This window comes from Falco cherrug, chromosome Z (assembly GCF_023634085.1).
Source record: "Falco cherrug isolate bFalChe1 chromosome Z, bFalChe1.pri, whole genome shotgun sequence".
Lineage (NCBI taxonomy): Eukaryota > Metazoa > Chordata > Aves > Falconiformes > Falconidae > Falco > Falco cherrug.
In genome coordinates, this window is record NC_073720.1 from 56,491,187 (window position 1) to 56,620,145 (window position 128,959).

Below are 128,959 nucleotides of genomic sequence, written 5' to 3' on the forward strand. Positions count from 1 at the left end.
AGAAACTACTTCAGTAATAGTTCTTGGACGTAAGAGCAGCTGACTACTATAGCAAAGTAGGTCATTGCCCTAAGGTCACACCTTTTTTCCAGACCTTGCTACCCATTTGTGAAGAGCACGATTCAACATTGCAAACTTTATTCTTAACTTGGAATGGCCCTTTGAACATAAAGGTCCAGAAGTTCACAACTCTTTACATACTCAGAACGATATGCAAGTATTAAAAATACAGGCCCTGCTCAAGACCAACTTCTCTCTTTAGGTCTGCATAAGTACATGCTTAGGTACAAAGCCAGGGCTCTTCTCATCTACAGTTAAAAAGTAATACTACTGGACACTTTTTAATCTTCGGATGCATGGGATGGTCCTAAATCATGTTTGTGTGTCAAGAAAGAAAAGCTTAGATTACTGCATTATATAAAGGTACAGCTAAAACCTGGGGTTTATCGTTACAGAAAATGCAGGTGAAAAGGGATTTGGGTTTTGTGTGTATGAGCAGTATCTATTTCATGTTAATTGTACTGAAGTCTTATCCATGTTGATATGAATGGCAGGCTGCAAGCTTATTTCTCATAAAGTCAAGTAATTATCTTTAGCAGCAAATGTATTTTCTTTAAGAGCTTTTGCCAACTTACATGATTTTACATTATGTTGAACTGAGATCAAGGTTGATACTTTTAATTTAAGAAGGTGAAATGTGTGCATTTCCCATTAGACTATTTAGGACTTATTTAGGATTCTTCACATATTTCTTTCACATGTTCTGTCCTGAAATACATTTGACTGTTTCTAAAATGATTCTGTGGTTTTTGTAAAGGTCGTCAAACCACAACAAAGGATGAGTATGTCATCCTGCTTGGGTATGTGAATATTATTACATTATTTAATGTAATTTAGCATCAGACTTAGTCACTTCATAAGACTGCAATTTTCTGTCAAGTGCAATTATATTTCACAGTATGTCTGCTGATTATGCAGAAATAGAAATAGTTAATTAGAAAATTACAAAAAGAATTAATCAGCACCAACACCTAAAGTAAAAATGATAACATCCAGCAGCAACTAGATAAGTCAACAGATTAATCTGCAAATGTATCCACCAAGATTAATAGGAAGTGAGGAAGTAAGTGCCAATAAAGAACAGAGATCATATAACCACTCATTCAGAGTTTACATATTGAATTGTGCAAGGTAGATGGGCAATTTTTTACTTGTTTCTTTAACATTTTTTAAATTGGTGATGTAGAAGATAGCCCCCTGTAATTTAATTTTTTTCTTAATGTAAAGTGTGTCTCAGCTGGTGATATTAAAATTCTAAACCGTAAAAATTAAAAGACAGTATTAAAACACAGATGACTCTTCTTACAACCTGCATAAGAGATCCATAGAACAGCAAATTCCAAACAATTCTTCAGAAGACAAAGGCCTGATCTTGCAAGCATATGCACTTATACACATATGCACTTGCTACCATTGCGCTGCTCTGTGTGTGAAGTTAATCATACAGAAATGTCTGCAGGATTTAGGTGCAAAACTCTGTTCCTGCAGGTCTTCATGTCAGACTCCGATGCAAAAAATATTTCACTCACAGAAAAAGGTCTATAAATTTGAGGATAGATGTCCCTATTGAAAGGGGCAAAGAAAAACTATCTGAAACACACTGAAGAGTTCCTTTAGCTTACTAAATAAATGTCAAATTCCTAACAGTTTGAGAAGATTCATTTCAACATACATAAATTCAGATGTCTTCAAGCATCTAGAGGTTCAAGACAAGCGTGATTCAGCTGCTCTACAGTAACTTATATACCCACAGAAGACTGGCACATGAGATTCAGGAACTCCACAGGATATCTACGCAGACATACTCACAGAACTGGCCTAGGGCACAGGACCTCATTCTTCTGCATCTCCAACTGGAGAGTAAGTAAAATATTCTACAGAATTTCAACTGATACTAGACTTGCCTTTCCAGAAGTGATTCAGGATTTGATGTCTGAGCTGCTGTTAACAGTCCACAGCCGTTAAAAGTCAGCAAATGTACTGACTGAATGTCCACTGAAAGTAATAATAATTGAAGTTGAATAGCTACTGGGCAAATAGACACCTATATGCATATACATACATTTAGGTGACGCTTAGTGCTGAATTATGGCCCAATACATAGTTCAGTACCAGAAGGCTAATGCTCAACAGCACGTCAGCTATGCCTTCCATTCAAGATTCTCAGGGTCATTTTACACACACTGGTATTATCATTATACCTTTTGCAGGTGAGTGAAGGCATTCAAACAAAGTCAGAAGTTGAACCAAAAGCTGAAGACAAATCTTTTGGGTTCTGATCCACTATATTTATCACTAAGCAATGCTTACTCTAATCATGTCTCAAGGTATCTAGGAGCTATGAAAAAGTTCAAATCGCTCTCTTACTCATATAGCAGAGTATCATCTTATATACTGCATCATGAAGTACAGCATGCAGACAGAGGTAGTGTTGGTTTTTTTTTTTAAAAAAAAGTAAGTTTATGTAGATTAAGACTACTATCCACAGACAGTATAAAGCTACCGTTCAACTTCTATGTGAATATTAGAAGATTAGCAAGACCAGAATGTTTAAAAACCACTATGAAATATTTCAGTGCAATTACATGTATTTCTCTATCTCATCCCTAGGTACATAATTACAAAACCATCCACATGGCTTACACCATTATGACTGTTTCAACAGGGAAAGTGGGATTTATTTTGGCTAATTTCAGCCATTTAAATATTTAGCATTTGTTTATCTAAGCTTTTTATATACTTAATTAGAGAGGCATCTCCAGAGACAGATTTGCTTCATTATAATGTTGGAATCTCAGATAGATAAGATTTAGTGTCTACACAAAGAATGTAGACAACAAGCTTAAGTTAATACTTAGCTTACAGACTATCAGTCCTCTCCATATCACAGACAAGTTCCAGGAAATTTCTGTTTTGCTTGTTTTGCTTTGTGGTAGAGAGACACTTCTTTTTTTTTTTTTTTCTTTTAAAATGAGTTATCATCCAAATCCAGGTTATCTTACAAACAGGAAAGAAGCAACATGGTGGGGGGTGGGGAGGGGGGGGGGGGGGAGGGAAGGGGAGAAGGGAAGTATTAATCAACTTCCAGTCCTACCTGTATAATATAAGAAGACACAGAATTGGGCATCACATTAGCTGTCTTCTTCATCTACAGGTTCTCCTTCATTTTTTTTTAAGTTTGTCATTTGACAGAAAAACTGTAGAATATGTCTCTCTGACATCTTTTTATAGTAAAGCAATTCTAATACAGTGTGCTGGTTTTGGCTGGGATAGAGTTAATTTTCTTCAGAGTAAGAAGAAAATATGGGTGATTATCTGCTGCATTTGCAGAGGAAACATTTATCAATTGCTTTCACCATTCAACCTATACATCCTTGTAGGAAGTAAACAGAATTAAATAAAAGGCAACAGTTTCAACTTAATTTACGTAACAGCAGGAAACTGAAATAACATAGAGTGATTCTTATCATAGCAAGAAATAAATCAGATTTACAAAAATTCTGTTTAACAAGTCACTCTTTTTGGCTGTCAGGGTAAAGACATATGCTTTTAGTTGGAATTATGTTGCCTAAAGTAAAAGGAAAAGAAGAATATACTAAATTGTGAGAAATAATGTGAAGATACAGTTCCACTATTCTACATTACTGCTGAAAAATATTAATATTCAAATCACAGTTTTGAATTACCTTTTTTTCTCCATTAGAACTAATCATTCTGGGCATCTATCTTACTTCTTCTCTGGACATGAGCTAGAAGATGTTTAGACATACCAACAAACAAACTGAAAGGATAGAATACCACAATTACTCTCATTAATTTTTTGTCTTTCAGTATTGAGGCATGACTGGATTATAAAAGGAAAGAAGGTGAAGCAACGTTTGGATAGTTATCTGATCATTTGGTAAGAGTTTATCCAATTTCTGTGTTAGTCAGGTCTTTATCTAGATAGTATGATGTAAGCTAGTGTCTTCCAAATGTATTGATCAATGTTTCTTACCATAATATGTGTAACCCTTTTCAATTTACACAGATCTAATCTAAGGAGATCTACTCTTCTGATAACTGTGTTTGTGTGGTGGCTTACCTTTGGAAAACACATGCAGTTCACAAAATAGACATGCATCTGATCAAAAAATCACTGTGTCGCACAAGTTTCCTGGAAGCTGAAAAGGTAAGTTTCTATATGTCTCTGTACATATGTCTATATCTATTGCTCCTTTGTTCTTTATTTATTAACCTTTGGCAATGGGCTACCATTAAAGACCATGTGCTGGGTCAGAAGGTTTTATACCAAATGTAGTTCTTACACTGTTAAATTTTTTTAACATCAAAGTGAATTTCTTATTGGGAAAGCTGCCTAAAATGAGTTTGTTTTAATCATTATTAAAGTGGTATACAAAATTCAGTGGTTGCTCCATTGTAGGACAGGATGACCTCTGTTCCTCAGTAAAAAGACAATCTCAAGCAAAATGCAGTCAAAAGAGCAGAACTTAACTAAAAACCTAAAACTAGAGTCATAGTGGGCTGAATCACTGCTTTACAGAAAACCGAACTGAGCTCACTCCTGAGATCTTCAGAATTTTCACATCATGGAGCATACAGGTGCCTTATGAAGATGCAAGCCTCTTTCCATGTACAGTGCCTTAGATGTTGGGATAAAGAAAGTTCACAACTGACTAATATGGTTACATATTTTAAACACACTCTTTACCTTGCCTACTGTATTTGATAGAAACAGTTTCTCTGGCAGAGGTGCTTGACTAAAGCGGACATAGATCAGGTATTGATTAACATTTCAGTTTTTTAGGTTAAGGTTGTCTGTAAGCCTCTGGAGAAGCATGGATCATGGCTGGAAACCAGTGGGATTGTGTCAGATATCATCACTAGGAGCACCAGATGGCTGGTGAAGAATCTCAACAGTCTCAGAAACTGGCTGCTGAATCCAGGCTGAAAAGTGAGTGGTATGATGTTCAATATATGTAACCCAAATGAGAAAGCTTGTCATTAAGTGTTTCCTTTTTCTGCTGGTGGCCATGATTTCAGCAGAGAGTTTATTCAGAAAGAAAATTTCAGGACAAATAGTCAAATCTGATGAAGCTGGCAAGAGCTAATATACATGTACAAACCTAATGGAAACTTGAGAATTTTTTCTTGGTTCAAAACTGGCAAGTAAGTTTGGAAAGAGGATCTGCTGCAAAAAAGACCATGAACAGGTTAAAGTCTTGTCACAATACAATGCTTTAAATATTGGCCAGGGAATGTACTTTGTTTACAGCATAGCTGTAGGAAATGGAGTACATATTTTTTCCTATTTCCTTTTGTTCCATTGCTCAAATTAATTGATTTCTAGCTTTTATGGGTTTGGTAATGGAAGAAAATGAATATGATATGGCTGAAAGTTTTTGGGTGCAGGCTGAATTGTCTCAATTAGAAGGACAAAGAATATAAAAAATAGATGAAAAAGAGGTGCTTACATAGAGAAGTGACTCTCTACCAAGAAGTACCACAGTAGAAACCACATGACCATGGGTCAAAGGATCTTAATTCTACTTTTGGCTCTGTCGTTGACCAACTATATGACTTTTGGTCAAATAATTTCTTCATTTGACTCTCCCCAAGGCCCCCCATCTCCTTCTGTGGAGAACATCTCACAATCTATGTAAACTTTTTCTTGAAAGGTTCACATGCAACAGTGGTCTAAAATGGACTTCCCTCTTCAGCAGCAACCCGAAAAATTCGCTAGAATGAATTATGTCAGAAACCCTGGAGAAGAGTATACTGCCTATATGACAGGTTCAGAATTCAGCTTCTCCCCTGGCTGAAAGTACAGTGTGTTTCTCATGTTGTTAATTTAGAATTTTCTGCATTGTTAAAGCACTAATAAGTAAGATAAGCTGTGCAGTATCATTCCTTGTTTCCCCTGACTCCTATGTCCCTCAGATCAGTGAGCAGTATGTAAAAGCACAAAAAGACAGCTGGCTCCTTTAAGAACCCATAGCACAGCATTCTAGAGTGCTTTCATTGGTATGTTGCCTTAAAGACATTTTGTCAACAAAATACCTTATATAAGCCATTCAGGTTTGTCAGGAGTTACAATGCTTAGACTCCTACTTTTAAGATTGCTACAAATTAATATATTGAGGCTTTTGATAGAAAGAAATTGATTTATTCCTCTGAAAACACACTCTCATGAAGCATAAAGCTGCCTCACACAATGGAATGCTAAGACTGTGCAGCTAGGTTTTCAAAATATCTAAGGGGTTTACATACTTCAGTCTGGGTGCCCAACTCAAAATATCCCTTTGCTCAAATCATGAGCACCATGAGGGTTTCTGAGAACTATGAGATGCTGTATCTGTCACCTGATCACACTGTTATCTGCAGCTGTTTTTTACATCTTTATGTATGGTTCATCTTCCACATAAGCTTTGACTAAATGCTTTCCTTCTTTAAGATCTTGGGTTTGCCACATCCGACACAGAGACAGTGTTCTTTAAATGTTTTGCAAGTTCATCTGCTTTTAGCTTACCTATCATTTCCAGGATTGGCTGGAAAGAGGTGACAATCAGCTGTTGTTCAGTAGCTGCATGTGGTCGTAGTCACTCTGTCTGCTGCAGAAGTGCTCTGCCACTAGCAAGTAAAGGTAGGTAGCTAGTGTGGAAACTTACAGCGAGTCATTACAGCCAGTTCTCACTTGTACGCCCTGGAGAAAGCAAACTGCTAATGAGGAGAAGTGAAGAGCTTCTCCCCAACAGTGTCTGACACCTTGCACTTCCTATGAGGTTTGTGGTCCAAGAGTTAGAGAAATACTACCGTATACAGTAATATTTTTCTTTACATATAATAAGATGAAAATTTTACAACCGATTAAAGCTCCTGATACCCCTAATAGTCCTCTCTGGGAGGATGAGAAAATACGTTATCTCGTTATCAGACAGTTAAAATCACTGTCTGAACAAACTGGCCTGTTGACAGCTGTTCTTTCCACTTGGCCATTGCCAGTTTGGTCTGCCAATGAATATCATTGCCAAATGATATTCATTCAGAATCAGAGGGTTTGCTATTGGCAATGGCCAGTCATTACCATTGGTTAATTTTCCTCCATTTTCTATAGTTTCTTTATTCCATTATATCCTCCATGTTTTCCTCATGTTATGTAATTTTGCAGTAAGTGACTGTAGGGTAATGTATTTCAAGATGGTGAAATTAATTTCAAAAGAAAATACTTTGACAATAATACACCTGCCTACTCTGAAGTCTTAAAGAGAAGAGATCAAGCCAGAGATCAGCTTAAAATGATATAATGAGCTACTGCTGAATCATCAGGGACATGACAAATGATTATGTGCAGGCATGGAGTCTGATAAATAAAATATATTAAGTGAATCTACCTTGAATGTAGGTTGTTATGCTGTGGTAACACTTCTGATTGCTTGGCTTTACTACCGGTGACATTTTCCCATCCACACTCTAGCCAATAAGCTAATAAGGTGTTTTGCTTAATGTGTAATGTCAGGACTGGAAGGAAAGAACTTTGAATGACAACTTCTCTGAAAACCAGAAACAATACTGGGGTTTATAGAAGAAGGAATTTAGGAATGTTAAAAGCTTTTTTCCCCCTGCAGATAAAAACAAGACAGTTTTGTATTGTTCAGTTACAGGTAATCAGGACACTTACCTAGGGCTTGGTTACTCAGATTACAGTCTTTGTTTTACCTGACTCAGAGATGACAAATGCAACTAGATGACAAAATCTCAAGACTGCAGAATCATATCTGTCTCACTAGTGACCTTAATAACTCACCTACCAGAGAAAGATTTTGACCTTAAAACAGTCTTATCTGTAATACATACTGTTTATAAAACAGAGAATTAGTGTGTTAACTAGGACACAAAACTCTAAAATTGAGTGTTTGCTGTCTTCAAGTTCACACCAGCACATAAGGACAATCATATAGTTGACCATTACTATTGCTCAGTAACACCTTGGGAGATCAGCTGATTGTTTTAGATCTAGGATCAGCTCTCTTTTTTGTGCATTTTGCAGGCACACACCAAGTCAGAGGACAGAGCCCCTGCAAGTTCTGCAGTCCTTTGTCTCCAGTAATCTTGCTGTCTATAGTGATAAGACCAGAGTGGAGGCCAGAGCAGAGAGCCTAATGTAGACAGCACAAGAAACCATCAGGTCTTCTTAGTCAGGACAGGTAAGGATTGCCTTCTTCAAGGCAGAGTTAAATAACAAATGCAGGCATATTCTAAGACACCTGCATTATAGATGACTACTGTAACTGCCAAGTAATTAGCTAGATTAATCTCCCTAAGATTCAACTGGGAATTCCACGTCTGATGTGAATTGGCAGTAACACATTCCTGAAGGAAAAATGCAGTTTGGCAAGTAATATTTTTCCAAAAATGTACAGTTTACTTTAAAAACTCTCATCTGGTTCTAGTAAGTGCCTGAGTTTTCTTGTAAGTTTTTACTACTTATCACTATCAGCAGTTCCAAGCATGAATGTACAAGACTCCAGTTTCCTAATAGCTGAAGTCTACATATGTTCTATAGCTTAAATACATCATCCGTAAGCTGATGAAATACACCGAACAATAACTGGATCTCAAAGGTAGTTAGGCAAGTAACACTATTTCAATATTATCAGATACATCGTAGGTTTGTTCTGAGGATATTGTGTTCCTGGCGTGTGATTCACTGGCTGATATTTGAAGGGGAGTCTTAAAATAAACCTGACATGACATTGTCTCATCTTGCTGGTGTGAACACAGGTATTAATGGTTTTTTTACTTATTTTTTGCTAGTATCTTACCATAACTGGGTGAACAGAAAAGCCCTTTTCCTTAGCTTGGCAACTTTTTTTGTTTGCTTTGGTAAGGTGGTATTTTCTGATGCTTATAGGAACAGCAGTTGAAGCAAAGATAGATAAAGCTAAGTGCATTCCAGTCTCAAACCAATCTACATTTTGTAAACCATCAAAACATGCACAGAGAGTTTAGACCTTCCTATGTGCCTAAGTACTTGTCATCTTTCTACCTGATTTCTTTTTCACTTGGATTTGACAAGGAAGCTCCTTTGCAGAAGACTCTAGTGTCTTCTAAGTAATTTAGCTCAAGTGCTTAATGCAGTTCGGATGCCACACTGGTGCCATGGGCTGACTGTCCTGATGAGGCAGTATGCTCCCACTACTTCCCAGCCCCAGCCTGACTTGTTTATGATCAGCTCAGACTTCTCTGCATGTAAATACTTTGCTCTATGTGGGTGTGCCCAGAAGCCTTTACCACAGAGCAAGCCAGTGCGAGGCAATGCTCTTATTAGATACCAGCGTCTTTCAGGCACATACTCATCTCACGCAATTTTTTGTTAAAATATGGAAGTGATGCCTTTTCTACTGCCTATGGTGATGTGGTATTTTCGTTTAGTAGCCTTCTCATATTAGTGTGACTGGGTGTTATTTGTAGTTCATCTTCTCATTTGCCAGTCTTAAAGCATTATCTATGCTTGAAACATGCCGCTGTGTGTCAGTACTATGTGATCTGGGGCAGCTGTTAAATGCGCAGTTGGCTACCCCGACATTGTTATGTGGTGATTATGTTACATATTCATAGTATTATATCACCTCACAGCACACTGATACTTCACCATATGTACTCGGCATTCCAGCCAGATACCCTAGCAAGTATTGCTCTTTTCCAATATTGTGTACATCTGGTGGTATTCATTAAGTATTTTGTAAGATTCCCTCCAGACATGAAAAGTACTTCCAAAGTTTCATTTAGGGTGTAGTCTTATCAGCCTTCTTTTAGCCTATACTTCTCAAGGCAGTGCCATTTTTCAATGCCCAGCCAAGGTAGCACTGCTGAGTGCTAAAGTTCTCATAACAGTGAGTATAAACAGACTGCTGCACACAACACACAACTGATGTCATGTAAATTCCTCAGAAAGAGGACAATAAGACACTTAGATGTTATTTATAATGTTATATTTTATTTTCAACACATATGCATTTCCTGAGAGTGTTGAAGTAACTATAATGCCTCTGGCATCACATTATTTGGTTGTTGCTGATGTGTCACTGAAGAAAATTAGAGGTTAGTGTGAAAAGTTCAAAGCTGTGTGAGCTGTTTTCTACCACCATTCTCAGGAGCTCAGTTCAAGGTTTCTGAACTATGCCTTATGTTCTCTGCCTAGGTTTCTTACACTAATGGGAATATTATGGATGGAAGAGTAGGATGGAAAGAATGGCATTTTAATTATGACGAGGACTGATAAGTGCCAGCCATGCTATGGGTATTGTGGGAAGCTAGCTAGGATGTTGCAACAGCAGGCTAGTAATTGTATATCCATACTTGCAGTTGGTTATTCTGGAGAATATATATTTTTTATCCCTCTCTTTCTGGAAACTGAGTCGGAAATGTACTGTTGCAGTGGATATCCTAGTTCACCAAATCATAACAATTAAAATTACTGTGAAATGCAGACATCCGTTTCTCCTCTATCTAGCTGGCAACTGTCATATGTGCTGGAGAGATTTTATTGCATCACAATGGTGATGATTCTACCCTTGGACAGAAATAACCAGTGTGAGAACTGAACATATTCTTGCAATTAGTGTGCAGGTAAGTGTGTATCATTTCCACAGTTTAATTTCCAGGCAAGACAGCAATTTTTTGATTTCTCCATACCAGTCTATGGGAAAACTAGTCTTCAGTCCAGAAACTATGGAGTTAAATCCTTAGTTTTTGTAACTCATTGTAAAACTACTAAAGTTCAGTAGAGCTATGTCAGTCTACCTATTGATATCAGCCGTCTGACTGATTAAAACAACCATAGAATCTTGGAATCATAGAATTGCTTAGGTTGGAAAAGACCATTAGACCATCAGGTCCAACCACTAACCTAGCATTGCCAAGTCCACCACTCAACCATGTCCCCAAGCACCACATCTACATGTCTTTTAAATACCTCCAGGGATGGTGACTCCACCACTTCCCTGGGCAGCCCGGTCCAATGCTTGGCAACCCTTTCAGTGAAAAAATTTTCCTAATATTCAATCTAAGCCTCCCCTGGTTCAACTGGAGGCCATTTCCTCAATATATAGTGTACAGAGTCTTGAAAATTGGGGGCTGCCAGAAATGTTTTAAAAAATTGGTGCAATTAAAATATTGCATAAAAGAATAAAAATGCAATGACTCTCCTGTAGAAACAGCTGCTTCTTCTAGGTATGAATTGACCTGTAGAAATAGATAGATAGATAAGGATATTTATTTTGTAAACACAGTGCTATGGATTGTGTGAGATGGTACGCTGAACAGACAGTGGTTACCAGCAGCTGTAGTTCCTGCTGGCAGGGGATGAGAGTGCCAGATTTATGCAGAGTAGAGTAGTGTGCATTGCAATGAAACAATTTCATCTTTAAATACAAAACCTTACATTAAGGAGGAAACTAAGACAATAATCAGCAGTATTAGGTACTTCAGTCAAGGGATAAAGAGACCTTCCACATTCCTTATCTCTACTCAGGCTTTAGGCATAAGTATTTGTTGGGGCAATTTTTTTGTCTCCTTCTAAGGTTGTCAGCCAAAAGGTTCACCAGTCCCACACCTGATTCCAAGCTACATCTGACATGTTTATAAAGACTGATAAAGTAAATTCCTGGTCTTCAAACCCCTGGAGTCCTTCTCAACTACAAAGCTTTACATCCTGTCACAGTGTGGCTCCTTATGAGCAGATCTGGCTGAAAACAACTGAAAATTTTCCATTATATCAAAGGCACCCAAGTGTCCACCTAACACTAGTAACATTAGTGTGGCCAAATCTCTGTTCCTCTCAACAGAGAAATAAACGGTAACAAATGTGTGGGCAAATCACCTTAAGGGAGGGGAATTAGAGAAAATTGGGTCCTAACAGAAGCATAGTATTACATAAAGCTTTTTTAAGGTAAACTACAGCTATCAATTTCAGGATGGTTGACATGCACAGAATCTACACCCCCACAGCTCCCCAAGCAACACACCCTGCCAGCTCAGCACCCTGATGGGAGTGACAGAGGCTGGAGCAGAGTGGAGACCTCGTGGCCAGGCTCTGCTGTGCTCCCTGCAGGAGTGGGAACTTGATGGCACCACACAGCTGATAAGCTGCGTACCAGTTGAAGAATCCATGAGATGTCTGTGGCTGAGCCAACCATTGTGGCAAAATTACTTTCCTCAGATGAAATAATCTCAATGTAATACTAACACACATCTCCATCTCAAAGTTATCTGCTTCCAAGGTACTACGACACTTCACTGGCCACACAATACCAGTTAGTAACAACAATATGCATGACTAGAGTCGCTCAAGCTCCACCTAAATGTGATGGAAATGGACTGGTCCTGGACTGAAATAAGTCCAAAAGGGGGGAATTGTTGTCTAAACTCCTGGATTACCCAACTCTGACTCAGTGTTCACAAAGCTAGGCCAAGCTGACTCACACTCTAAAGTTGGTACAAATGAAGGGACTTCTAATCAAGGTAGTCAGCCTTGGAGAGGAAGAGAAACAAAGAGCAGATAGTGAAAACAAGACTGTTATCTAAGTTACACAGAAAGAATCCTTCAGGTGAGGAAAGTTCTGGCTATGAGAGGAAACAGGATGATGAGGTGTTGCAATCCATTGACATCAATAGAAAATCAGTTGAAAATAAGACAAAGACAACTGTGGTAGTGGGAGATCACGACCTTCAACTCAAATAGCTCCCCTGACAGAGGGCAAAACCCCACTTGAGGAGCATGTGTAGTTAGTAGAGAGCTTCAGCAGTGTTGTCTGAGGATGTGTATCAATTTGCATCAGAAGCAAGAAACTTGTAACCAGTCCTGTGTATGATGAATGAATATGCAATGTACTATGAACTACAAAAAGCGGGCAGATGAGGGGAGAAGTTAATGGAGACTCCATCGTAACTTCTGGGATCAGTCAATGGGCTGAACCTGTCTTCTCCCCCATATGGACGCCTATTGGGTAAGAACTTTGTCTTATGCATGCTAAATAACTAACTTATTCTAGCTTTCATTAGTAATTTAGGTTTTGGTTGTATATAGTTTGGTTCTATATCACTTCAAGTTTGTTTTTGCAGACAGTCGTTATCACTGGCGATCATGAACCTTGTCAGATTTCATATTAATGAAGAGTGTTATTCCATAAATAGTTGGTGTTAGTCCTTCATGGGTGCTAGCAGTCACTGGCAGTGGGTCACACATTCAAACAAAGTGGGCAGACCTGTTGAGGGATCCCTCTGATGCTGTGGGCGTGTTTCCCTGAACAAGTCAGTCAAATTGCCCTCTGATCCAGCGGGACTGTTCAGTGAAGTGTCCCTGTAAGGGGACACTGGCAGACTGGTCGGGCACAAGGGTCTTGGCTTTGCTGGGGCACTAATAGACAGATCAAACACCTAGGGTTGAGAGAATTTTTCGCATGACAAAAATGTTATGGCTTCCTGCTGTTTAAAAGCTGAAATATTTAAAGCAATTCTTTAGGGAAAGCAAGTCTTCAAAGAGGAGAAAGAGGCAAGGTTGCTAGCAATCATATTTTAGCCCATGGAAAAGGCTCAGTTAAGATATTGATGAAGGAGGCTGCCAAATAAAGATGAAATAGAAGTCACTGCAGATGCTTTAAGGATATATTTAGGGCTTTGTGTAATTAAAGAAATGTTTTATTCTGCATTTAAGAAAAAACAACCAACCAACACTGTGGTAATAGTTGACTTAAGGCCTCAAAAAAGAACCAGCTTAACATTCTTAACTTTTATCAGTCACTCATACTACTAAACTATAACTAAAAAATACAATAAACTATATTTTACAGTGAAAAGCATCTGCAACTTTTGGACACAGAATTTTTTTATCAAATTGTAGAAATTCTAGGTTTTGAACAGCTCCAGCAAAGCTGGACCTTCAGTTCTGTTCTGAATGAAGTCATCCAAAATTACACTGAAACCTTTATTCTTCTATTGAACAGATGTAAATAGGTGCGACTGTGAAATGATCTCTGTATGAATAGTTCCCACTGTATTCTTACAACTTGATTTTAATAGGAAAATCCAGATATGGAAATTTCTGCACATGTAATGGAGTATGTTCTTTTAGCTCTTCTGCTTCACAGAGGTGTGTCATGCTGAGTAAGCATTTGGGATTGGCAAAAATGAAGAATGGTCAAATCAAGTGATGAGGAGCTCAGAAGAAGTTATTCAGGCCTCTCTGCAGTCTCTGTGTGACACTGTGTAGAATCCCAGCACTACAAAGTCAGCTACATGGCTATTAATGTTTCTTTAATATATTTAAATATGTGTCAGGCAGGGTCAGTGCTTAGAAAAGAAAGTTCTCAGGACACCTCATGCTATTAAAATAAATGCTTTGCTTACTTAATAATTTTTGAGGATGGGTTGTTGTTATATGTTAAGGAGTGTCTGAGACCATGTTGGTAAGCAGATCATTGAAACTCTTGTAGCTCTGTGTCCAGCATTAGGGCTAGTATTAAACTCCAAGGACTTACAGTTGTCTTGGTTTCAGCTAGGATAGAGTTAATTTTCCTGTCAGCAGCTGGTGCAGCCAGGGCAGGTGACCAGAACTAGCTGAAGGGATATTCCATGCCATATGACGTCATGCTGAGTATGTATAAGCTGAGAAAAGGAAGGGGGGGACGTTTAGTGTATGGAGTTTGTTTGCCCTAGTAACTGTTACGTGTGATGGAGCCCTGCTTTGCTGGGGATGGCTGAACACCTGCCCGCCCATGGGAAGCAGTGAAAGAATTCCTTGCTTTGCTTGTGTGCGTGGCTTTTGCTTTACCTGTTGAACACCTTTATCTCAGCCCAGGAGTTTTCTCACTTTCACACTTCCCCCCGCCTCCCCCGTTCCCCGATCCTCTCCCCCACCACTGTGGGCAGCGAGTGAGCGGCTGCATGGGGCCCAGGTGCCAGTCGGGTGAAACCGCAGTGGTGCAGAACGCAACCACGGCCTAGTTCACGCTGCAGGACTGTCACTGTAACCAGGCCTGTGAGACACTGCGGCAAGGTGTGAAAAAGCACATTCTAGGCTCATGAAACAGGACAAGTACGCACCTGGGAATGAGGCCTGAGCTCTTGGGGGCCTCTGGCCCTCATCCCCTCCCTCCCTCCCCCAAGGAACAGTTAAATTTAGATTTCTTCCTCTTTTTGGCAAAACAAATACAGGGCCTTTAGATATTGAGTTTGTCAGGAGTAATCAACTCCCACTATCTTCTTTTCCAACAACCAGCGCTTATGGAGTTCTCGTATTAATGAAAAAATGGTATTTAGGTAATGATAGCAGAACTGTGGAGGTCAGGGTGGAGGGAGTAGGTGAGGCAGCGTTAAGGCTAAAAATAATAATTACAGTCAAAGAGCGCTAAGCAGAGCTCGGCGGCGAGGCGCAGGGACGCTGCCTCGGCCCGGCCCGGCCCCGGCCGCAGGCGCCCGCGGGGCTCGGCGCAGCGTGCCGGGGCGCCGCACGGAGGCCTGCGAGGCAGCGCCCGGCCCCGCCGCGGCCCGGTCGTGCCGCCCCGCAGCGGCCGTGCAGCGGCCGGCGTTCGGCTGACGTGCCCGCCGTAGCCCTGCAGGCGCGGAGGGCCAGGGCACCGGCCTCCCGACACCCGCTCCCCCGGGCTTCGGAGAGCCAGGCAGGGCGCTGCGCCGCGGGCGTGAAGCGGGCGGGGAGGGCGGGTCTGCGTGAGGAATAGGCGGTGCGGCGCGGCCCAGCAGCGGGGCGGGAGACAGGCGGGCGCTGAGGTCCGGGCAGAGTGCGGTTTGTGCGAGCCTGCTCCCCTGGAACGCTGCTGCGCAGGGAGCCGCGGACTGTGCCTGCCGCGCCCCCGGCCGCTGGAGCTGCGGCAGCGGATCGTTGGGCAGCGACCGCGGCGTGAGGGGCCGCAGCAGCCCCGGCGAGCCCGAGGCAGCGCCTGCCCCGTGAGCATGCGGCGGCAGGAGGCGGAGTGAGGAGTCGCGGCTGCGCCTCCGCGCCGTTTCTCCCGCCTCGCCAGGGCTGCGCTGCCGCGGGCTGAGGGCGGACTCCGGGAGGAACATGGAGCCGTTTCCCAGCGGTGAGTACCGCGGCGCCGCCACGCCGCCGGCGGCGCAGCCCGGGACGGGGACGCGCGGCCTCCCCGCGGCAGGCCTGCCCTGCCTGCCGGCCGGGGCGGGCCCGGGGGCGGCCGGTGCGCCCGGAGGGGGCTGCTGGCCCAGGGGAGCGGGGCAAGCCGCTTAGTCGTGCCGCCCCCACGCTCCGCGGCTTGGCAGTTACCTCCGATCTGGTTTTATTGGGGTTAATTAGGCACACACGCCTGTAACCGGGAAGGTGAGAGGAGGCTCCATCTCTCTTTCGGTACTGTTGCGCTTTTTATCGGCCGGCCCTAGTCTCACGGTGGCAGATAACGGACACTACGAAGCCGGAGCAACTTCTACACCAAGGTGTGCTCTCGCTGTGTATCGCTCCGAGGAAAGAGCCTTACGTGCGCCCGGAGCACCAAAGCCGTTGCCGCTGTGACAGGAGGGAGGAACCAGACCCCCTGTTTATGCTGTTTTCTCACTGAGGCACTCTTGAGAGTATCTCCTCCCAGCGAGGGAAAGGAGAGGTAAAGTACGGGAGGATCTAGGGTGTCTGAAGCAATGTTTCAGGGTGTTCCTGCAAGCCAGAAAGCTTTCGGAACTGTCCGTGCGCTGGCAGAAGTGCCTGGCCTAACGGTGTGGTTGCAGCTTCGAGGTGTGCATGCCGGAGCGTTTGGTGGCAAGGCGGCACAGCAGCGTGTGTGCATCCTGCGCTGCTGACTGAAGCGAAGCCGTGTGAAGCCCATGTTTGCTGCCTCTGTATTAGTAACACATCTCGCTCCTCCTGCACAGAGGAGGAAATGAAGCTCTCAGATCAAACTGAAAGTAAAGCGTGTTTGGTAAGACTCGAGACCATAGCCAAATATGGCATTAGGACAGGGCACTGGGTAAAGCAGCAGCCTTCCTGTTGAAAACACAGCACTTCTGTTGTAGGTGGGATTCGGTCTGTTAGATGACAAGCATGCAGGGTAGCCATAGCTGGAGCCCTAGGTAGTTTGCTGCATTATGTTTTAATTCCTCAGTGACCTGCCAAATTGGAGTCCAAAGCTTCTGCCAATTTCAAAACCCTCATGCTGTAAAAAGTAAATTTTCTGTTTCACTTGAGAAATACATTGTCATTGCCTCGTGTTTCACTTTTCTCAAATACACTAAAAATTCCCTGTCCTTTATGTGCTGCTGTTTAAAATCTGAAGGTTATGAGCTCTGAGCATATTTTGTTGGTTTAACTAGCAGGATGGACCTATTCCTTCTACTTTTTTTTTTTTTTTTTAATTACACTTCTATGGAGGATTGGGGTTTGGTTGGGTTTTTTTTTTTTTTTGGCATATTAAAATTACAGTTTCTACGAGCACTTGAAGTTTTGGTTTTGTACTCTACACTGGCCGTAGTAGAAGAACTTTCAACTACAGTTTATTAGAGCCTCAGGGTTGGAGTTTACATTCCTGTGTACATGGTAAAATGACCTTGTCTTTAGTAGTAATGCAGTTCTGGGGAGAATTTTTTTAAGAGTCGTCTTGCAAAGTCTATTTCCTTTGAGAGAGGGTGCCATCATGTTGCCATCACTTTAAAAGTCTGTTTGATGTAATACTGTTACTGCATTTTGCAACAAAACATTTAAAAAATTCTGCTCTTTATCCATGCAACTAGAAGAAATGGCAATGTGAGCCTGGGCATGCAGCTCCAAGGTACTTTGTGCTACTGCTGAGAAGCAGTGTTCACGCACAGAGCTTCCTAATTTTGTTCCCTGAAGTGAAAAGCCTAGAGATGATGGTGATACTGTTTGAAAGAAAATCTGTAGCTGAAGCCAGTCAATAAAGTTCCCCCAGAAAGCTGGCTCTGCTGGAAGGGACGTTAAAGAGAACGTACAAATATTAGAGCAGAGTTGCTGCTCTTTGTTTTTATGATCTTGAGGCATGTTTGGTACTCATAGTTGCTAAAATCTGAAATGAACAGGATGCTAACACTATTTGCTTTCTGAATAGAGTTTTCATTTCCATGGCTAGTGGTCTGGAAGCTTTTGTGGGCATCAAATCTTTCAAATAAACTGTGCTTCATGGTAACTGAAAGGTTTTTTTTTTGTCTTGTACAGTACTAATAAGTCCTGCTTGTTAGTTGGTATGTTGATTTCCTGTGCAAAGTGCTGTGTAAATTCAGAGGAAAAGATGGCTGTCACAGGAAGCTTACAATATTATGTTTGTAGCTCTTTGAGTTCTTTGCATCTTCTACCTTGTAAACCAGAGTGAACAGGTTGAATCTTCTTTTCCAAAAGCATTTCAGTTGGATTCAGAACTCCAATGCTCGTTTGTCAAGCTGGTAAGAAGACAGTTTCTTGGTTTACTTTATGGGTGTAGAGCTGTGTCAGAATGGTTTTGTATCTTAAAATAGTCTTTAAGGCAGCATATGCACTAAAGTGGACATTGGAGATCACTGTTTTTCTAATTCAGTATTTGTTTTTTTTCTTTTCTTTTCTTTAAATAAAAACAAAAACACAGCCATAATTAATTTCAAAAGTCAAAGAAACCCTTATCCTTTCCTTGAAATGCTAGTGGGAGTGCTGAAGTTTTTGTTTGAATAGTTCCTCCAGTGGCAATGCTCAGATAGACTAAATAAAAGCAGTTAAGATTTCTTTTTTGACTTTAACCCCCACTCCTGTACTGGAAACTTAGGTCCAACCCTTTTTGAAGACATTCTGCTATGCCTTCCCTCCTGCCCAGGAGTTTAGTCAGAGATAATGTATGTGGTTTGTCGCTGTGGGAGAACAGTTAATTGCAGATCTGTTTTTAGGGCCTGGAATAGATAGATGAGTTAGTCATGGAATCCTAGAGTGTCTCAAGTTGGAGGGGACCCTTAAGGATCATGAAGTCCAACTCCCTGCTTCTTGCAGGACTACCTAAAACTAAACCGTATCACTAAGAGCATTGTTCAGATGCTCCTTGAACTCTGACAGGCTTGGTGCCTTGACCGCTTTTCTGGGGAGCCTGTTCCAGTGACTGTCCATCCTCTCAGTGAAGAACCTTTTCCTAATGACCAATCTGAATGTCCCCTGAAGTGTTACAAATGTTGCAAATTAGTAAATGTTTTAGAAAAGGTTGCTGGTAAGATTTTGCTTTTTTTGAGACAAAGTCTTCTATTTTCTATGACTATTTTTAAATTGAGACCTTTCCAGAAATATGAATAATCAAAGTGTAATTAAGAGTGCATGCAAGACTTCCTTGCTGTTGCACATAATATTTTTTTGGTAAGTTCTATGATCTCAAATTCCTCTAAATTGGAACTGCAAATTAATGAGCAGAATTTATTAATTCTGAGTAGTCATTTGTTACCTAAACAGTTTCACTGAAAAATACAAAGTGAAATACTAACTGAAGGGGCTATGTCATGTAATTTGGGACATCTGTTTTTTGGACAACATTGCAAAATATTTTGCAAACATTTTGCTTTTATTTTTAGTTTGTGTGTGTTTCTGACAGATCGTTTCACCATTTCCTGTTTAATATATTAAACATGGGACTTTTCCATTTGAGATGAAAGGAAAAAGTAGAAGTGAGCTGTTAGAATGTTTCTCACTTAAGACAGGTGACATGCATAAACAAGTAACTGCAGAAGGGGTAACTTGTCTTGATCTGTTGAAATGCAAATAACATTCACTTTCACTGACATTCTTGATTTATTTTTATCCTTATTTTTTTTTACACAGTAAGTGGAAATGTTGAAATTAATTATTACATAACCAAACAGAGGAACAAAATGAAAATGTTCTCATGGGAAGAAGTGTGGTTTTTTTGTTGTTGTTGTTGTAGAAGGTAGCAATAAACCAAGTTAGGTAATATCATTTACAAAATGAAAAATTTATTTTGCGAAATCTAGTTATTTCAGCTGGTTCCTGTCAATTCCCAAATGTTTTCTCTCTGTGTTAGTTTTGTTCAGTATATAAATGTATCAGAGATTGCAGGATCATGTTCTGTGTGCATAGCCTAAGCCTACTGGGGACAAACATACCCTTAACTGTCAATATTGTATACTGTTGTGTCATGGAGCAGAAGGGTTCCTTTTTTTTGTTTGTTTGGTTTTAAACTTATTATTATAGTCCTAAACAACAGGCTGAGTAATCTGTTTGGTAAGATGGTACATAAAAGAATCTTGAGATCTGTTCTCAGTGTCTTTTTTTCTCCTGCCATGTTTTGCATATCCTAGCATTTTACTTTAGCCAAGTATTACTGACAGAAAAAAAAATGCTAATTGCATCTGTTTCTAAATGTGAGTTTTATGTTGTTCAAGTTCGTGTTGCTGGATAGTACTTTTCCACAAATCCATCTTGTAGCATCTGTATCTTGTGTCCTGGGTCAGCTAAGCTAAACAGGAGCTAGTTTTCTCAATGAATTGAATATGTATTTTCTTTCACTACATTTCTGTGAACTCCCTATCTAGCAATGGATGCTCAGAAATTAATTCAGATGTGATCTGTGTAGCTGAGAGAGCAATCATCCCTCTCTGGGCTCCATTCATGTGTAATACACAGGCTAAGACTTACATGCTTTCTTTTGCTGGCACTTTACAGTACAAACTGGGATCTGTTAGCAACAGATCTGGAACAGAGTACTTCAGCACCAGTTACAAACTGAGAAGCAATTTGATGATCAGAATAATGAGGGAAGTAGGTGAACACATGAAGAGAGAAAGAACTTAATCTGCTTGAAATATTTTCTTTTGGCAAGACCAAACACCGTGTTTGAAAATCTCTTTCCCTGTTAAAACAATGACTGAAGGTCAGAGTATGGATGTTCACCATGGTTTGTTAGTATGTTTCCACTAAGAAGGTGGTATTCCACTTGCAGAATGAATGAAGCCACTGAGTAACTGCATATCTCATGAGTCAAAAATGGTGAAAGCTTATGTTGACCTCATTATCCACCTGTAAAAGTATTCCAGGACTGTCTTGTCATTTTTGGGGGGGAAGATGATGCAAAGTCCAGCAGCTGTGTTTGACATTTGTGAGGCTGTGTGCACATGGCTAGGTAAAGCTCCATAATGACTGCCAAAGAAAATGTTGAAAGCTAATAAAAGCTAGGAGAAAACAACTTCTGTTTATTTAACTGATTTTTTTTTTTTTTTCATGTTTGATGGGCACTGGTATAATAATCACCTATGAATAAGCTGAATTTACCTGTCTTTGATTTCAGTAGTGATGATTTCAGCTGCATTCAGAGAATTCAAGTTTTCCTTTTTCTCCTTCACTCAGTGATTTGAGTCGAGGAAGTTCAGTAGATTTCCAGCTCTGCTGGACAGTATTTTTTTTTCGTTTTGTACAAACCCAAAGACTGTGTAGAAGACCAAAATCATTAAGATTTCATTATGAGTAAGAACAATATTCCTTCGTTTATCAGAGAAATGTGTATGCATGGCAGCTACTGCTTAGAATTCTGTCCAACATTACCTTAAATTAACATCAAATTAACTTTTAAAATACACTACCGTTTTTTGTGATCTGGATTTTAGTTGCCTGTAAGTGTTTTAGAGTACATATGTACCTTCTAATAGCTGTGTTGACTATTCTTTATACTGTTTTAAATAGTGGAAGTATATTAGTTTTAAATTGTAAGAATCACAAAAAAAATTACATACCTTGTACCCAGGAAGAAAGAGACAGAACAGATGGAGACTCTTGAAGAAAATGTGGAGGGAGAAGGGGAGGGAAAAGCTCTAGAAAACTCATCGAGTTGATCAAAGGTACAGGAATTTCAGGGTAATATGGTGTGTTGGGTTCTGCTGTTTGCCTCACTGGGGCACAGCTGGTGTTTCATTCCATCATGAGCATTATCTCACAAAAGACATTCAAAGAAGTTCTCATTGCCCCAGTTATTTAGGGTGTGTACTGGTGCACTGCAGCAGTGTTGATCTTTACTACAGCTACTGAAGAGTGAGAGAGAGGAAACCTGATTCCACTGGACTGTGAGACAACTTTGGTGTTTTGTTTCTTCATGTGGAGACAAGGTGGGATTTGATTTTTGGGACGTTTTTTTCAGCCAAAGCTCCCACCAAGCTGTTTGGAGGAGTCTGTTTCTTTGTGCTTTAGTAAGCGTAGCTGAGTGCAGGGAGCTTTTCTTGAGTTGCAATCACTCTGAAGGAATCTATTCTGCAAACACTGGAGTTCTTGTGTAACAATACATCTGTCATGCCATTGACTTTTATGGAGAACCAGTTATGTTTAAAACTAAGAGTGTTCCTGATTTATATACTGCTTTGGGGCCTAACACTGTTTTTTTTTTTAAGCCTCTGTTTTTTTATAAAATCTGACAATTTATTCTGCAGTAATAACAAAGTAGAATCACTGGTACCTGGGTTTTATGCATGTAATCCAATCTTTCTGGAAACAGCCAGGCTTGTATTTGTGGGAATCCAAAAATCTTCAGAATAGTTTAGAAGCCTCATTACTTCTGAGCTGTAAATCGTTGTAAGGGAAAGACAAAGGACAGGTTTTCAGAAAATGGAATTCTGAATACAGCATGTATGTCAGTATTGTTGTCCTAATTTATGCTTTTTATCATTGGTGGAGATATTAATGAGGCCTCAGTGTCTCCTTTGGTACATCTGAGTATTCACAAGTGTGAGTATTTGTATGTAAACAACTGGAACATAAATAAAGGAGCCATTACAAAATATGTACTTTAGCAATTAAAAACACAAATGAGAAGAAAGTAAGAACTAATAACGTTTGAAAGTATGCAACCTGTTAAACTTCGAACAAATGTAAAACAAACCCCAAGGAAGCAGGGTAAATCTTCATATCTGTTTTCTGCAATTATAATACTGTGATGCTACTGTGACGGTGGTCTGCATTGCAGTGGTAGGAATGCTGTGCATGTCCTGCATTGTGTACACTGATTAATCTAGCAAGCTCCATCACACCAACTGACTTGTTGGCAACTCTGTTGATTGATTTGGCAAAAGTTCAGGCTAGTGATGTGCTGAAGGATAGTGCCTGGAATAGAAGAGGCTGTGCTAAATTTTAAAATGCAATAAGGTCAATATCCTTTATATTTAAAAGTTTTCTGTGATTGTTTCCCCTGCCCTATGTATACAGAAAGCAGTGAAAGCCATTCGTGTGGAGTATCTAGAAGAACAGCATGTAGACTGTAAATCTTGACTTTGCCAAACTTGGGTGCTTTATACAGAAAGAGTAGGCTAAATTGTGGTAATTTTTAATCTGTAAATATGATGTTTGTGGGATTAACATCAGTGAAGGCAAAATCCCCTCGTGTGGAGCAGAACAGAACTGTTATGAGAGGTATCATTGGCAGGGCTATGATCTATAGAAATTCTTCTGTTCTAAATAAAAATATGCTTTGTCTAGAAAGGAACCAAGGGTTGTTTTGGTCTTTTTTTTATTTCTGTTGTATCTTTTTCTCTCATTTCGCTGTTTTCTTTCTTTTTCTGGTAGCAGCATATGTGTTCTGAAACGTATATACATTCTAATAACGGTGATGTGGCCAAGGACATTGCTGGGCAAAGCAACCCAGAGTACTCACAAGACCAAAATAGCTGCCTGTATACACAGTTTGTTGATTGGAGCACCCTCAGGGTTGGCTCTAGAGTGACCCTGCTGGTATTTCTGCAGAAACCTTTTACAAACCCCGCGGGGCATGTTCATCTGCTGTACAGAGCGGTCTGGCAGTCTGTGCAGTCTGCAGTTCTCCCACCTGCTTTTTGCATGGCAAGAATGAGTAAAAGAGATGGCCCCGGGGTACCTTCTGATATCTGTGCGTGGTATCTGAGCTGCCCCCACCCCCGTGGTGGTGGTTGTAATGGAGCTGGTTTCAAAGCTGATATGTGATACCTGGGCAGGGTTTTGAAGCAATTTAGATCTCAGTATTTCTTGAGCTACCATGCAGGCACACTGTCACTTCTTTCTCTGTCAAAGTGCTTTGTCTTGGTATGTAATGAGACTGACAGGAACTTGGGGAGATGTGTTGTTGCTCTGTTAATACCATATAAAATCTACTGCATTGTGAGTCACAGACAATAACCTTTAGACGTTACTGCTTCTGTGAGCTAAAATACCAGTTATGAAGCAGTGAACATGCAATACTTGCTTGTGACCTACAAACGGGTTTGTGTCCAATTGTCGCTGGAGTTGTCAATTGTGTATTAAGTAACAATAGTAATCTGAAAGTCACACTGAGTTGTTTCTTAAGAAATTGTTCAAGATCAGAGGGCATGCTAGTTCAAATTTATTGGTTAAAAAAAAAAAAGGAAAAGAGACAACTAAGCATCACATTGTATGCAGTTGGTCAGATTGTGTGCCTTAACAGTCTGTTAGGTGTTTTGTGATCTCAAAATTTTTTTCCTTGGAATGACTGATACTGACAGGGAAATCTTTTGTAACTTCAGCTGTGATGAGCCTGATATGTATCAGCCATGAAACTGATGTACAGATACAGTGAAGAAGTAGTCAGCAGTCCCAAATACGGGTGTTCAGTAGCTCCAGAAATTTGAGACACAATTTCCTGTGTGCCTCCGAGACTAAGGGCCTCTTCATTAGATGCCTGTAGTTAAACAACTTCTATGATTTTAATTGCAAAACATACCCTTGGTCAGATTTGAAACAGGAAACTAAAACCCCATGCTCTAAAATAAAAGTTCAGAGCCCTCTTTCCTACCCTATTTTGTTCAGCCAGTGGCTGGGATACTGGCTTAGTGTTGTTGGGACTTGGATGAGGTTTTCTCTCTTAGTAGTGCCCAAGGAGCAAAGTGTAATTTAAAACACCCTCCTCCTTTTCCCTCCACTTCCCTCTCTTTTCGCTGTGGAAACTTGTATCAGATTGAAGTTAGAAAATATTTGCTTGCAAAGTGTGAATAGACAGGATATATGTGTGTTGGATATCAAAGCCCAGACTAAGCTTGTATTGATTAACCTTAAATTCTCCAGTTATCTCCACTGACCTCCAGAGAAATAGTGATGAAAAAAGTAACTTACATTTTTTACCAGTTGAATAGGTACAGTGTTCAGTAAATGAACCATGCTTCTTTTTTCCCCTTCCATAATGTTTTCTTTTTGTTGATGACATGAAAGTAATGGATTGAAAGGACATAGCAATAGTAGTCTGGCTATCTACTTATTATTTTAATTGGTAAATGTTGAAATGTAATTGATCCATGTGGTTCTTCAGCCTGAGGTCCTGCCAAATAAAATGCAATTGTGCTTTCCCTAAAAATCAGGAAGAGACTTTCAGACTTTCAGAAACCCTTTTGGAAGCACCCAAGAATAATAAACAGTGACTTACATGAGATTGCACTTTTCTTTTAGCTTGTTTCTCAGTGGCAACTTAAGAAATGGTCTTAGAATATGTAATCATGTTTTGTTTTAATTTCCATTGTACAGGCCAGTTGGCAGAATTTTCCTCCAGTGTATGTGCAGAAGCTTGTTATTGAAATATTTGATCTCACATTCATTAAAAAAAAACCCAAACCCACAAGCAAACAGGAAAAGTAGACCTTCCAGTACAGGCTGAGGGAGAGAGAGTAGAGGGTGACCTTGTATGGCTTGGAACTTCTGTTCCTTTGCTTATTTTGGATTGGAAAGCAGCATTTGTCCTCCTTTGCAATACAGGAAAAACTATTCATTTTCAAGTTAGGATGGTACAAAAATTGAGATTTTTTTTTTTCCCAAACCAGCATCTGTTTTGTGCTTTTTTAGTCCATTGATGGTGGGTTAGTTAGTGGGTGGAAACCATGATATGTGGTTAATTAGACAGACTTTTGTAAACTTCATCCAGTTAGATTTCATTTAGCCTTATAGCCTTACTTTTCTTCTGAAACCAAGCCCTTGCAAAGTGGTATTTGTCACTAGGATGCACTTTAAATCATGGACAGACTTTGTGTAGTGCCTGCCTTTTTGGTAAGAGCTTACAGTAAAATTTACAGAGAGTCATTATGTATGTTTACATGTAAGTATTGACACGGCAAAAAGCAACAGAGCTTGTCTTGGTTTTTACTACTGCACCAAATGGAAATGCTGTTACCTCTATCAGTGAAGGATGGTGATGCCCTAGCTAAACAAGAAAAACTACTTGAGTTCAGTGAGGTTGTTGTTTTATGTAAAGCTTTTTGGTTTGTTCTGAGTCAATGTGTGCCATTCTCTGTGGTTTTGTGCTTAAGTAATATTAAGAGGACTAGAGAATGCTGGTTTAGGGTCTTTATCAACAGGAAGCACAAGTGGCTTTAATGTTTCTGTTTCTTTTATAGATGATTGCATTCAGCATTTAAAAGTATATGTCTGTGGTTTTGCTCTATTAAAAATGTGCACATGTAATCTTGCAGCAAGATGGGAATTGAGGACATGCTGTTAGCCCAACTATTCTGTTCTGTCTCTAAAAAGCAGGGAAGGCACATGGATGGTACAGAGATTTTTGTAATTATACTTCATGTTTCCTAATATTTCTTGGTGGTGCTTTTTTATATTGGATTATTCCGTTCTGTCTTCTGAATTCAATGATTTAAGAGCGAAAGTGGTGACACCTGTCCTTTAGCAGCCAAACTTTTTTTGTAGATATGTTTTTATCATGTAAACATTATAAAAGTGCAATTTAATACATTTAAAATAGCTGCAAGCATCAAAGCTTTTATTTCTAAATTCAAGAATTTGTGGTTTCCTGTAAGTGACTATATATTGTGGCTATACACTGGCTATACCACTAAATAAAAATTCTGCTTAAACTTTCATGTTGTAGGTTAACCCTATCATGCGGCTAAGCCCCATGCAGCCACTTGCTGACTCCCACCCAGTGGGGTGGGAGAGAGAATTAGAAGGGTGAAAATGAGAAAACTTGTGGGTTGAGATAAAGGCAGTTTAATAAAGAAAGCAAAAGCTGCGCATGCACAGGCAAAGCAATTAATTCACTACTGAATAAGGGATTCATTCACTGCTTCCAATCAGCAGGCAAGTGTTCAGCCATCAACAGGAAAGCAGGCCTCCATCATGTGTTGTGGTTACTTGGGTAAGCAAATGCCTAACTCCAAATGTCCCCCCTTCCTTCTTCTTTCAGCTTTTATTGCTGAGCATGACACCATATGGTATGGGATGTCCCTTTGGTCAGCTGGGTTCAGCTGTCCCAGTTGTGTTCCCTCCCGAGCTTTTGTGCAGGACAGTGTGAGAAGTGAAGAAGTCCTTGACACTGTGTAAGTACTGCTCAGCAATAGGTAAAAAACGGTTGTGTTATCAACACTGTTTTGTTTGCAAATCCAAAGCATAGCCCTATAGGAGTTACTGCAAAGAAAGCTAACTCCATCTAAGCCAAAAGGAGTACACTGCTGAAAGGTGAAATTTACTTCAAAACAGTGGACTATAAAGAGACTTTTTGATGTAAACAAGGGCTAATTATTGTATAGAGATGAATACACTTTATGCACCTTAGCAGTGATCAATGTACTCCCTACTGACATGGAGTACTGAATTCATGGACTCTGTGTAGGTACAACCTAAAGTAAATACTGACATACTGCCATGCAGTCTAGTGCACAGCTCTAATTCTGATCATATTTCTGTCTAGGTAAAAAGCATAATTCTTAGAAGATTCTGTTCATGATTTTCCTTCTGTGGTGGATGATGTGGGCATGACCCTGTGTTCAAATGAAGCAATAATGAAAGAGCCACAGAGCTGGGAAATTTGTTAGGGTTTTGCTAGCCCTTTATAAAGGAAATGTAGTTTTACTTGTTGTATCTTGCTTTTCTGGAGAGGGGTGCTTCAGCTACAGCCGCTGAACCTTTAGTGGTGCCTGTGGAAATGTCATAGAAACGGGTCTTCAACCACCTTGTTGCATGTGAGTGCATTTGGAACCTCTGACTGCATCTTTTTGCATGTACAACTAATAGTGCTGGGAGCTGCCAGTTTGTTGGCAGACTGAAGTTTCTATGATGTTGTGTAACTTTTGGAGTTGTGGATTCCAAAGTCTCGGTACTTCACTTGATTTTTGTTATGGAGACTTTAATTCCCTCAGCCATCCCTGTGCCCCAGCTTCAAGGTGGCAGATGAAGTCATGGTGAAATGAAGGCAAAATGCTTTCAAGTAGGACTTCTGATTCCTTGAAATTCCGCTGGCTAGTTGTGTCCTTGTTTCTAAGCTGAGTGGAGGTTATAAATGTATGTTTTCTTACTGTGGATAGATGCTGATTTTAAATGACATGAATGGTATTGTGTATGCTCCTTCTTTAGTAACAGCAAAGAACTTTTCTGTATATAATTGACTTATTTTCTTGATCAGAAGGAATTTGAAATGCATGGAATGATTAGGGAGACACAGTAGGAAAGAAGGAAAACTTTAGTCAGAATCCTAGCATAATTAGCATGTTTGCTGTTATAGGCTTTGTTTGCTGAACAAGCTTGTTAGAAAAAATTACTTCCCCTGCCCCAGCAAGTAATAGTTTTGGGTTTTTTTAATGGTGTAATTGGAAGCAGCCCAAAGCGTAACAATGCAGGAAGTATTTTGAAGTATTTTGCATTATAGAAGGAAGAACTGAATTTGTATGGCAAGAAATAATGATCATAAACCAAGAAGTACCTGGTTTAGAGCAATCTGAAAAGATTTTAAAATTAAAACCCTGCCTTTTAGAAAACCACTGCTTTGTTGAATTCTGTAATTTTTAATATTTGATATACCTGTTTATACTTAACCACAAGGAGAAATAGTGTAATACAATACTGAAGTGGTGATAAAGAGTGACCGTAATTACTGCTCCAGCAACATGCACTTTTGCAGCAAGGGTTTTGAAAACAGGGAGATGTGCTTTTCACTTAGTGTTCCACTAATGAAGTTTAGTATCTTCCAAAAGTCAGATTTCATAAGTTAGTTTTCAGTTTCTTTTTTTTCCCCTGTAAATGTGTGCACTCAGAGATTTGAGCATGTCTTTAATTTAAGAATTTATGCTTGTCTTCTATAGGATCCGTGCAGTGTATTGCTGCACAGAGTTTTTCTGTAAGCTTCAGGGCCAGAAATCCCTTAAGATGAGTAATTTGCTTTCATGTAGACTATGAATAAATATAACTTTTTTTTTTTTTTTTTTTTTTGAGATTCCCCCTTCCACTCCCTTTCCTTTTTGGGGGAGAAACCAGAAACATTACTGCTTGCCTGACTCACCAAAACAAGAGGGTTTTGTTAGGATTTTGTCCAGGTTTCGCAGTATATTCAGGTGTTTTGCATGTGATCATCAAGAGTCTGTGCCAATGCCCTTCTACTCTCTCTGAAAGTGACTTTCTGTGCCCCAGAGAGCTGTGTACTATGTACTGCACATGAAAATAACAACAGGGATTATTTACTGACTATGCTGTAAATCATTTGTTTGTGTGTAAAATTTAAGAAATCCTATATAACTTCCATTTTGTGGTATTTTAGAACAACAAAGCAACTTTTAAAATTAATGTTTGTTATTTAAATACCTTTTTTCCACTTAACAGTTTTTTATTCTTTCTCCAAAGTTCTGAGGCACTTATTTCCAAGCTATGACAAAGCAAGACATACTGTGACAGAGAGGGAGAGCTGGCATTTAGAGCAGGGATGAATCAGAGGTAAAGTGTCTTTGTCCTAGGTACATGTCCTATGTCCTTGCTTAGAAACTAAAGTAAGGCAAGAGCTAGTTAATGGTTTGTGACCATCTCAGGCTCCAAAGTAATGAACCACAAGTTAATTCCTGTCTTAACTTCCGATGGAAATAGGTGTACAGTCCTTGTAGTGAACCTATTGGTGTAGTGCTCAGAGGACTAGTAGGAAAAGCCTGCCCATGTTTTTAATAATTTCATCTACTGGGTAGCAGCAGTAGGAAGCTCAAGAGCTGCTACTCTGACAGGAGCAGAGGAACAAAAAAGGGGATAGAAAACAGAACTATTTGTGTTACCTTGGACGCAGGTGTCTAGGAAGGCATGGTGGGATGTGGTAACAGGATGATGTACCTTTTTGTTAGAGGTGAAAATGGTGAGTTAGGAGAGGGAATAGGCACAATGATGTTCACTATGTGCTGTTCTACCTGTTTTAATAGCTGGGAATACAGTATGCCATCAGGAAATAAATTCAGAAAGTTTGTGCAAATTAAGCAATTTGCTTAAATCGCTTTTATTAGACTTACACCTGATGTTAAAAATCCTAATGGTAAGCAATTAATGTACAGAATCATGGAATCATTTAGGATGTAAAAGACCCCTAAGATCATCAAGTCCAACCATTAACACTACCAAGTCCACCACTAAATCACGTCCCTAGGCACTGCATATACACATCTTTTAAATACCTCCAGGGATCATGACTCAACTGCTTCCCTGGGCAGCCTGTTCCAATACTTAACAACCCTTTTGGTGAAAAAAATTGTCCTAATAGCTGATCTAAACCACCCCTGGTGCATCTTGAGGCTGTTTCCTCTCATCCTCTGTCTTGTGACTTGGGAAAAGAGACTGATATCCTCCTTGCTACAACTTCCTTTCAGGTAGTTGTAGAGCGCAGTAAGGTCTGCCATCATCCTCCTTTTCTCCAGACTAAACAACCCAGTTCCCTTAGCTGCTCCTCATAAGATTCATTCTTTAGACCTTCACTAGCTTTTTTGATATTCTTTTGATGTGCTCCAACACCTCAATACCTTTCTTGTAGTGTGGGGCCCAAAACTGAACACAGTATTCACCAGTGCTGTGTACAGGGGGACAATCACTTCCCTTGTCCTGCTGCCCACGCTATTTCTGGTACAACCCAGGATGCTACTGGCCTTCTTGGTCACCTGAGCACACTGCTGGCTCACGTTCAGTGGCTGCCAACCAGCATCTCAGGTCCTTTTCTGACAGGCAGCTTTTCAGTCGTTCTTCCCCAGGCCTGTAGCTTTGCATGGGGTTGTTACGACTCATGTGCTGGACTCAGCTCTTAGCCTGGTTGAATCTTATACAGTTGGCCTTGGTCCATTGATCCAACCTGTCCATATCCCTCTGCAGATCCTTCATACCTTCAAGCAGTTCAAAACTCCCCCCCAACTTGGTGTCATCTGCAAATTTACTGAGCATGCACTCAATCCTGTCATCCATATAATTGGTAAAGCTATTAAATAGAACTGGCTCAGTACTGAGCCTTGGGGAACATCACTTGTATCTGATCACTAACTGGATTTGACTCCACAATTATTTGGGCCCAACCATCCAGACAGTTTTTCTACCCAGTGAAGAATCCAAGCCATGAGCAGCCATTTTCTCCAGAAGAAAGCTCGGGAAATGATGTCAAAGGCTTTGCTAAGGTCCAGGTAAACAACAACCACAGGCTTTCCCTCATCTACTAGGCAGGTCATCTTGTTATAGAAGAAGATTAGGTTTGTCAAGCGGGACCTGCCTTTCATAAACCTGTTCTAACTGGATCTGATGACCTGGTTGCCCTGTACATGCCATGTGATGGCACTCTAGATGATCTGCTCTATAACCTTCCCTGGCACCATAGTCAGACCGACAGCCCGTAGTTGTCCAGAATCTTCTTTCAACTGTTCTTGTAAATGGGCATCACATAGACTAATCTCCAGCCAACTGGGACCTCCCCAGTTAGCCAGGACTGCTGGTAAATTATTAAAAGTGGCCTGATGAGCATTTCTGCCAGCTCCCTTAATACCCTTGGGTGGATCCCATCTGGCCCCATAGACTTCTGTGTGTCTAAGTGCTGTAGCAGGTTATTAACTCTTTCTTCCTTGATTATGAAGCCAGCAGGAGCTATAAAGTTCAGCTAAAGACAGACCATATTTCTCCATAAAACCACTACTGCCCACCAGCTGCACCTGGACACTGCCTTTGCGCAAGGATGAGGTTTTATTACACTGCATCCTCTGAAGACACAGTGCTGTGCAGTTTGCAACTCTACATCATGGAAATCATTCAGAGGAATCAACATGCTTGTGATCTTTGTCACCCCTACCAGGTCCTGGTAATTAGCAGGACATGCTTCCAGTATCTTATGTTTTGATAGTTTTCGTTATCTAACAAACCAGTAGAGGGACAACTGAAATATAATAATGTATTATGTATTTAAACTGAGATTTTGGTTTAAAACTAACTTTTTTGTGACTCAGTCTAGCATGAGAACAACTTGTGATTAATTCAATCTATTATTATATTTTTATAATTATATTTAATATAATTGTCTTTTAGTTATAGAAAAATATCTTTAATATTCATATAATTAGAAAATTATTAAATTCTTTTGCTCAGAAAGTTTGATTTCTGTCCCTCACTAAAAAAAGGAGAGTTCATTGTTTCCAGCAGCCATCACCTCCAACCTCTTTGCACCTCCGGTTCTTCACTTATTAAATAACTTGGAAATTTTCTTTCTTATTTAGTGGTTATTTTCTTTTGAGGTTTTTTTCCTCAGGCAGTAACTGGAACCAAAGTAACTCTTTGTGGTAATTCCTATAAAGAGAAAATGCTTACTGATAATTAGTTTTTTTCCAGAAAAGATTTCATGAGTATAACTGAACGTGTAAGTTACACTTGTTCGGATGTTTTCACCTTAAACCCATATAGTAACTTAGACTTTCCAAGAGCTAGGTATTGGCACACAAATGACAAAGTTGCCTGTCAAGACTCCAAGTTGTGGCTTTTGTTTTTCGTCAACGAAGAAATTTCAGACATCTGTTTGCTTCTTTCTTTCTTTTCTAACATAACCCAGTCTTTTCCCATATTTGACATATTTGAACTGATAAATGCAGAAATATTTATGAACAAGCCCTGGGTATTTTCATGCAAGTTTCGAATTTAACGGCTCCAAAACTGAACAGTGGAAAAGTCAGTAACAAATAGTCTTCTGAGTACTTTTGTTGGTCTGCCTTGGTTGGAATTTGCATATCATGAAAGTAAAAAACCCTGACAGTATGGGACAGAGAAAAAGGATCAATGAACACAAGACACTGCATTGCTGTTTCAGAAGAGATTTTGAGGGCATTGCAAATATCTGCTGCATAGAGAGCAGTGCGTGTAAATGCGACACTGGTTTTACTTGGCCTGCTGAGATTTAAAATACTTCATCTCAGAAAACATTGTTGGTAAACTGTCAAGTAACGGCCTTATCTCTTTTTTAAATGTCTATTTTACAGAAGATGAGAGAGGCATGTATTTTTAACAGAACTAGTAACAAGACAGGTGTTGATAATCACAGCCTTTGATTTTGTTTTACTGTTGCCTGCACCATCAATTTCAGGATCAGAGAGTAGACACTTGAGTAGAAAACAATTTTATACTTACTCTACAACTTTAGGAGCTGGTTAGCCACTAGAAGCCTCTTGTGTTCTGTTAACTTTTGCTCAAACCTTAAAATATTGCTTCTGACTACAGCTGTCACCAAAGGGGTCTACTTTCACTGCAGCCTACATTCCCCTTTAGGCCAAGGGTTCCCTTGGAGCAATTTATGCTTCTAAAACAAGAGCAAATGTCTTTAAAGGAATGTTCTCATTCCTGAATAAATAGATTAGAGTCTGTAAACCATGTGAAATAGCTTTTTTTTTAAACGGGGCAGAATTCTTTTCCAAAATTTTATACTTTTGGACACTTGGACGCAGATTTAAGAATGCTGTTCACCTAGCACTGCCAAGAAAAGCTTATCAGCAAGCAGTGAATGAACAATTTTAAATAATGTAGTTACAAAAACAAATACCTCTCAGATGGAATCATATAACATTTCTCCTAGCAATTGGTAAGCACTAGTCCAATCAACTGCTTTTATTACCATTTTTTGCTAAATATTATAAAATTGCTGTCTTTTTTCCCCCGTTTCTACTTTTTTTTTTAATTTTGATTATTTATACAACAATCTGCAGCAACCACAGTGTACTGTTTTTAACTGTTCTAATGTATACAGTCCATCAAGAAAATACAAGACACTAGACCACAGCAATCAACAGTTCAATACAAATGGCACATTGAATTCTTAAAGGATGGTTACTAAGTAGTAGTAGGAAACCTGCAGTTCTGGGAATAATTCCATGCTAAGCGTGGAACATTGCTATCAAATCAACTACAGAAACTTTCAAAGAGTGTATTTTTGCATTACTGAATAAGTATTTCATTTCCTCTGCACTGACTGGGTTTTTTTTGGTTTTTTGTTTTTTGGTTTTTTTTTATACTGAAGACTTCCTTGAGGTAGTGAGTAAACAGGGAAATTGAAGGCAGTGCTAAGGTAAGGTAAATGAGTTGGCTTCAGGTTCATATTTCTGCAGATATTTTTTGAGAATAGAATTGCACGTAAAGTCTGCCTGGATTGATCATCAGTTGTTTTGGTTGTGTGTGACAGCAAGAACTGGACTGTGTAGCTCCACTGGCTTGAATGTACTGTATTCCCACTGTTTAGTTCTCTGATTCAACAGAGATGAAAGGGAATTCTGCTTCACAGGTAACTTTGGAGGTGGTATCCTTTCAAGTGTGTCAAAAGGTGGTGAAGCTACTATGTACTCAGTGTTCAAGTGGGTGGAGAGGCTCCATCCCATTCTTCGGGACTAAACATTAGAATGACAAGCCGTTCTGCACATGAGTGGGTCCATTTATTTGTTTGCTGTAGTTAACAGTTTAAAAATTAGGCTCTGCTTGGTATGTATGCTCCATGCTCAGAAAGTGTGGCTTTCCTTTCATAGCTACTGGTGCTGCATCAACAGGGAACTACAGTTTGAAGTAAAAGTTAACTACCAGTTGCTTTTAGTCAGTTGATTTAAGTGTCTCTTGTATAATCCCTTGTTCAGATCATGAAATGAAAATGACTGGCCTAAGCAAGCAACCAGATGCAAGGTGGGAGATGTGCAGAGATTTAACTACTGCCAGTTCATCTATATGCAATTTTTGCTACAGGCTACTATGCAGTTGAGCATTGAGGGCATTTCTCATGTGCATATTGGCTGAGATCAATAATTTTATCTAAGGGATCATGTTCTGGTTTTTTTACAGAACTGAGATTATATCTGATTTGACCAGCAGATTTTGAAATGTCAATAACACAGAAAACAATTCTGAAGCTGTATCCAAACATTCAGGAAGAGCCTAAAGAAGGCTTAAGATAAGAAGAGCTTTTTTACTTTTAAGCACTTGTAGACTGAGCAGTTACTGGCATATGCAGCCAGGAATTATCAGTAGTAACTATTTGGTATTTGAGGATTTTGTTGGGAAAAGTTGAATGTCACCTAATGGTGAGATAATGTCATCTATGTGTTCAAATCCTGTGCCAAAGATCTTAAGATACAGCATATAAAACAGCAAATACAATATAGATTTGAATGATGCCTAAGTAAAAATGGCAGGGGGATTATGAAAAAGCAAAAGCACATTGCCTCAGTATTTATATCTTTTTAGGATTTTATTCTTTGAAATCTTTATTTATTCATCTTTCATTAAACTATTGATATAAAATATTGTAGACTTTCCAAGTTGTCACTTCTGTTTCTTGATTTTTTTTGCCTTGCTTCATTTGCTGAAGTGGTTAGGTAGGGTGGAGTGTAATAACTTTCGAGTCACTTCCTTGTCTGCTGGATTTTTTGAAACTCCTTTCTGCCTTACTAGATTATGCAGTTCATAAATAGCCTCAGCTAAGGTTTCTAGCCTTATTTTATCTTTAAATTTAGAAAAATAACAAGTTTCTTTCTAAGAAAATGTTAACAGTGGAAGTTTTAAGTGTGCATTTTTGAAGGCTACTAATTCAGATGTTTTGTTGTCAGTTAAACCTCTACTTCTTTGCAAGCCAAGGCCATTTTATTCCTCATCTGCTGGAAAAAAATATTGGCTAGCAAGTTGTCTTTATCTATACTGGGTATCCTTATTTCTGTTGACTTAAACTCTAATGCTTATTTACAGGGATAAAAAGTCTTTACCGCTGGTTAGAAAATCACTTTGGAACTAGTGATTTTTAATTGGCAGCCTCCACTGAGGAAGTGGTTGCACTTTCTGAAATACTGCTCCCTTTTTGGGTTCCCAGTGTAGTATTTAGAATCTCAGTTTTCTTTAAAATGCCTCTGTATGCCAGTTTCCATATCTGTCAAAATGAATCTGTGTTTTGGAACTCATCTTTGGGCTACCTGTCTCCCTTCTTTCCCCTCAGCCAAGCCAAGCCAACTGCAACAATAGTTTTGGCTGAGAATAAGATTGAGATTTGGAGCAAGACTCAAGCAATGAGTCCAGCATGGGGTCCACAGATAAGAGTGAATGTTTCCCTCTTTCTTTTATGAAAAATTTGATGTTTTGCAGTTTGGAATTGTGGAGATTGATTTGTCTCCTGTTAGGCAGAACTGGTAAACTAACATTAGTAGGAGCAGAACCTGGGTATATAGTTTTAATTTTTACAATTTTGTTAAAATTATATTTTTACTAAGTAACTCAGCATAAAGTAATAGATTTATGGCTTTGATTAGGTAAATGTGGAAGATGGGTCTATGCAAAATTGATTTAAGAAACTTAGAAAAGGGTGATTGAAAACCACATACTATGTTGCTTTTTCATAGTAGCATTTCCAAAATTTTAACCTGGAGATATTTGGAGTATTATGAGAACATTTCTCTCTCTGTACACTCCTTTTATTTGAAGCTGAAGATGCAGATTTTGGGACAGACAGCGCAGGACAAGATGTGTAACCCTTTAATAGTGTTTCTAAATCCTCAGTGTCTCAAATACCCTTATACACATTTTAGGTAACTATTTCCTATGAAAACTGACATTCTTGTTTCTACAGTCAAGTCTAGACTTTCTTTCCTGCCATGTATTAAGAATAGTTTTTTTTCTAACGACAAGCTTATTGGTTTGTACACTTAAAATGTAGACTTGTTTTAAATTTAAAATAAAATAAAATAGTATTTGTTTATATGTTGGTTTAATCTTAACAAACCCATAACGTTTCTGAAAGCTTGTTGGATATAACTTATGATGTCTTCCTATAGCTTGTTTTCCTCCTTCTTGCACTCAAACTGTACAACACAAGTTCCTCTGGTTTTTTTATTTGCTCTCATATTTAATGTCGTTCTTGTCTCTAGTCTGGAAGGAGTGATGACATAAGATATGTGTGAGAAATTCCACAGTGTACACTTAAGTAGGTAAATTGTTGTTTTCCTCTCTCATAAGTACAGATGAATACTGTACCAAGTAACTTGTCCATCCTTTTCTTAAAAGAACAGATTCTATAGCAAGTACACCTATTACTCACAAAATTTCTAGTGCCGTGTCTGCATCGGCTGCTGCACAGGTCATATTACCTCTTCGAAGACACTGCAAGTGTAGCAGAAATATTTTATACATTTGCGTCCTGGCTTCAGCTGCGATGGAGTTAATTTTCTTCTTAGTAGCTGGTGCAGTGCTTTGGATTTGGTGTGAGAACAATGTTGATAACACGCTCAGTTGTTGCTGGGTGATGTTGGTGTCCTCAGTCAAGGACTTCTCAGTTTCTCAGGCTCTGACAGTGAGAGGGCTGGAGGGGCACAAGAAATTGGGAGGGGACACAGCCAGGCAGCCAGGACAGCTGACCCAAACTGGCCAAAGGGATATTCCATACCATGGGATGGTGCTGAGTATATAAACTGGGGGGAGTTGGCAGGGCCCTGCTGACCGCTGCTAGGGGACTGGCTGGGCATCGGTCAGCAGGTGGTGAGCAACTGTATTGTGCAGCACTTGTTTGGTTTTTTTCGTCCTTCCCTCTGGATTTTATGATTTTATTCCTCTCCCTTTCTCCCTCCTTTTCATTAAATTGTTGTTGTCGTTGTTGTTATTATTTATTTTATTTCAATTATTAAATTGTTCTAATCTCAACCCTTAAGTTTTACCTTTTTCCCAATTCTCCTCCCCATTCCTTGGGGGTGAAGAGGGGGCAGGCAGGCAGTGCGTGAGTGGCTATGTGGTACTTAGTTGCCAGCTGGGGTTAAACCATGACAATTTGTCTTGGCTATAATGGGTTCTTTTGAAATTGTGGTGTGCTTCCAATTATTATTATATTTTTCAGGTACAACGAGAAACTTACTTCACTGAGCAAAATACAAATTTTAATTTTTAATGCAAAAATTCTTCTGATACATAATTTTCAACTTTCTCCTGGGAATGTGGTTATACTGAATATACTACTTTTGATATGACAGTGCAGTGACTTCACATGTGTCATTACTTCTGCAAAGTTTCTTAATCGGTTCTTTCATATGACAATGTTAGTTGCTGACAAGGATTAAATAACTTAGAGCGCAGTAGCGTTTGTTCAGTCTTTGTATCCGTGGCTATATGTCAGTGACCTGCTTTAGCTTTCACTATCACATTCCTTTCATTTGTTACTAGTGCCAAAGTCCAAATAACGGAGAGAAGATCAGATTCCATGTACTATAACCAATCTTACTATTTTTATGACAATACATCTGCCCACTTGAAGCGTGCTTACCTGCCACACAGTGTATTTGCAAGCACTTGTAAATACTTCAAATCTTTTCTTGGAGTCCTGTAAACAAATAGCTTTATGCTGTTCACTAAAACTTATGAGAGTAAGACTAGTTTTCTGAGGCTTAAGGAGTAGTGGAGCCTTTGCTGTTTTGATGTTATACTGTGTGGCACTGAATTTTCTCCTGATGGCATCTTTTTCTCAAACTCACTTTACCATCATGGTAGCAGTTTTATTCATGTATTAGAAATCCCATGTTCTAAGCTTACTATCTGTGCTGAAATCTTGCGTTTCACCACTACTTCTAGAAAAGGTGGCATTTAGACAGGTACATGAACACAAAATAGCTCTTTAAGAGGAAAAAAAACCACACTTGAAGTTGCTTTTTAATCTGTTGATTTGTTTTAGCAAATGCAACCAGTCTTTAGTAGGAACAAAATCCATGCAGTTTTTCTGTGGAATTTGCTGTTTGGTCAGTCTCAGCTGCTTTTGCTAAGAAAAGGGCAATGGTTTCAAATTCGGCCATAAAAGTTAGGTATGTAAACCACTATTATGGCTCTGAATAAGTAACACCATTATTAAACACCTGTAGCTACTCCTGAAATCATTGGACAGAATTATTCTTTGACATAGTATCCGTGAGTTGCTTGGTAGCAAGTCAAGTAGCAAAACAAGTACTTTGTTCATAGTTTTTCTGTGTTCTATCCTGACAGACCAGGCACAAAACACGTCAACACATTAGTAAATGTTTATTTTTGGGTAGCAGTAACTCTGCACGCTTTACCCCATTACTTAAATGCAGCCGAAATAATTTACGTTCTGGAGGAATCATTTTTCACTCCAGCTAGTAGGCACGCTTTATGCAGGGCTGTTTGTTCTGGCCTTGGGTTTTGCTGCATCTGCTGGTCTGTGACAATATGCAACCCAATAGTTGTTTAGTTTCTGGGTTATTCCAGGGTAACAGAAAGTTTCCTGTGCTTATCTCAGCAGTAGGGGTTCGGTTGCTACAAAATGGGATGTGTTACTGTAATTCTTTTAACATTTTTTTCAGTTAAAATACTGTGTGATACCTGATCATTATTTAAAGATGAGAATGTGCTGATCTTCAGCCTCAGAAAGTGGCAACAGTCTGTGTGACCCTACCAACAGGATTCATTTGGTTAAAATTATTCAGGTTTTTAATTTTAACCTCTTAATTAGAATACGGAAAGTTGAAAATAGAACAGTTGCCTTTGGGCATTTTCTGGATATATTTTAAAAAAGAATGAACTTGAGGAATGGCTAAGATTCATATAATAATTTTGAGTGTTAAGATTTCAGTTCTGAGATAGAATACCCAGACATGAGTCCTCAGAGCCAAGAGATGACTGATTTTTTGTGCAAGGGAAAAGTACATACTTTTAACATTATAAAGAGGTATCAACAGCATTATAGGAAGATGCTGACTCTGAAAAATACAGGAATAATGACTTTCTTTATTCTACAGAATATTTGTGATGGCTTCCAAAACCAAAACATCGTAAGATACTTAATTGCTGGATATACTGATATTCAGTACATGGTGTTGCCGGAGGCGTTTACACTTCAGGAGAAAGCTTACATTCTCGTTAATGGGAATGGAGCTCTTCAGACAAAACAAATACTTGGAGCAAATTCTAGACAGTTTTACTGCAGCCCCTGATTGTCCCTGCATGATCATGTTTTATACTGAACTTGAGTATTGTAGTAAAGTTGCTTTGTAAGTTAAAGAACTGATTTGTGAAAGGGTGGAGAAGTGCAAGATGTATGTCTTGTAGCAACAAGGTAAGGGACCTTCTTCTGTTTAGCTTGGTGCCCTTAAGTCATGCCACTTTTTACCACCTGGGTATGACTATGCTGTTCACATTAGCAAAGGGTGCAGTACCTACAGCATGGTTCTGTACTGTTCTAAACTGCATTTGAATTTCATGTCTAAGCATTCTGTCCTCTTTCCAGAAAACAGCAGACTGGGTTTGTTATGGCTCTGAATACTGTGATGAGTTTTTTGGGCATCTGCATTGCAGGAGGCAGCCGTAAAGAAACTTCTTCAAAAACTACAACATTGACAAAATGTCTGCCTTCCTTCAGCTTTGCAGTATTAGGAGGATTGGATTTCTGGATTAGTCTAGCACTTTCAGTTTTTAACCTGAAATCTCTTCTCAGGATTGTTTCTAGACTGTGAGTATTCTCATTGTTCTCTGCTAGATGTGGTAATAGATCACATATTGAAGAAGACATTGAAAATCTCTAGTTTTCAGTTAAAAATTTGTGATAAAATTGTGTAAAATCACTTTTACTTGGGTGTGTTTAAGCTTTAAGAGTTTAATGTCATTTCATTAGTGCTAATTAGGGAGCAACAAGACTCAGCCCCATGACTTTTTTTTTTTACCTTCTTGCCACTGTCACACTAAGCTTATATTTAGTAAAGATTTAGATTTAAATTTCCATGTCTGATGACAGATCATTTTTATAGTGCATTTTAGCAGCTCAGATCAGTACTTCCTTAACTGTGGACTAGTCTGACCACAAACGCCTGTCATGTACCTGCAGCCTCAGGCATGGCAGTGGTAGTTCACTGGAAGCATGCAGCTTCTTTACAGGTTAAAGTTCCCTAGTCTTGAATTTATGCTGATTTTTCCTGCATCATATTTGGAACCTGAATTAATCTGTTTGAATATCTGAAATTCACGTGCTTTTAGTATGTTTTATAATGGGAATGTTTGCCTCTTTGCCATACTTGATGTGAAAGATGACAGTGAAATGTGATGTTTGCAGTCATGTTCCTCAGGCTGCTGCTTATTCCTTATGGCTTGTTTCAGTTTGAGAATACCTTTTTCTGTTCATCCTATGGGTTTTTTAGATCATACTTTATGTAGCAGCTTATGGGTTAAAAAATGAAAGGTCATATGAGTTCAATTCATATGATTGATGACTCGCACTATCCTGTTATAAATTGCAGTGAACCAGCATGAAGCAAATAGTCCAGAGTTTACCTGAGTGTAAAAGCTTTAAACATGTTTGCCATGGTTCCTCTCCAAAAGTAGCCTGACTTTATGCTTTTGTGAATGCATATGTCAGCATATATAACTCCAGTAACCTTTTGATGCTTTGTGTGCTTTCCAGTGGTGAATAGTAGGCTGGTGATGCCCTTGACCTTCAGTAAAGTTCTGATCTTACAGATTTTCAGCACTGCAGAACAATCAAGACTTTGATTGCTTCCAATTTTCACAAATACCTTTGCAGAAATTCGTTTTAACTGTTGTCTTCCTAGAAATGAATGTCTCTTAGGTGTTAAAACTGTGAATTGCTTTGAAATTAACTTCTGGTTTAGATTTTCTGTCTTAGTTTCAGTCCGAGATTTTTTTGTAGAATTCTTTTTGACTAGAAGAGTTATTAGTGCCTGCATGTAATTTTGAAAAATTTAAGATAGTTGGCTTTAGAAGAAACTTGCTAGAGAATAAGCTCTTGAAAAAGCAGACTGTTCTATAAGCAGCAGAGCTGATGAAGCCTACTTTCTGCTAGATTTATGCTCTTTATCTTTCTCCTCCTTCCCTCTACAGTGCCTCCCCTGTCTTCTACCTCTTTTGCTGGCCATGCAGCAGCACATGCCATGGCTGGGGTTGGAGCTGTGTACTGAATGGCTGCTACCTTTTGGAGTGGTTAAGATGTGAGTCTGAATACCTGCCTTTTCTACATAGCAGATATTGATTTGGGTATCTTCCACCAGCTGCTGGTTGTTTTGGGGTGGGATTGTGTTGGGACTTGAAGAAATTTGGTCTTTAGTCTGTTTACAAATCTGCTTAAAGCTAGCAAGCAGATTTAGAAAGCAACCAGCTGAGGGAGTAATCAGCAAGAATCTCTGCTAGAAGTAGTTTAGTGAGTTCTTGATAAACTATTCTTGGGTGGAGAAATTACAAAAGAGCTTCTGTTGCACGGTACTTTGTCTTTCCGTTTTTTTCTCCACTAATTTGCCTGTATGTTTTCACTTGCAACTTAGCTTTCTATCCTCTTTCTTTACTGTGTGAAACCTCCAACCTGATGTATGAGTGCACATGCTCTAATGTAGAGACCATAGTGCTGGACCGTTGAATTGCAGCCACAGCCTGAAGGCTGGAACAAGAGCATCGTGCTGGGAAATGCCGTAAGGACAGCTTTAGAAGGTGCTTTTGTCTGAAGGTTGGAGTAGGTGACCTCCTGAAGTCACTTCCAACCTCAGGTCTTATGACCCTATGATCCTATTACTAGTCAGAGCAGGATGTTTACAGTGGGACAAAGGGTGAGCAGGTACATCCAAATTCCAGCAAACTCCCTGCTTTCATCCATCTCCATATTGCTTGTTGAGATTGACCAGTGCACCTTCCTCTTCCTGGCTTATTTTTGTGGGGTAGGATTTTTTATTTTCTTTTTTCTTATTTTTAGACCTTTGCAGAGAAATGTTCCAAGATTGATCTGTTTTAAAGTAATGCAGTATTTTTTTGTTGGAGATGCAAGGTGCTGATTTATGAAGCTATTATTTGTTTGGAAGGTATCTGAATAGTCTGTCAGTGTAACTTTGAAATAAGTGGCAGACAAGTATCATTAGAGGTTTAAAACACAGATACCACACAAAGAGAAAAGCATAATAGAATGTGGGCTACAATAAGGATTCTTGCTCCATCCTTTTCAGTGGTACAGCTGCTGATACTAGATACCTGAGTTTGTGGCCTTGAAACAGGAAGTCTTGATACATTTTGGAGTAAATGTTGAGGTTGGTGTATCTGACTTGAAAAGATTCTTGCCATCTTTTCTTTATGAAGTTTTACTTTCACCTTTGAGAAGTTCAGCCATATAGAAACCTGACATTAAAAAAAAAAAAAATGGAAAAAAGAGGCTAATACGAAACCATACATCCTTACCCTCACAGTAATTAATCTTCCATTAATCTGTTTTAGCATTTTAAGTCCTATCAAGCCATGATATATAGTTATATTCCTGAAATTATTTCTATAATTTATTTCTGTATAATATTATCCTCAGTTCTTGGATGGAACCTTAGCAATATAGATAAAATCAGTAATGTGTTATATGAACACTGATATTCTAGGCTGTACATAGATTGGCAAAATGTACATTCTTGTCAGAACTTTAATAAAAGTCAACCTACTTTTCGGTACATTTAGATCCAAATAAAAACTTATCTTCCTCGTTCTGAACACATAGAATGTGGAGGGTAGAGGCATGATGTGATTATTGATCAGTTAGCAGTAGACCTTCATGTCTGAAAGAGATTAGTTTCATTTCTGAAGTGTTGCAGCTGGGCAGAAGTTTTGACTTGTCTCTTAGACAGAAGCTGTGACAGGGGACTATTGAAATTAACTGTAATTTAAAGGCCCTAAAAATTTGGTAATAGGATCTCTTGGGGAGAGAGATCTCCATATAGATGGCTTTTCCATTTGAATTGTTTTGTTTTCTAGACAGCTGTGTGGTGTCCTAACAAAAGCCAGTTGACATCCTTCCTATGTTTTTTTTATGGTGCTTTGGATTAAATACAGTGTGAAAAAAAGCTCCTTACTTCTAAGTCAGCTACTTTTGGGTATCCATGTCCCATTCCCTGTATATACCTCTTTTGAAAAGTTTTATTTTTGTCCACTTTCCACTGAGCCAGTTACCTGAAAGACAACCTTTTACATAAACACTTACAGACATGACCAGAAGTTTTGATTAAAATGTAACTGCATGTAGAATATGAGAGTATTTGATGCTTTTTAAAGTTGGCATGAATTTCAGTTCTTTTATGTTCAGTGATCTATTAAGGACAGATTTTATGGAGACAAAGAGTCTTGACTGGCAGTGATTTAACTTCTTACCTGCATGGAATGTTTCAAGGGTTGCTTGAAACATGGGTTAGCTCTTAAATAAATATGTCAATTGGAATGATATTTTTTTATACTGCCATTATTATTATATGAGAAATATTTTTTTATCTTTTTTGGGGTGTGTGTGAAAAATCAAGTTTGAAAATGTCAAATGGATATTTTATTTGTGTAGCTGCCAGCACATTAGCATATTTTCTCCCCTATTAAAGAGCTCAGTAACTAGAATATTCAGAAACACCTCTAGGACTGTATTGGCTGCCTGTGGTTTACCCTGAAACATAAAGGATATTCTGTCTTAACTAATGTAGTTGAGTACAAATGTAGTTTACTGGGGTAGAGGAAATATAGCCAAGACACTGAAATCAATGAACTGGGAGCACTATGCAGTGATATTGCTGATCCCCAGTTACAGTGCAAGACATAGGATTGAGCATGTGCAATGGAAGCATCCTTTTGAAGATATTGAACGAAAAATTAGAGTAGGCAGAAAAGCACAGAAATGTTTTCTGGAAACAAACCTGAGAGAGAATGTTGAAGGGCTCTTGATTGTATGTGCTTATAAGTGTTTCCCATTCTGTAATTCAGTAAACTATCTTTGAGGTATTATAATCATGCCTTTTGTTTATCATGTAACATATGATCTTTTCTTTTTCAGATCGAATTCAGTTGCCCAGGAATATGATTGAAAACAGTATGTTTGAAGAAGAGCCTGATGTGGTTGACTTGGCAAAAGAGCCTTGTTTACATCCCCTGGAGCCTGATGAAGTGGAATATGAACCAAGGAGCTCCCGGCTCTTGGTGCGTGGCCTTGGAGAACATGAAATGGACGATGATGAAGAGGATTATGAGTCATCAGCAAAATTGCTGGGGATGTCCTTCATGAACAGAAGCTCGGGTCTCCGGAATAACATGTCTGTCTATAGACAAAATCCAAATGGATCATGTTTGGTGCCCTCTACGAGGACCATGGTGGTTTGCACAGTTGTTCTTGTGATTGCAATTTCATTAATAATGGTGATATATCTTCTTCCCAAATGTACCTTTACCAAAGAAGGCTGCCATAAAAAAAATCATACAATGGAACTAATATACCCTTTGGCAACCAATGGAAAACTATTCCCATGGGCAAATATTAGACTTCCTACTGATGTTGTACCGCTGCATTATGATCTTGTCTTGCAGCCAAACCTAACTACTCTGAAATTTGCAGGCTCTGTAAAGATAGTGGTTAACATCGTTCAGGTAACTTGGAAGATTGTACTTCACAGCTCAGGACTTAATATCACCAAGGCAACCATTACTTCAGCAGCAGGGCACCAAGCAAAGCCAGTTGAATTCCTGGAGTATCCACTGTATGACCAGATTGCTGTCATGGCTCCTGAGGCTCTCCTTGTAGGACAGAATTATACTATCAACATAGAATATTCATCTAATTTATCAGATACTTATTATGGTTTTTACAAAATTTCTTACAAGGATGAGAATTCTGAGCAAAGGTATGCCCACAAATGCAGCTTCTCTCTTCTTTTACTTCTAGATTGTGCTTTGATTATAGAAATAACAGGGGTTTCTTCTTCTATTGGATGTTTTGTGCAACTGATTCTTATTGAGTGAAATTGACCTTTAGTTTCACAATTAACCTACCTGAAAAATGTCTTTCACGGATGAGCTCATTAAGTGATGACAGCCTTTCCATCAGTTAAATGTAGTGCAGTATAGTGGTTGTAGGTAGTTACAGTGTCCGTTTTTGGTTTTTTAATGTTTACTTTCTCTCTTTGGAAATTCTTCCCACATCTCTTGAGTCTCAAGGCAGGGACAGGGGGAACAAAGTCCCACTATTGTAAGAGAAGATCATGTTTAACGTCATCTGAGGAACCTGAACATACAGAAGTCCATGAAATCCAGTGAGATGCACCCCACAGTCTTAAGGGAACCAACAGATGTAGTTGGCAAGCTTCTTTCAATTGTAAAGTCATGACAGTCAGAAGTCCCCAGTGACTGGAGAAAAGGGAAATATCACACTCATTTTTAAAAAGGGTAAATCAGTGCTTTTTACCAAGAAAATTAATGAAATTACCACCCACCACCACCTGGTTCAATTGGACCTTATACTGGTCATGTACTTAAGAGTGTTCATGCCTTTGTTGAACATGTAATTATCCATGCAGGTTTTCTAGAAACAGAGCACTGTAATAAACAAAAGACAGGAAAAGCAGTATGGGTCAGTCCAGGACCAGCTGACATTTGAAAGACCCACAAAACAACTGCTAAATACAGTAAAAGCATAAAACACAGCTTGTGTGAAGAACTGCTAAGATCTAAAGATTGAAAAAAAAAACCCTGAAATGAGATGTAAAGGAAAAAGCAAGAAAAATCAGTGTTATCAGTGTTACAAATCTTTGCAACAGAGAGTTTTTATATAAATTCCCAAAATATTAATAAGCAGATTTTGTTTCCTGAAAGGGGATGGCAGGACTTAGAATTTGCACCACCAACCCAAACATTTACAAATAGACAACATAGACTTGAAAGTATTCTCTGAGAAGAGGATCATGCTGAGATGGTATTTAATTTCAGTTACTTAAAACCAGACCCTTCATTGAGCTGTTGCAAACTTTTTCAGTGAGACTCCTTGAAGAATAAAACAGAAGCGTGGCAAACTTGGTCATAATTTTTCTCTCTGCAGTGAGCTATGGTATCTACACACTGCTAATATTATTTAAGTTCCTCAATTATTGCTCATCTTTAAAAAAAATTAAACAAAACAAGATGCTTAGTGTAAAGATTATTTCATAGACAGTTAGGGAGCTGTGTACCATAAGAAAGATGTATTTCTGTTCTATTCTTTAAACAAAAACTTAGAATATTTTGTTTCAGATTTAGCAGGCCTCTCTAAGTGTTAACAACAGACAACTAAACCAAAACTCATTTATTTTTCTAAAGTTTGCTCACAATTTGGCTTTGAAGCTCTCTTTATCTAGATCCCAGTGGGTCTATGATGTAGTGCTGAAGTGTACAAGAAAACAAGTTAGCTGCAATAGTTGTTTTCAAATATATGCAAAACCTGGCACATTCAGATGAACTGCAGAACACTTAGTGCGTTCATGAATTGGTCAGCAACTGACCTTTCTCCTCTTTACTCCCATGTGTTCCTGTTGGTCTTCATGTGAAGTAGTCCAAGGGGCTTTCTTAAAGTGATCAAGAATTCTAAGAAATAAATTTGGGTTAAAGGATTGCTGATCTGTTTCAGTTGGCCTGCATCTCTGATGAAGGTGTGTGTATTTTACTAGGGTGCAAATGTAGATAGATGACTGTTCAGATCACCCAGGTAAAGTGCTGTTGATAAACCTTTTTTGAAAGGGTTGTTCCTGAGCTTATACTAAAATGTTTCAGTGTTTGCATTATCATTGGAGAGAATCTATTGCCACTTGGGAAACTGCTGATAAGCTTCAGAATTCAATCGTCATAGCAAAAACCCTGTAATTTGTCTCTGTTGTGGAATGCTTTGGATAATGAAGAATCACAAAGGTTGTAGATTACATCAGAAGAACATGACCACAAGATGAAATAGAGCTAAGTAGCTTATCACAGACATTAAAGACATGCTTTACCATCTAATAAATGGGAATAAGAATGTAGTAAATTTAGAAGGCAAAAATCACTTGAATGATCAGCCCCTTTTTGAATTTCCATGTTTTTTCCTCTCCTTATGTAGCTGAAGCTTTGTTTTCTTCTTCTATTTACTGTAGTAGAAAGAGAATGTATAAGTATTCAAAGAGGAAAGAGATGATCTGTCAGTAAGTTCTTGAGTTTTCGTCCCCCTTCAGTCCAGTGTTACCTGATTTTGTTCAGGAACAGGATGTAGCACATGCCTTAACATGTATGCTTTTCAGTAAATCTTTTTCAGATAACTCCATGCTGATATCATCATTTCCATTGCCTTCCCTGACTCTTCTATGTCCAGGGGCTTTGCGTCTGTATGCTTAATGTCAGCTGTTTTACAAATGCGGGCTACTTCAACAACCTCTGTTGTTATTGCATTTTCTGTATAACACTCAAACTATCAAGCTGCTTTTGCAAGAAAATTTATTTTCTTTTGAAAATGTGTTATATTGCCACAAAAACATAAAAATCACCAAACAGCAAAATAACTCACTGTTGCCAGGTGCAAATTTAAAAGACAAACAAAAAAACCCCCAACAAAAAACCGTGGGCCTTTTTTGTATTTTTATGCAGAATTGTTCTTTGTTTTTCTTCTGTAAAATCTTGGAGTGAAGAAAAAAAGAAAAAGAAACTTACTGCACCATCTTCAAGATTGTCCGTCAGGGGGAAGAGAAGAATAATAAGATGAAAGCAGGCGTGGAGGTTAATCTTATAAATTGTCAGCACTGTGCCTCCTTAGAAAAGTTGTAGGACCAAAAAAGTACAAAAGAAAAGAAAAATCCCCAAAACTAGTGGAAAGCTTGGCAGTAGGTTAACAAAAATAAACCCCAAAATCCAAAACAAACAAAACTGTGAACCACTGTTCTCTCCACTGATTAGCTCCAGTAAATACAAGACTTAAATTGGCAGACTTCTTGTTGAGCTCCCAGGGTTGTCTTGCAGGAGCAGAATATAAGTCAGAGGTGCCCTCTAGGAAAAGATGTAATTTCTGTGGCTAGCTAGTATCAGAATACTGGAGAAGAAGCATACATCTCTGAGAAGTCCTAGCTGTTGAATTAGAGACAAGATGGTGCATGAACTTCCACAGAATCCATCTACTAGCAGGCAAAGGGAGAAGTGTGCGGTTAGATGAACTGTGGGAGCATCTGCAGGAGGAGGCATGTCAATGAGATGGAAAAAAGCTTCCTTGTAGTCCTATTTGCTGCAGAGGTTTCAAAACTCTTATTCAGTGGTCATGCTGACAAATGTAATTTAATCTTGTTTTTGTTCTCCCTCTTGCTGGCTTATATTTTGGTGATTGTTCTCTATCTGTATTATTCCAGGTGTATTCTTCTTTGTTAAGAAGACAAAAACCAGTCAAGCAGATTAGTCCTCAAATAAATACATTTTTTGGGGGTTAAAACCCCCTTTAGTTAATGAAACATTTATGTCACAGCACTCTTAAAACTAGCCAGCTGTAACAAGGTCTTTTACCATCACGTACCAGGTTAACTTCAATAAGTAGCTAGCACACCTTGCCCTGGCACAGCCACCAATCCCCCACAAGGTCTCAAAGGTCCATCTACTCTTCGTGCTGTTTCTTCATACTCTTCATGTCAGTCCCTTTACTGCCTTCTCTTTGTCTCTCCTCATCCAGGTCTCTCTTCCTCTCCCCCTTTGCTTCTTCCAGGTCTCTCTTCATTGGCTGCTCCCCTTCCATGCCCCTTAGAGCTATTTAACCACTCAGCAGGAACCAGCCACAGCTGCACCTTATCCACGTCAGCCAACCTGCCGCCCCTGAAACCAGCCCACAGCTGAATATTATCAATGTTAATTAACTCAGCTTCATTCCTGTACACATTTATTCTAACTGCACAAATGCTGTCATCTACCATGCAGAAAGCTAGTCCCATAACAGGCTGTGACAAGGTTTGGGGGTAGAATAACTGTTCTATTATAAATAAACTGAGGTTTATCTTTTTCGTAATTCTTAATTTGCTTTTTTCTACTCTTCCCATTAGGTGGTTTGCAGCAACTCAGTTTGAACCTCTGGCAGCAAGGTCTGCTTTTCCATGCTTTGATGAACCAGCATTTAAAGCTACTTTTTTAATCAAGATCAAAAGAGATGAGAAACTTTCCACTCTGTCAAATATGCCAAAGGTACCTGCTTTTGTAGAGGAATTTTAGTAGAGCTGCTGCCTAGGTAATCTGCTTCAGTGCTTTGCATTGTGTTTTTGTTGCATTAATGTCCAGGGAATTGACTTGAGCACATAAGCTATGAACTGTATGACTTTATAACATAACTGTCTCTTCCTCAAAGACTTGAACTATGTAACTTCATAGAGAAAACACCTGTCCAATGCACTACACAGTGTAGTATATTATTGTAGGGCCAGTTGAATGGCTGTGGGAGGGGTTCCTGTTGAATGTAAATGAAGCATTATTTTGCAGGAGTTTTGTTGTTGGCATAAGATTTACTTTTTCTTTTCTGTTTGTTGATACTGCACACGTGTGGGCTACTGGAATATCTTTATCATTAGTCTTGTGTAACTAGCAGCAGTCTCTGTGAAAGATATGCCTGATCTTGAAGGATGTCCTTTTGAGCCTAAACAAAGGTGTGTGATTTTTTAGGCTGTTTCTTTGTCTCAGTCTTTACTAGTAAGAGCACCTTCCCTCTGGGTACTCAGCCCTCTGAGCTGGAAGATGGGGATGAGAAGGAGCAGAATGAAGTCCCCACAGTCCAGGAGGAAGCCATCAGTGACCTGCTGCTCCACTTAGACATGCACAAATCTATGGGACCAGGTGTGATCCACCTGACGGTACTGAGGGAGCTGGTGGAGGACCTCACCAGGCCACTGTCCATCATTTATCAATGGTCCTGGCTAACTGGGGAGGTCCCAGAAGACTGGAGGTTACCCAGTGTGACACCCATCTACAAGGAGGGCAGGAAGGAGGATCTGGGGAACTACAGGCCTGTCAGTCGGACTCGGTGCCAGGGAGTATTTTGGAGCAGATCATCCTGAGGGTTATGGAGCAGATCATTCTGAGTGTCATCATGCAGGACATACAGGGCAACCAAGGGCCAGCCAGCATGGGTTTATGAAAAGCAGGTTCCGCTTGATGAATCTGATCTCCTTCTATGACAAGATGACCCACCTAGTGGATGAGGGAAGGACTGTGTATGTTGTCTACCCGGACCTTAGTAAAGTTTTGGCAGCACCTCCCACAGCATCCTCCTGCATAAACTGACTGCTCATGGTTTGGACACCTGCTTTACAGTGGATAAAAAGCTAGCTGGATGGTGGAGCCTAAAGAGTGGTAGTAATGGGGTTACATCCAGCTGGTGACCGCTCATAAACAGTGCTCCCCAGGGCTCAGTACTGGGGCCGGTCTTATTTAATATCTTTACTGATGATCTGAACAAGGGGATCTAGCGCACCCTCAGTCAGTTTGCAGACAGCACCAAGTTGGTGGGGAGTATTCATCTGCTGGAGGGCAGGAAGGCTCTGCAGAGGGAGCTGGACAGGTTAGACCAATGGGCTGAGGTTCAATCAGGCTCAGTGCTGGGTCCTCCGCCTGGGTCACACCAGCCCCACACAGCGCTACAGGCTGGGGCAGAGTGGCTGGAAAGTGCCTGGCAGAAAAGGGCCTGGGGGTGCTAGTTGGCAGCCAGCTGAACGTGAGCCAGCAGTGTGCCCAGGTGGCCAAGAAGGCCAACAGCATCCTGGCTTGTATCAGAAATGGTGTGGCCAGCAGGACAGGGGAAGTGATTGTCCCCCTGTACTTGGCACTGGTGAGGCTGCACCTCGAATGCTGTGTTCACGTTTGGGCCCCTCAGTTCAAGAGGGATGTAGAGGTGCTGGAGCGTGTCCTGAGAAGGGCAATGAAGCTGGTGAAGGGTCTGGAGCACAAGTCTTGTGAGGAGCAACTGAGGGAACTGAGGCTATTTAGTTTGGAGAAAAGGAGGCTGAGGGGGGACCTTACTGCTCTCTACAGCTGCCTGAGAGGAGGCTGCAGGCAGGTGGGGTTAGGTCTCTTCTCCCAGGCAACAAACAACAGGACAAGAGGAAGCAGCCTCAAGTTATGCCAGAGGAGCTTTAGATCAGATATTAGGAAAAATTTCCTCACTGAAAGGGTGGTCAATCATTGGAACAGGCTGCTGAAGGAGGTGGTGGAATGCTTAGGGACATGGTTTAGTGATGGACTTGGCAGTCCTGGGTTAATGGTTGGACTTGATGATATTAAAGGTCTTTTCCAACCTAAGTGATTTTATGATTCTATGAATACAGAGGCAACCCCAGAATATGAATGAGGAATCTGAAGTTCCTTCACATGGATCTTTTCAGACAAAATCTTGTAAGAGCATATCTGAATTTTGTGGTGATGCTTTATGTCAGTAAGCCTTTGGAGAAACCTTTATAGAAGCCTAATTCATTTAGGCAGACCAGCAAGACTAATTTACTGCCTAGTCTGTCTGAACTAGGTCCTCTTTCATCAAAACATTGCCACCATTTGTCACCCAACAGAAACTTATTAATACTGACATTGATTTAACTAATAATGAAAAAAGGGGGGACACATGTAAACTGTGCAGTTTGGGTTCCAGGTGTTGTCAAAAGCTCAGGTGCTGATGTAGCTACCTTGTTTTTCAAAACCAGGCTCATAACTGCAACCTTGTGAAATATCTTTTTCACAGTGCATGAGTGTTTATGTTCCTGTATTTGTGGTAATTCTCAACCATTACTTTTAACAGGGTTGCAGCACTTTAGTTTATGTCCAGGCCTAAGAGCACTTTATTTGCTGCTCTTTTCTTCACTGAATTAAGAAACAGACTGCTGGACAACTCTCCTGTTTTATGTAAACAAGAAATAGTGCTCACTCACTTTCCTCTGATAGGAGTTAGACAAGTGGCTAAGGCAACTTTCAACAGCTTCCATAGTTCTTCAAGCAGAAAAAGTAAACTATGGTTTACCATTGCTGCATATGTACAGCAGACATTGCTGAACTAATAGCACATAGTTGCTAGAAGTCTATTCTGTTCTTCCATGTACCTTCCATAGATGATGGGTACTCTGAAGGACGCTGGTTGGTTCTCAGAGAGACTAAGAGTATTTTTGTTTTCAGCTCTTCCTCTTGCACACACTACTATAGACTGTTTACTGCTACTGTAATGCTGATGTAGCCTGTATGTTCTTTTGCTCATCTCTGATGACATCATTATAAAGAAGATGGGAAAGGATTTTCTTTGATAATTTTCATCTCTGTTAGTTGAGAAAGAATTAACTGGTATACCTCTGGTATCTAGCATCTTGGTTGCCAGCTTGGCAGATAACAATTGGCAGATAGAGTGACGGCAAAATAACGATCAACTCTTTTTCACTGTCATTTGTGGCTGGCTATTGAAGGAAAATGGTAAGGACAATTCAAGAGCAAGAAGGGTGTTTCCTGGGTGCTAGGTGCTACTATTTTGGTAGCAATACCTGCCTACTTTCCTTTATTATGTCTTTATTATTACCATTGTGGTGATAGACTTCTCCAGAAGAATAAGCTAGAGCCCTCACAGTAGCAGGCAGGCATATCTACTTCCTTTGTTTTCCCCTGCCATATGTGGTTGTACAGCATCTCCAAGCTGCCTTCTTCAGTAACTGCTTTGTTGAGCCATTTAATCTAGCTCCTCCATCACCTTCCTTACTTTTTTCTGTGATTTCACTCAGATTTCATGTCTTTTGTGCAAGATGTTTATGCAACTTTGCATGGACAGGAAGAAGACATTTGGGAAACTGCCACGTGTTTGTGGCATTGGGCAAGACTGAGATTTCACATTGTGTCTTCTGGCAAATTATGCAAGTGGTTCACTTGATGCAGTGGACAGTGAGTGTCGGTAGGTAAGAGCAGGCTTTTCAGCTTTCCTGAGAGAATCTGTAGAGAAACTAGTTAGAGCTCAAGCTCTGTGTTGTCAAGAATTGTGACTTAACTGGTCCAGCCAACATGCCTGAACGGGCAACTCTGTATTTCTTGTTTAACAACTTATTATTTGTTGCTAGACAATCTTCCTGTAATTAGTCTGGAAATAGCTGACACTCACACCTCAGGACGTGTAAATTAAATCTGCAAAAGGCAGATTGTTACTTGCCTTAGTCTTGGATCTTCCCCTAACTTCTGCCTTGCATTGGCAGACCTTCAGAGCGTGTGGGGTTCTGTGCTTAGGAAGGAGCTGCTCCCCATCCCATCTGGCCCTGCTCAGCTCCAAGTGATGTTGCAAAGCATCTGGTAGATCTTTTGGTGCTCTGTGGACACTAATGTTGTGTACTTGACGTGTATGCACAATGAGGAATCATCCGCATGGAGAAAACAGTGATGAGCTGCCTTTACTATAAGGTCATTAATGCATCTCTTTCTTCCTCATTACTTTAGGACCCATTTACATTTAAGTTTCTAGCCTTTCTTGCTGCAGAGCAGCATTTGCTGTATTGCTCATTTTCCAAGGAGATAGGAAGCCATTTGAGAAATGAACATTTGTGAGATGTGACCTTGTACCCATTCTATTTGCAGTGAAAAATGAGTTGGTATTGCACATTGGTATCACCTTCAACATCGGTGCTATGAATTTTCCCTGATTGTCACATTAGAGATATACTGTTTGGCTGCTCCTGTACTGCATAGAAAAAAACATCTTTCTCCTACCCATCTTTCTCTACACAGAATTGTTCTTCTAATGACTCATACACTCCAGCATAGTGAATTCCCTTTTAAATGATGTGATGCCTCTCTTGTATCTATTTTTGGTGTTTAAATTCCTGCTGCTTGCCATACCACTTGAATTACTTGCAGATCTGCTTCTTCCACTGCTGCCTTGCATACTACATGTCTTCTGCTCAGTTACCTATAGATGCCATAGACAGAAGAAGGTCCTGCTTCCTTCAGGCTGAGAATTTTCCTTCCTCCCTATCTGCTCAGGCTTTTCCATCACCTGGTTCTCTGCTTTTTAACCCACCTTCTCTGTCTTGCTGCGTTTATTCTTGGTATCTGACCCTTTTCACTGAACTTACTGTTTGTCCACTCTTTTTCTCTTTGTAACGCTTACTGAGCTTGTTATAGTGACAATGTGTCTAAAAGCATTTTAATTTCATCTGCATTTTTTGTTGTTTCCATCTCTGTTTTAAAAATTGGCTGTTACTTCATCTGTATGATTGATACAGATTTGAGAAAACTTCCATATGTGGAATAAAGATAATACAAAAAAAGACATTGAAAGCATTGAGGTCGTATGTTTAGTGCTTGGGATCAAATGCATGTTCTTGTGTCAAAACAACAGGTCAGGTTTATTTAGAATTTATTAAGAAGGCATAAGAACATACAAAGCAAGTTTTGCTAATGGGAAGTACTTCCAAGATAGTTATTTATATGTGTTTATACTGCAAATAATATAATTTTCTTTTGTTTTGTCCTCCAATGTTATACCCTGATAATCTGATACTGTGTAATTCCTCTTTTGTTGTTGTAGGAGATTCGAACATGCAGTCTGTTAATGGGCTTAGCAGCAGTTCCTTTGGGTTTTGTAGTTTGTCAATATAACTTGCACATATGAATTACAATAAAATCCTTATTTTTGTGACTGTACAAATACACACAAGAGTTTCGGTGAAAAATTATTCTACTTTAACAGCATTTTTTGTATCAGTGAGTTCTTTTGTAATGGTACCCATTTTTATATGCAAAGCTTCTTTTAATTGGCATGTTTTTGGGATTTATTTAAGATTTATTGTCCTTAATCTTACAAGTGTTCTCGCACATGCTGAGTTGTTACACTTTAGACTTAGCCTGGGTTAGGTATTCTGTTAGGTGGTGTGAGTCCCCAGTGCAGTATGTACAGGCCAGTGCGTTGATTCTTATACACCTAAAGAAAGAAAGATGAAAAATGAGTAAGGGGATCATGTTGTATAGAAGTGTATTTGCATTGGTGAGTTCATTACTAGGGTACACTTGCTTCTGAAAATAAACCCTTAAATCCCTGTTAGGAAAGCAAGCAGAGCAGATTCTTCTGTAATAACTGTAGGTCTTGGAAACAAGCTGTGTTGAATAGAGAGACTTTTCAGTTTATATATCAGAAGGTTAAATCTGAACATCGTCATTTTCTATAAATACCTACATGAGCAAGAGGTCTCAGAAACAGGCCTTCTCAACTAGCATGTACATTGCTAATATGCCAATATATAGTAGCTGACACACAAGGCTAGAAATAAACTGTGTGTGTGTTAGGCCTGTGGTGTTTTCTTTTGTAGTTTTGTTTGTTGTTTTTTGTTTTTGTTTTTTTAATTTAGGATAACTGATTTTTGAACCGTTTTATCTGCAGCCACAGTAGGTTTTCTGAAATACGTCACCTCTTTATGAAGATGAAGCTCATATTAAAGGGAAATTCAGTGATGGCATTCTGTTCATATACAGTGGTCAGATCAGATGGTTATATTGATTATCTCTTCAGGCTTAAAACTGTATTCCTCTTTAACACTGACAGTTAAATTTTCAGTGGCAGTTAAATGTTAAAGCATTTTTTGTTTTGAAATGATCTTGTCTAAAACTGGAGTTATTGTTGTTCTTTAAGTGTTAATGGTTTCTGGAAACAAATGTATTTAATGAAGTTTTGCAAGGCACATGAACTGCAATCCCTGTCTTCAGACCTTTACTATTCTGTACTAGAGCGCTTTTAACCATTTTGCTGTGTTCTTTGTATAATTTATGTTTGTGAAAGACTATACACATGCCTTTTCCAGGACTATACTAAGTAAAAACTTGTGCACTAAAACTAATTTAAGATACACCATGGTATCTCATGTCAGAAGACTGAGCAGACAGTTACTTTGGCAGTCTGTGTGAGCTGGGCAGGTTTTTACTTTGAACTAACTGAAACCTTAGGTTCTCTTTGCTTTTTGAAATGCAATCTCTTTTGTTTTATAAGGGTGTAAGGAGTTTTTCGTTCTGTTCTTCTAAAATAATGAGTATGCCTGGACACCTAGTTTTGAGGAGCCTTCTGGGAAGACGCAAATGTTTAGCTCATGCAATACCAGTATTTTTAGTAGGTTATGCTGAACTGTGTCTCTGAAATAGCCTAAAGCTGTCTTGAATTAATGCTAATCTGTATGTTGACTTTGGATTATACTGGAGGTTTAAGTGTGAACTATATTAGATTGATGGTTTCTCCAACAATGCAGTTGTCTGGTAAATTAAATCTTGATAAATAGCTTTTAGGTATGTAGGCATAAATGACCCGTGTCTCCTTAAGTTTTGTTACACCATGAGCAGCTTGTGAATATCTTCTATACCACTGAAACATAACCAAAATATAAAGATGTTCTGCAAGCTTGCTTATAAACTGTTCTTAGTGTGAAGTGATTCTTTGATTTAACATTGATTCCTTGCATGTCTTAGTGTTCTTTTGTCTGCATTAATAACAATGTTTTCCTTTTACCTGTAGAAAGCCACTACTCCTGTAACAAAAGGAATTGTTCAGGATGAGTTTTTTGTGAGTTTGAAGATGAGCACCTACCTAGTAGCCTTTGTTGTTGCAGACTTGAAAAACATCAGTAAGGAAACTACTGGGAGTCTGGTATGTTTGTTCCATTTTAAGTTTTTCTTCACCCCTCCCAAGCCAACCAGCTTGATGTGGACAAGTATTACTAGTTATAGCTGAATAGGACAGACTGTTTGGTCTAACCTGAAAAGTTAGACCACGGCATGGTTTAAGCCCCGCCAGCAACTAAGCATCACACATCATACAGTCACTTGCTTACTCCCCCCACCCCCAGTGGGGTGGGTGAGAGAACTGGAAGAGTAAAAGTGAGAAAACTTGTGGGCTGAGGTAAGGACATTTTAATGGGACAGAAAAGGATGATAATAATAATAATAATAACAACAACAATAACAATAACAACAACAACAACAATAATAATGATTATGATAAGAATAAGAATATATAAAAAAAGTGATGCACAATGCAATTGCTCACCACTAGCTAACTGATGCCCAGCCAGTTCCCGATCAGCAGCCCTTGACCAGCTTTCCGACAGTTTGTAGACAGAGCATGATGTTATATGGTGTGGAATATCCCTTTGGCCGGTTTGGATCAGCTGTCCTGGCCTTGTCCCCTCCCAACTTCTTGTGCTTCTCCAGCCTCCTCGCTGGCAAAAAGTCTTTGACTTAGTATGATCACTGCTTAGCAACAACTAAATCCAAACCACAACACTATACCAGCTACTAGGAAGAAAATTAACTCTGTCCCAGCCAAAACAAGGACAGACCACTACTTCCTTTTTTTATTTTTTCCCCTGTGGCTACTATTCACATCTATATTTGAACTGTATTCTGATAAAAACATGTGGCAAGGTCTTTACCAGGTTGAAACCTGATCAGTATACTAAATGTTTCATGTTTGCAGAGAGATGGAAGCAACTATCTATGTGGTGTGCTTCGCTTTGTTTGTAACAGTGAAACTAACTTGCATGGGTTGTCAGTACTTCAGAAGTACTTCATAGCAGAGGCATGTAAGAGAGGAGAAAAAGTCCGAGTGACATATTCTAAGGGAAGTTGTTCTTACTGTGCTTCCCCTTTATTCTGACCACCAAGCAAGATTTGGCTAAGCTAGGGAAGTCCAGCAGACCTTTAGAAAGCACCAAGCACAAGGGATCTAGCAATGTATGAGTAATTGCCAGCTTAAAGAGAGAAACCATAAGAACGGCCATACCAAGTAAGGCCAGAGTCCAGCTAGTGGGCTTTCTGTTGCCAACGGTGTCTGGTAGGCCAAGGGAGACTGTAAGAAGGAGGCATATAATGACATTTTCCACAAAATACATTCTCAGAATGCTTCTGGCAATTAGTGACTGGAAGATTCAAAGAATTTGAGCTGAGTTCACACATAGTAAGTTTATTGTCATTAATGTTATAAAATAGTTTACAGTTGAAGTAAAATTGCTTTGGGTTCATAATGCAATGAGATTTTTCTCAATGCCAGAAGATCCTGTGGTGCTTTTATGTTTTGGTTTTGAGCTTAAAATTTGCAGCTAATACCAAAACCATGCCCTATCTGTTTCAGAAACTTCTGCCAGCTCCTCTTTTACTTCTAAAGCTTTTGTAGCTAGATGTTTTAAATTTTTTTTTTCTCTCTTTGGACTAGGTGTCTGTGTATGCCGTACCAGAGCATCTAAACCAAGCTGGGTATGCCTTAAACACAGCTGTGAAACTTCTGGAATTTTATCAAAGATACTTTTTAATAAACTACCCTCTGGAAAAATTAGGTAAGTTCTATTGATCTTTTTTTAAACAGAAGAAGAAGCCCTATTCAATTCTGAGAAATGCAGAGGAACTTTCATTCTGAAAAGATGTGCTTAAAAAAAAAAAAAAGACAGCATAAACCATGTGAAATAATGTTCTGCAAAAATTATTGAAAAAATAATCATTAAATGTTTGACTGGGTATGAGAATTAAGTGATTCCCAAGCTGGAAAGCTTTTCTGAGCTTTTGACACCAGATTGCTTGTACTTGTACATAATATTAAAGACATGGTTAGTATAAATTTAACATGATGGGCCTTGGTAGAGAGATACAGAATTCTCAGTCTGTAAGCCATGTTCACCAGTGCAGAATCTGCAGTCTGAGTTCTCTGCATGTATTAGTATGGAAATACAATGAAATGCAGTCTTCTAAGACACTATTTCTTGTAGAGGCAGCCCCATTTGCTTGTCACTTTTGTGCATGCAAGATATACGTGCAGTGTCTGTGTAGTGATTTAAGTTGTTTGTGTAACAGTGCTGCTAGAGAAACATGGCTATAAATCTATGGAGCTTCTGTGCCTGAGATGTGAGCATGTGTTCACACCACAGGATTTAAATAATGGGGGGTTTAGGGGTTATATATAATAGAATAAGTAGATTTGAAATACAGAATTGCTTTAACTAGTTTTCAAAAGCTTCTTTGGAATTTTTTCCAGATCTGGTAGCAATTCCTGATTTTCAGTCCGGTGCAATGGAAAACTGGGGTTTGATCACCTTTCGAGAAACAGCACTCTTGTTTGACAGTAATACTTCTTCAGCAAGGGATAAAAGGTCAATAACTGCAGTGATAGCACATGAGCTTGCCCATCAGGTACTACACCGGGGAGGTCATTGTTTAAATGTGGTGGGGGTTTTTGTTTGTTTGGGGTTAGTTGTCTTTGGGCTTTTTTTAAACGTAATTCTGTCTTTAAATTCACCCGTGCTCTCACTATGACTGGGTAGTGCATTGTATCTGTTCAGAATACCTGCAGGTATATTTTCTCCAGTACGACAGGCAGAGTGCAACTCTGTCATTGATGTACTTAGGGAATTGTTCATGCAATAGCATTACCCTGGTTTGGACTGAACTTGATCTTGTCATGTGATAAAGCTGAAGATGGATGGAGTGTTACTGTACTAATTTGATTTTATATCTGAAAAAGAATGATGGTTTTGGCCTTTTGTAGTGGTTTGGCAATCTAGTAACTATGGAATGGTGGAATGATCTCTGGCTGAATGAGGGATTTGCCACTTTCATGGAGTACTTTGCTATGGAGGAGATTTTTCCAGAACTACATTCGGTAAGTATTTTATGTAACTACACTTACTGTACCTTTGCTAAGTTCTAATTTTTAATACTGCCCATAAAGGACTGATACTTATAAACTTACATTGAAATTCACTTTGGGCACCATTAGGATTATACTGTATCTCCTCTACTTTGGGACTTCCATTATGCTGGAAGTGGTTTTGGGGGGGGCTTTGGGGAGGGTGCTTGCTTTTGTGGATCTTTTATTTTTATTTTCTAGTAGTCTACATGCAGTCTTTGTGGTTTGTGTAGGTTAAAGCATTCTGTGCAAAACAGCAGTTGTTAAAAGGTGTAGATGTCTATATATCAAATAACTTAAAATCTTTATACAGAAAGTCCAGGCACATTGACCAAGTTTGTGTGCTTCTAGTAGACTTAGGAATCATCAGAGCTTTAGGCTACTAAATATGCCTGGAGTAACTCCATTCTTTCCATTATCGTGGTATTTGCTTGTGCTTGGATCTGTTTGGGATTCACAAATCAGGGGACCTGATATATAAGTATCATATGGTTGCACCCAATGGACTCTGATAGCACTGAGTTACTCTGATAGTACAAACCGCAGCTCCGTACTTCTCTTTACACATATGGCTGAAGGATGGAATATATTTGGTATAATAAGCTAGTGGTCATTTAAAGTTCACTGAGGTACTGAGTGACCTAGTTTTTCAAACTCTGGAAAACATGAAGGATTCAAGCTTGATCTTTCCAAGAAAGGGATAGGAGCTACTGCTGTAAAGCATCCCTGTCACTGAATACAGGCAATGAAACAAAGAATGGTGGAACTAAATGGAGGGGGCAGTGAACAGACTAATTTTGCATCCTGGGTAAGGGTATTTCCTAGGAGAGGAGATACCTGGGCTCTGGAACCACCTTCGAGGAGTGTTTGTGATTTGCATCAGTTGTGGAATTAAAAACCTGACATATACTGACTGTTTCCTGCTTGCTGGATTGCGTTTTTCTCAGCATTCTGACAGCAGGTTTTGAGTTCTTCATTCACCCTTGTTACTGCATTAAGAAACTTGGGTTGCTAACTTTGTTCGGTAGAATTCTTTCTTGGAGATGGGTGTTTAAAAAGTTTTTAATTTGGCCTAGCTTGGTTGTTGAGTTTGATGGCCACTGAAAGTGTATTTGTATAGCTATTCTGCTTGTTGAGTGTGTATGTAGTGAAGGGAGGACACAAAACTAGTCTAGTGTTTTGACAAGGACATATCTAACACCTGTATACTTAATTCTGAAAGGTGCCTGTCAAGGTGCCTTCACCAACATCTCATTTCACCACGTGGTGATGCCAAAATGTGTTTTGGTTAAAAAAAAATTAAAAAAAATAAAAAAATTAAAAAAAATAAAAAATCACTCAGGACTTCTGCATTCAAGAAGAATAGCTTTAAAATTTTTAGTTTTAAAGGGTGTCTTCGTTGTACCATACACAGATCTTACCTTTTTATTTTCTTTTTGAACTGTACTGTATAGAGGAAACTGTACGCAGAATTGTTTGCTCAAGTCTTCATGAAATGAAACGGATAAATACCAGTACAATCAGCTGCTTTTCAGTGTTTGGTGTTGTCTTGTTCTGGTAACAATGTATTAAATTCATGTATCTTCATTCTAGAAGAAAACAACGAAGATACTTTGGTACTAGGATCACTAGATAAGGTGGTGTTTACATTCATACAAACATCACTATAGTGAGTAATTTCCCAGGACTTAATGCTTTAATATTAAAGCATATGAAAGAAGCCATGCTTTTGTATTCCCTGCCTCCTGTAAATTATCTGAAAACATTGATGAGCAAAATCTGAAATTTGGTACATACTTATTTAGTAGGTACATTTATTTACCCTAGTGCTAATGATGAAGTTTCCTGAGAGAGGACCTTAGGGATCTGGACAGTGATGGAAACTCAGGAGTGAAGTTCCACTGCTAAAATGCGGCAGGGAAAAAGTAGATTTTACAAATGCTACCCTGACAACGTTTTTGCTGCCTCCATTGGCAGGAAGGCAAGCAATGGCATGTTAGACCAATGGAAGAGGAAAGCAGAGACAACTTTTATTATTCTGCTTACCGTGTATGTTTTAGTGTCTTAGACACTTATAGATGTTTCTCTTTTAGGATGAAGATTTCCTTAATTTAATTTTCAAGGCTATGATGAAGGATTCATTGAATTCTTCACATCCAGTTTCTTCTGCTGTTCAGTCTTCAGAGCAAATTGAAGAAATGTTTGATGCACTTTCTTATATCAAGGTAACTTTAAAAATATTTGGAAAATTATATATTAGCCATTGAAAACATGAATGTGGAATCCTGGGTAAGTAAGCATGTACTGACAGTTGTTTGGGGGTGGCTTACACCTAGCACATACAATGCACGATCTCTCAATAGTGTTTCTGAGCATCTACATAGCTTTTAATTAGGAAAAAAATATGTATGTGTATTTGTGTCCTTACATAGTATCCTTCTGCTTGGTGCACACTTTCAGGGTGAAGTAAAATACTTGTGAAGATGTTAAGAGGGGACTAGTAGGTGAAACAAAATAACCAGTTAGACATACATTCTTTTTCTGATAGCAGACTGTAACAACTGCTTAAGAAAAGAGTAACAGCAAGGCACTTACTGAAGCAAGCCCTCCTTTTTATATTCTCTCTACTTCAAAACCCCAGTGTTTTAGACTTCCTGAACTAGTGGCTTGCACCTGGAATGTAAAATCATTTCACTGCATATTCTGGTTGTCTGTAACTTAATTATGATGTCTAGTGAGGGTTGTGTATGAGGTTTATGTTTTTCTTAAAAACTTCACAGTGCCTCACTGGAAAATGCATGAGAGCGAGTATCTCTATTTGACACATTTTCACTGATGTCTTGAGATTAGGTAGTTTGTCCTGTGATTTTGGCAGAATTGAAGGAAAGCCTTTTATATCTTTTGGATTAGCTGTAATTTTTCCTCCCACTGTCTGTGTATGCTTGTACTTTCATCTAATTAGAAACCATGGGAACAGCTAGTGCTTACTAGAAGATAGTCAAATACTACATCTTTCTCTGCTCAGTGGAATGCATTTCCCACAGCTGTCTTGGCTTGTCCCTGTGATTTCTTTTGCAAGTCTCAACTGTTCAACACATGTTGTCTGGCATCCTTCAGTAGTCTGAGGTGCCAAACGGACCTACAATAATGATGTGCTTCCATTTATTTTGGTCTCTTGTTTTCTGAACTACAAGAACAGAGATGTGTAATTTTCAGCTTCCCTTGGCTGTGAGATGGATTTGGTTTCTCCCCCTAAGCAGTATCTCAAAAGGCATGGCTGTTGTTTCATGCTTCAGAGTTGCTGTCTCAAGTAATTCCCTTTTTGGTGAGCTTCTGGAAGCTATGCATGATGCATGATCATCTCTGTAGGCAATTAACTTTAGAGGTAATAATTCTGTCACTGTTTGCCTGATCAACACTCCTCTGTATAATTTTAATGGAAATACTCCATAAGCGATTGGGCTGGAGTTTCAGTCAATTAGTAAAGCATTACATTTGGAGTGTTACTTTATTGCTAATAGTAAGTATTTGCATCTTCTGAATAAAAAGATAGCAACCTACATCTTTGAGTTTAGCAGTTAACGAACAGATGTTTTGCCCTTGCATTGTCCAGAAACAAGGTTTTTCATGGATGCTTTCTATGTTTCAGAGGCTTTCATTGCCTAGCTCTTTATTCATGCATGCAGTCTTTGTATTCCGCTACTCTTGGCCCTTTATCTTAGCTAGCATTCATGGCAATTTGTGTGGGAAGACACTTGCAACACGGTCCCTAAGCAGGTAAGGGTGGTCTGTTACTGAATTGTACAGCTTTCTTTATTTTACTATACTACCAACTGACACAGATTAGTAGGTGGCCTCTACATTTTACTGTCTGGAATAGGAATTATTGTACAAAATTATTTTTAGCCTGGTTGTTTTGCAGACTATCTGTAAACTTAACACTTAAAGGTGGGACAACAATCCACCTGCAATAACAGTGTTTGGGAGGATATGACCTAAGAAGAAGAAACTAATAGAGCTATAGGTTAAGTACAGATACATGGCAGAGAGGAAATTATGACATTATTAAAAACTATAGTAAAGGGTATTCCTGCAGTTTCATGAATAATTAGATTAACCAGGCAGCCTTCAGTTTCAGGCAAGATATTACTTAAATTCCAAAACTTGAATTTGGAATGTGTAAGAACCATACATGCTTTCATTAAATCTGCCTTTTAATTTTTTCTTGATCCTTTCTCAGAAGTAGTACCAAAAATATAAAGCGCACCTTTAAACATTTCATAAGCTGTGGCTGCTTGTCTGCATTCACTTGTACAATATGCAAGTCCTCAGGCAATTTATTTATTAGTGGGTGTTACAGAATTATTTCTATGGAAAGAAAATGGCTTTCAGCTGTGTTTAAAAAAAACAAAACCCACCACCTTTATGTTTACACATTTGTGGCCACTTTGATAATAGAACTACTCATTTACTGCTTTTCTTAACAAAGCATGGCTATATTTAAACAGTGTCAAAATACACTTGGCCTTCTACAGTCAATTGCAGCCTACTAAGTGCATCTCATCTTTTTCCTATGTTTTTAGTTTTTTGATACAGCTGCAAACCATGAGTGTTAAATACTGTCTCACAAATATAGTCCTGTGCTATACAGAAGAGTATTGCTGATGAAATACAGCAACCAGCAGACACTTATCTGTAAGAAGGCAATATTTTTTGAGAAGATGTTAATTGGAAAAAATGTCAAGCTCTCTTAGCCTGTTTTTTAACTATTCTGAGCCTTTGAAATATTAAATTTTTTTTTTCCCAAATCATCTGGGAAAAACTTTCAAGCTGTACTAGCCTTTTTTGTAACTTTATTTGAAGTTTATGAAATACTGAAAGAAATATTTTTCCAAGGCAGCTGAGTGTTAAGGTAATTATCCAGATGAGATCATTTGGGATAAAATCTGCCAGGTTATGAGCTATTCTTGTAGTGTGAAAGAGCTGTAACATGCCTATGCTTCAACAAGTTCTGTAACTTTAATTTACCAATCCTTTTTCTTTTTTTTTTTTTTTTTTCCTAAAGGGGGCTTCACTTCTTATGATGCTGAAACACTTCCTCACTAAGGATGTTTTCCAAGCTGGCATTGAGGTATATTTGCATAATCACAACTATGGATCTGCCCAGAGTGATGACTTGTGGGACAGCATGAATGAGGTATCATCTTTGATACGTTGTTCTTGTTTTTTGACTTCTCTGTGTTGTCAATTTTGATTTATTTCCTTGATAATAGGCTTAAGTTAAGTACTCTGAAGTTCTTGCTCATCATAATCCAAAGTTCTGTCATATAGATATGGAGATTCCTGTAGCTTCTGGGACTGCACTGAGTATCATCCCAAAAAAGCACTGGAAGTGGGTATGCCCTACTATGCGTATCTACACATGTGGACATGTCAGTGTATATGTAGCCTCTCTGGAGTTGCATTGTTAGTGTTTAAGACCAGAATAAAAATAGTCATCTTAAATGCAGGACAAAACTTTACTTTCCATGAATAGCTGAATCCAGCCTCTGTAGAGGTCTTGGGATACTCTCTAGTAGTGTAACTGTTTCAGTGATAGCTTCTGTTTCAACAAGTGGTGCTGGAATTGCAGAAAAAACAGATTGTAGGGGACAATTTGGTTCAACAGCTCTCCAATGGTAAGGCAAGCATAGGGCTGGTTCTGATTAAAGTGAGTTGGCAGGAGAGAGTTAGGGAGCGAAAAAAGCAAGGGCACTTTGTGAGAGAGTAGGGAGAGCAAGGGGGAAAGTCAACAAGCTGTGGAAGCTGGGGAAGGCAGCAGCGGGCATTGCTGGCTGCATCTCATTTTGTGCCTGAGTGTTTGGTTTGTTTTGAGATTTTCTTGCACGTAAGCGTTATTGCTGTTAATTTTGTGTTTTCACATAGCCTACACTTTTGCATGCTTTCATAGTCTCTTTTTCCAAAGACTCATGGTCTAGCAGGACCGGACTGGAATTACAATTATTTAGTTTACATTTGTGCTTTTATTATTTTACTTCTCTGAGAAGGTATCAAATTTTCTGCAGTACTTTCTTTTTCTGATTTTCACCTGTTGTCTCTCAGAATTTACTGAAATCTACTGTCCCTTTGTTTTAGTATTCTTTCTGTCATAATAATTTTCTTTTTATGTCTTGAATTCTTAGTTTCTCTTGCTTTCTGATAGTCTTTCACATTCAGATTCTTAGCCAGACTCTGTTGTTTAACAGTCAAATCTAGACAGGCTGCATCTCTGATTATTTTCTCTGCCCTTGGTATCAAAACTTCATCCATTCTAGGGACTTGATGGAAAGTCTTTGATCAATAATATCTTCATGCAGTAGGTGTCTGAATAATTAAAATTATTGAACTAGATGAATCTGAGCTTATACAAAATATTGTGTACCTATCTGATCTTTGAGTTGACTGATACCATTATTAGGGCCCTTGGACTTTAGCCAGTGAGATACCAGATCTGTTAAAAGTTTCTTTCAGAGTTTTGCTTCATAATACAAAAAGCCATGTCTCTGTCTGACTTGCTGATTCTTCTCCATTTTAGATGCAAATTATTTCACTGTCTTCCTTATGACAATTAAACCATTAGTATTATCATGTATTGAGATCTTTGATATCCTTTTTGGTTGTTTCCCATATTTCTAGTAATAGTAAAAGCAAATCTGTTATATTCAAGAAATTGACTGGCTTTTTTTTGTTTTGCTCACATTAATTATGCCTAGGCTGAATGTGTTTGAAAATTCCAACTGTAAAAGTGGCCTTTTCTTTGATCATGAATTTTTGCTGTCCACACAGCAAAATGCACAATCATTTCTTAAGTCTTAACCTTCACTGTGGAAACTGACAATCAGAGTGAAGATGAGAAAACTGCATGTGAAGTAAAAGAAAAATCTGTAACACAGCAAGCAAACTTGTTGTATAGCTTGCCAAGAAGGAGGAAGGATAAAGTAATTTTCGTGTTTCACTTTCATTGGAGTTAGGAGCTCCTGTTCAAAGAAGATATGTCAATAAAATCAATTAATGTCAATAATTTTTTGCTATTATGAAACAATGAACCTATAACTTCTAATAAATTGGTTTTAATTTCAGGTTATTGGGGAGAGTTCTATTTTGGAATAAAAGTATTCCAGTGGAGCAAATTTAAAATGTACTCATGTCTCTGTACAGATTGACACAAATGTTTCTGCCAGTCCTTAGGTGGCTCACAATGTTAGCAGAGAAAGACTTAGATGCAAAACAGGCAAGCTGACAAGGTGCAAGTAATGGACTTAATTGGTTTTCTGATCTCTTCACATTCCTCTCATCTTGGATTTGGGGTTTTTTTGTTTGGATTTTTTTGGCTGGCTGGCATTGGTCTTACAAATTTCTTGATGATTTCAAAGTGTGACAGGAAGGAAATAATAGATAGTGGCAAAAGAGAGCGAGAGCATGAATTTGTCCGATCTTGGGCAATTTATGAAGAGATTTCATAATGTAACATTGTAGTAACAATGATAGCTTATGATAGCGAGATGGAAGAAGAGGATTTAATAGTGGGGTTTGGGAGTATGTAAAAAATTAAAACCCATGTAGACTCCAATTTCTATAAATTTCAAGCCTGTGATAGAGAATTTCTTCCCTGGAATTGAAATTTCTACTTAAAGTTTATGCTAGTTCTCTACATAAATAATGTAGTATTTTCCCATGAGGTTAAACTGGATATGTTATTGTTGGCTTGAACAAAGAACAGAGTGCAGTAAGATGCTGATGAGGTAAACTAGAGAAAGACAATGGTATGGATTGCTCAAAGGTAACTGTAACTTGAGTAATGATGTATTAATTTCCTTATGTTCCTGATAGCTCCTAAAACATATTTTTTCAAGTTAGGTGACATACTGTTTTTTTCAGGTTGGATGATCATCTCTGCTAATAAAGAGACAGTCATATATAGGCATTGTAAAGTACTTGTCCCTTGGTGGGATGTTATAGTACAAACAGTTCCTGAAAGATTAGAAGTTGGAGTTTAAGCTATGCAATAGCTGGTAAGTGGGAAGAACTGAAAAAAAAGAAAAAAAAAAAAAAAAAAAAAAGAAGAGATGAGGTATATGTTGGTTTTGTTGTACAAACACCTTGGCTTTAATCCAATTCCTAGTATTAATTTCAGAAGTAAAGTAGGTCTTTAACCCGAAACACCCACTTAACATCAGAATACCAATAAGGAAGGAGAAAGGGTAGAGGGGAGCCTGGGATCTTACTGTAACCTTCTTTTCTGTAACATTCTTTTCTCCAGTTTCATGATGTACCAGTTCAATCTACCTGATGTTTCCAGTTTGTCTTTCCACTGCTTGGCTAGGACTCCCTCAGCTTAAGAAAACAAAACCTGCTTGCTCCCCTGAGTTGTTGCTTATAAAATTTACAAGCTCAATGTCAAAGTGATTGTTTACAGATGCAGAATCGTGCTACTACTTACTTGGTAAATTAAGGATGAAGGTTTAAAAATGTTCTTAATTTGCTTTTTGCTTGTTCCATTATGATTTTTTTATTACAGATTACCAATGGGACACTAGATGTAAAAAAGTTGATGAAAACTTGGATTCTGCAAAAAGGATTCCCTTTAGTCACTGTTGTCCGAAAGGGAAAGATTATTTCTGTACAACAAGAGAAATATTTGTATCGTGTGGAACCAGAAAACTGGACATCAGATGCAAGGTTATTCCCTTCTTAATACTTTTTAATCCATTAAAATTTACCTGCAGATGTCTTTTTTGTATCTTGTACATCTTTCTCACTTGTATTCAGGGGTTCTAGTATTTTCTTTGAAAGCAGATAGTAGTAGAGAATTTGGCGCAGAAATTTGTACATCTAGTATCTGCCTGAAGATCCATGTCTGTTTCCAGCCAAGCAACTGGTAAAAATTTGTGGCATCCTTTGTAAGCTGAGTTTCTTATTTGCATCCTTTCCTGAAGCTTTTGTGCTTAAGATGATGAGTTGTGGTAAATAGTAGAATGAATTCTTCCATTTTTTTAATACCAAAAGGCAGATCTCACAGGTGAAGTTTTCTTTTATTTCAGAAAGTTTTGTGTGGTTAATAAGAAGCTGAAAAAAGGTGGGCTGCAGAAGTTACAGGTGTCTTGCTTTAGAACCTCTGCTCTTTACTGCCGAAATTCAGTGTACATTTTGGGCTTTGTTAGAGAAAATTAGAGAAGCTTTCTTGGGTAAAAATTTTAAGATGACACTGATGCATGACAGCTGATGGCTGAAAATATAAGAGAGGCAATATCCATTGTACCAAAAACTAAAACAAAGTACCTATGCAATTACCGAAGAAGCAAAGTTGTAGCAGTTGCTAATTGTAAAAATTAATTTAATGCAAATATGTCTTATATTATAAACCTTACTGTATTTTGTAACAAACCAAAATACATGTTTGAATCCTTTTGAGATTTTGGTAGTTTTATTCAGTTATTTGAAGCCTTAACAGGAACTGAGTCCTTTACATCATCTTGCAGAATCAGGCCTGTGAAAAGAATTTATCTCTTGAAATGTTGGGATTTACAGGGCTTTGTTTTATATTTATTATGTGGATGAAGGAAAACAATGTGTCGTTGAAAGGTAAAGAAGAAAGGAAGGATTGTTAGGCTTAATTATTCTTTTTTTTCTAGTCAATGTCAATTTGAGGAGGGCATTAAAAGCTTTTGAAGAAGGGTGCTCTGTGTGAGTCATGTGCAGAAGGGGTCCCTGTCAAAACTGGAATGCGTATGTGCAGCTTGTTCCACCTCACTCAAAGTTGTATTTTCTCTAAATAGTCAAGTCCTTATCATCATGATGAGCCACCTTAGCATTTATTCTTCCAGCTTGCAGTTCACTTGAGACAGTCTTTGTGGTATGCAAACAATTATGGTTTTTATTACTATGATTTGGATTTTGAGTCTTGTATGTGAATTAACATAAATTGTTTTTTTTAAAAAAAACAATCAACTTGTAAAATTTCATGAAGACAGAACATTGGACTGAGGTGAAAATAATACTGGCTGAATGTCTGATGCAGCCAGAGATTTCCTGTCCATATGACTTTGGACAAGCTACTTAGCATGATGAAACTGAGGAAGAAGTACTAGGAAATGTGGTGTCCCTCAGAGTTCCATATTGGGACTGGCCCTGTTTAATGTCTTCATCAGTGACATAGACACCAAGCTGTGTGGTGTGGTTGACATGCCTGAGGGACAGGTTGCCCTTCAGAGGGACGTGGAGAAGCTCAAGAAGTGGACCCATGTGAACCTCATGAGGTTCAACAAGGCCAAGTGCAATGTCCTGCTCCTGGGTCAGGGTAACCCTCAGTATCAATACAGGCTGGGGGATGAAGAGATTGAGAGCAGCCCTGCGGGGAAGGACTTGAGGGTGCTGGTGGGTGAAAAACTAGACATGAGATGGCAATGTGCACTGGCAACCCAGAAAGCCAACAGTTTCCTAGGCTGCATCAAAAGAAGTGTGGCCAGCAGGTCAAGGTAGGTGATTCTGCCCTTCTATTCCACTCTGGTGAGACCTCACCTGGAGTACTGCATCCAGCTCTGAAATCCTCAGCACCAGAAAGACACGGACCTGTTGGAGTGGGTCCAAAGGAATGCCACAAAAGTGGTCAGAGGGATGGAACACCTCTCCTGTATGAGGAAAGGCTGAGAGTTGGCATTGTTTAGCCTGGGCAGACATTTTAATAGGACCCGTAGTGATAGGCTGAGGGGAAATGGTTTTAAGCTAAAGAAGGATAGATTCAGACTAGATATAAGGAAGGGATTGTTTATGATGGGAGTGGTGAAATGCTGCAACAGGCTGTCCAGAGAGGTGGTAGATACCCCATCACTGGCAGCATTCAAGGTCAGGTTGACGGGGCTCTGAGCAACCTGATCGAGTTGAAAATCTCCCTGCTCACTGCAGGGGGGGTAGAGTAGATAACATTTAAATGTTCCTTCCAACCCAAACCATTCCATGATTCTGTGAAATTTTCCCACTTCTCAACACAGTGGGAATAAAAAAATAATTACTGTATATGCTGTATATGTATTATTTTATCTATTCTGATGATATGTGTCAGATTTATACTTTATCATTTTACACATTGTGCAGTGGTTCTAATACTAATAATATATCAAAATACTTAAAAGTTAAAAAAACCCACCCAAAACAAAGAAACAAACCCATCAAGACAAAAAATGTGTGTGTAGTATGTCAGTAAATATTTGTTTCCTTTGCAGTTATCTGTGGCATATCCCTCTCACCTACAAAACTAGTAGCTGCAACTTTACCCATTGTACTAATGCATATTTACTGGACCAAAAGTCAGGTATGTGACTCAAAACTTTAGTAGCAAGTTACTTATGTGTTACAGTTTACTGATGTTTCTGAGTGCGCACTTGTGTAAGACGTGATGATGAAGGCATACATAATACAAAAAAATTACAGAGATATGGAGACAAGCAATCATTAAAAGGTTGGTTCCCTATAGCATTATATGTACAAATAAATGGCAGCAACTGGGGCAGAAGCACAGGCCTGGAATTTGTAAAACCCCATACTCTCTTCATCCCAGTACACATCCTTTAGAGAGTGAGTAATGGGAGAGTTGCTTTGCCAGTGTACTGAAATGTGAGAAGGTCACTTTCCACTGAAATATGATTTATTGCAACTGAAATGATTAAGTTTTTGAGAATGCTGTTGTAGAACTTGAAATGCTTAGATCTTTTCACATAAACTCTTTTGGTTTTGCTGCAGCGGCTAGTTTGAATCTTAAATTGCTAGTCTATGGGGTTTTGTTTATTCAGCTCTGTTTTTTTCCTTGCCAGGTGGATAGTTACTATACACCAGGGGTCTTCAAGCTATGGCCCGTGGGCTGGATACGGCCCCCCAGGGTCCTCAATCTGGCCCCCGGTATTTACAGACCCACCTGCCCCCCCCTGCCGGGGCTTGGGGGGTGAAACCAAGCAGCCGCAGATGGCTGCCTGCCACTGCATCCGCGCCGGCCCCTGGTTAAAGTGTGAGGACCCCTGGGCTACACTCTTATGTTGTATTGTGCTACAATCACTTTGGCTATCTCTCCACTGACTTGAATAGGTTTTTGCATTTTATTGAAGCAGGTCTGACTCATCATCTTATGTCTGCTGATGAATTTTTTTTTCACCCCTGTTAAAGAGCATTTAACTGGCAATTATTTTTAATTCATAAACTTATCTTGCACCTCTGCTTTTGGAAATAAAGCTGTACAAATTTTAAATCGAGTTCTTAGAGCTGATCTTGAAATTTTACTGTTCACTGATTTTTGTGAACTGCCACCCCTCTAAAGTGACTTTTGAAGTACTGTAATTAAAGGAGATAATTTTGGTTTATGTCATTCTGACATTGGTTTTACAAAGCCTTCATGGTATTCCTGGCCTTTTTCATTTGAGATAGAGTTAAAAAAAAAACATTATGACTTATCAGAATGGAAGAACAAAGCTGTTCAATTGAATGTGTTCTTGATCTTACTAAAACTAATAGGTAAGTAGCCTGATTGTATCATTTTTATTTCATCTTAAATCGCCTTGTTAGTGGTCTTATGTTGATCAAACCAATTCCTCACTGACTGTAGAAACTTGGATGTGGAAGATAGGAGTAGGAGAGATGTACAAGAGAATTTCTAGTAGTATAGTTACTAAATTTCAAAGGCATTGTAGAAGCTAAGTAAATTGACATTTTTGGCAGTAGTTATAGAATCAGTTGAAAGGAAGAACTTTTCCCCCAAACCTCTCTTCTTGTATCTAGTTGACTTTGAAACTAGAGTGTGGCCTCCTACCTCTTTAATGCTGTCTCCATTTCTCTATTTCTTTATATGAAGTGTGTAACTGCTTTTTTTATATATATGAAAGTGGGCAGAGAGGAGATGGGGTTGTTTGAGAGGAGAACTGGACAGAAGAGAAAAATAACTGCACTAAGTAACGTACGTATGGATACAACTCAAGGCAGATTGTGATACTATTCATTCAATCAGATATAGGAGGAAGGAGGAAGTACAACCTGGAATTTTGGAGCGTTCTCATGGAACCTTTGTACTGGCTATTCCTTCTTCACAGCAGGGGGATCTAGTGGGTGGAAAAGGATTTATTGACTCTCTGGAACTGGTCTGCTTTATAGGTTTGGATTTGAATGAAATGTTGCTAAATGTTTGTTTCTACTGCTAACTGATTGTCTTCCATTAGCTGTCATTGAACTTCCGGAAGAGGTGGAATGGATAAAATTCAATGTGGACATGAATGGCTATTACATGGTACACTATACTGAAGACTGGAAAACACTGATTGATTTGCTGAAAAAAAACCACACAGCTTTGAGTCCTAAAGACAGAGCCAATTTGATCAACAATATCTTCAACCTTGCAGGGTAAGACTTTTGTATTGGAAAACATAGTTTATATGTGTTTAAAGTTTTTTTTCCAAGTAAAAGAAGATCAGACTTGAATTCTAGAGGAGGCTGCTTCAGAGAAGTTTTAATTCAGTCTATTAGCCTATTGAAACTCTTCAGCATTCACTTTTTTTTTTTAAAGTTATTTCACTGATTCTTCCATATTGTTGCTATATGTTATTTCTCTGTTCTTTATAGCAACATCCATTTATTTTCATCACAAAGAGCCACATGACAGCTTCCATTTCTGGAAAATACTGTTTTCTTTAGTGTCTGATAGTCTGCCTAGCAGACTATTTTCCTGTACTCTGTTGATGACTATGCTCCACTTTAGAGAAGAAGCTATTTTCTTCTCAAATTTTTACTGGCTCCCTCTTTTCTTTCACCACAGCCATCAGAGCAGGTGAGGCTGAGCGGTCTGGATGGCCTCTTTGACAGCTGCTTCCTATCTGAGTACCCTTAGTTATGATAAATATTCGCAGACATCATTGTCACACTTCCTTATCTATCTTCATTTTTATGAATTGAAGACATGGTAGTGGCCATTGTTGGTTTGTTACTGTCTTACTAATAATATAAAAATCTCTACATCTAAAGTGTTTCTTAGTTCCTCCCTCTATTCACCTATCCCTCTGTTAATGTAATGGAGAACATCACTTCTGATCTTGTTTCAGAGAGTGTTTTTGTTTTGGAAGCCATTTTAATGTTTGTATTCATTGACCTATAGTCTAGGAAAAGTGTCTCTGGAAAAGGCCTTTGAACTGATTGATTACCTTAACAAGGAGAACAGCACTGCACCACTCACTCAAGCTCTGTTTCAGCTGAGCCTTATATACAGCCTTTTAGAGAAAAAGGGTGAACAACTACTGGCAGCACGAGTCATGGTATGGTTTAGTTTTATGTAGTTTTCTGTAAATTTTAATTTGAAATAATTAGCCGTAATGTTCTTTATAATTTTTAAGTGTTGACTGTTGAACATATTCAGTAATTTCAGTACTTACGTTGGATGAGGATTCTAGACAGTTGCCAGCCTTGCCTGCTTTTGTGAAGTAGCAATGACCTCTTACTGAAATGCAAAATTTTTGGGATCTACTTCCTCTTGTGCCCTGCCCCCTCCCCAGTCCCTCAATGTTTTATAGGGAGTGTAATGCAGTGGGAACACAGTGGTGTCTGGGGATTTGCTATACTGGCTGTAAAGGTCAATGTAGTACAGGTATGTAATTAAACAGAGTCCATGACATTTTTCTAGTACAGAAAATTTATTCCCAAAATTATTGGAGTGGCTGGAGATCATAGATCTAATTACTTTGTCTAAAGGTAGTGGGAAAAATATTTTCTGTAAAAACAGGAACACATGAATGGTTGTCATTGTCCCATCCAGCTGTGCGATAGATTAACAACATACAGTGCTATAGACTTAGCAATGAAATCCACAATGTAGCCTCAGTTCTTGCTGAGGAAATGTCTCTCATTTCTCTGTTTACCTTCTTAGTATGAAGCCTCCTCTCCATGTTCATCTATGGGTTTAAAATTACCCTTGCTGCTTTACCTTATAGAATGTCAGCAAAGGGATTTAATTTAGAAAGAAAATTATTAAACGATAGATAAAATAGCAGGTTTTTTCTTCATACTAGGTAAGGGTAATTAGTCAGTGCTTAAGGAAATTTATAAGAAACAAAAACCCCCACTACTATAAGAAATTTCCTTATTTAGTATTTATTCAAAGGTTTTACAGATCCAATGTGATACACAGTCCAAACTACAGTTTGCAATGGAGTGTCTATGTTTAAGTTCAAGTGTTTCAGCTGGGGTGTGGGAGCTGGTCAGGCACCTACCTAACTGTGGTTTTGGACCATGACAAAACTGCCAACATGTAAGGGTGTTCAGTCTACAGGTGAAAGTCAGTTTGTTTGTGCTCAAGTGAAATGTAGTAACTGTTACTTGATGGAGTTAAAAGTAGTTAAACATACAGGAGATGTAGTTAGTTGAGATAGTAAGCTGACGGCGTGCAAGTCTGAACTGTAACTTGGAGTAGTCTTCTGTTTGCATGTGCAATTTCAGATGTACACTTGGCCCATCTTTCAGAGCTGTGTGGTATCTGATACTTATTCATCCAGATAAGAAATGGTTTATGTAAATTGGGATAGGTAGATGGAGAACGACTATGTTTTAACTTCCATGGTTTTAAAACTTTACTTTTGTTTTCTTTTTTTAAGACCAGTTTTGCATATAAAAAATCCTCTTAGAGAAAATTAGCTATTACTAATAATTTTCCCTCCTATAGTATAGAATAGAGCATCTGCTTGGAGATAAAATTGATCAACAGCGTTGGACAGATGATGGGACCCTGTCTGAACGAGAGCTCCGGTCGACACTGCTAACTTTTGCCTGCACCCACAATATTAGGAAGTGTAGAACTACTGCCACTGAGATGTTTGAGAAGTGGATGAAGTCTAATGGAACAATGAGGTACCACAAAAACTGGGCTTTCACTTCTTTTATTTACCTGTTTCCCTGTTACCTTGCCACCATAGTTTGGGAGAAAAAAACCCAACAAACAAAACAATCAAACAAAACAACCCCCACACCACCACCACCAACTGAATATTGATAAAGCACTTCATTCTGTCTTCGACTGTTCCTCATGTAGAAGTAATTGCTGTTTTCAGATGAAAGGGAGAACTAGTCCTAGAATTTAAGACTTTGTCTGCAGTTTCATTAAGTGTGACTGCGAAACCAGCCACAGATTGCTTCCATCTGCATTTCCTAAGGTGCATGCTCAAGGAGGATTACTTAGCAATGTCAAAGCATACTTTTTTTATCTTGCAGAACTCATTCTGTTCTGGATTCCTTGCATTTTGAGCCACAGAAAATTACTTAGATTTTTGTATAATTTACCCTGCTTTCACGTGACTAATATGATTTGTTTTTTCCCAGAAACTTGAAGTACTAGATTGGCATGAATTCAATCCAGCACAAACTTACAATTGCTACAGAATTAAATTGCTCAAAAGACAGCCATTTCTTTCGAGCTAATCTTTAATTTTGTGACTTACTTATTTTCTCAGATGAGCATTTTCATGCCTCTCTTTTGGTTTTTTGTGGGTGGTTTTTTTTGTTGTTGGTTTTTATTTGTTGTTTTGTTTCATTGTTGATTTTGTTTTCCCCTGTAGTCTGCCTAGTGATGTTATGAAAGCCATATTTACAGCTGGAGCCAAATCTAGTGATGGCTGGGAATTCCTTCTGAAGTTGTACGCCTCTACGCTTTCTGAAGCAGAGAAGAGCAAAATGATTGAAGCCTTGGCCAGCACAGAAGATGTCAGAAAGCTAATCTGGTATGAAGGAGCCAGAAAGCTGTATGCTCTGTAAATGAAAAGTGTTAAAATCTTCTTTGGAAAAATGTATTTCCTTTTTTATATTATTGAAAAAATTTCTGATTGCTAAAGAAAATCTATCCACATGTTTTGTATAAGCTTCCATACAAATATAGAACCTGGTATTTTTCACTTTAAAATAATTTGCAGAACAGAGTAGCTCAAAAGGCCAAATTCTGAATATGCATAAAGAGGAAAAAATTGAAAAAGTTTGGGAATGCAAAATTACAGATTTTTGGTAAAAGTAACAAAATTGCAGGTTGTTCTATGGAGTCTTAAAAGATTGGTATATCTTTATAACCAAGATAACTAGTTAGGTTTTGATTTGTTTTGAGTTCTGTCTTTCTCCCTCTTTTCCTCTCTTCTTTCTCTGTGAAATTCTGACCTTACATTATGCTCCAACACCTCTCCATAGACCAAACCGCAGTACTGCATGAAGGACACCAAGGTTGTCTGGCTATGTGTGATTCTTGTTACAGCTTTCCTTTCTAAACATTTCAATGTATAATGTTTTCTTTTACAAGTCCTTAGAATTTGCTTCCTCTTTTCCAATGACAATGAAAATTCAGGTACTTGGTTTAGAGCTAAGGTCACTGTGGTACTTGGAAACTGAAGGTAGATAAGCACAGTGGCTGTAAAATGGAGCATCAGTGTGTTCCAGATGTCAGAAACTGCTTGCTATTTGACCTATTATAGAAACTTTTCCATCTAATTCAGGAGTATCAGAAGAATCATGTGAAGATATGAACAGAAGCTTTTTCCTGTCTCTCTTCATATGCTTTTTTTTCATAACTATTTTAGGTTAATGCAGAACAGCCTTGAAGGAGAAGTCATCAGGACACAGGAGTTTTCACATATCATAGCAACTGTTAGCCAGAGTTTTCCTGGGTATTTGCTGGCCTGGGACTTTGTCAAAGAGAACTGGGAAAAACTTACACGAAAGTAAGTCTTTTGATGTAGCTGAAACTTCACACTCACAGTGGCAAAGCACCTGTTTGTTTCTTTCAAACACAAGATAATAAATAGTTGGATTACTGTAAGAAGATGTGTACTAAATTGTAAAGCCTGTTTTAAAATCTTATTTTACAAAATAACTTGGATCATAAACTTTGAAGTCTCCAACTGCTGATGGGACATTGGAGTCTTCTAGAGATTCACAGCAATTCTAAAAAATCTAGATTTGAATTTCTGTTGAAAGCATGCTGTCTCTAGGATGATTGCTGCGGATGCAGGATATTTATGTGGATCAAATGCATTCAAAAGTAGACCCAGGGAATTCATTTAGCATTTATTTGTTCTGCCTTTTTACAGCAATCCCAAACTAAAATAACCAAAAAATCTCACTTGCTTCGGATATACATGTTCTCCTTATGTGGCTTTGAAGGGTACCCAACAGGAGAACTAGCCTGCAAGTCTTCAGGAAGCTAACAATACGTGGAAAACTGTATTTCTAAATCCCAGTTTTGATTTGGAACTGTTTCACATTGCTAAAAACCTTCTTCTGGATGAAACTTTCTGCTCTAACAAGCTCTCAATAACCAGCACTACAAAATTTCTTTGCTTGAAATGAAACCTGGTTGCAAATTCAATTACTGTAGCATTTTGGAATACATAGCACAGATACAGGTCTTAGTATTCAGTATGGGGGGTCCTCAGTTCTTTACTATTTCAGCTGTGATAGAAGTTTGAAAATTTTCCATTTCTTTTGCTCTGAAGTTCAATTTTTAGAGTAGTAGGGAACTAGAGGCTTGGACTTCCAAAATCTTTTATCTCTTTTGAAAAATAAGATTTATAATCTTGAACTTAAGTGCTTTTAACCATTTCCAACTACTAAAACAAAACCCAAAACCCCAGCTACTAAAACAAATAAAGGTTGTGTACGTACACTGAACCTGCATCTTAAAGTCGCTCCTAGTTAAAAATAACTTTTTTGTTTGTATTTCAGGTTTCACCTAGGCTCATATACTATCCAGAATATCATTAGCTGGTCAACTTCTCAGTTTGCAACAAAGGCACATCTCCTTGAGGTTGGTGTCTTAATGTACCAGAGAGGGATATTTTCTAGTGCCAATGCTGTCTTCATGTAATTAAGGGACAAGAAAAACACAAGTTATTTCTGTCCTTAAGGCCGTTTTGCAAGGATATACATCTATTGCTTTCCCTATTTCTCACATGGCAGACAGATTCATAAACATTTGGAAGATTACATACTGAGTCTGTGGCAGAGTAACATATAGAGTTGAACCCAGTTATCTGTTTTCCTGTTCTCTGAAACACACTGTCTCCCAAAATAATGATTTGTTCTAGATAGAATTTTGGTGTAGATTTTGCAAACAAGCTATACTTTCTGTGACTCTGGAATGTGATGGAGTGCCATAAAAATTGCTTTATGTTTTTTTTGCTGTTGGTCATCCCAAGGAGCTGTTGTGAAGGTTGAGTATCAGTTAAGAGCCAGTTAATAGCCACTAGAAATCTCTGTTGTCTTCCCTAACCAGGCCTGGAAGTTAATGTGTCAAGAATGGTTTATGGTTTAATCTAACATTTTCATTCCAGTAATTTGGTAGAGATAGTTGTTTATGGTTTGATTTAGAGTATTTTAAGTGTTAGCATGGACAGTTATAATGCTAAGTGGGTGTCATTCCAGAGTGCTGAAGAGGATTGCTTATAACAATCAGTTCCTTGTCATAGAAGGAGACTCCTTTTCCAGAACTTTGAGTGCTCTGTGATTGCTCTGGGATGAGTATGATAAGTGAATGTCTGTTTATTAGTGAAATAATTTATTGAAACTGGATGAGGTTTTACTGCAGTTCCCATGAAAAATGCTTTTCTTGCATTTTGGGAACTCCTTTGAGAGGTTTGCTTACTGCATAGATGCAAATGATTCTCAGGAATGGGTTTCCTGCAACATATGTGTAGCCTTTGCTTCTGAACCTATTTGTGTGGCCAGTGTTTATTTTAATTAAATCTTTTTCTTTCTTTTCTCTTGCTATGCAGGTAAAGTCATTTTTTGAGTCAAAATCGGAGGAGAGTTCTCAACTGCGTTGTGTAAAAGAGGCAATTGACACAATTCAGCTCAATATCCAGTGGATGGAGAGGAACTTGGCAAAGCTACAACATCTGCTGTAGTGTGCGTAAATGCTGCGGTGTGTCAGCCATTTAGGAGCTCTGTGGGCAGTTGCTGTGTTTCTTTTGCAAAAGCCAGAGTGAAACCAGGCATCACTGCAACATTGTTTGCACTATTTTTAAGGAGTCTAGATAGCTCAGGGCATGTCTCAGATAATATTTTATTTTCCTTGGAGCATTTATGAGCAAGATGTAAGTATTTATTCTGAAACTGTTTTCATCTATAGACCAAACATCTGCACAAATGATTAAATATAATTTTGTATTTGAAACATATGCCCTTTCATTTGGAGCTGTATTGCAGTTTCTTAGCAGTGGGTTAATATTGACAGTTACGGTCAGAAAGACCCAGAACGAACTGTTAGTTCTTTGCAGACTGCTCCTTGGGCAGTAGATTTTTTAATGCAAAACTGTAGATGGTTTCCACATTTGTAGACACAGAAGCTGTTGTGAAACAGAATCATACTTCAGGTACATTACTAGTAGTGGATCTTATAAAATACACCAGTTTGATGTGAAATAAATAAGATTCCAATTTTGTTTTAAGTTTGAATTTTTTATTTTCACAGTATTGTTTAGGAATGATATCTTATGTTAATGTATACTTCAATGAATAAAGGGGATATGTAGTAGTATAGAAAAGTAAAACCAGGTAGCAAACACAAGTGTTTTAGAGATGGGATTTCCATAAACACTGTTGTGACCTTGGAACTTTTACTCTGAATTTTTTAGGCATTTTTGAGAATCTCATCATTAGTCATGGAACTTTAACTGATATTTCTGTATTGATCTCTGAGCAACTGCATAAAATTGCACTTTTCCAGGTTCGTTCACCTGTTAGACTGACTACTGATTTGTGCCCTCTTGACTACTGATTTTTATTTCAGCACCTGTTGCAGAGGGTCTGCAATGAATAGATACTGCAGCTACTTCATTTGGGTAAAGTTCTGGGTTCTTTCCTTGCCTGATGACTTGCATATCACAGTATAATTTGGGAACATTGCTGACTCTTTATGATGTAAGCTTTAGGACACCTTCTCATTTAGACTTTGATGATGAGCTCTTCTACCGTTGTGAAAACCTAGTGAGACAGATCTTCAAAGTCTTTTAAAGAAGAGGATGTAAAACCCCAATGTGCTACATTAGAAAGTTGAAATACCTACTGTGCAATCTGCATCTCTTTCAAAAGCAGTGAAAAAGGCCATTTTTGAGGGATAAAATGTAAATACAACACATGCAAGAGTAAATGTACCTTTTTACCTGACATCTGTTTTATTTTCTTCACTACCGATGCGCCTTTTGTACATGTATGAAAGCAGATTCAGACCTGTTGTCTTATCATTGAGTTATGTGATTAGTTATAAACTACAATGAAAGCACTAACAATTAAAATTTGTACTATTTTAATTAAGCTGATTTAATTTTAGCTACAGTAAATTCTGAAAAAGATAATAGTTTGAATCAGAGTTAAATTAATGGACTTAAATATTTGTCACAGAGTAATTCAAATTGAATGCTTTAATTTATGAAACTGCAACACTGGCTTTTTATTTGGTTAGCAGAAATTGTAAGCTATGATTGCTTAAGCCGTACCACATTTTCAGAATATCTGTGAAAACTCCTCAAAAAGAAATTCCTCATTTTCCAGCTCACATTAGTATTGCAGATGTTATTTTTAACCTTGAAATTACCAAAAAAGAATGTTATACCTTAAGAGTGTGCAAACATTTGTTTGCCCAGAAGGCCCAGAAATGAATAATTTTTACCTGCACTGAAGAAGGAACTGGCAGTATAAGCATTGAAAATAAATCATCCCCCCTTAAAGTTTATGGAATTAGAATTGTAATGAAGTATGTTCTTGGAATTTTTGTACTGCCGTGTGTTATGACTTCATTTCCCTCCTTTTTGGAATCTACAGAAATATTAGTTCCATCTTTGCATATTTATGTGTGTGTATATATTCATATCATCTCTTTTTCTTTCTAGCCACTTCATATTAAATGAGAAGTCAGTAGTAAACTTTCACTTTTCTATCCCTTCTGTCCCCTCACATGTGTTTGAACTCATCCCTGACTGCAGTATTGAGGTATATAAAATTCAAAATGGAAGCTATAGAGGAAGATCCCATCTTCCTTCTGATTTCCTCTGTGGAATTTAAAAAATTTACTATTTTATTCAAATGCTTTAATGATTATTATGAGGAAATAGCATGGAGCTGAGTTTTAGACAACAGACTGTACCAAGAAAATCTGAAAAGCTGGGGAGGTTGAGGAGGGATTATTGAATAATTTTTGTTTTACTATTTGTTACATATGCGTACTTTTGCTATATTAGTTGTAGAGTTTTTAAAATTATTTTTCTGTAATGGAGTCTCTGACCCTATTAAAAATTGTGCTGGAATCCTTCTTCCGTGAGAAATGCTTAAATATACTCCTCCCTTTTTTTGTGTGCTGGGAACTAATGAAGACGAGAACTGGTGCGGGACAGCCAGCCATTGCTGACAAGGCTACGTTTGGGGTATGGGCTGAGAGGAGGGTGAGGGTCAGGAAAAGGGTTAGCATTTGGTGCAAGACAAAGTGTATAGCTCCAGTGCTAGCGGAACCATGAAAAGTCTGGCTGCCAAGGGAAGGTGAGGGCTACTAAAAGCTTTCAGTCCTGGGCACTTTTCCCAGGGAGCCACAGGTCACAGCATCCCTGTTGTCCCTGGGGTCTGGCTAGGGTTAGCGTTGGGGTGAGGCTTAGACATAGGAGCAAGACAAAGAGCAGAGCCCCGTTGTCTGTAGGGCTGTGAAGGCTGCCGAGGGAAGGGGTGGGCTGCCAGAGATTTCACTCCTGGCTGCTTTTTCCTGGGGGCTGTTGCTGGCAAGGTTCTGTTTTGGGCATGGGCTTAGGGTGGGGTGAGGATCAGGAAAAGGGGTTAGGTGGAAGCCAAGGAGCAGAGCCCCGGTGTTAGCGAGGCTGTAAAGAAGCTGCCGAGGTGAGGGCTGCCAAAAGCTTTTTCAGTTCAGGCTAATTTTGCCTAAGAGCTGTAGAGTGTGGTATGCCGTTATACCCGGGTTTTGGTTCAGGTTAGTGTGATGGCAAAGCTTACCCATTGGTGCAGGACAAAGCAGAGACCCAGAGTTTGTGGGGCTGTGAAAGAACAGCCAAGGGAGCAGGAGGGAAGTCCAAAGCTTTTAGTCTAGGGCATTTTTTTGTTCGTGGATACTGTAGCTGGCAGCATCTCTGTTGGAGCTGGGATCTGTTAAGGCTTAGGGCAAGGGCGAGAATTAGCCACAGGTGCAAGAGAGAGAGCACAGCCCCAGCATTTGTGGGGCTGCAACATTGCTGCCAAAGGAAGGTGAGGGCTGCCCAGGCTTTCAGACCTGGCCACTTTTCTAGGGAGCCATCGCTGGCAGAGCTTGTGATGGACCTGTGCTCTGCCTAGGGTTGTAATCATGGTGAAGGTGATGGTTACGTGCAAGTGCAAATGCAGAGCCTCAGTGTTTGTTTGAATGTGAAGGGTCTACCAGGGGAGAGTGAGGGCTACCAATACCTTTCAGTCCCGGCTGCTTCTGTTCACATTCCTAGGTGGTGGGTGTCAGTTCTGAAGATAGGCTCTGAGTGAGGCTGAGGGGGTTGGGGGGGGGGTTAGGCAGCAGAGTAACTGCAGAGCCCCAGTGTTAGTGAGGTGGTGAAGGGGCTAACAAAGGATTTTAGGGCTGCCAAAAGCTTTCAGTCCTGGCCATTTCTGTGTGAAAGCCCTAGCTGGTGGGTGTCCATTTTGAAGCTCAGCTCTGGCTGGTTTTATGGTCATGGTGTGGGGTAGGATTAAGTGCTAAAGCAAGCACAGAGCCCTAGTGCTGATGGGGCTGCAAACAGGCTGCCAAGAGAAGCAGAGAGCTGCCAAAAGCTTTCATTCTTGACCACTGCTATAGCCTCCATACCCAAATCTACCCTAAGCCCACGTCCAAAATGGAGCCTTGCCAGCAATGACGCCCAAGAAAAAGTCCCCAGGAATGAAAGCATTTGGCAGCCACTTCAAATCGTCTCAAACAATGAGGCTCCAATATTTGTCCTCTGCCTGACTCTAACATTAATTCTCCTGATCCTCACCCTTGCCGGAGCACAGGTCAAACATGCAGTTCTGACAGCTATGGCGCCCAGGAAAAACTGAGGAATTTTGAATCCAGTACCTTCCAATGGTCTTCCTCTCGCGGCCCCAAAACACTTGGGCTCTGCACAGTCTCAATCACCAGAAACATAATGGGCTCCTCACCCTAGCTGTAGCCTAGGCCCAAAATGGACACCTGCCGACCAGGGCTCCCACACAGAAGTGGCCACGATTGAAAGCTTTTGGCAGCCCTCACCTTATCTTAGCAGCGTTTTTTTCGTTCCCCACTCTGCACTTGGTCTTGCACTTAACCCTAACTCTTTTCCTCACCCTCTTTTAAACTCACATCCAGAACAGAGCGTTATCAGCAATGGGTCCTAGGCAAAAAGGGGCAAGGACAGAGAACTGTTGTAGCCCTCACCTTCCGTTGGAAGCACCTTCGCAGCCCCACGAACAATGGGTCTTTACAACTCCTCTGCAACCAAACCCTCACCTGAACTCTCACAATAGGCAAAGGGCAAAACAGACACACACCAGCTATGACTCCCACACAGAAGTGGCCAGGACTGAAAGCTTTTGACAGCCGTCATCTTCCTTTGGCAGCCAGTTCAAAGCCCCAGAGACACAGGCTTTGTGCTCACTCGACTGCCTGAACCTCACCTGTGCCTTCCACTCACCTGTGCCTGTTTGGGACCTCGTCTCAGGCTTGAGTGCCCAGACAGGCACCCAGCAGTCATGCCTCGCAGACATAAAGCTGTCTGCAGCCCTCAGCATCACGTGTTAGCCTCTTTGCATCCCAGAAACACTGCAGCTCTGAACATGCCCTACCACCTTGCCCTCACCTACATCCTAGCAAGAACCAATGAAAACTGGCAGCTAACAGTGATGTCTCCTGTACAGAAAAGGATGCACTGAAAGCTTTTGGTAGCCAAAACCTTCCTCTGGCAGCCCCATCTCAGCCCCATAACCAGAGCCCAGGTTCCAAACACTCATCAGGTGTGGATCCAACACCGAAACAGGCAGGACTGGAAGCTGTTGGCAGCTCTTACCTTCCCTTGGCAGCCTCTTCGCAGCCCCATGAACCCTGGAGATCTGCACTTTACCACTTAATCCTCATCTACCTGCTCACCCTCCTCAGAGCCTTGCTACAATCACCACTTAGGGCTCCCACACAGAGGTGGTCAGGACTGAAAGCTGTTGGTGGCCCTTACCTACCCTTGTCAGGAACTTCACAGGCCCACTGACAGTGTGGCTCTGTGCTTGTTCTACCACATAACCCCCACCTACCTCCCCAGTTTCGCCCAAAGCCCAGCTCCAAAACAGACACCCAGCACCTGAAGTTCCCACACAGTTGTGGCCAGGTGTCATGGTTTAGTCCTGGCTGGCAACTAAGCACCACACAACCTCTAGTTCACTCTACTCCCCCGTCCCTGCCCCTGCCCTGGGTAGGATGTGGGGTGAATAGCAAGGGTAAAAGTGAGAAAGAAACTCATGGGTTGACATAAAAACAGTTTAAGAATTAAAAATAAATAATATTTTTTTAATTAATTGTAAAAGGAAGAGAAAAACATAACAAAGAGAAAAAGGAAAATTAAAATCCAAGAAAGACAAGTGATGCAAATGAAAACAGTTGCTCACCACCAACCAAATGAAGCCCAGCCAGTCCCTAACCACCCCCCCGCCCCCAACCTCCCCCTCTGGTTTTATTACTGAGTATGATGCCATGGAATATCCCTTTGGCCAGTTGGGGTCAGCTGTCCCAACAGTGTCCCCTCCCAGTTATTTTTGCACCTGCAGCCTACTCGCTGGAGGGGCAGTGTGAGTAGTAGAAAAGGCCTTGACACTGTGTAAGCACTGCTCAGCAGTCACTAAAACATCAGAGTGTTATCAACACTATTTTTCAGCACAAACTCAAATGTAGCCCTGTACAAGCTACTATGAAGAAATTTAACTCTATCTGACCTGAAGCCAGTTCATTCTCTACCCCTTATTCCATATAATTTATATCATGGTCAGGTCCCACACTACCACAATACATCCTCATTAACCACCCCTTCTCCCATAAAATGTTTGTAAGATGTCCATACATATCCATAAAATGTGCACAGAGATCTTTCAGTTTATGACTTTGGCTTCCTCTGTTATGGTATTCACGCAGGACAGGAGAGCTGGTGGAATGCATGGAGTTACTGGGCAACAAAACCAGCTCAAGTTGGGTCATTGCTGCACTATCATTGACTCTTGTGAGGTTTGTTCTTCATTCAGATGGTTACTGCAGTAGTACTTCCTATAACATTCAACTCAAATAATGGATTACAACAACTTAAAGGTATGTCCATTACACTTTGCACCACTGGTCCCTTTGGACTAAGCCATAAGGTTTAATATTGTAATGAATTCCTTCTCTTGCCTCTAGCTTGGCTAGCAGCAAGAGGTTCCTGGTATAATACCTTTAACATAGAGTGACCACAGCAGTGGTGACGTGAAGCATCATGTAACACTAGTAATATACAACTCACATCATCTATTATTTTCACCCAGGACTGAATCATCTTCAGGTACACGTTGGACTTCCTCATCCTTGTGCAGTACCCACCAAGTGCAACCAGGTCCTTGAGCAAAAACAGTCCTGTTAATAAGTTTGCCCTTTCCTGATGAAGGAATAACGCGGGACTGTTTTTCCCAGCAAGGTCCTTATATGCTCTATGGGGATCTTCTCTCCTTCCACAGTGCCCAGGGGGTTTTGATCTGGCACAGCCAGGTGGACTGGCAGATCCTCTAGTGTTAACTAGCTAAGTGGCTTCTGCTAAATTTGTATCCCAAAGCTTGAACGTCCCAGCACCCGTTGCTCTCAATGCTGTTTTTAACAGCCGACTGTATCATTTGGTCTTCCCAGAGGCTGGTGCATGATAAGGTAAGTGATACACCTGGTCAGTGCCATGGTGTTTGTCCTTGGCCTAGGTGTTCATGAGATTGTTTTGGAAATGAGTCGCATTGTCTGACTCCATTCCTTCAGGGGTGCCATGTTGCCATAAAACTTGCTTTCTAAAGCCCAAGATATATTCCCAGCAGTGGCATGGCTTACAGAGTATGTTTCCAACAATGCAGTAGTCAGTTCCACCATTGTAAGCACATGGTGCTTGGCATGGTGGGTTTGTGATACTGTGATATAATCAGTCTGCCAGGCTTCCCTGTATTGATAGCTCATTGTCCCCTATACCAAAAAGGTTATAGGGCTGACTTGTTTGATTGTGGCACACATTTGACATTCATCGGTAATGTGTGCAATGGCATCAATGGTCAAGTCCACCCCTTGGTCATGATCCCATTTGTATGGTGTAGCCCTTCCTAGATGTCCTGATGTGTCATGGGCCCATTGAACTATAAACAGCCCACCCTTAGGTTCCCAGTCCAAATCCACCTAGGCCATTTCAATTGTAGCAGCCTGGTCCAACTGCTGGTTTTTTTGATATTCTTCAGTAGCCTGACTCTCGAGTATGTGAGCATCTCATGACATAATTTTACAACCAGGTTCTCTGCCTGGACAGCCATATCTTGCCACAATTCAGCAGCCCATATGGGTTTGCCTCTGCACTGCCAGCCGATCTGCTTCCATTGCTGCAGCCAGCCCCACAGAGCATTTGCTGTCATTTAAGAATCAGTGTAAAGTACTGGCCATTTTTCTCATTCAGGACTATCTAAAGCCAGCTGGATGACTTTCACATCTGCAGACTAACTCAATTCACCTTTTCCTTCAGCAGTTTCTGTGACTTACCACATAGAATTCCATACACCATCTTTCCACCTTCAGTGTTATACAACACAACAGGATCCACATGTAAACAGGGCATATTGCTCTTTATTTTCTGGTGATTTATTATACAGAGGGCCCTCTTCAGCAAGAGTCACCTTCTCTGGGCATGACACATCAAAGATTTGGCCCTCCAGCCTGTTCATGATCAATTCCAGGATTCCTGAGTGTTTGAGATTCCTCATGCAAGCCTGTTGTGTTACCAGTGCGACCACTTAGTCTGTGTAGCTTCAGTTGCAGGTGCTTAAAGGGGATCCTCTCGTTCAACATCTAGCCCAACGCTGGCAGTCTGGATGCCAAAAGGAGCTGTGCTTCAGTACCAACTACTGAACTGCTGAAGCAGTTCAAACTCCTTCATATGCTGCTAACATTCCTTTTCCTGTTGGAGTGCAACGGATTTCAGCTCCTGTATACCCCCAGCTCCAAACCCCACAGGTCACCCTCAAGTGTCTCCAGGTGCTTTCTGTCAGAGGCTCCAAGTGTGGCTGTGATCCATGACTGCAGTCTAAAGCACATTTTTCACGTCTTGTCCTGTGCAGACTGGTCCAAGGGCTACTGCATGAACTACCTCCCATTGAATTTGTCCAAAGACTTGCTGCTGTTCAGCAAGCAAGTTCAAAATCATTCTTCTTCCAGGTTGCTTGACAGAGAGGGCTTACAGTCAGACTGTAACTTGGAATATGCATTCTCCAAAAAAAATGACACTTAAAAAAAGCTTGCGTTTCTTTTCTGCTAGTTGGTGGAGACCTAGCTGTTATTTTGTTGATCACATCCATTAGGATATGGATGACACTCATCTTGTCATTTTTTTCCTAAAAACTGGATCTCCTTTGCAGGTCCTTTCACTTTTACGGCAAAACCAGCTTTCAAAACAATCTGGATTATTCTACTTTTCTCAAACACTTCCTCCACTGTGTTGCTCCACATAATGATATTGTCAATACATTGCAGGTATTCAGGAGCTTCACCTTGTTCCAGTGCAGTCTGTATTGATCCGTGACAAACGGTAGGGCTGTGTTTCATCCCCTGGGGCAGTGGATCCTAGGTGTACTGGACACTGCTCCATGTGAAAGCAAACTGTGACCTGCACTCTGCTGCCAGAGGGATCAAGAAAAATGCATTGATGGTATCAATTGTTGCATACCATTTGGTGACCTTTGACTCCAATTTCTGTTGGAGTTCTAGCATGACTGGTGTGACAGCACTCAGCAGCAGTGTGACCACTGAGGCCATGACAGTCCACTGTTAGCCTCCACTCTGTTAGGTTTTTGCACCAGCCATATGGGACTGTTAAAAGGTGAATGAGCCCTACTGATCACGCCCTGACTCTCCAGTCACCAAATCAGTTTATGGAGGGGAACCAGAAAGTCTTGATTCATGGGATATCATTGCCAATGCATTGTCATGGTAGCAACTGGCACCTGCTGTTCTATAACACATGGCAATCCCACAACAGAAGGATCCTCTGAGAGATCAGGCAAGCTAGGCAGCTATTTACTCTTCTCCATACTCAAGGCAGCCATACCAAAAGCCCACCAGTACCCTGTTAGATCCCTGAAGTACCCCCTCCTGCGGCAGCCTGTGCTAAGGATATATGAAGCTTCTGGGCCAGTCAAAATAGGATGCTTTTGCCACCCAGGCATAACCCAGTCTCCAACACAAGACAGTTTTGGGATCCCCCCATCACTCCAGAAGTACAGATGGATGCTGCCCCCTTATGTCTGATGGCGTTAAAGTACACTCTGCACCAGTGTCCACTAGAACTCTATACTCCCATGGGGCTGATGTGCCAGACCAGTGAATCCACACAGTCCAGTAAAACCTGTTATCCTTTTACACTGCCTGGCCAAAGACAGGACCCCTCTCTTCCCGGTCCAAGTATTCATTACTTGATTTTTTGTAACTGCAATATAGAAGTCCCTTCATTAGGGTCAAAAGTAAAGTATGATCATCCCTTTTCCTCTGCCAGACACTGGAGCAGTAATTTTTCTTTCTGGCTGGTTTTTTTGTTTTTTTTTTTTCTTTTTTTCTTTTTTTCTTTTGCCTTGCAGTTCCTGCACTTGAGCTTCTATTTTCCAGGTAGGTTCACATCCTACTTCCTCATGTCCTCTGCCTGGTCACCCAGGTAAAAACATGGGATTGCAAGAGGTGTGTGCCACTGGTACCCTTTCCCTTGAACACAAAAAGGCTGACTGTTCAGTAGCTGAGACATTGGTTGGTGTGGGTGAGGAAGGCCTGTCTTTGGATTGCTGGGACAATTTCTGGGACAGTTTCCTCACAGCCAAGATGCAGGCCTATAGGGAGGAAGTGAGATTATCTTTATATTCTTGGTATAGTCTGGCTAATCCACCCATAGGTGGTGTGTCCATGTCTGTCCAGGCCACTGCCAGGGGGTTGGTATATGGTATCAACATAAACTTTTGTCACATAGACTGCATGCACTGGATTTCCTTTGGGTCTTCGGATACCTGATCACCATCCATAATGTTATAGATCACCTCCACCATAGCTAATTCCCTCAGATATTGGTTTATCTCCCTCAATGGTGGTCTTTAACTGTCCTTCACACTCAACAGGAGTTACCACCAAAGACTATGGACTCCTGCCTCTTTTCCAATACCTTTATCAATTGCCTTAGCCTTGGCAAGGGATCACAGCTGCTGGGTTTCCTTTCCCTCTAGTTCCTGACTATTGGCCCCAGTATCCAAGCACTGGAGTAATCAGATGAGAATTGTCTTACCTGGTTGATAACTGAAATCTTTTTGCTTCTCTCGCAGATCACTTAGGGATAGGGTTTGTGTAGTTTCTGTCTCATTTACCATTTCAATGTCTTCCTCCTCATGTTCTTGTGACTGCTCTGCTGCAGAACAGACTGCCTTTTTTGATTCCTCTGCTCCTTCTTAGGAAAAGCTTCTTCATACCTTACTAAAAAAGTTGACTTCCATTTGCATTGTTTCAATTACAGGGGCAACTGATATAGTGGAGGGCTGGGTCTCTGGTTTAGCCATGGTGTCTCTTGGTATGTCTTCAGAGCCAGAGAACTTCTCTTTGCCTTGAGGGTGCTGAATAGCATTCAGCAGAATTTGATAGCTGCAGGCCAGCCCCAGCACAGTGCAATAAGTTGTGTCTCCTTGGCATGGCCAGGGCATCTTTTTTCCAAACAATCTAGCACTTCATCAAGAACCTGCACTGGTTCAGGAGTAAAGTTTCAGACCACTGGAGGTAAGAAGCTTTCTAGACACCTGCCCTTGTTCTCCCACATGCCATGCCACCCATCATCACACTGCCACCGGGGCTGAGTCATATTTCTGAATAGCTTGTTAACCTTAGAAAAAAACAAAGCAATAATGCTAAGAAATACCAATAAAAGTATTTTAACTACACAGGGATGTTCAAGATATTGAAGTGTTATTACAAGGAGGGAGAGAACATCACAGAAGCAGGTAGTGAAGGTGCCACTTTGTATTTCCTCTTAAAAAAAACCACCAAACCTCTCAGAGGAAGAAACGTGTTAATTGGCTCCATGACATGGCACCCAAAGTACAGTAATGGCTTCAGTACAAAGCCCAAATATCAGATTAAGCTCAATGCCAGTGTTTTAATAATAAATCTCCCAGGGAAAACATCACTGAGCGCTACAGAGCACAGTAAACTGCAAAAGCAAAAGCCAGTTTTTAACATGTACTGTAAAAAATGGAGCATAGCACATATCAGGTAAATTAATATTGAGAACAGATGAATTATGAACAGATGAATTATCATGAGCAACAACTGTTAATAGATATCAATCCCTTCTGATATGAGCTGGTCATATCTGTTCTAATCTCAAACTCTTCAAGACACAAGTTAAGCTTTGAAAGACTGTCATGGTTTAACCCTACCTGGAAACTACGGACAACACAGCTGCTCACTCACTCCCCACTTGTGGGATGGGAAGAACAGGAATGGTAAAAGCAAGAAAGAAACTCATGGGTTGAAATAAAAACAGTTTAATAACTAAAAAGAAATAATAATTTTACAAAATTATAAGGAGAAAAGAATAAAAATAACAGAGAGAGAGGAAGATAAAACCCAAGAAAGACAAGTGATGCAAATGAAAACAGTGGCTCACCACCAACTGAATGAAGCCCAGCTAGCCCACCCAACCTCCCACAGTTTTATTGCTGAATATAACATAACATAGTCATGGCAATTTGGGATCAGCTGTCCCTCACAACATTTTTTTGCATTTGCAACCTGCTTGCTGGCAGTGTGAGGAGTAGAAAAGGCCTTGACACTATGTAAGCATTGCTCAAAAGTAAACAAAACATCAGAGTGTTATCAACGCTATTTTCAACACAAATCCAAACGTAGCCCTGTACAAGCTACTATGAAGAAATTTAGCTATAACCCACTGAAAACCAGTACAGGAGGACTGAAAGCTATTGGTAGCTCACATCTTTCCTTTGCAGCCCCTTCACAACCTCTCTAACACTGGCATTCTGTGCTTTTCCTACAGGCTCAAGTACTCTCTCACTCTAACCAAGGGCTAGGTCAAAAAGAGAAAAACTTCCATATGAAGGCTCTCACACAGAAGTAGCCAGGACTGAAACCTGTTGCTGGCCCTGATATTCCCTTTGTAGACCTTTCACAGCCCCACCAACACTGGGACTATGCTTTTGCTGTACTGCCCAGCCCTTGCCCTTGTAAGAGACCTGCTTCTAAATGGAGAGGCACCAGAAGGGATGTCGCACTGACAGTGCCAGGGCTGAAAGCTACAGGTGGCCTTAAGCTTTCCTTGGCATCTGCTTAAGAGCTCCAGCAAGATCAATGCTCTGCACTTCCTCTATGACATATGCACACGCTCTGCCATGCTTACTCTTATCCAAAGAGTAGTTTGAGTAGACAGCTGCAAGCTGTTTCTCCCACTGGGATCTGGCTAGGAGTGAAAGTTGTTGCTTGTCCTCATATTCTTTCAGCTACCCCATCACAGCCCCACCAACACTAGGGCTGTGCTTTTGCTCTACAGCCTAGCCCTCTGGGGTAGTGTGGTCCCTCTGACCCCCTGCTTATGCCATAAAAACCCGTGGGGTTTTTGGTGGTTGCATCCAACTTGCTGTGGATTTTGGGGGATGGATGGCAACGTGATAACCAAGGACTCTGGAACAGCGGTAAACCAGATGACTTGCTGGTACTGACATCAAATGATTAGGGGAATGTTTGATAAGAACAAATGTATTGTTAGAAGTTTGACTTTAGGACAATTGAAACAAAGGAGTTGTTAACAGTTAATTCAAGATATAAATAATTTTGTGTATTTTAAACAAAGGAGTTTTTAATAGTTAATTCGAATCCTGCTAAGCATTTTGTTAAGCACCAATAAATCCTTTGTCCAGAAGAACAACTTCAAAAGAAAGCACCCCCACAAGACGGATGAGCTGACTGGAAGTTCACCATGAGGAATGAGCTCAGCAAAAACTAGGGGAAAGGTAATTCTGGCAGGGGGAGATCGCGGCCATCGACTCATTGTTCACTGATTCAAGAAATCCCCCAGCCCCAAAAAGTAGTTGAGATTGAGCATGCAAACCAAACATGAGCAGCAAGAAAACTATTTGACAAATAGGACACCGAGCACTAAGTAATGAAGGAGTTAAGTAACTTGTAACCATTAAAGGCTGGTATCCTTGTATGATGAACTGTATAAATAGTGTAAAATTTTGAGAATCAGGGAGCTAAGCATTTGTGGGTTACCACCTAGCTCCCTGCTTTGTGCAAATAAGAATGAAGAAATAAGGAATATCTCAGCTCAGTGTGTGAATTGGCACTGTGCACCAGATAACAAGCCTGCCTGCACGATAACAATATACAAATATTACTATAAGGTTATGATCTTACTTTATAAATAGTGGACAGCCCAGGGCCTGCTGAGCAAGGCAGCAGGCTGCCAGGATCTCCCCTTGAGTAGGGACACCTCTCAGGGTTACTCTTCAAGGCTGAGAGATTCCTTGCCACAACAGATCCTCAGAAAGTAATTAATAGCATGCTAAACTTTGTAACCTTAGCTAAGTGACTGATGGTACACGTATAATCCTTTAGACATAAAAAAAAGCTGAGAAATGTGGCTGACAAACCACAGGGTTGTGCTCCAACTCAGAGGGACTTCAACAGGCTCTGAACTGGGAAGTGAGGAATCTCAGTAAGTTCAACAAGGGGAAATGCAGACTCCTGCTTCTGTCAAGAAATAACTCTGGGCATCAGTACATGCTGGGGGCCAGGTGGCCAGAAAGCAGCTTTGCCAAGAAGGGCCATCAGGAAACACTTCTTTACTGTGAGGGTGACTGAGTGCTGGCACAGATTGCCCAGGGTTTTTGTGTAGTTTCCCTCCCTGGAGATACTAAAAAACTGTCTGGACAGGGACATTTACAGATCTGTTCCGGACAGAAAGCTAAGGAAAGCAAGCATTTTGAATGGACACTTGAATAAAAGGAAGTATAAGAATATCCTGGAATTTTCTTGGTGTTACTAATGGATTCAGGATTATGGATGTTGTTTGTGAAGAACCAAAACGGCACTGAAGAAAAGCTGACAGCTATGTAGACTGCTTCTCCTAATGAGAACAATGTGCAGGACACTGAGTTCTAGAGTCTTTGCCAGTGAAATTGTCAGTATGATTCAAAGACTGTTGGTCACCTCCCTGCAGGTCTGTTAAAAACCTCCAGGACATCATGAGTTATACAATACCCCAATGTATTGTCACCCTGGATAATACAAATTTTGCTGTACTGTCAGAGTCCAATTTCTCTAACCTGGTTCTTTTAGTTATTCTGCACAAATTTGGCTTGTGTTTTAATACAATTTTTTATTATTATTATATTTGCTTTTACATGGGAATTTGATTTAGCAGAATGATACATCATGAAGTGATAATTTAAGCACAATATAGTAATGTACTGCTGGATCACAACATAAACGTGATTCCCATTGCTGTTGTCTATATGCTTGCCATCGTGGCACCAGTTCACAGTCACCAGGAAGAAATATGTAGGTCAAAGCTAAGTCAAGTCAATTGTATTTGTTGATTGCTTGGTGTTTATACTCCGTGTTGGGCTGAGCAATGAATACTTTTCTGCCATGCTGGCCTGGCTGCCTTAGGAAGATACTCACATTTTTTTTATTCATTGAGGGAAGACCATTTATACAACCGGTTGGTCCACACAAGTGCAGCAGATGTTTATCTAAAAGAAAGGCCACCCTCCAGTCCCCTTGGTGTTAAGTTCAACTTCCTTTACAACAGCTGTGATCACTCCTGGTATTCTTCCTTAAGCCTCACGATGACATTGTCTGGGCCCATCACCTCTGTGTCGTCTTCTGTTTTAGGGGTTTGTTGATCAGTCACATGTAGTCTTGACCGTTTAGAAAGTGGGACAACATCTATATTGATTTGCGTGTTTTTTAGAAAATCACATTTTCAGAACATGTTATGTGTTAACCCATTAGGCAGCTCAGCACCACATGGCTGGTCACTCACACCACCCCCATCTGCACCTCTCCAGCATGGCAGGGCAAAAGGAAAGGAAGACAAAATAAGAAATCTCATGGGTAAAGATAAAAATAGTTTAGTAAGTGAAGGAGAAGTGAACAGAAAATAAAGTAAACAAAACTAAACAAGTGATACAAAGGCAATCACCCACCACCTTCACACGTTCACTGATGCCCAGTTAGCTCCTGAATAAAAGATACCTAAGCCACCTGAACACTCATCCTCTCTGTTTTATTGCTGAGCATGACTTTACCGGACAAGGCATATCTCTTTAGTCTGTTCAGGTCATCTGCCTGATTGTGTTCATTCCCTCTTGTGTACCCACAATCTATTCACTGCCTGGGCAGAAGGAGAAAGAGAAGAGGCCCTGACGGTGTGCAAACTGTTCAGCAGTAGCTGAAACAGTGTATTGTTAGCATTGTTTTAATCACAAATCTGAAACACAGCACCATACATGCTGCTCATCCAGACTTGATAACAGGGTATCATAAGATAGACAATGTTCCTTTTCTGCTTAATTATGCCACAGCGTTCCAGTAGAAGCTTCCTCCATGTTGCTGGCTGTTTCCAGGCAGAAAACCTTTCCACTTTTGCTGTGGGCAGCTTTCTCGCTATAGATCTCAGGACACCGGCTATCTTCTGCAGGTGTTTCTTAATCCTACGCACTTACGTATCGGAAGACTGACACACTTCCTGGCAGGAACATAATGTGGTGGAGTGGAGTTGATTAATATTCAACAGGGAAGATTAATAAGTGTAGAGGGAATATCTGCTAGTAGTTACACTGAAAGAGCACAAATGTGTAATATTAACTGCTTCAGCAGCAGATGTTAAGAACAGGAAAATTGTAACAGGAGCCTGAATGAAACTTTACTGTAAACAAATGTTTGACAAAATTAAGGTAGGAGATTGTTATCTGCATATTGCTATAAATGCTGCTGTTGATGACTATATAGCATATGAAATAATTTATGAAGAATTAAAAGTGACAAACTCTTAATTATTTACTTTTCAAGCAAACTAAGCTCAAGTATCTAATTTCTGCAAAGCATGGTCAATCTAATAATTTTAGCTAGTCTTTATGTCCTTACAAATTGATAATGTCTTGTTGACTTGAACAGAGATTGAAAGAAGTACTAGTTGGAGTACTAGTTGTATGTCGCAGCTTTTTTGCTTGGGAGACTCTTGCCACACTTGAATAACAGACTAAATGAACTTCAGCAATTGCAATTTCTAGTACTGCCAGGAGGAAACACAGTTGCTGTGAGGGAGTCTGAAATTAGAGATGCTCCAGTAGGCCATTTCTTTGTCTTCTATTGCTAACAGTCTATAGGTTCAGACCATAATTTTTACATCTTTAACAAAGAAAATGTAGCGTCTTTGTGCAGAACACTTCAATTTCCAGAGTACAACGAGTTTTCTGTGGTTTGTTTCTCTTCAGGTTTACCTGTAGTTTAGCATCAGTACTTCATCAAATATTGATAGTAGCTTTGACCTGAAAAATATTTTGATCCACTAAAAATAATTTTTATTAGAGTCATCAGTGCTTTTAGATACAGAATTTAAAACAGCCATGGAAAAGAATGTCACCAGTTTACACATGGGGTCTTTTCAACTAAAAGGAGAATGTCATAGTTGAAAGTCAAATGCCTTCTTCAAGGTTAGTGATAGCCATGTAAAGTCAAACTCATTAGATTATTCCATGAAGTTGACTTGACCACTGTAAATCTGACTGAGTGCTAAGCTGAAAGTGTCTTTTTCTTTGTAAAGCTTCAGTTTCTGCCCAGTTTTCCTGACTTCTTCCAGTTCCCTAAGTGCCGTTTGTAGCTCTTGGAATATAATTTCTGGAGATTCTTGCTCCTTCATACTCCAGTGCAGGGCCATGTGATTTCTCATCCTTTCATCTAAGGAATACTGGGAGTAGTAGGATTGCTATTATTCAGGAAAGTAACAACAGATATGGAAGTCAGTAACAAATATCTTTTGGGTTTTGCTGTTTTTTGGTTTTGATTTTAACACAACAACTTACAGAACCATTCATTTCTGGACAAAAATAACACAACAACGTTTCTGCAACATGCAATACATCTTTCAACAACTGCTATTAAAAAGGAATAAAATATCCATCAGATATTGAATTACTTTATAAAATGCCAAAAATACTAAGCTATAGCTAAATTTTCTTCCTATGAAAACTAAACTTGAAAAGTGGTAATATTTTTAATGTCAAATGTGATTTTCTTCCCCTTGGAAAACTTGGAATACATAATTGTTCTGTAGAATGTAACACAGTACATAACCTAATTTAGGGAGTGCAATGTCTTGAAATTGTTCAACCTAATACATTTCTAAATAGTTTTACAATAATGGAAGATAAAACATGCTGGGTTTGCAGTTTAATTCTGGTGACTTTTCTGCCTGTTTCTTGATAGCTTTAAGTGAGAAATACTCCAGGGGTCCTACAGTGACAGCAAGGACAAAGTACAGACAATATAAATCTACTGTAAAGTTTAACTTTGTCTGAAGTCCTGTATAAATTAAAATAAAGGAAGAACAAATTAATTCAAAACTTCAAAGAAAATTATTTGCATATTTTAACCTCAGGTAGTTAACCACACACACAGCCCAATGTGATATGGTACTTGCCAGGAGCACTTTGTTTCATGTAATTCCCAGTAGCACTGAACTCCAAGGACGACCACGAAAAGAGCTTCAGCAGCAAAAAGTCAACATGTTGGAGCATGAGGTGCCGAGGTCTCTGGTGAGTCTCTGGGAACAGGCTATGTCTTCACTTGCCTTCCTTAAATATACCAACCAACCACAGATATAAAACCTTGGGAGAGGGCAAACAAATGAACAAGATTCACAGGGAGACACTGCACTAGCAGCACATGCTAAAAGCTACAAAAGGAAGCAGCTGTCTGCTGAGAGGCACTGGGGCGTTCATCTGCTGGCCTGATACACAGGGAAGGAAAGTTTGCTACTAGCCAGGAGCCAAGATCTGGGATGTCACAGAGAGACTGCTGGAACTGGTCAAAAGCACAGACTGCTGTCCCCTACTTCTGCATGTGGGTGGCAATGGCATGGTAAAAAAAAACACCTGCGCAAAATCAATCAAGACTTCAAACCCTGGAAATGCAAGTGGAAGGGACAGGTGTCCAAGTGATCTTCTGTCTTGCCTGTGCAGGCGAAAGCCAACACTTCATGAAAATCAGTACCTGGTTTTGTGGTTATTGTCATTGCCAGGGTTTTGGTTTTGACTTTTATGGTCATAGGACATTCTTTGACAAATACAGTCTACTGGGGAGAGATGGGGATCCATGTATCTGGAAAAGGCAGGACAGTCTTTGCTCATAGACTGACTTGTGCTTTGAACGGACAAGTCTGGCAGTAGTGTCCAAATTCATGACACCTGCATGTTTATAAATGAAAGGGTGGATGAGCTCACCTTACCACAGTAATGGGGAATGCTCCCCACCCTTCTCCAAAGGCAAGAACTCAGTTCAGCCACCTCAAGTGCAGTATACCAAGACACACAGTCTGGGCAACAAACAGGAGGAACTGGAGCCCTGTGCCCAGTCTAGGAGTTATGATGTCATAGGAATCACAGAAACTTGGTGGGAAAACTTGCAAGACTGGAAGACTAAAATGAATGGCTACAAAATATTTCAGAAAGATAGAAAGGAAAGAAGAAGAAGTAGAGTTGTACTTTATGTAAAATAAATTTTAGTCATAGCAGTGAGTTACAGAGACCGTGAAAGTTCTATTGAATGCCTTTGAGTCAGGGGGTCTTATGGTAGTTAACTGTTACTGACATCCCAATCAGGATGACAATGCTGGCAAAAACCTTACTTTGGCTGCTCAAAGACATCTTGGGCCAACAGAATCTAAACCTCATCGCTGATTTAAATTACATGGACATTGCAGGGAGAACAGCACACCACTACACATGTTGTCCATCAAGTTCCTGGAACGCATTGGGAACTGCTTCCTGCTACAGATGCTGGCCATGCCAGCTAGGAACAGCACATTGCTAAATTTATTGTTCACAAACCTAAAAGGCTTGCTTGACAATTTAACTACCAATACTAGCCTTGGATATAATGACAATAACATCGTGGAGTTTAAGACCCTGCAGTGCACACTGAAGACCAGCAGCAGGACAAAGATACTGGATTTTAGAAGAGCTAACTTCATTAGGCTGAAAGCCCAGCTGCAAGGATTCTTTGGGAAGAGTCCATGGATGGCAAAAGAGCTTGTGAGTGCTGGGAGTTACTCAAGAACAATCCCCTGGAAGCACAATAATAGTCCATTCCCTACAAAGAGAAAGGAAGAAGATAGAAAAAGAGACAACTCTGGCTTAGCAATGAACTTTTAGGTACATTTAAAAGGAAAAAAGAAATATACTGGCTATGGAAAAGAGGCAAAATATCCATCAAGGACTACAAGAGTGGGGTTAGAAAACAAAGGAAGTGTTCTAGAGGGTGTCTACTACTGTTCACCCAGGCAGGATGTAAGCACTGCTGAGTTATCCTATAGAATTAGGAGAAACTTCAGGACTGGTAGACATCAAATGGGAATATCATACTGCTGTGATGAACAGGTCTTGGAAATCTTGAAGTTTGTAGGAGGTAACTTCTTATTACAGGTATTCCATGAGTGTCACATTAAAAAGGGGAGTGGTTGTGGTGGTGTGTTCTTCAAATCCTTTATACTTGATCAGGCTGTCAGTTTCGCGGGAAAGACGAGACCCTTGTGCCCGACCACCCTGCCCGCTCCCTGCGTTCTGACAGCCCACCATATCGGAGGGTGATTCAACCAACCTGTTCAGGGACCCTCCCGACAGCATCACTGTGTCAAATCCCCTATAACAACTACTCAAATCTCCAGACACTTGCACAAAATGAACTTTAGCTGAAGATTTTTATTATACAAAATGGAAGTTTGTGACAGGATGAAGTTCAGACATTGCTGGTGATAATACACTGACTGCAAAACAAGCTTAAAGCAATACACCTAAGAACAGCTATGAGTTAGTCATAGAATAAAGTTCTTATCCAGTAGGCATCCCTATCGAGAAGAAGACAGGTTCAGCCCATAAACTGGTCCCATAAGTTACGATGGAGTCTTCCTTAACTTCTCCTCTCCTTTGTTCACTTTTTATACTTCATAGTACATCGCATATTCATTTATCATACACAGGATTAGTTACAAGTTTCTCACTTCTAATCTAAATAAGTACACATCCTCAGATAGCACTACTGAAATTATTTACTAACTATGTGTGCTCCTCAAGTAGCGTTTTGCCCTCTTTTGGAGGAGCTATTTGAGTGGGAGGTCACAATCTACTACAATTACCTTTGTCCTACTTTCAACTAATTTTCTGTTGATGTATGTAGGTTGCAACATCTTATCAGCTTGTCTTCTCTTGTGGTCAGAACTTCCTCACTTGGATGCTTCCTTCTTTTATAATGGTGTTCTTTTCACCAACTAGTCTTTGTCTCTCATCCTTCTCAAGCCTGAATCCCTTAATCAGAAGTCCTTTTGTTCATTAAAATTGACAACTTTAGAGAGTGGGTTAAACGCTAAATCAGAGTGTGGTAATTTGGGAGTTTAGACAACAATGTCTCTCTTTCAGACTTGTTTCAGTCCAGGTCCAGTCCTTTTTCTTTACATTTAAGTGGAGCTCGAGTGACTCTAGTCATACATATTGTTGTTACTGACTGGTACCACATGCCCAGCGGGGTGTAGTAGTACCTTGGAGGCAGGTAGCTTTGAGATGGAGGTGTGTGTTAGTAATACATTGAGATTATTTCATTGTGGCAATTTTACCACAATGGTTGGCTCAGCAACACACATCTCTTAATATTCCTCATGTGACAACTGGTGCGCAGCTTATCAGCTGTGTGGTGCCATCAAGTTCCCATTCCTGCAGGGAGCACAGCAGAGCCTGGCTGTGGGGTCTCCACTCCACTCCACCCTCTGTTACTCCTATCAGCAGGTGCTAAAATGACAGGGTGTGTGGCTTAGGGAGCTGTGGTAAAGTAGATTCTGTGCATGCCAACCACCCTGAAAGTGACAGCTGTATTTTACCCTAAAAAGCTTTCTGTAATACTACACTTCTATTAGGTCTCAGTTTTCTCTAATTCCTCCCAAAGTAATTTCTCCACACATGAGCCAACTAGGAAAGATGTTCTCCTAGTCTGTGAATATAGAAAAACTCCTGGGGGCTGTGATGGTAGGTGGCTGTCCTGGCCACAGTGGTCATGAAATGGTTGAGTTTCATGAAAATTTTATGAGAAATTTTCAGTACAATTGTTACAGATCTGCTAATAAGTTAGAATTAATTGATGTTTTTTGATTTTATCAAATCATTTGGAATAAGAAATATATTTTAATGAAACTTGTAGTTGCACACCAAAAGCTGCTATGAAATCCTCTGTACAGCCCTATAGCAAGGCTAAAAGAATAGGTCAGAATCACCTAGTAGGAATGATTAGAACTTAGATAACAGACTTAAGAGTCAAGATGATTGGATACAGTATTTACGGGTAGACTAGGAGAATGCATTGAGATGTCAGAATGTAGAATTAATGGGAACTGGGGAGAGGATTTCTTTGTATTTGACCAGTCTTCTGTATGTAGAAAGTGTATTGAAATGTCAGAATATAGAATTAATGGGAACTGGGGAGAGTCGACTGGAACAACTTGTAGTTGCCTGCCAAGAAACCGTGAACTTTAGTAAAAGGTAATTCCGGCAGGGGGAGATCACGACCACCGACTCATGTACCACCTACCCAAATCGTACCCCAGACCCATTTCTGGACCTTTGTAACCTTTACTATGCAGAATCGGATATGGGAGGAGAGTATGTTAATGATTTTTGGGAAATATTACGATTATGCATGGATACTTAATGAATATGCATGAATAAGTTCTATATATGGTGTATGATTTTGAAAATTGGTGTGCGTTGATTGTGAGAGGACTCGCTCACGGACCCGGCCTTTAATAAAGAAGTGTCTGCTTATCTACATCACATTGGTGTCGATAAGTTCTTCATTCTGAGATTTTGGTAACACAATGATAAAAAAGGAGAGCAGAGTTGCTACCCTGGACTTCAAGAAAGCAAACCTGAAGCTATTCAGGGAGCTATTTAGAAGAGTACTCTGGGAATCTGCTTTTGAGGACATAGATGTCCACAAGTGCTGGTCAGTCTTTAAGAACCACCTTCTAGAGGTACAGGAGTAGGCAACCCCACTGAGTCAGAAGTCAAGCAAGAGGGACAGAAGACCAGCTTGTCTGAACAGAGAACTCCTCATGGAGCTCAAGAGGGGAAAAAAAATAGCGTATGATCTGTGGAAGCGAGGTCAGGTTTTGCAGAAAGGTTACAGAGCCATGGTTTGTATATGCAGGCAGAAGACATAAAAGTCCAAAGCTCATTTAGGGTTCAAACTGGCCAGTGTTGTTTCAGATAAGAAGAAGGGCTTTTAAAATTATGTCAATAGCAAGAAGAGGTCTGAAGGAAACATTGGACTGATACTTATTAAAGATGGTAATCTGATTAAATCTTTAATAATACTGATAGACCTTGGGCTCCCTGGTCCCCTGAGTTGGAGGGTTATGACTGTACTAGCAGTGACTTTCCATTTGTAGACACGGGATCAGTTGCATCAGCTGACTTTTTGCAAGTCCATGGGGCCTGGTGGGATTCATCCCATTGAAGGACCCACTGGATGTTACGGCGGGACCCTTCTCAATTATCTACCAAATGTCTTAGGAATCTGGGCAGATCCTTGCTGACTGGAGGCTAGCCAGTTATTTCAATTTACAAGAATGGCACAAGAGAAGACCCAGAGAACTACCGATATGTTTGTCTAACCTCAGTTCCTGGAAAAAATTATGGAGAAGACTATACTAGGTACTACTGAAAGGCATTTAAACAATAATGCAATCATCAGGCATAGTCAACATGGGTTCACAAAGGGAAAGTCCTGTTCAACTAACTTGGTATCTTTCTATGATGATGTCACCTGCCTAGTCGACAAAGGAAAGGTGGTGGATATAGTTTTTCAGGATTTTGGTAAGGCTTTTGATACTGTCCATCCCAACATCCACCTGAACATGTTGCCCAACTTGACATAAGCAGATACATGGTGCACTGGGTGATGAACTGGCTAAAGGGCAGAGCTCAAAGAGCTATATTGAATGGGGTTACACCTGGCTGGTGACTACCCAGGGGTGTTCTTCAGGATTTAATTCTATAGGCCAGTCCTCATATATACAGTTCAATGTATTTATCAACAATCATCACAGGAGTTGAACACACCCTTTGCTGATAACTAAAACGGGAGGTGCACTTAGCCCTCTTGAGGGACAAAAGATTTTGCAGTGGGATCTAGATAGACTGCAGCATTGGGTATCACCAATGGCACAAAATTTAACAAGAATAAATGCTGGACTCTGCACCTGGGGTGGAGTAACACTGGACACAAGTAAAACTTACAAGAGGAGTGGCTGAAGAGCAGCCCTGCAGAAAGGGATCTGTGGGTGTTGGTTGACAGCAGCTTTGGCAGCCAAGAGGGGCAAATCTCTGTATCCTGGGATGCATCAAACACAGCACAGTAAGCCAGTCAAAAAAGGTGATTATCCCACTGGATTCACCATTGGTGTGTTGTTCTGGGCCCCACAACTTAAGAAGGATGTTAATGTCCTTGCATGCAAAGGAAAGCAGCCTAGCTGGTGGAAGGACTGGAAGGCATGTCCAATGAAAAGCAGCTAAGGACTTTGGGTTTGTCTAGTTTGGACGAAAGGAGGCTGAGGGATGACCCCATTTCTCTATACAGCTTCCCGAGGAGGGGAAGTGTAGGGGGAGGTGCTGATCTTCCTGGGATCCAGTGAAGGACACATGGGAATGGTTCAAAGCTGTGCCAAGGGAGGTTTGGACCAGACATTATGAAGTGTTTCTTTACCAAGAGTGTAGTCAAACACTGCAACAGGCTTCCTAGAAGGGTGGTCAATGTCCCAAGCCCATCAGTGTTTAAGATGTATTTGGACAGTGCCCTTAATAACATGCTTTACCTTGGTCTGCCCGGAATGGGTCAGGGTGTTGCACTAGATGATCATTGTATGTCCCTTTCAACTGAAATTATTCTATTCTGTTCTGTTCTATTCTGTTCCGTTCCATTCTGTTCTATCCCATCCCATCCCATCCCATCCCATCCCATCCCATCCCATCCCATCCCATCCCATCCCATCCCATCCCATCCCATTCCATCCCATTCCATCAGATTTGATCCAATTTGATTTGATTACATTCTAAGAATCTCGCTAGGGCATGCATGCAGTCAGGAAGGCTAAGGCTCAGCTAGAACTGAAATTGGCCGAAGACATCAAAAACAACAAGAAAGGGTTCTTCAGACACATGAGCAGTAAGCAGAAGCACAAGGAAGACATAGGACAATTTTTAACCAGTGCAGAGAATCTAGTTACTAATAATGTTGCCAAGGCAGAGTTTTTCAGTACATTCTTTGCCTCCACCTTTACCTGTGTGCTGAACCCCAGCTCATGAAATCAAGCAACTACACCAACACATATGTTGATACATCCTTAGTGGAGGAAGGATTGGTCTTTGGTCTTTTGCAAGGGCTCAATCCACAGAAATCTGTGGTCCTAGACATAACCCATCCCAGTGTATTAAGAAAAGTGCATGATGTTGCTGTTATGCTTGCTGTTTATAATCTTTGAAAAGTCACGGATACCAGGGGATGTTGCTGATGACTGGAAGAGGGCATATGTCATACCCATGTATTGCAAAGGAAATGGAGCAGGTGACTGGGAAAAGCCAACACAGATTTAGCAAAGTCAAATTATGCCAGACTAACCTGATCATCTTCAACAACAAAATGACATTTTTTGGTGATGTGAGGAGAGCAGTGGATGTCATTTACCTGGACTTCAGAAAAACAGTCAACACTATTTCCCACAGATGATAGGACTGAAAGCAACCTCACCAAATTTGCTGATGGTACCAAGTGGGTGGTAAGGTGGACACATCAGAAAGGAAAACTGTCTTACAGAGAGACATCGATTGGACAGACTGGAAGAAAGTAGTAGCAAGAACTGTATAAGATTAAGAAAGTCCTGTACCATGGAATGACATGTGAAGAGACCAGTACAGGCTAGGATCTGTATGGTTGGGGAGCAGCCTTGCTGAAAGAGACCTTGAGCTCAGTTGTCCAGCCAGCTTTTAACCTAGCATAAAGTACACATGTTCAAGCAATGAGCAGCCAGTTTCTCCAGGAGAATGCTGTGGCAATGGTGTCAAAGGCTTTACTAAGGTCCAGGTAGACAATATGCATAGCCCTTCCCTCATCCACTAAGTGAGTCAGCTTGTCACAGAAGATCAGGTTTGTCAAGCCAGACCTGCTCGTCATAAACCCATGTTGGCTGGGTCTGAGCCCCCAGTTGTCCGGCATGTGCCATGTGATAGCGCTCAGGATGATCTGATCCAAAATATTCCCTGGCACCGAGTCCGACTGACAGGCCTGTAGCTCCCCAGATCCTCCTTCCTGCCCTCCTTGTAGACGGGTGTCACACTGGGTAACCTCCAGCCTTCTGGGACCTCCCCAGTTAGCCAGGACCGTTGATAAATGATGGAGAGTGGCCTGGTGAGGTCCTCCACCAGCTCCCTCAGTACCCTCAGGTGGATCACACCTGGTCCCATAGATTTGTGCATGTCTAAGTGGAGCAGCAGGTCACTGATGGCTTCCTCCTGGACTGTGGGGACTTCATTCTGCTCCTCCTCATCCCTGTCTTCCAGCTCAGAGGGCTGAGTACCCAGAGGGAAGGTGCTCTTACTATTAAAGATTGAGGCAAAGAAGGTATTAAGTACCCCAGCCTTTTCCTCACCCTTTGTGGCAGTGTTCCCTGCTGCATCCAATGAAGGATGGAGATTAACCCTGGCCCTCCTTTTGTTTCTCATGTATTTGTAAAAACTGTTTTTGTTACCTTTTACAGCAGTGGCAGCCTGAGTTCTAGCCGGGCTTTTGCCTCTCTGATCTTCACCCTGCATAACCTTGTGACATCCCTGCAGCTCTCCAGAGCTGCCTGCCCCTCCTTCCAAAGGTGGCAAACTCTCCTTTTCCCCCTGACTTCCAACAAAAACTCTCTGTTCAGCCAGGATGGTCTTCTCCCCCACCTGCTTGTCTTTTGGCACATGGGGATGGCCTGCTCCTGTGCCTTTAAGATTTTTTTCTTGAGCAATATCCAGCCTTCCTGGATGCCTTGGCCCTTCAGAACTATCTCCCAAGCGACTCTGTCAACCAGGCTCTTAAACAGTCCAAAGTGACCCCTCCAGAAGTGCGAGGCAGTGTTTCTGCTGACCCCCTCCTCACTTCTCTGAGAATCAAAAACTCTTAGCATCTCATGATCGCTATGCCCAAGATGTCTTGTAACCACATCACCCACCAGTCCTTCCCTTTCTTTAAACAGCGGGTCTAATGGGGCATCCCCTCTGGCTTGCTCACTGGCCAGCTGTGTCAAGAACTTATTTTCATCACACACTCCAGGAACCTCTGACACTGTTTCCTCTCTGCTGTGTTGTATTTCCAGCAGGCATTTGGTCAGTTAAATCCTCCACGAGAATAAGGGGTAGTGATCTTGTGACTTCTCACAGCTGCTTACAGAATGTTTCATCTGCCTTATCATCCTGGTTGGGTGGTCTGTAACAGACTCCCACCAGGGTATTTGCCCTGTTGAGCCTCCCCCTGATTCTTACCCATAAACAGCCAATGTTATTGTCACTATCATTCAGCTCTAGGCAGTCAAAACAGGGCAACCCCACTGCCTCTCCTTCCTTCCCTATTCCTTCTGAAGGGTTTGTAGCCATCCATTGCAGCACTCCAGTCACGCAAGTTATCCCACCTGTTTCTGTGATGGTGATTATGTCATAGTCTTCCTGCTGCAAGACGGCTTCCAGGTCCTCCTGTTTGTTGCCCATGCTTTCGGCATTGGCTCAGATGCACTTCAGCTGTGCTATGGCTGTGCTATCAATCTCGCCTCCAACACTGTCATACTGCCACCAGGCTCATCTCTAACAAGCTTGGGTTTATTCCCTTCCCCCTTCAAACCTAGTTTAAAGCTCTCTCAACGAGCCCTGCTAACTCACAGCCTAGGGTCTTTTTCCCCCTTTAAGACAGGTGATCCCCATCTGTTGCCAGTAGACCTGGTGCTGTGTAAACTCACCTATGATCAGAAAAACTGAACTTTAGGTGTTGACACCAGGCCTCGAGCCAAGTATTGATCTGTGTGATCTTCCGATTACATGCCCCATTGTTCCCTGCAGCTGCCAGGATGATTAGTCAGGAGGGAACACTGCTGTTCTAATGTAGCAGTCACAAGATATTGTCTATTTACTTATTGTATTGGAGTTTTGAAGTTAGCCTTTAATCATTCAGATTTGGTCTTTATCTAGTTTTCTCTCGTTCTTCATCATCACAACATCTCACTATGCCTCAAATACCATGAATGCTGCTAGATACTAGTCATGAAAAGCTGTTTCATTCAAATGTGAATAAGGCAGAAGCTGTACTGTAATCCTTAAACCTGAAATTCCAGCATTGTCTTTCCAATGTTTGATTCTGGCATGTAATAATAGGCTGAATATTAGTGCTTGGGTCATCAACATCCTTCAAGTTACCCATAGGGAAGAAATAAAACAATGCAGTTGGAATAGAAATGATTGCTTTATCATGTGTGCCTAGTTTATAGTTATGAACATGTTTTAGTACTGCAAACCTGGGTCAGTTTTAATGCTTCCCCCACCCCCCCCACCCCCCACATCTCCCACATCTCCCCTCCCCGTTTCTTTCCACAGCAAACAATCCGGGTATCCATTATTGTTGATCATAGTTACCATGGCAGTTATCCGTTTTAATAACATTTTTCATACCATCTGATTACTCTGCAAGGGCTCTGACAATTCATGAACACTGATTTCTTTCACCTTAAACATTGATCTATTACACATTAAGGTTGCTGATGCCTTTGGGTGCTTGCCAGTCTTCCTGTGATGACAAATAAGAATGCTAAATCACTTACTGAACTGTTGGTTACTGGGAAGGAGGAAAGGAGTTGTGGGATTAACCAGAAGTGCTTTAATGTTTGCTTTTCAGTAAGAACCCAGAACTCCAGAGGCTTGCTCAGCTAGGCCCCCATACACATCCTACTGGTCCTTCTTAAATCATTGTTCTCCTGATACAGTTGAGCTGGTTTATCTGACATGCTTCTCTTGCCAGTAACCATCACAGTACCTGCTCAGAGTTCCTTCTCTTCTATCTAGCTACGTTGTTTCTTGCCTGATTTATTCAATGCCACTGGATCAGTCAGTGAATTTTGTAAGGCTTTTCTAACCTGGTGCTTGCTATAGTTCAAATATGCTCTTAAATGTTGCAGCACTAGCATGCAGTAGAAGTAAAACACTCAGCTGTACCAACAAAGGAGAAGAAAAGCAGCAAAATGTTATCCCAGCAATGGACAATGGAATGGATAATGAAAGATGGCAAGAGAGCAGGAGAAGGCCCCTGGAAAATTATAACACAGAGCTTGTAAAATGCTTAGAAGCATTTTCCATCCAGAAAAGAATGCCATTATTGTAAATAACACATACAATTATGGAAGAAAAAAGGCAACTTGGAATTTTTGATTTGTTTACAGAAAGGAAAATTATGTAGAAGAGGTATCTGGTTCTGGAGCTCTAACAAAAGTGTCTGCTGGGTGTAAAGACAGGAAGAAAATATCACACTGGGGAGGAGGAGAAGCAGAAAAGAAGGAACAATCTGCTTTATTCTGTCCAGACCTGTTTATCCATCCTCAGTCAAATAGTTAAAATATTCTTCTTGGTTTTACAGCTCTAAGATAAATTGACTCTAATGGGACTAAAATGACAGACCTAAAGTTTGAAGCCCTACTTAGGTTTTTTTACAAACCAGAGCAGCATCCCTCTAGAGCATTTTGAAATAAACTGCAAGTGACTGGCAGCTCACCAGTATATATTTTTATACTAATGCCTTGCTGCCCTTCAGCTGATCTCGCCTATCCTGGTATTCTATAGGTAGAAGAGTCTATCTCCTGGACCCAGGATTTACCAGTCCCTGTGATACTGTTGCTTATCCACCTAAAGTCTTAAACATAATCATTTGCAATGAATCAACAATATGCCCCTTCAGTTAAATAATTTCTGTCTAGTTTGCAGGAATACTTACTGCCACACAGATAATTCTGACTGTGAAGGTTTCGCACCTCATAAAGTAAATATATAGCAATGAAGGCATTTTATAAAGTGCTTCTATGGCCATATTGATGAAGTATGATGAAATGGTCCATAATCCTACATTTGCATTTTCAGTAAAATCCAATAGCCCCATGAATTAGCCAGGTATAGTAAGGGGCAGAGTCTCACTTGAGCTCATTCTTCCTTCTCCTCATTTTCACATGGAAAACCAGAAAAGCAACATGAGATGAATCAGGACAGATTCTTTTGAATAACCCTAGCTATTCAGTGACAAATTTAAACAGATTTCTACCCAGTATGGTTCCACTGAAATGCTAGTAAATTTATGGTTTTCAAATGCTGTAGTGCCAACACAATGCTGCTGAAATATTTACGCTGGCTTTTAAATATCCCTGAGGAAATCCAAGCAGAAGTCTATGAAGTACATAACCTTTTACCTCAAAAATTTCCATAAAAAATTATAAATTACTTGAATAAAAACTCTCTTTAAATTTCACACAAAAATAAATCATGCAATAGTTTTCTTAATTTTAATGGACTTTTGTCCATCTGAAATACATAAAATTTTCAGTTCTGGAAAAGGAAACATCCTTTTATCTGTAAACCAGGCACAGACCAGATCACCTTAGTCATCTGTTTTTACATTTTTCCTCTTAAAAAGTATAAGTTCCAGGAGTTTTACTTAGAAGTCAAATACTACAGACCATCTATTAAAATACAGGGAAACAGTAATGTTTCTTTTCAGAGTATCTTCCACACTTAGCAGAAATCCAATCATAAGAGGAATTCAATTAAGCTTTCCTAAAACCATCAGATACGTCTTTTAGCAAGTTAGTACTTTCATTTTTAAGGATTTCTAATGCCCAAAGATGGTATTTGTTACATAGGATTGCTCTGAGCTATAAATATTTTATCTAGGTATAAACTCCAGAGAAAAAAAAACCCAACTAAGAAAATTCTAAAAGTTAACACAGCCTAGCAAAACTGATGTTTTAATGCCACAGTCTTAAACATAAATTTGGCTTGGACACTCTTTATTAGAATAATGGTGAAAAACCACTAAAGCTTTGACTTTCATCAGCTAGATGAAAATATGCCAGTTTTGAAGAAAAATAATCATGTAGATTTCTTTCATTAATACCTTTCCCATGTACTATCTATTGGTCACTCCTAGAGAAGAGATAGTAGGCCTTGTAGAACTTTGAGTTTGCCTACAAGGTCTTAATTATTTTGCCTACAAAAATCTTCATAAAAATTTTGCCCCTCTCCCAGCAATCTTTTAAACTGATATCATCCTACATAGTAGAGAAGCACACAAACTCTTGGGTTTCCTGGGTTAACACTGAAGATACATTTGCAGAGGTTCTAATAACCCTGTTGGAGAAGTTTATTAGTAAACCAGTTATGCATCACTACTGATACTAAAATTACTTGTGCCACTTACACCGGTTGAGGAAACAGACTCCCAAACAGTTTCCATGATTAATTCATTTGTGATCCTGCAACAATGGAACTCATTGAAGAGCAAGGTGATCAGAGCCACTTTTAAAGCACCTCACCTTGCCTCTGCTTTGCTTAAGCAGTTGTGAAAAAGCAGACATTGAATTTTACAGATCTCTGGTGAAGTCTGTATTTCCCATTGTATTTCTTAGGTGTATTTTTGCTTCTCAATACAAGAAAGGTAAAACACAGTTAAAAAAAAAAAAAAAAAAAAAAAAGAGGTATTACTTATATTATTTATTAGCTGCTTTTCTCATAAAATTTGACTTCTGAGAGCCAACACTTCCAGTAAGAATTAGCTTTACCACTTTTTTCACAATAATATTGGTTTAATTAAATATTAATCTATTTTATAAAAAGTCTGTAATGTTGGTGACTTTTGAACTGACATGACACACCCACGTACCCCACATCAAGCCCAAGATTTCGATTATATCAAAGCTTTTACAAGGCTAAATCGTGTGCCACAATGAAAAGTAGAGCCCAAGGCAGTAGCAATGCCTGAATTGCAACTACAAGGAATAGATTATGTGAATTAAATACATAGGAACCTAGGAGATGAAGCCCATCCCAGGATTTTGGTCAGCTTAAAAATGCCTTAAAGTACTTATGCCAAACTGACCAGAAGGTGAAACTTCTAAAAATCTAAAATCTGGCAGACAGTCTGAGCATGAATGAGCAAATAAGCCACTCGAGAAGCAGCAGCATGCACATTCTACTTTATCTCTATGCTAGAGAGCAAATCAGTCCTAGCAATTGCCATGATTTTATAAGACAATGAAAACCACTCTCAAACTTTGCTTTGTTCATTCTTCCAGCTTTTGTCTCCCCACCTAATGTATATATAGACAGTAATTTATTGGGTGAGGAAAAAAAAAAAAAGTTATGGTAGCAACAACTACAGCCCTGAAAACAAATGTCTTTCTAAACAACCTATTGATATCCGTTGTCTTAGTACAGAGTTGAAGCAGTATAAATGAAATCAATGATCTTTGTATTCTTTTTTGTATCTTACGAAGAGAGAGAAAGAACATGGGCACTGAGAACCTGGCATGGTTTTCAACACCAAAGCTATCTTCACAGAAATTTGCACTAGACTTGGAGGACTAGTCATTTAAAAATATCTGAATATGTTTTAAATGCCAGGAAGCAGTAATTAGCATCTCTATAATTCCAATGTTTTATTTTCTTCATGGCCAAGAAGTTTTGATGTACTTGAGGGCTTCAACTTATTTCAGTGTTACTCCAACTGATAGAGCACTTTTGTAGTTTGTGATGCTTGATGTGATACATTGCATACTCTTTTACGCTCAATTGCAACAGCATCCATAGATTCTTGCATCTTTTTTTCCTCCTCCAGGCCTTAAGGAATTCAGTATCTGACACTATTACTTTAATTCTACTGGATGGTTTCTATTCACTTCAACAACACGTGTGAGTACACTGCTTCTAATTATGATGTAATAACTGGTTTCAATCAAGCAAAGCACTGTTTTAAATTTGATGAAAATGGATGCATAGTTCTCTGAAACAAGCAACAGTAATGTTTTAAATGCTTATCTTCTCATGGGGTAAAGTATTTTTTTCATTTGAAAGAAAAGCACTCTACAGTCCCTATTTAAATACCATTTTCTACAAGTTTCTTCACAAAAAATGTGATTTTTAAAAGGAAAGTGGATTTGTATTTCTTTCTTTTATTTCAGTTTTTCCTGTAATGCTAAGAAGCTGGCATCTCCCTGGAAGTGTAAAGTATTTAACCATTTTATGGTCAGTTCAAATGTTTTGTCACTGTGCATTTCTCTGTCTTTATGTTTAAATGTTGCCTTGCAGGTTGTATGCGTTTTGTTTTCCTAGATTCTGAGAACAAAACTCAGATTTACGTGCTTTCAATAGTAAAGGTTGTAATATAAAACAATCCAAATACTTTGGCTTTAGAGTGTCTTATGAAGATGAAATCTCAGAAAAAAATGACAGCTAAAAGTTTTTTTTCCAGTAAAGAATTCCAGTAAAGATAAAGATAAAAATTGTTTTCCAGTAAGACAAGGTTTATAAGGAAATGCTAACTCCTGAGGGATTAAGAGATTTACAAGTGTGGAATAAGCAAAAAATCCCTAACATTTACTAAAGGTAACAGGAGATACAAAAACTTACACAGAAATTGAGATTATGATTTAAAGTGGTGACACACGATTTTCCTTTATGATTTTTTGATTTTTTCCCCTCCTTTAATTTAGATTTTTCTCTCAGTCCTGAAAGGATGAAGCTGATTAAAGCTCATTTGAGCTGGGGAATAAAAGGCTAAAATTCTAATGTCTTTTTTTCAGAGGGCAAAGGTTTTTAGCATAGGCCTTTGGGCTCAGGTTTATAAGGGAGTCTTCAGCTATTGAAAGCTGAAGCTCGGTGATGGCCGCAGAAGTGTCATCACAGCCACTGACAGCCACGGGTTGGCCCTTCAGGCTGGCTGACAGCTTCCCCTGAAACACCAGCAGCCAGAGATTTCCATTCTTAATATGCTGGTGTTTAGACTTTTTTTTTTTTTTTTTTTCCTAGCTGGAAAGGGGGAAGGAAGCCTTATCCTCCATCTCCACAGGGAGGAGGCCAATATAGGCAGATGGCAGCCATCCAGGCTCAGAGAACCAGGCTTGTCCCAGTCCTTCAGACATGTAGAGAACAGGGAAAGGATGCCCTAGCCTAAAGATGATCTCTTTTTTTTTTGTTCTCAGTAGGTGAAAGTATCCAAAACCCACAGTGTTTCATTTCTTTTCTACTTTGATAATTGTCATTTATCTGACAAAGCAAGTTTACTCATCATACTCCCTGGTTTTGTAAACATTAATGCTATGGGCCAGATCTTCAACGCAGTAAAATGCACTTGTGCTGGGCAAGTGGTTTAACATACAGTGTGACATAACATTGTGTGACACATGCAGGTGGCACGGTCAGTGCTGGCTTTGCCTGGCCCTGTGGCAGCTCTCGTGGCCTGGAAGCAGTGATGTGACTGAGCCCACCAGCTGCCTCAGGTCACAGCAAGGCCTCAGATCTCTTCCAGGGAGCCAAGTCAGGGCGAGATCTTTCCAGTTTTCTCCTCTCCTCTGTTCGGTGCCTGCAAAGAGGTCAAACACAGAGCACCACCCCTGTAATTGCTGAAAAGAGGAAGAAGCTGAAGTGAACTTAAAAGTCAGGTTCATTGCCTCTGAGGCTGGAACTGGAAAATGCAGTGTGAACAGAGAACTTCAACCGAAGCATTGCTTAACATCCCAGAAGATTTCCACTGCTCTCAATTAAGGTTTCTACCCCTGCTCTGAAAGTCTTTCTGGTGAATCCCTAAGTTTCTAGTGGGCCAACTTGGATGAGAAATCAGCATAAGGAGCCCCCGTGTTCAGAAAACAGTGGCGGTGTCATGGAGGAAGGCTCTGCTGGTCCTGCTGCTTGCTGACACGAGCTTGGCATGCAGGAGAGCAGCTGCTGCAGCTCCCCAGTTTCACTGTAGAGCTCAAGGGCCACCATCTGAGGAAGCCGAGTGACAGGACAGGTATGCCTGGCACTGGTTAGGACAGCAGCAGTGAGGGAAGGTTTGAGGCCTCTTTGCCTGACCAGCAACATGAGACAACATACATTTTCCTTGCCTGGGCGCTGCGCTGGGGTTTTAAAGTTCTGACTCCAGCCTTGCCTTGATTTATGCTTTGGGCAATTCCTTTGGACAACAAATTGTAGCTAACATTGAGTGTGTATTGTTGCACAGTGAGTGTACTGACAATCCTTATGAACACCAGGCTGGTCAGGGGAAGAGAAGCAGTGGCTTCCCATGGATAGTGAAGTTTATAAGTTTAACAAGTGTTTTCTGGATATTGTAGTGAGAAGCGAAATGAATTTTGAGAGCCAAAGTTAGCATTTCATGAATGATTTCCCATCACATATGTACTCATTCTGATCAAACTTGGTGCTGCAGTTAAAAAAATGGGATTTTTTTAGCTTTTAAAAAGATACTTCAGGTAACCCTAAATACCTTTCCCATCTCAACTTGGCAACAATCCTTTCAAGTCTATGCTCTTTATGTCATTGTGAAGAAACTTGTAAAAGAGACATTTGCAACATGACCAGCAAACACAATGAATTTGGGCATTTGATTGATCCCTGACAGAAAACAGGGACAGCCTTAGTTAAGTTCAGTTGCTGGGTTAAAACATAAAAAAGGAAGTCTGTAAGACTAAACGGACTTTGGCTTAGAGATAGCTGTAAATAAAAAAAGTCAGCGCTTTCTATCACCATTGGCATGAATGTCTAACTAAGCACATTCGTTACCTAATACAGATAGTTTGTTGCAATGATGTATTGCCGACTAAGCAACAAGGTTTTTTTCTGTTACATTTTTGAGAGTTTTTCCGGTGTTGAGGAGTAGAATGGAATACAATTGTATCAACTTGGGCCAATGCAAAGGCGAGCTTAGCACAAGGCATTTTGCAGAAATCATCACTTTAAAAAAAAGTGTCTCGGGTTCTGCTGTGTCCATATTGAAGCTACAGGGTTTCTCTCTACTCATCTGCAAATCTAAATAGTGAAGTAACTTATGTAATTCTGGCATCTGTTCTCTTACATTTCTCTCTCAGTGTTTTTGGCAGCTAGCTCATATCCAAGTCACAATGCTGAAGAAGGCCCAGCATCAAATGAAGCATTTTAGTACCACACATATATGTGATGAGGGCAAGAATCCATTCTAGGCAAAACAACAGAAAAATTAAATGGAGAGAAGCCATCAATTAAGATGTAACACTGAAGCACTCAGACAAATATTTAAGTACAATGGACAACATTTTTTTGATTTACAAGATTTTCAGAGGAGCTTAATTGGTCTCTGACAACTGAAGGCAATACTGGTAACAAACTCCATGTTATTTATACCACCTATCTGTTTTCCCCAGGCCCATATATGCAGTCTCATACATACGCTTTACAAAGTCTGGAAACATCTACCAAATTATTCAGATCTGCAAAAAAAAGAAAAGCTTGAAGTGAGAGGGAGGCATTGTCTGTGATTTTAAACAGCTGCTTTCTGATCACTTTATATGATAATGCTCAAGAGGAAATTTGAGTCCTTAAGTCAGTGACATCACACCTGCTGCAGGACTAAACCTACTTATTCCACCTCCTACAACTGTGTTTAGTTATGAAGGGTTTCCTCACACCACAAGGTATTGAAAAAGAGCTGAAAACATAAACTTTATATTTTACCAATGGGTATTAGAGTTACATGCACTTTGATGCTTGTGTATTTGTACTTCTGACAGCATTAATGTTGTGACCACAACAGTCTATGGATGTAACTAAGGAAATGTTCACTGGGTAGTGACCTTCTAGTTAATCAATCAAACTTTCATTAGACCAGGAAAAAAGGTAATAAAAGATAAAGTCCTTATAAAGCATACTTTGATTAACAGTACCAGGGAAATGATAGCAAGTATATAAGGAAATACTAATTTGGTATATAGATCACCAGCTCAGGGAATTTTCAGTGCTTCTATCTTTACCAAGCTACAAACCCATAGTTCAAAAGAATTAATTGATGTAGATCATCTCTCTTGCAAAGCTGAAAAGTAGGCTTGACTTGCAAATGCATTTTTTGGTCAAGTCATCATTTCTCCATGTCAAAACATAGCAACTTGATAAAAACATGAGCAGTTAGAGTTTAGCAAGTGAGGAGCTGGAAGCTGATCATATGGGCCTAATGTTAGGCCCTCTAACATAAACAAAAAGTATTATACAGTTTTTGGATAGTTATCATGTGTGTTATATGTCCAGAATAAAAACAGAAAATAATATCTTTAAAACACATGGGCAAATTAATAGATTTTTTGACTGTGAGATACCATGAAGCGTATCCTGTAATTCAGAATAAGAATGCAGAACATTATTATTACAATGATTATTTAAAACCAGACTTGAGTGTGGACATTTGCAGTTTGTCTGTAATGCATTGCTTACTGTCTTTTACAGATGTCGTAAATATAATAACTACAGGAGTTTTTAAGCAATCTGGACGTTGAAAGCTTTGATATCTATACATTGAAATATTGGAAATTCATTACTAAATTGTTCTAATGTTTACAGTGCTTGTCTTTGATGAACCATTTCCAATTAGACCCACTTGCATGCTCCTAATGCTTTTTCCTGAAAGAATGAACAGAACCAATCTTTTAATGTCCATCTGCAGCAGCTTAACATGGGCAGCAGGCTGCCAAACTGGCTTTCTTCTGCTTCTCTATCAGTGATGTGGTCCTGAATTATATTTCTGACTGACTGTAGCAATGTAGTTTTATAAGAGAAACGTACAATCCAGCACTTGATAATGCACAGGAAAGTTATTAATCTATTTGAAAAGCATTGTTGAAAAAAAACCCCAAAACCCAACAGAAAACCCACAAAAAAAAAAAAAAAAAAAAAAGTGCGAACCCTAGAGATGGGTAAAATGTTGGCAAAATATGAAACATGTAAAACTGATAATATGCAAGGCAGCACAATAATCTAGGAAAAATAAAAATTGTAAAAATGTGCTGGTTTTTCCTCTTGCATTATATTTTCAAGGACCAAAATGTCAAAGCTGTCTTGCTTTGGCACTATCACAAGTTTTTGAAACATTTAAGATCCAGGAAATTCTAGGATGCTTTAAGCAATTCTCTTAACAGTATTCCCAACAGTTTCATAATAAGGACAAACACATAAGTAAAAGTAGATCCAGAATGTTCAGAAGACTCTGTGAAGAGCTCCCTGCACCAAAGCTCTGAAAATAAGCCTACTCTTTAAAATTTTTAAACTAAAAACCACTACCAGTTTAAGTTCTCCCAAAGTAGTTTACTGCCATTTAAATTTGAAATTAGGTTCTATATGTGTTGCTGAAAAGTTATTTTTGATCCTAAGCTGCACAGCATGAGAAATATGAAGCACTGTAGTCACTGGTAAGCTCTCTTTAACAATTTCAGACCATTTTAGTAACGTCTTAGAAGCTTTAGACAACTACCCCGACAAACTACCACTGGGTAACTCTCCCAGACTTCTGATCAGGTGAAAACTGCAGAAATACTGGAAAATGAAAAATCTCAATGCCCATCTTCTGTCATGACAGAAAGAAGCCTAATCTGAATGCACTGCAAATCCAGAGAATTCACAGTAATTTTTGTTTTCTTGGGAGGCAGGAGGTGATCATTTTGCTTATTTATATTAAGCTAGAATCTTGCTATGAAAATTTAAGGCTAAGAAAAGAAAGATCCTATGCAGAAGAACATTTTTGCTACCTTGCGCAGCTAAGGCTCAAAACAATTCCCCAGCTCCAGTCAAAGCCCTTGCAAACCGTTATGGCTTGCTCAGTCCCTATCCTACTTCAGCTTCTAACTCCCCTATTGTAATCTGAAAAAGATCATGGTACGTGGCTTGTTTCCTATATGCACTAAGGAAATGTTCCAGAAAGCACACAATACAAAATTCATAGTCTCCAAACTCTTATTTGGTTTAACAGAAGGGCTGAACTATGGTAATTGGAAAGACCCATGGATATTTACCAAATTGGTTAAAACACTTGGAATAACAGCAATTGCTTTAGGTTCTAGATCTTAATGGATTACATATACAGACTAGATTATAACGAATGAGTAGTTGTTGAAACTTAGGTGCAATACTGTTGCATCAGCCCTTGTGGAGATGATGGATGCTGGTCCTCATCTGAAAACTGGGCATCCATGGACAGGCTGGTCATGGAGTAATGGCATTGCCTTTGGAGATTAAACAATTAGTTTTTACTGACCTTCTCCTCACCTCTTTTTTTTTTTTTTTAAAAAAAAAGAAGATAGCTAGATTTAGAAATACATTTTGGATGAGTTCACCTGCAAACTCCCTTATTTGTCACAAAGGCAAGTAATGAGCTTTATTATGTTATTTAATATCTGCTATGATATACTCTGAATTTTCTGATTCATTGCAACACTTTCTGCTTCTTTGTCACGTGAACCGCTAGAGGTCAATTAGACGCCATTCATCTTTTTCCTCTTACTATTGCAGTGGACACCTTCTAGTAGTGTAACCCATTCACAAGCACTTGTTAGACTTGGATAAGAAAAGACTATATAATAGTATTATCCCACTTAATTGCTGAAATACTGAAATAATGCTACTCTAGACCAAAAAATAGATACATAAAAAGAAAATGCTTGTAAGTACATATATTCCTGTAATACCTTGGCTATGACAAGCTTGTAACTTGACAAAAATGCCTTATCCTAGCTAACTTACCACTGAGTTGAAGAAGAGCTTCAATTGAAGGCCAGCCCTAAATTTCAAATGTAACCTGCTATGAATGAATACCTCATTACCTGGCCCCAGGTTCGACAAGGTACTGTGTAGTGTGAATAACTCTAAGCAGTTGAAATGAAAGATAGATTAGAAAAAAAAGATATAAACACCATAATCTTATATTTAACATTTTACTGTTTATTGGCTAATAATAAAATACTAGGAATGCTAAGGAGAATGTAAAAAAATTATAGCAAGTTTGAGTGCATATTAAACAGGAATGTAGACTATTTTTCCCATCAAAGTCTTCACCACTTTCTAATACAATTTATGTGTCTGCCCTAACTGTCTACCCCCAAAAGCAATACAAATACAGAAGTAACTATGTTCCTCAGATTTGCTGAATAACAGTCTCTGAAAACTGTGTTCCTATATGTTTTTCTTTTATTCATTTGCTTGTGGTCTGCATTTTTCATAGAATGACAAATATATCTTGCTTTGTTTTGACATGGAGAAATGACTTCTTGACCAAAAATGCAGGTAGTTCAGCAACTGGATTTGCTGGTTTATAGATGAATGCAAATGAACCTTTAAATGAAATTGCTAGCTGGGATATTTCTGGTCTTGTTAAATACTGTGTTTATATTCTTTTATTTTCGTAATTGTACCGAAGCCACCAATTATTTCACAAAAGGCTATGCAGTCAGCAACTGGTGAGAAGAAGGGAGTTATGAAGGTGTCACGGCACTTTCCAAACTATCAAGCTGCAACAAAGTCTTTTACCACCACATACCAACCTACTCTTCATGCTAGGCCCTCTACTGTCTTCTCCTTGTCTCTCCTCATCCCGGGCAGGCACACATACTCTCTCTGCTTCCTCCTCTCTCTTCTTTGACTACTCCCTCTTCATTGGCTGCCCAACCTCTTAACAGAACCAGCCACAGCTGCACCTTATCTACATCAGCCAACCCAAAGCCCCTGAAGCGAGCCCACAGTTGGATATTATCAATACTAATTAACCCAGCTTCATTCCTTTACATGAAGGAGTCTACTGAAATTGCCACTTATGTTCTGGGAATCTGATTCTGTCTCAAAAATCTGGTTGTCAAGGATTTCAAGCTCATTCTTCAAATGTTCTATTTCACAGTGTCAATGCCTATGAAGTTTGAGCTGCCTTCCTTTAAATGAAGGTAGACTGCTTAACCAGGCAATTTTCCTCTTCCTGGAGACTGGAGGCATCAAATTCAGTTTCAGTGTTTTGTTTCACTGAAAGTGAAATCTGCACAGACTGTGTTTTTGGTTGTTCCCTATTCTTTACATGCTGGCACAGCATTAACATAGGGTGGGTGGTACATGTACTAAGTCATGGACTTTTCAGCTGCTCAGGCCCTGCCAATGGGAAGTCTGGAGGGGCACAAGAAATTGGGAGGGGACAGAGGCAGCACAGCTGACCCAAACTAACCAAAGCAATATTCAAAAATATATAACGTCATGCGCAGTACACAAACTGGGCAAAGTTGGCTGGGGGGGGTGTATCACTGCTTGGGAGGGACTGTGGTTTGGGTACTGGCTGGGTATCGGCCAGTTGGGTGGTAAGCAACTGTATTCTGCATCACTTTTTTTTTTTTCTTCCCTTCAGTTTTATTTCTCTTTCTCTTTTTGTTATGTCCCTTTTTGTTACTATTATTACATTTTGCTTTATTTCAATTATTGAAATGTTCTTATCTCAGCCCATGGGTTTTACTTTTTTCTGCTTCCCCTCCCCATCCCACCAGGGCAGGGGGAGTAAGCGAGTGGCTGCGTGGTACTTAGCTGCCAGCTGGGGTTAAACCACAACAACATCAAATTTCCAAGTTTTGAACTTGGCAATTCAATAGAAGATGCCACTTCAGTCAAGAAATGTTATTGATGATATTCAGTCCTGTATTGGTATTGAAATAGATCACAATAAATATTGCCAACATCAAGAACACCACATGTTTAGGATGCCAGTATAAAGCACTTTCACCCTTCAAACAAGTGTTGTCCAGGTGTGTAATTGTTAAAAACAATGATCTGGTGTCTGCAGGAATAACAAATATGGTGGTGTACTCAACCCAAGCCGAGTCTGTTTCGCCTGCGACTGTAACTGATGAGTGATCTTCCTCTCCTCCTCTCAACTCACAACCTTTTTGTCACAAGTGTTTTCTCCCCTTGTCCTGTTGAGGAGGGGATGTGAAAGGGAGGCTTGGTAGTCACCAAAATCTTGACAGTCAGCCAAGATCAGCTCACCACTCCATTTAATTCCCTACTCCAGAGTCTCACTCTCTTTCCTTCTATATGTGATATTGATGAGGACCCAGATGAGGAATAACTCCTCTCCATTCATGGTGAACATATTTTTGCTAAGACCTTCATGTCTTATAGCACCTTCAAGCAGGCCATTTCTTAAAAAGAAGCATACAAAAACCAACCAGCAGCAAAAAAACTCCAAATAGAAATAACAATAAACCCTAAAAGAACCTTGCGGGTTTGTTACTATTCCCTAAGATCATTAAAATTCAAAATGTTTGAGTTAATAATCTCTCCACTGACTTCCATGTTGTTGGTTTAGATGTATAACTGGTTATTTTTTCTGCCTCTCCATCTCATAAACAAGAAATACAACCCTTGTACTTCAGCCTTCACCTGGACTCCTTATAGAATTCACGAGTTCAGCTTCCTTCCTTGTTTGGGTATCCATATTTTTCCTTGAAGAACATTTTAAAAAAGAAAAAGAACTGAAGTTGGAGTAAACAAGAGCATCATAGTGTATATGGAGAAAAGCAATGAATTTAATTTGCATGAGAAAGACAATTTAATTATATAGTAATTAATTACATACTGATACTTCTCATTCCTTCCCTGCTACCAGGACACGTCTACCAGTGCACAGATTAGACTAGTTCTGGGGTTAAATGGGAGCTGTGTGGTAGAAGGTGTTATCTGTATGACCCCTGCATTATCTGAAACAGAAGAAACTACAAAATAAACAGAGATCAGGGGAATGAAAAAAGTAAACATATCTCTTGCAGTTACAAGAATTGAATGCTGGGTTCCTTGTTCTACCTTGAATGTCTTCCTCCATCCTCTAGGTCTTTGCCTGTTCCTCTCTCCCTGAGGCTGCCTGCTACAGCTTTTCTGCTGATTAGCTGTCTCACTTGGATGTTTTCTGTCCCACCAGTTAGTAGGCAGCCTGATATGCCTCATCAAGACTAAATTAGCCTGTGCACTTTGTGTGGGAATACTGCAGTCATGCCCTCCAAGTTCCTGGGTCAGCAGGAGCGGCCATGCCGGTGTGCGCAGGTCACTGCAACTCCACACATGCTTCACAGCTGCCCAGAGATACTGCTTAAGGCCCGGTTCCTCTCAGCACACACACAATTATTCTGGAAAAGAAACTTCACATCTATAGATTGTCACCGCTCAGCATGTGCAAATCGAGATTTTCCAAACCCAGAAGTGTGGCTAAGTTTTTCTAGCTAACTACAGAACTTGCATCCTTTATACAGAAGGACACTTCTGCTGGTAAACACCAAGTCCTTGTGAAAAACCATAGATTACAGCTTTTTCAGAAAAAGATAGATCCATATTATGTTAATTCAGACAAAAAATCGTTTTTTACCTAGTGCCTGTTGGAAGTTCTGTAATGGAACACAAATCAGTTCAAATACACAGGTTTAAGAACAAAAGCCTTAACAGGCAAGACTACTGCCTGCTCATGACTTTCTTTTATATATCAAAATTTTTGCTTCTGCCAGTTGCACCCAGGGAGGCAGGAACTTTTGAGACTCCTGTCTCTGCCTGCTGCTGGGGAAAGCCCTCTCTGATGGCATGCTCAGCAGACCATGCCCTTGGGTCAGAGTAAGCAGAGGCCCGTTAGTTGCAATGGAACAAAAGTTGTGTGCGGTGTCAAGTGGTAGCAAGCAGACTATTTGCTCTGAGATGTTTGTTCTTTCCCTCTTTGCAAAATTCAGTGCGATCTATATACTAAATCAGTTCAGCTCACATTGTGAAAAAAGGTGGCAGTTAATACACAAAAGTGGATGCTGGATGGCTTTTCATTCTTATCTGGTTATTACTGGCAAAGACTGAAACCAATGTAAGAGCTGTGGACATGCTCTCTCAGGGAACCACGAGATTACCTTTTTTCCAGACTAATACCTGCTCACATTGTTTCAATGTCTTTAAAAAAACTAAATCAGATGAGATGGACAACTCTACCTAAATCTACCTGTTAGACTTGTCTTCTTACTGAAGACAAAAAGAATGTACGTAAATTCTCATCTGACTTAAAAGACAAAGCACTATGAATGTTTTTCAGCAGTCAGCATTAGTGGCATGCATTCACAGTAATTTCAAGCCTATGTAGGTTAAACCTATGTTAGAATGTCTTTAAAATTCTTCTCATACCTCAGAAAAACTAAAGAAAAATAGTACTGCAAGCTACTCACACTTGGATCTGTGGGTGGTCACAACTGCACTGTGTAAGCAGCTTGTATGTACACTTTCAACAAAAACCTTGTCAATAGATCTGCAGAAACCAGTTACCAGTGATAACTTATAACAAGGAATGCCTTTCTTCTTCCGTCTAACTTCTTGCCTCCCACCACCCCCATCGCCCCCCTTAAATTCTTTGGTTTTGTGATGCATATATATTCAGACTTTACTGGAAGGTCCCAAGTCTGTGATGGTAAAATAAATCTACCCAGCAGCATAAAAACTGCCTGAGGTGTGGCTTCATAAAGATATGTTGAACTCCGAGTTTTGGGATGGATCCTTACGTGACAGGTGTATGAGAATAGCATCTTTCTACATGAATATTACTGCTTATTCCCAGTGAACTGCTTGTGCTGTCTCTTGCCTTTCAGTGTGAATAATAGTATGGGAATTCAGTGAGTAGAGATGTTTAATGCAGACGTGTACATGCCACTGCTAGCCATGTACTTTATTTCTTTCATAGCAAGTTAGAAGGAAACCAATGGTTGCATGAGACCGATTTTATTAACTCTAAGACAGCTGTTGACAATTGAATGGAAATTAAATAAATACCTCTGCACTGTGCCTTATGTCCCACAATGAATTACAATTACATCTAAATGTTAAGGCAAAAAAGCTTCTTAAATAAATAAATAAAAAAAAGTCAGACATTATCCCAGCACTGTCTGCTGTGTTACACAGCTGATTGATTTAGATCAAAAACGGCAGCCAGAAGGCTCCTAATTTAACAGTTTAAGTAGGACTGAATTTAGGGGCACAAAATTAAGATAATCTATTCATCTCTGGATGGAAATTGTAAAAACAAAGGAATTCATTATTATATTTTTTAGCTGTATTAATAGAAAATAATTTTTGGGTTTGTTACCACTATGTGAAATCTGTGGAACTGGAGGTAAGTTTTGCAAAACTTTACTAATCAAGTAGCACTTCATTTCATGTATAGTCCTACTTAAATCATAAATCAAATCGAAATACTCATATTTGCATGATATGCAGGTCACATTTGACTCCATTTGCTTCGTGGGATGCCTCAGACCAGTTTATTCTGCAGTACTTACTGAAAAGCACTTCAGAAGTAGTGTTTTTGTAAGGGACAGGTACATACAGATTGTAAGATGAGAAAACTATATATGCAGAATAACTAAGTGAAAAGTTATGGCATTCTGTTAAAAAATAGGCATTTATGCTCAAGTCTGATAGAACAGATTTCCTCTCCCTATTCCATTACTTGTATGAAAACATCTTAAGCTTAAGCGGCAGCATATTACATTACATCTGTGTAAACATAAGCATTAAGATTTTTATACTTTGGAGTTTTACAGAAACACTGGTTAAAAAGTAGACAGGACAAACTACCAGAAACAGAAAGGGATGTGACATAACAATTTCCAAGGCTGTCAGGTAGTAGAAGTGTTTACCACAAGGTGAATGCTCTAAGAGTGTAATTAAGTATCCTAAGAAAAAGTTCTGAATTATCTTCTGAAATGCAGACTTAAAAACCAACCAGAAAACTACCTTAGATAGGCAATGTGGAGTTAAATAGCATTATAGTTTGTCATACGCATGCAGATACAAGCCAGTTAATTACCTTTATCTCTGCTACCTTGGACTGTAACAGACATTTGGACTAAATAAAGCAATCGACTTGTTAGATTGTTAGTTAGTCAGATAGTTATCTTTGGTACTTACAGTCTTTCAATACCAGGGCAGGGTCTCTATGAGGAAGAACTCAGGCAATTACAAGCTGCAAAGGCTCCAAGGTTCTGTCTGTCTCAGGTCTGCTTTTTCAGGAAGCACCCACAAACTGTCCTCATACCTGAATTAGTTGAGTCCTGTACTGAATCTCTGCGTTCATTAATGCACTGAATTCCTAAAGAATCTCCCCATGCCTGCCAATTAGACACTGCCTTTCACCCCATGATTTTTCAGAGCCCATCTCCCTGGGCTGCTTACCTTTGCTGTATGCTGAGCTAATTAGCTGTACAGACAGACAGACTCATTCCTATTGCCTCCTTCTGTTACACAGACCACAGGCTAAGGAGAGAAAGTGTGAAAAGAGTTGTTTCATCAGGGTATTGATGATATGCTGAAGCAAAGATCATTCTGGTTTACACCACGTTAACAGAGACTCCCTTGCTCCCCAAGACTCTAACCTTCTACGGAGAGACTGACAATATAAGGAAGTAAGATGTAAAGTTGTTCCAAACTTATTACCATTAAAGTAGTGCATGTGGACTCTTGTTTAAAGACTGAATGAACTAAACGGTATGCTTTTCTTCCTCTTTCACATGTAACAGGAATATGACTTCGATATTAAAGGCAAGTGGAAAATGAAAAAGAAAGCAAAATTAACCTTGTGATGTATTAGGTTAATGAAATTTGAATCTATTTTCCTGGAGTGTCATTTCCAATTCCACATACAGTAAGTGTATTAAAGTAGTTACATATAGAGAACAGGACCTGGGTTGCTCAGGGGTCTGAAGAGGCACTCCAATCAAAAGACACACATAGATGTGCTGGCAAAAGCCTGAAGTAGAAATGCAGGCACACTGCTGCTACACAGGGCTAACATGCTTTTTCCTTCAGGCGGAGGGCTGTTTGTAGCTACATCAACTGGAGTTATTTCATTGGTACAGAATACTTTTATATAAGTTCCAGTTAAGTCTTCCCCATTTGGAAAATATCCAAAAATAAAGAGCTGTCCTTTGGTTACTGTAACAATCTTTTCTTCCACGTTCCCACACAAAAATTAGGTATTTAGGATTCTGCAGTGGAAAATTGCTACATGACGTTGTGCCTACTGAGTGTGCATAGTTGTATGTGTGCATCTTCATCTCCTCCTTATTAATTTCCAGATTTTGTTTCGTTACAAATTAATGAACTAACACTACTTCATGTGTGTTTATTAAACCAATACATTTTAAACTGATTTTGTTATAACCCACACTTCCTTCCTGCTGAGGATATGAATTTAAGATAGTCAGCAACCCTACTGTCCTGACCTCTGCATTTTCCTAAGTTCATTCTAAATATTTTGTTTCATATGTGGACATTGAAGTGGAGTGAGTACTCTTAAGTTCATTCAAGGTGTAAACTTCATTGTGACCTTTGATGATTTTAGCTACTGTGGGAATTCTGCTGCTTTGGAAAAAATAGGCTTAACAAAGATATATTTAAGCTGTAACTTTGAGGATAGTTCCTCCCAAATCCAGTCTCAGAAGGGTCTCATCTGGCAGAGTCAATGAACATAACTCAGAACCATCCTTCAGAATACTTTTACAAGAGTTAAGAGTGCATTTCAGAATAATATTTTAAAGTAAACAGCAAGATTTCCACCATACTTTTCTCAATGTGCTGAATCAAATGGACAGCCTTTGAATATTTTCGGAACCGATTACCAAGACAGACTTAAGGTCACACATGAAAAAGAAGTTACTCCCTGTGACAAGTCCTAAATTAAACCAAGAAGTGCATGCACACCTCAGCCAGACTGGTAACTCAAATCTTGTTAAGCTGCAACTGAACCAGTCTCTTAACAGGTAAGAGCCCAGAAACAGATTATTTTCCCTCCTTAATGTTTTAAATGGAAATGCAATTAAATTCACTTGGTTTGCTTTTCTTTTCCAGCTAAAATCGGGTCTAGCTGTATCAGCAGCCAGGCCTGCATACCCTGAATGCAGCCACTTAAATGTAAGATTTAATTGGACTTCCTTCTGTCAACAGATTTTCATGCAGCTCTAATGTTGTAACGAACATTTACCTACTTCATCTTACTTACGTGCCATAGTTTTATTTAAGAACATACATAGCTGCTGGCTAAGATTAGCTTTTATATCGTTCCAGAGAGAAGACAAAAATTAAAAACTTTGAAAGCAAGAGCTGTGCTGTAAGAGGACAGAGGCTGCAGTTCTTCAACAGGCTAAAACCTGAATAAGGCATCAGGTGCGTCGAGTTCACAAGGCAAAGAAGAGACAGTATCAAGAGCAGAAAACCAAAGGTCAAAGCCAAAGTTCCCCATTTCTTTTACTCAGGCAGGTGAAAGATTTAAGATTTTCCAAACTACAGACTGGTAATTTGAACACGACCTAGTTGTCCTCCCCAAGAAGTTCACCTCACATCTGAAGCACGGATACAGCATATAGGTTAAAAAAAAAGCACAGAATAGTTTAAACTGCTCTTTCTCGCTTTAGTTGCTTCAGTGTTCACAAACACTTCTCTCGTTATGTTTGTTTTAAAATATAAATACCACTTAATTTTATTGCTAGACATACCTCACTTAAAAATAGTAAAAAAAATTAAGATACTTGGTTTTCTTCTAGGTCCTCAGACCC

At 39.6% G+C, this 128,959-nt stretch overlaps 2 protein-coding genes across 4 annotated transcripts; one reads left to right on the forward strand and one right to left on the reverse strand.

Annotated features, from left to right (window-relative positions):
• The first annotated feature begins 15,853 nt into the window (after positions 1-15,853).
• On the forward strand, positions 15,854-83,022 carry LNPEP (leucyl and cystinyl aminopeptidase). 3 transcript variants are annotated; one of them, XM_055699002.1, is made up of 19 exons: positions 15,854-16,157; positions 42,116-42,222; positions 45,066-45,906; positions 50,074-50,212; positions 57,525-57,656; positions 59,220-59,340; positions 60,033-60,187; positions 60,543-60,656; positions 62,777-62,908; positions 65,749-65,880; positions 69,241-69,401; positions 71,942-72,030; positions 73,919-74,099; positions 74,848-75,004; positions 76,405-76,589; positions 77,294-77,455; positions 78,296-78,436; positions 79,440-79,521; positions 80,489-83,022. In XM_055699002.1, the coding sequence occupies exons 3-19, from the start codon at positions 45,089-45,091 to the stop codon at positions 80,618-80,620; spliced, it is 3,033 nt and encodes a 1,010-aa protein (XP_055554977.1). In that variant the 5' UTR covers positions 15,854-16,157; positions 42,116-42,222; positions 45,066-45,088; the 3' UTR covers positions 80,621-83,022. The 3 variants fall into 3 exon arrangements, with proteins under 3 accessions (XP_055554977.1, XP_055554974.1, XP_055554976.1); XM_055698999.1 differs by lacking the exon at positions 42,116-42,222; XM_055699001.1 differs by lacking the exons at positions 15,854-16,157; positions 42,116-42,222 and adding an exon at positions 18,336-18,474.
• A 14,679-nt stretch (positions 83,023-97,701) lies between these two features.
• Positions 97,702-126,858, reverse strand: LIX1 (limb and CNS expressed 1). The gene is given in 8 exon segments (XM_055698307.1): positions 97,702-97,750; positions 97,752-97,972; positions 108,647-108,702; positions 108,705-108,742; positions 111,779-111,960; positions 113,134-113,195; positions 126,318-126,406; positions 126,782-126,858. Coding segments are annotated over 8 exon segments (774 nt in total).
• Between the last annotated feature and the right edge of the window lie 2,101 nt (positions 126,859-128,959).

Bases quoted from the DNA above. Each gene is read 5' to 3' on its own strand.
- LNPEP (XM_055698999.1), top strand. The intron at 59,341-60,032 runs GTAAGTTCTATT...AATTTTTTCCAG, and splicing joins CTACCCTCTGGAAAAATTAG to ATCTGGTAGCAATTCCTGAT. The intron at 75,005-76,404 runs GTATGGTTTAGT...TCCCTCCTATAG, and splicing joins TACTGGCAGCACGAGTCATG to TATAGAATAGAGCATCTGCT.